The sequence below is a fragment of the Pyrus communis genome, chromosome 16 (assembly GCF_041283825.1).
Source record: "Pyrus communis isolate YQ-2024b chromosome 16, ASM4128382v1, whole genome shotgun sequence".
Lineage (NCBI taxonomy): Eukaryota > Viridiplantae > Streptophyta > Magnoliopsida > Rosales > Rosaceae > Pyrus > Pyrus communis.
In genome coordinates this window covers 14,339,994-14,453,117 of record NC_142580.1, presented here as the reverse complement: position 1 = coordinate 14,453,117, position 113,124 = coordinate 14,339,994, and the positions used below count along the sequence as shown (strand labels likewise).

The window sequence follows — 113,124 nt, the reverse complement described above, 5'->3', positions numbered from 1 at the left end:
TGGGCCCTTGTCTTCTGTGTGGTGGCTCATTTCTTTTGTTGTGTCTATATGGTTTTGGGCTTCTGTTGTACTTCACTTGTTGGTAATGTATTTTACCTTTTGACCCCAAAAATAAAATAAAATAAAAAAATCTTAGCTTTTACTATGGTTAATGACCAATCCATGAAAAATGCTATAGGTTGTGGTATTCATGGTTAAATTCACATGTTATAATATAAATTGATTGGTTAAACAATATGATGGTTTTCAGTACCACGTCATAATTTATAAATGACATTTGTGAGTTAAAAAGTAGGTCATATGCATATGGCACCGGATTTTTTGGTAGAAAACAATTTGTTTGGTCTTTAGAAATTCTTTTATTTTGGATTGAATCATATGCATATGGCACCCGATGTTTTGGTAGAAAACAATATGTTTGGTCTTTAGAAATTCTTTTATTTTGGATTGAAAAACCATCTTATTTATTTCTAGGGGGTTTTTAAAAATATGTAAAACTTTTGGAGTGTTTAGAGTAAATAACTAGAAGTTTGAGTAAAATGATTTTATATTCTAAGTTACACTAATTTATGTGGAAGAAGATTTGAACTTTTTAGTGAGAAGTCTAGACTTTTAGATTTGTCTTTCCTTGTCAACATTGTAATTGTACTACATGCTCAATCTAGCTTTAAGGCTTTTTTTTTTTTTTTTTTTTTTTTGTTTATGGGTTGTGTCTGTTGAGAAGAAATGTTCAAGAATGTGGCACACCTCACTTCAAAATGTTTGTTCATGCATGTGCATTTCACGTCTGCATTCTTGTTTCTTTCTAACTAGCTTAGTTGTCTAGTTAGCTGTGCGGGCGGATTTCCAGCAAGCTGGGCACACAATTTAAGACATGCCCACATGGGCTAACTGACAAATTTATGTCGAATGTCTATTTTTCACCCTTGATCTTTTCAGATCGAAGCTTGACACTTGTCATGTAGGTTGAAAAATGAACCAAAGCTTTTGGGGTTAAGATCCTTAACTGGTTCCTTATATCATTTGGGGTTTTCTTATTGTATTCCTAGAGAGAGAGAGAGAGGAAAGGGCATTAAGGCCTCCTCTTTGTTCTTCATTTATGGAACCCTAGTTGCAAAAACCTTCTTTCATGCATTAAACACTCAATCATTGAAGAATAGGGTTGCATTGTCTTTGGTTTTGCATTAAATTTGTGGTCAAGTGTTTCTAGTTTCAAATATTTAAAATTGACCCAATTTAGGATTCTCGTCAGTTTCTTCCTTCAACAGTTTGATTGGAGAAACTGACTGGACATTTGAATCTAGATTTGTATATAATTGATATATCATCATATGCATAGTTTGTGTGTTGGTCTCGGTGCAACAAGGTGAACAATTCAGGAAGAGCTATCATCTTTTGAAGACTGAAGACAACATATTTTCGGTGCCACAATGTGAAAAGCTTAGAAGGAGCTGCCACTTTGTGAAGGCAAGGTTGCACAAAGGTAAAGCTACTCTGTAGACTAGGTTTAGGAATTGAGCTTTGCGGTACTTTTGTAAGAATCTTGATTATACTAGTGGATTAGACTCCATGGAGAGTCCCCAGTTTTTTAACCAAAGATGGGTTTTTTTTTTTTCAAGCCATAAGTATCTTGTGTTCAAAGTTATTTATATTGTGTCACATATCTCACATACATATACATGCTACAAGTATCACTTGAATATTTAATTGGTATGTGCTCACAGTCATGCTCACTTGATGCAGTAATAACTTGGAACGAACTGAAGCCTTGCTGACTAGGATAACTTTTGGTATTTGAAATTGGTTATTGAATCTTTGATTTATTGACTAACAAATCAATCTTAGTTGACTAGCGGGCTTGACTAGTCAGCCTAACAGATTATTTTTTTTATTTACAGGATCCTGGTACCAATTTCAATTGGTATCAAAGCCTTGCTCTAGATATACATAGAGTGATCTCTAAGATTTACTGGTATTGGGTGGAATCTCACATTGGACCGTGATCGTGTTGGTACATCTTGCAATACTCCTTCATTCTTTGATGGATCTAATTATGTTGCATAGAGTGAAAAGTTTCAAATCATTATGGAAGCTCAATACTTAATTGTTGTTGACTATCTTACCCTAAAATGGAAAGGAACGTCAAGAAATATTAATGGCATGTGGTTAAATCTAAAAGAGAATGGTCTCCTAGTGAAATTATTTCTGTCATGGCAAACCGAAAACAAGAAATGCCATTGTCACCACCATTTCTCCAACTTAATTTGCACATATTCAGTATTGCACAATGGCCAAGCAAGCTTGGGACAAGCTCATAATTCTTCATGAAGGAGATAAACAGGTAAGGGATCTCATTCTTTCAAAGCTTAAGCACTTGAGGATGAAAGAAGCTGAGACCTTCTTGGCTTTCTATGAAAAAGTTGAAATGGTAACTAATAAAGCTTTAGTGTTGGGCAAGCCTATTAATGAAACTACCATTGTTCAAAAGATCTTGAGATTATTGCCTAAGAGATTCATGGCTCAGAAGGCTGCCATTTAAGAATTTCAACATTTGAAAGAGATCAGACTTGGAAAACTGGTGGGGTAAGCTTATCACTTATGAAATGAAGCTAGATATGGAGAAAGATGATGTCAAGAAAAAGAGTGATGCTGCTCTTCATATTGTTGAAAATGTAAAGATTGTCAATGTTCCTTGTAAAAATGCTTCAAAAGATGATGTTGCCTTGTTTGTCAACTAATTCAGAAGAATTATCAACAATCAAGGAAATGAGATCAAAAAGGTTAGGGAGTCATCTGGAAACTCAAAGTACCAATCACATGGAAAGTTTACTTTTGGTAGAAAACAAGGTTGGTTCACAAGTAGAAGGGTTAAATCCTTATCTATACTACAAAAGTGGAGAAGATTGAGTTGTCCAAGAAGATTACTGAGTTGCAGAAAGAAAAAGATTGGTTATCTTCATCTAGTCAAATCTAAACCGGATGAAAAGATTGGTTATCTTGAGGCATATATCAATGAGTAGAATGAGAATGATTCTCCTTACAATGACAAAGAGGAAAAAGATGATGTTATTGCTGCTCTTGAAGCTCAAGTTCAAAAATTGCTAAAATCTCAAGAAAACTTGATGAATCAAATTCATGTGTTGCAAGCAAATAAAATTATGTATCATGAGGCTAATCGAAAACAGCTACTTGAGTTGAATGAAGCAAATAACAAAGTTACTTGTCTTACCATTGAGGCTGAAAAAATTGACAAGATGCTGAGCCTTGGGAAACTACATGGTGACTACGTGGAAAACGAATCAAGCTTAACCAGTACCAAATCAAGAATTGTGAGTGAGTCTCTTCATCTGACACCTAAAGTCAACCTAAGCCCAAAATCTAAATTTATTGCCACATGTCATCACTGTGGAGATTTGGGCCATATTCGTCCTAAGTGTAGGAAACTTCACTTTAGGAAGAATGACACTTTGAAGAATCAAGTAGATCGACTAATCAATGAAGTCAACAAAATTGCTTAACTTGTGCAGTCATCCAATATGGAAAGGGTGAGGCCTTACTCCAAATGGGTTTAGAAAGTCTTTAACATATGCTTAGTTGTTCTCAAAGCTCTCTACCATCACACCAAATGTATAGTATCTTGATAGTGGGTGCTCTCGTCACATGTCTGGGGATAAAGATGTTTTCCTATCTCTTTCACCTTTCAATGGCGGTGGGGTTGTCTTTGATAATGGAAACAAGTTCCAAATCACTGGAAGGGTGTTAATATTCCTGGTCTTCCTTAGTGGTGCGAGAATTTATACGCACACAAATTAAACCCTCTTTTCGTCAAATTGTAGTATATGTATAAGTAAGGATCGTTTTGGACCGGGGATTAGGAGGGATTGTTAATCACTTGGATTTGACTCAAAAACGTAAAAACGTAATAATAAACACTAAACTAGACTCAAAGAATGTAAAACTAAACTTTAAAACACTAAGACAAACCAAAGACTCAAAATGCTTTTAAAAACACAAACTAAAATGATTTCTAACTAAATTGACATTATAGTAAAGGAGGATTTAAGTTTATACGAAATTAAATTAAATGAACAAATTAAAACAGAATGTAAATATGAAATTGATGAAATAGAATTGATGAATGCTAGCTAAGGGGGTCATCTCCACATATGTTACACTTGCATAATAAAAAGATTTCCAATTACATTTCAATAAATTATGAAACTCATCACCCCGGGTTAATTAGGTCCGCTTAAATTAACCGTCAAGTTTTCCTTAAGTTAATGAATTGGATGGGTTAGCGCAACGCAATTCACAACATTCTCCAAAAGTCCTTTACGTGAACAGCACAATAAAGATACAATCAAAGATCATTAAGCATTATGAAAACTATAAGTGTTGACGAGGCATTCGTTACTATGATGAGCATGAAACTCGTGCCAAGAATTCATTTAACGCGATTGTTTATAAGCAACCTCCACTACTTGTGAATATAAGTTCATAACGATTAGGTGAAAATCACTTATATTCTAGCGTCATATTCATGCATGAAAATTAAGCGCGCATTCTTAATAAACATACATAAATAAGTTATCAATCAAACAGTTAAACAAATTGAATCAACAACTTATGAAATGCAATTAGAAGTAATCAAATCAAAATGCAAGCATAAACATATATTTCGAATCACCCCCTAGCTAAGGGGGGTTTAGTTCCTCATACAAAACAAAGAGAATTAAAATTAAACATTGAAATCAAGGAAACACCTAAACATTCCAACAACTCAAACTTGAATTGTATGAACGTTTAGGCCCTCTTCTCTTCCTCTTTATTGTAGCATAAGGTCTAAGGATAGTTGGTTTGGGGGAATGGAAGTGTGGAATGGAGTGAGGAGTGATGGAAATGGAAAGATGGTTTTTGGATTCTAAGGGAGACTCACGGCTAAGAGAGAAAGGGATGTGTTTGTGGTGTGTTGTGTATGAAATGAGATCTCAATTGAATGAATGAATGCAAGGGTATTTATAGGAGTAGTGGAGGGAACATATGGCTATGTCATTTGTAGGTGAAGTAGGTGGATGTTATGTTAAGTGATAAGTGATAAGTGATATGATATGTGGTTATGATATGATAAGTGGTTAAGTGGTGATGATAAGTGATAAGTGATTAAGTGATATGATATGTGGTGATGATAAGTGATAAGTGCATGTGGGTTAACTAATGAAGGAAATGCATGTGCAATGACAATGTGTTAGAATGGATGTGTGTTATGCATGGCATGATTGGGATTAGGAAAGGTTTAAATGTCCTAAAACTAAAGAGAACAAGGTTCCAACACTTTGGCTCCAATTAGGTCTTCAATTTCGTCCAACACTTTGGCTTCAAGCATAAGCTATCTGTCCTTAGCCCAAAAGTGCTCCAAAAGTCTCCAAAATGCATCTTTTTGCTCCTTTAGCCCTTTGGACCTACAAACACACGAAAATAGCTTAAAGTACTAAAATAACTAAAGAAACATAACGTAAATGTACGAGAACAAGCCATTTAAGTCGCATAAATATGCTCCTATCAAATACCCCCACACTTAGCTTTTGCTAGTCCTCGAGCAAAACAGAAAAACAAAACAAAAAGAACAAAACACAACCTACAGCTTCCAACAATCGTATCAGGGACTTCCAATGCACATGACAAGTTAAAAATCATTATTCTCACAGATTTGAGCCATCTTTACACTTAAGTACATTCTTAATCATAGTCACCACATACTAGTTCACAATTAAGCAATTAAAACACATTTCAAATGTAGTAACATGCCTTTAGAGAATTCCCTCAATTTCTTACTAGATGTACTCTCGTTTTTCACACAGATTTTCTGACTACACACCCTACACTAGGTATATGTGAGAAGATTGATGTAAACATGTAGACGAACACTCACATATGTTATAATAAGGAAAGCATTTTCTGGAGTTAATAAGCATGTTTAGATATGATCTCATGAATGGAATGCTACTACTTAGACGCGAGAACCAGTGACACCATAAGCTCATACCAAGTTCAAACTCCACAATTGAAATACATAACACTCAATATAGAAGTCAAAGGGTAGTAACGGGGCTAGGGTATTGGCTAACAATGAAAGGTGAAGGATAAACAAACATTCTTAAAGCAATAGTGAGCAAAGTATTGAATTAGACACTTAGAATTCCCTTAAGAGCGCAGAAGTCAACTTTGAACACCCAAGGGAAAATCACACAAAACTTAGGGCCATATTCAACTTTTTGGACCCTTTCTTCAACCATCAACGCTCGTGAGTTCATTCTTACTTATTTTCACTCCTCTTTTTTTTTTCTTTTTTTTTTTTTTTTTTTTTTTTTTTTTTTTTTTTTTCTTCTTTTTCTTTTGAATCTCAAAACATACATATAAACGTAAGAACAAACTTTTACTCCCCCACACTCATTTTCTTGCATAATGTAACTCAAAAGGAATTCATTTAAGTCATGCTCACTAAACTTTAAGAACAAGGGTATAGGAAAGTCCTACTCTAAGCTAGGTAAGGGGTGATGTGGGTAAACAAGGAATAAAGGCAAAACGAGGCTCAACGGGGTTAAAACTTACAACATATACGAAGTATGGGAAGTAAGGCTATTTGGCTATGGTGGTGGTCACTACACAACTTCTTCTTGAATATGTGTTATGCAAATCAATAACATGCTTTGAATGAAATGGGCATGAGTTCTAGCATTTGGAACTATATGATGAAACGCCTTCTAAGTAGTAACCAAGCAAAGAATAATGAGATCATGCAACGACTTTAGAAAACAAGAAATCACAGATTATACTCTCCAAAGAACGTTATAGGCTCAAGTCTCTCAGGGTTGTAGCGTTTGTTTGAGTTCCTTCCTTCAAGCATGTTACAAAAACGAATTTTTTTTTTTTTATGATTGAATGTGAAGTCATACATTATAACCATAACCAAGCATATACCAAGAGTAAATCAAACTTTTCTCTATGTTTATAACTCTTTCTAACCGTCATGCAATTATAAACCAAATCCTTATCATTGTGTTGGAAGGTACCCTAAGACACAAACACACAAAAACGACTCAAAACACTCTTTTTAGGGTTTTTAAAACAAGTTTTTCAAATTTTTATGTGATTTTCGAAGTTATAAAACAAAACACACTAAAACACTCTAAAACAACTTAAAAACACCTTAAAACAGCAAGGAACAACATTTGAAGTTATGGGGTGATAAAATCCCACGAATTTGCATTAAATAAACTTAGTTACCCCCCCACACTTAAATCAAACATTGTCCTCAATGTTTTAAGCATATGGTTCACACAAAACATAAGTAAACACACAAAAAACATTTAAACATACTAAACATGGCAGAATGTAATTAACAAAGAGAAGAGTTTAGGGACGCAAATCTGGTTATGGAGTGTAAATTCCCTCTTCTCCTTGGTGATTGCATTGAGGCTTTGATCTTTGTGATTCCACAGGCTTACTCTTGAACTGGTTTCCGCCCATCGTTGATTTTCCTTTGTGCTACTCTTGAACTGGGCAGCAGGATTCCTTTTAGGGTCTCCCCCGAAGGTCTGAGCTTCCTCCTGTTATCTGTTTCTTTATTCAATCTTTGCAGGAGTGGTCCCTTCTCTGGAAGTGTATCAACCGTTGAAGATGACTACTCGAGAGCAACGCTAGGTAAGCAATTAGGAATAGATTCCGGGCAGTTGGCTCCAGATCGGTAGACTGACTCCAAGTGCCGGCTGATTGCTTCTTTTACTTTGCCATGCAAGTAAGAACAAGGACAAAGAAAAAGACAGGGAAAGAGCATGATATGAGATATTTTTGCTTTTGACCTTGATGATATGAGATACCTTTGCTTTGAAGAAACGGTGAATGAATCAGCACATGCTTCAATCCGCCGTTTCCTCCTGGGTCATATGTACTCCAGGCATCTGGTATCATCTTTGGGGAAGAAGAAAGAATTGAGTATTTCGAAAGGCTTTGCTGGGAGTGCGCCCTCAGAGGTGAGGGAGAGTTGGGCATTTTCTTCAGGTTTGCCCTGCCATAAAAGACGAAGGTCGACATATATAGAGATAATATCAAGTGGTGGTACTTTTTACCCTTGTCGACAAACGTTTTGATCCCGCAAATCCGGCTTTTTGAAATAGTGGCGCCTCTTCGATCTTTGAATACGCCTCTTCGATTTCTGAGCAGGCGCCCCTTCGATTTCTGAACGACGCCCCTTCGCTTTCTGAACGACACGTGGTAGTGCAGATGTGGCTCCTTTTGACAAAGCTGCACACGTCTTCTGAAAAGCAGAGAAAGCGTCGCCGAACTTTGCGCTTTGTCGGCTAAAGATGTGTAGTTGCGATGATGGCCTCCACGTGTTTTCAGCTTTGTCAGAAATCTTTTGACAAAGTTGAACGCGTCTTCTGAAAAGCAGAGAACGCGTCGCCTAAATTACGCCGGAAATTCCGGCTTTTCGAATTGGTGGACGCGTCGCCTTGGCTTCTTATAGAGCTATCGATCACCACAACAAACACACTCTGAAGAATTCCCATTCTTGAAAATCGACTCCGGCCCTTTGAGAATTAACTCCATCCACCCCATCTCTTTGAACACTTTTGAAAAATGGCAAACCCATCGAACCTTAGCTTAGAATTGAGTCTCAGCAGTGATACGGCCGCGCCGCGTCAAGGTAACGTATGGCGCCCTTCTTTCTTATCTTCTAACGGTCCTCTTTCAGGTGAAAACTCTGTGATGCAGGACGCCACAACAGCTACAATAGTAGCTAGGAACCTCCTTACTCCAAAAGATAGTAGGCTGCTGTCAGGACGGTCCGATGAGTTGGCCGTTCAAGAATCCCTCGCACTTAGTGTTCAGTGTGCGAGTTCTGTGTCCAACATGGACCAACGCCTGCTTGCCCGCTCCCGTCAGGTGGAATCTTTGATGGCAGAGGTGGAAAGTCTCAAGCAGGAGATCAAACTGCTTAAGTACGAGAATAGAAGTTTGCACGTGCTTGCCAACAACTATTCGACGGGTATGAAGAGGAAGCTTGATGAGCTACAAGAATCCAATGGTCGGATGCAAAGACCGTCAAACTGACCGTCAAAGGCTTGCGGCTTACTTCCAGAGGCACATTTTTCCGGGCTCATCCAGCGTTTGGCCAAGTATTGAGGCCTCTTCTTTGATGCCTCCCGCTCCGATACCTTCCGCCCCGATGCCTTCCGCCTCGATGCCTTCTGCTCCGATGCCTTCCGCATCTATGCCTCCTGCTTCTAGAGTTTTGCCCAGTAGTGGGGCTTCAAGTAAACGCCCTTTGTGAAGCTCCATCATTCTGCCATGTTTTTTTTTTTTTTTTTTTTTTTTTTAAATAAAATCAAACGGCATGGAATTGGTCCTTGAATGGAAGGTGATACTTGAAGTGAACCGGCATTGGTTCAAATTCTAAAGTGGGTGCCTGGATCATTAACCACATGTTAGTATAAAAGAAAATTGAAATTCGGGGAGGCGGCTTACCTGTGTGCTCCAAAATGAACTCCAGAATAAACACCTCTTCGAAAGTTATGACTTGTCCCGTGTCATAAAATCCAACTTCCTTGGGAATTGTGGTTTCAAATATGTCCTCTTTGATGCCTTCTACATCTTCTCCAGCCACTACCTTCTCTTGAATCATTCTTCTTGGTGTACAAAGTCCTTTGAAGAATTCAACACCATCTAAAACTTGCTGTGTTGCACCAAGAATTTGAATAGCATTTTGCACCTTTGGGAAGGCTTCCACGATGTCCTTTTTACTCTCTTCTTGGTTGGGAATCAAAAACCTGCTAGGAAAAGGGACATTGGGTGGAATAACATCAGAATAACATGGAATTGGGACGTCCTTACTGGTGGTGGGTGGTTTAGAGGGCTTAGGGGGCTGCGGCAAGGGTTGTTCTACCCTTGCCGTGTGCATGTCTTCTTCCTCCTCCTCAATTAGCAGCTCTTCATCCACTTCTAGGCTATGTTTGGACATTTTTAGGTCAGCTCCAACCTCCATAGCACTTCCCAAAGTGATAGCATTATGGATTTCAAAATCTTCCTTCGAGTTTTCAATAATTGAGTTGGAGAGTTCACTTTGCTCTTGAATTTGTTTCATGAACTCCATAATCTGCCCAAATTGCTCGTCCAATTTACCCAACTCCTTGGCTTGATTTTGTGACCCCTGCGCCAAAGAGGTTAGTAATTGAAAATTTCTATCATTATCCATGGACATACTTGAACTTGATTGGAATTGTTGTGGGGGAGGTTGTGGTGGCTGCATAGGTGTTGTATTGAACTCCTCATATGGTTGCCAATATGCTTCTTGTTGAGCCTCCTTGGCTTGATTTTGTGACCCCTGCGCCAAAGAATTTATTTCATTAAGAATTTGATTATAATCTATTGGCGAACTTGAATTTAATTGAGCATATTGCATATGAAGTTGTGGTGGCTGCATAGGTCTTGAATAGAACTCCTCATATGGTTGCCAATATGCTTCACGTTGAACTTGTTGATCTTCCCACCATATAGAGTTTGAATGATCCCTCCAATCTCTTTGTAGACATTGATTGGCTTGAAATCCTTGCCTATATGAAGCACCAAATGTAGGGACACTCTGCATTGTGGTCCTTTCGGCATACGGCGACAATTTAGAAGTAAGATTTGCCAATTGAGCTTGAATGCTAGCAAAATCCATATCTTACTTCTCTAGTACCTAAAATCAAAGAAAGAGAACTAAATCAAATATCAAAAGTAACAACAAACAAAGAAAACAACATTAAGTTAGAAACTAAAACGAAAACAACTAAACCAAAAAAAAAAACAAAAAACCAAGGGATTAGCAAAGTTGTTAATCCCCGGCAACGGCGCCAAAATTTGATGCGAGAATTATATGCGCACAAATTAAACCCTCTTTTCGTCAAATTGTAGTATATGTATAAGTAGGGATCGTTCTGGACCGGGGATTAGGAGGGATTGTTAATCACTTGGATTTGACTCAAAAACGTAAAAACGTAATAATAAACACTAAACTAGACTCAAAGAATGTAAAACTAAACTTTAAAACACTAAGACAAACCAAAGACTCAAAATGCTTTTAAAAACACAAACTAAAATGATTTCTAACTAAATTGACATTATAGTAAAGGGGGATTTAAGTTTATACGAAATTAAATTAAATGAACAAATTAAAACAGAATGTAAATATGAAATTGATGAAATAGAATGGATGAATGCTAGCTAAGGGGGTCATCTCCACATATGTTACACTTGCATAATAAAAAGATTTCCAATTACATTTCAATAAATTATGAAACTCATCACCCCGGGTTAATTAGGTCCGCTTAAATTAACCGTCAAGTTTTCCTTAAGTTAATGAATTGGATGGGTTAGCGCAACGCAATTCACAACATTCTCCAAAAGTCCTTTACGTGAACAGCACAATAAAGATACAATCAAAGATCATTAAGCATTATGAAAACTATAAATGTTGACGAGGCATTCGTTACTATGATGAGCATGAAACTCGTGCCAAGAATTCATTTAACGCGATTGTTTATAAGCAACCTCCACTACTTGTGAATATAAGTTCATAACGATTAGGTGAAAATCACTTATATTCTAGCGTCATATTCATGCATGAAAATTAAGCGCGCATTCTTAATAAACATACATAAATAAGTTATCAATCAAACGGTTAAACAAATTGAATCAACAACTTATGAAATGCAATTAGAAGTAATCAAATCAAAATGCAAGCATAAACATATATTTCGAATCACCCCCTAGCTAAGGGGGGTTTAGTTCCTCATACAAAACAAAGAGAATTAAAATTAAACATTGAAATTAAAGAAACACCTAAACATTCCAACAACTCAAACTTGAATTGTATGAACGTTTAGGCCCTCTTCTCTTCCTCTTTATTGTAGCATAAGGTCTAAGGATAGTTGGTTTGGGGGAATGGAAGTGTGGAATGGAGTGAGGAGTGATGGAAATGGAAAGATGGTTTTTGGATTCTAAGGGAGACTCACGGCTAAGAGAGAAAGGGATGTGTTTGTGGTGTGTTGTGTATGAAATGAGATCTCAATTGAATGAATGAATGCAAGGGTATTTATAGGAGTAGTGGAGGGAACATATGGCTATGTCATTTGTAGGTGAAGTAGGTGGATGTTGTAGGTGAAGTAGGTGGATGTTATGTTAAGTGATAAGTGATAAGTGATATGATATGTGGTTATGATATGATAAGTGGTTAAGTGGTGATGATAAGTGATAAGTGATTAAGTGATATGATATGTGGTGATGATAAGTGATAAGTGCATGTGGGTTAACTAATGAAGGAAATGCATGTGCAATGACAATGTGTTAGAATGGATGTGTGTTATGCATGGCATGATTGGGATTAGGAAAGGTTTAAATGTCCTAAAACTAAAGAGAACAAGGTTCCAACACTTTGGCTCCAATTAGGTCTTCAATTTCGTCCAACACTTTGGCTTCAAGCATAAGCTATCCGTCCTTAGCCCAAAAGTGCTCCAAAAGTCTCCAAAATGCATCTTTTTGCTCCTTTAGCCCTTTGGACCTACAAACACACGAAAATAGCTTAAAGTACTAAAATAACTAAAGAAACATAACGTAAATGTACGAGAACAAGCCATTTAAGTCGCATAAATATGCTCCTATCACTTAGCTCAAGAATGTTAGTTATGTGATGAAGTTGTGTGATGAAGTTGCAGATGAAGTTTGTTTCTCCAAGAAAAGCTGTCAAATTGTGGATGAACATCAGAACATGGAAAGAATATTCTGGTTCTTCCTAGATCTGGACACAATTGTTACATTCTTGATGCTTCAAAGGTTGGTGATTCTCCAAAGTCCAACAAAGCTATTGATGATGTTAGTGTGTTGTGGCATAGAAGACTTTGTTATGTCAACTTCAAAGATCTTTATAAATTGTCAAATTATGAGGCTGTTAAAGGCTTACCTCATCTTTCAGTCTCAGACTCCTATTTTTGTGGATCTTGTCAACTGGGGAAGCAGACGAAAGTGGCTCACAAGAGATTAAATGATATCACAACCTCTAAAAGCCTCTACAATTAGTGTATATGGATCTTGTTGGTCCAATCCAAATTTTGTCTATTGGAGGGAAAAATTATACTTTGGTAATTGTGGATGACTACTCTAGATGTACTTGGGTTGTGTTTCTTGAGGGAAAAATCAGATACGTTTCAACAGTTTCTCACCATGTACAAAGTAATGCTAAATGAATCTATGACCAGTCGTCCCTTTCTTGTAAGAATCAGAGTTGATCATGGAACTGAATTTGAGAATGCTCTTTTTGATGAATTTTGTTCAAACAATGTCATCAAACATGAATTTTCTGTTCTTATCACTCTTCAACTAAATAGGGTTGTGAAAGGAAAATTCGTGTTTTGATTAAGATGACTAGGGTAATGTTAAATAGCAAGAATTTGGCAAAACACTTTTGGGCTAAAGCCATGAATATTGCATGCTACATCTCTAATCATGTGTTTCTTAGGCCGGGCACTGGTGTGATTCCTTATGAACTCTGGAGAGGTAAAAAGCCAATGCTAAATTACTTCAAAGTGTTTGGAAGTGGTTGTTATGTTTTGAGAGATCGAGAACACCTTGCCAAGTTTGATACTAAGAGTAAAGAATGAATCTTCTTGGGATATTCCAATACCAACAGGCCTATATGGTCTATAACTTACGAACAAAAACCATCATGGAGTCCATAAATCTTAAGTTGATTACTCCATTATTCCTTTTGCTCCTGATATTGAAAATGTTGACTTGTTATCTCTACCATTGAAGGATAAAGGTGATGCTTCTGTTGAATCAGGTGAGTTATCAGAAAGTGACATAGAGAGTGAATCAAGCACTGACAAAGATCCTCATATTATGTTCAAGGATAAGCCAAAATAGGCTCAAAGTCATCTCACATTGACAAAGGTGTTAGAACTCGATGGCAAATTGCGGATGAAGTTGTCAATGTGTGCTATGTGTCTTAAATTGAGCTCAAGAATATCAAAGATGCCCTAACTATTGAAGAATATATCTTAGCCATGCATGAAGAGTTGAATCAGTTTGAGAGGAATGAATTATGGTCCCTTATCGATCGTCCATTGAATACTAACGCTATTAGCACCAAATGGATTTACAAGAACAAGTTTAATGAGTCAAGAAATGTGATCAGAAATAAGGCCAAACATGTTGCTAAAGGATACTCTCAACTTGAAGGTGTTGATTTTGATGAAACCTTCACTCCTATTGCTCTTTTTTAATCAGGCAGACTTCTTTGTGCTATTGCATGTCATTTAAAGTTTAAGCTTTTTCAAATGGATGTCAAAACCACATTCCTTGATGGATATCTTACTGAGGAAGTTTACGTGGAACAACCTTAAGGGTTTTAGGATCCTCATAGGCCAGATGAGGTGTACAAATTGAGGAAGGCTTTCTACGGTCTTAAACAAGCCCCACGTGCATGGTATGATAGATTGTCTTCTCAACTTCTTGCTTATAGTTATACTCATGACTATGTTAAAAATACACTGTTTGTGTAGAATGTGAAGTCTTATGTTGCGATTGCTCAAGTGTATGTTGATAATATTGTTGTTGGCTCCACCTCTGACTATCTTGTGAAACAGCTCATTGATATGATGACCAGTGAGTTTGAAATGAACCTTATTGGTGAATTAAATTACTTTCGTGGACTTCAAGTCAAACAAGAAAATGATGGCAATTTCATCTCTCAAACCAAATATGCCAAGAATTTAGTGAAGAAATTTGGTCTTAAATGATTAGAGGCTGCTAGATCACCAATGAGTACGTGTGCCAAAATACACAAAGACTCGAGTGATAAGGATGTTGACCAAACTTTGTATAAGAGCATGATTAAAAGCCTACTCTATTTGACTACAAGTAGACCAGATATTGCCTTTGCAGTTGGGGTGTGTGCTCGATTTCAAAGTTGTCTGAATGAGTCCCACTTATTGGCAATTAAGAAGATTATCAAATATGTGGGTGGAACTACTGATTTTGGGATGCAATATATGCATGACACCAACACCAACTTGGTTGGATACAATGATGTCGATTAGGCTGGGTGCATTGATGATCGAAATAGTACCTATGAGGGAGCTTTCTATGTTGGGAACAATCTGGTGGCTAGGCACATCAAGAAGCAAAACTATGTCTCCTTGCCTACAACTAAGGCTGAATATGTTGCTGCTGAAAGTTGTTGCACTCAATTAATGTGGATGAAGCAAATGCTAAGTGACTATGGTATCTCTCAATCTACCTTTCATGTTTATTGTGACAATATGAGTGTTATTGATATTTCCACGAACCCTGTCCAACATTCAAGAACCAAACATATTGATATAAGGCACCATTTCATTAAAGATCTTGTGGAAGGTAAAATTCTTACCTTAACCTTTGTGCCAACTGAAAAACAGCTAGCTGACATGTTCACTAAAACCCTAAATAATTGAAGGTACAAAGATCTTCCACAGTCTATTAGTCTTTGTGATATAAATTGAATAGGTTGTATAGCCTTGCTTCCAAGAGTTAAATATTTTGTTTAGTCTTTGTGCATGTTTTTGTGTAGATTATTCTCTTATTAGATAATCTCATTTTGCTCTGTGCATGCATCTTTTATTTGTCATACATTGTTAGTAATATGTGGATTAGCCTTGGATCATTTTTCGATGCGATGTCAAAGGTTCTCCCTATTCTTTTAGTTGGCCTCTGAAAAATCATTTTTCTAATCATCCAAATCTTGAGGTGTTTTGGATTTAATATTGATTTGGTCCTTATTAAGTGGTAGTGTCTTTACTTACTCTATAATATGGACCATGTGTCAATTCTCTTCTTTTTTTGTCCTCTCTCCAAAATCAAAACAAAAAATTCAAATGGGAGAATATTTTATGAAATGGGTGTCTTCAAAAGAAATCGTATATTATCAATTGGGAAAATCCCTTCAGTTTGGCCTTTAATGCAATGTCATGTGTTGTACTTCAAGATCCCCATCCATAGGTCATGAATCAAATTCTCTGAAAAATCAATTGGTGATTTATCAAAATATCACCTTCATTCAGATGACCTTGGCATTTCTCAAATTGGTGCCTTACTCAAATTTCTTCACCAAAGTTAGCTTTTCTTCCAAGGCTTATGCCTAACTTATTGCGAGTCTTGTCCATTGTTCATATTATTTAGAAAGTGTTGTTTCTTAAGGTCAATGGATTATTAAAAGCTTGGTTAACTTTGAAAATGCTTTTGAGATTAAGTACTTGGTTCTATGATTTCAAAATGGTTTTCCCCAATCCTATTCCTTTACCTTGACACATCACAATTGCATTATGAGCAAGTATTCATCTCTGTATTACTGTATTTGTATACCCTTGAAGAGTTGTTTGTTGAGAATTGCATTGCATATTATTTTGTAATACACTTGTAGTATCAATCTCTTGGAAGCATCGATATCCAAACTACTTTTTCTTGCCCCCTTCATGGCTTGTGCTTTAGCTGTAGTTTATTGGTGCAAAGATTCAATAGTTATCTTGACCTCTATCATCTTAATGGGCTGTTTTCAGTTGTTTGGGTATATTTGTCTATGCTTATGCTCAAATTTGTATGTCAATGGACATCTTCATGTTCTGTTAAGTCACTGTCCCTTGTTAGAAAATTAAGTCATGATTTAGGTTTATGGGGGAGTGTGTTTCATGAAGAGCATCATTTTTGGAGGAGTTGGGTCACTTACCTGTTCTTACTTGTTGCTTCACTTTGCTTGGACATGCTCATATGATATATTGCTAATTCCTTATCCGTTGTGCTTTTGTTGTTCTTGTATTGTATTTTGCTATAATTTAGAAAATTGCATGTGATATTCTTGCCTTATCTTTGTCTTACCATGACAAAATGTGGGAGAAACATTTCAGTTAATTTCAATTGTGCCTAATACCCTTGCAAGCTGGCCACCCATTCACTTGTTCTTGTCAAGATTTATTGTTTTGCAAGATCCGTTCATTCGTTCATTTCTTGGGTGTGGGTGAGTGAAATTAGTTTTAGGCTTGGGGTATTTTGTCAAGGAATTCAAAAGGGAAGATTGTGAAGTCTAGACTTTTATGTTTGGCTTTCTTTGTCAACATGGTAATTGTACCACATGCCCAATCTAGATTTAAGGCTTTTCTCTGTTTATGGGTTGTGTCTGCTAGGAAGAAATGTTCAAGAATGTGGCATATCTCACTTCAAATGGTTTATTCATGCATGTACATTTCACATCTACTTTCATGTTTCTTTCTGACTACCTTAGTTGTCCAGTCAGCCGTGCACGCAGATTTCCAGCAAACTAGGCACACAATTTAGGACATGCCCACATGGGCTAACTGACAACTTTTTGACGAATGTCTGTTTTCCACCCTTGATCTTTTCATTTTGTTTTGAAGCTTGACACATGTCATGTGGGTTGAAAAATGAACCAAAGCTTTTGGGGTTAAGATCCCTAGCTAGTTCCTTAGTTCATTTGGGGTTTTCAGATTATATTCCTAGAGAGAATGAGAGAAAATGGCATTAAGGCCTCACCTTCCACTTTGTTCTTCATTTATGAAACTCTAGTTGCAAAACCTTCTTTCATGCATTAAACACCAAATCATTGAAGAATGGGGTTGCATTGTCTTTGGTTTTGCATTAAATTTGTGGTCAAGTGTTTCTAGTTTCAAATCTTTAAAACTGACCCAATTTAGGATTCTCGTTAGTTTCTTCCTTCAACAATTTGATTGGAGAAACTGACTGGACATTTGAATTCAGATTTGCATATCATGGTTATATCATCATATGCATAGTTTGTGTGTTGGTCTCGGTTCCACAATGTGAAGAGTTTAGGAGGAGCTGTCATCTTGTGATGACTGAAGACAACATATTTTCGGTGCCACAAGGTGAAGAGCTCAGGATGAGCTGCCACTTCATGAAAACCGAAGGAATCCATCTTGTGCATAAAGGTAAAGTTGCTCTATAGATTAAGTCTAGGAATTGAGCTTTACGTGGTACTTTGTAAGAATATTGATTATACTAGTGGATTGGAATCAGTGGACAGTCCCTGGTTTTTTAACTAGAGGTGGGTTTTTCTGGCCAAAAATATCTTGTATTCAAAGTTATTTATATTGTGTCACGTATTTCACATACATATACATGCTATATGTATCACTTGAATATTTAATTTGTATGTGCTCACAATCATGCTCCCTTGACACATTAATAACTTGGAACGAACTGAAGTCTTACTGACTAGGATAGCTTTTAGTATTTGAAATTGGTTATTGAATCTTTGATTTATTGACTAACAAATCTATCTTAGTTGACTAATGGGTTTGACTAGTCAATCCAACAAATTATAATTTTTATTTACAAGATATTCCGCCTGATACAAATTTCAGAAAGCAAGAGGTTGACATATTTCTCTAAGGTTGTTTGGGACAGTACTTTATGTTTTAGAGTTAATACCACGTCTTTGAGTTTGCGGTACACAATATCTCATCGAAATGGACGTAGTCTTGCTGAAGCCAAAATGTTTTTAGCTTCTCAAGTAGGTTTAGAACTTCTTGGCATGAAACCTTTGGTATTTATGTGTTGTCATTCTCAGTTTTAACTTCTCCTTCTTGGCTAATTGATGATTCCTTCTTCAGTTAAAGCATACATAACTTTGTGTACAATTTTGCACGAATATTTTCAGTTAGTTGACTTTGCATATTGACCTTGGGTGGCATGATTGTTTTGATAGAGGAAGAAGAAAAAATATTCATTTGAATTGGTTGAGATTGCATTGGGTGGATTATAGGTATTTATAAAAGTTATTTAAAAGAGAAATGCTAAGGAGATTCTCTCAAAACTGGGACTCTCCATAGACTCTGTCACCTCACAATTTAATGTAATTTTCGTTTCAACATTATAAAACATTATGCCAAAAGTATGAGTTGACTGAAAGTTCATAAAAAAATTCACTTGTAAAAAAAATCTCTTTAGCGTTTCTTTGCTTAGAAAGAGAAGCATTAAAGAGGGCAATATACGCTCTAACATTAAAAGTTACTTATGACTGTTGTAAAATCGACGGTGTATGCAGTGGAATAAATAAAATAAGACACAAAATTTACGAGGTTCATCTACAGTCAGTGTGACTAGAGTACGTCCTCGGGGCAGCGGTAGTGCTTCCATTATAATTTAGAATAATAAGAGTACAAAATAACTCTTTCTCTATTATCCCCTATCCTCTTCCTCTCTTATCTCTCTTCCTCTTCTTCTCTTTTCTCTCTTCCTCTTTCTTCTTTCACAATCTCTTCCGTAAACCTCTTATTCATCTCTCATTAATTTTATAAGCAAATTGAACACTATTCACTTTACAAATTTTCCACAAATAAATAGTAAAAATACTGTGCATAAATAGTAACAGACTATTCATATGGATGATCCACGTTATTCACAACAATGACTATATAATAATTTTAGTGTTTATAGTTATCGAAGGTTTCCACATGAAAAGTATTTTTTTTAATAAAAGAAAAAGATTCGAACCGGTCTGGGTCAGACCAGAGCTTCTGGTTGAACACAAATAGAAAGGTAGGCCTAGAAGTAAGCAGAAGAAAACTACACGGTACAGATTGACTGTAAGCACAAAGCGAAGCAAAATCAAGCAGGCGAATCGCCATTTGAAGCTCCATGGTACGAGCCCTCTCTCTCCCCTCTCTGTCTCCCTTTCTCTCTCTCTTTCTTATTATTTACAAAACTTTTGCCCTGCTACTTCCCAGGATTACCTGAAATCCGTGGTCCCTTCACAGCTGCTCTCCGAACGAGGCTCCAACCTGGTCGTCATCAACCCAGGTAATTAATCTCCCAGTTTTTTACAGCTCCATTCGAATTTTCAGCACAAACCCATCAAATTTTATTGTGCAAATTGCAAAACCCACCCCCAATTCAATTTTTAGTCCCTAATTTTGGTCCTTTCAATTGTGGGTTGTTGTTGTTCTGGGAGTTCAGGTTCTGCAAACATTAGAATTGGCCTTGCTTCGAAGGACACCCCTCTAAATATTCCCCATTGCATTGCGTGGCTCACCACACAAGCACAGGAGAAATGTTCAAGACCAGGTTTCATGTTGTTCCGTAACTTTACGTTGTATTTGTTGTTTCGTGTGGTTTGGTTGGTTGTGGTTGATTGTTGGTGTTTTTAATTTCTTTGGAATGCATTTGGGGTTCAGTTGCTCAATACTCAAGTTACGACCACGCAGTATATGGACCGCTAAAAGGCTTATGATATGATATGGTGAGTATATGCACATTGCTTAGTTTTATGTGTAAACTTGTTAGATTTCTATTTGGAGTTTGAATTGAAGTTTTGTTTTCCCCCTTTTGAAGATCGCAACGTTCTTGAAGATACCATTTATAGATAAAGAGGTTGCTAACAATTCTTACTCACGCAAGGTACGTGTGATAATTGATAAGATTTATCTGCTTGAAATTAGCATTGTGTATGTTCATCGTTATAGAGATAACGCACTATGCACCTTCCCTAGTACCAGTGATTTTTTATTTGTATCACTTTTTTGGCTTTTTTTTTATTTCAATATGAAGATCTGAGTGGATATAAAGAAAACTTTTTTAATGACCTAAACACTATGGAGACCGATGTAAACGCAGCTTGACCTTTACGCTGTGTTTTGGTCATTGGTGATTGTGTGTTTTGTTCATTGAAATGATGAAGCTGATTGCAGATGGGACGCATTAATGGACTTAATCCACATAATAGTAGAAGGGACACAGCATTTGATTGGACAGATGTATATGAAAAGGAACCTAGTTTGTCTTCAGCATTAGGTAATACCAAGAGTCCTTGTGTGCCAGTTGTTCTACTTTTCCTGATTGGGTGTATGGGCATTTAACTTTATGTTATTCCATTACAACAACCCATATCATCTCTTTTTGGCTCACATTTCCTGAAATTCTCTTGATTACTGTGCAGAAAGTTCAGAGAACAAAAGCACTACTAGTGAGGGTTTGAGCCAGCATGAAGGTGCAGATACTGAGGAGCTTGGCTCTGGCAATCACAAATACAAAAAGGTCATTTATGGTGAGGACGCACTAAAAATATCCCCCACAGCGTCATATCCATGTCTGTGTCGGCAGCGTATCAGAGGCGTGTCCAAGCCGTTGACCAGTGTCTTGACCGTGTCCAATTCATGTCGGGGGCGTATCGGAGTGTCAAATTGTCCAATACTCTGGGTTTTTGGAGTGTCCGTGCAAGCTAGCACAGTATGCAAATGCTTTCAACTTGATGAATATGTGTGTCAGTCAGCTGAACATACACCCTAGTTTTTTCGAAGATGTTTTTCCTAAGTATATTGTGACAACAAGAAAGCTTCATTCCGGACTAGCCTGTTTCAAGTTGGACATATCCTTTCATCAAGATCCCCGTTTTGCATCCTTCTCAATGAACTTATAACTTTCCTTGAGCTGATATCATTTTTACCAGGGGACTACACAAATTTGGATATAGAAATGTTCGGAGTGAGTTAACCATTTCCATGTCATTCTGTAATAACTCAAAATTTTTGTTGTTATTGTTACAATATGTAGTGGTGATAATTTGCATATCATGGTGGAGTTTGTTGTTTCTGTTCATAATTACATCATTTTGCTTAATTGATGTTATCTAGTTCAAAGGTGTCTGCTAGTTTGTTTGGTTTTATTAGATATCTGAATTCAATCTGAAACTCTTCATAAAATTTTCATGTAATTGAAGAATTCTCATACAGTTTGTTATTTGGAAAGCATGTGAATGTACTAAGTGATACATTCTTTAACCATATTCATCATACAGTTTGTTATTTAAGAATTCTCCCTTGTGCTTCTGTGATTCGTATCTATCCTGGCCTCCTGTAATTCTGATTATGGAGATTTATTATTCGCTTGAATATATATATATATATATATATATATAAACATTGGCTTGGGAAACCATAGTTATATTTCATGTTGTGTCATTTTCTCCAAGCAGAAATAAAGGAATTGTTGTTTGTAGTCTTGCGTGACTTGTGTTTTAGCTCAGCAGTGGTACATCAGGTGAGGAAGTTTTCTTTTCTGTATGAAATCTATGCTCAATGAGATAATGCCACAATTAAAGTTATTTGATTTTTCTACTTTTTCTCGGTGCTATTGACTATCTTTTTCCTTGATTGTTGATTTGTTATTTTTGCCGTAAACTTTGTATTGTCTCACTGATTCTTCATGGTCTCACCTTTTTATATGATGATTATTGTGTTGGTTACCACAGGAAGGTCTAGCTGCAGCTTTTGGGAATGGATTATCAACAGCATGTGTTGTTAAGATGGGTGCTCAGGTGACATCAGTTATTTGCATTGAGGTAACTGCCATTTCCATACCTTCTCTTCCCATCTATTTAACATAAAGAAAGAAACTCAAAAAGTGTGTATAAATATATCATTCCATACAGCCCTGTATATCTGTTCCTATATTCAGAATCAACATGAAAAAAATGCATGCTTGGTTACTCAAGAGGCATTTTCTATAATTACTTTTATATGTGTGTGTGTGTGTGTCAGCTTCCATTGAGAAATCCCTCAAATAAGATTATTTTGCACTGTCACTGCCATCTCTCTTTTCTTTAGCAAGCGTGTTATTACTTTAAGACATCCTTTATAAAATTCTCATGTAGAAAAAATAATAGAAAAACTAACTCCTTTGGTTGCTTTTTGGTCTTATGTCAATAGCACGGCTGGATTATGCCTAAATCGGTAGAGTTGGTCTACCACTTATGATAATGTATCACTTGTCTCTTCTATTATCCACGATGGAGCAGCTTTACCTAATACAGAGAAAACTTTACCTTTTGGTGGAGAGGTGGGTTCTGTTTTTTAAAATTCCTTAAGTTTTGACTAGGCAGTAGCTAAAGAATGAAATAAATATTCTACCCTTGTTTCTGTAGCTGTCTCTCTTCCATGTTAACTAAAACCCTAAAAGGATAATGTTCACACTCAATAGCTATTTCTTGAGGATGCAATAATAATATGTTGATTTAATGTTTCATTTTCCATTAAACTTTTTCTTCATGAAGTTAAATTATTAGTGTTTTTATTCAGGACATATCAAGATGCCTTTTTTGGACTCAGAGACATCATCAGACGTGGCCACAAATTCGTACTGACATGTTCACCAAGCTGATAGATCTCTTGATGCGTAACAGACTAAAAGAGTCTTATTGTGAGATTAAAGTTAATTCTCCTACTTGTTTCTTGTTTTGTCATGGATTATTCTACATGTGATTAAGTGATTTATCTTCTGTCATCTGCCCTAGTTTCCTTTTGTGATACATTATGATTCACACCAGTAATACATACATGCATATACATTGGACAAGAAGTCCTTCCAAGCAAAGCCAAAACATGCTTAACAAGTGAAAATAAATAAATTATTACAGAGCTTCTGCCAGTCTAGGTGAATCATAACATTGTTTGTAGACAGGACGTCCAAAGAGAGGCAAGTTGAGTATCACACTATCATGCTGGTGTGATTCTCTTAAACTAGGGTATGACTTCAGTGATGTTGTGTATGATGCCTCTAGATTTTCTTGGCCACCCTACACTCTAGTGGGGTTATAATTATGTATAATATTTCTGCATTGAATTTTTAATTAATGTAAATATCTTGTGAGGACTTACCTACAAGACAACACACACACGCGTTATTGTCTTATTTCATAACTTTGATCCAACTGGTGGTTTTCCATTTTATATGTTTGTTTTGTGCCCCTTTATGTTTTCCTTTAGAAAAAAATAAATAAAGAGCCAATCATATTTTCCTTCCAGAATTAAGATCTAGTACACAACTTGAGGTTTCACAGTGCAAGGAAAAGTTAAAAGAAAGCATTTCAGGTCATGGTGAATCATATATAGAACACAGATGTGAAGCTAGTCCTCTATAACATAAATATATATTTGGGTCTGTCAAAGTCCCTCAATATCAGAGTGCTTGAATTAAAAGGCTATATGTTAGTCATTTGAATTGAATGGTGTATGGCCAAATAGTGTAGAATGTGTTGGACAAGGGTCCTTTACCTTGGTTCTCAGGTTATGCTTTTCTAATTACTTAGTTCCCTTTATACAGGAGGGGAAGCTAGATGCTGTTGGTGTAGTTCACTCTTATGAAGATGGTATGCCAGCTGGATCTCATAAGACAAGATTAACTGCTCTCAATGTGCATCTCTTAAAGTGAATTATAGCTGCTTTAGTCCTGAAATATAACCTGCTGTGAAATTTTTATAATTTTCTTTTGGATAGGTCCCTCCTATGGGTTTGTTCTTCCCAATGGTTTTGGTCCCTGATGCATATCCTCCTCCTCCCAGTGTTTGGTCAGTCGTGTTTTCCAAGTTAAACTTCTCTGCGACATAATAATACTTGGGAGAAATTACTTATTCTTGATAAATATTGGATTGGTTACTTACATAGGTGTCGTGACTATGAGGACATGCTAGAAGATACATGGCACATGGAATTTCCCAGAAGACCTGAAATGTCAGATAGCTTGTTTCCCAACATGAACACCGGCTATCCAATGTGGGATGGCTACCCAGCTTTTTCAGCTAAACCAAAGAAAGAAGAAAAAGTTGGCCTTGCAAAAGCCATAACGAGTAGCATTCTTTCAACAGATAGGTTTCTAGAGTGTCACCTCACCTACTAAGCTTCTCTGTCTGATACCTAAGCACCACTTGGTGGTTTGTTGACGGGACGTATAGACCTCCAAAGAAAATTGATTTGCAGTATACTATTGGTGAGTTTGTCAACTAAGATATACAATGTGTTTCTATATTTGCTTACTTCGTGTAGAAACGAAGAAATGACATATTGTATGTTTTAGGTTGGTGGAGTTGCTTCGACAAGAGGTCTTGTTCCTGCAGTGGAGGAAAGGTCAGTTCTAGTTAAACAAGCCTACTTGTTTGATTAATATTTGTGATTATGATTGTGCTTATGATGTTCTATGCAGGTTGTGCATTAAAGTCTTCACATTTTATGAAAAGAGAATCCCACATTGAGTAATTGGTTATGGGTTGAAAGCTTACATTCTATTGTGGTGTCAAAGCCAGGTTCAACTGCATGTGAATCCATACAACAAGTGTCTACGTCACCCAATATGTTGTCCACGTGTTTGGCTTGAGTGTTGCCACATGTGAGGGTGCATGGAGAGTTGTCTCGCATCGGAAAGTTAAAAGGAACCTTGAATGGGATCATAGGGAGTAGGGTTACTCCTCCCATTGCCAATTGTTTTGGGTGTAATCTCAAATTCCTTTAGAGAAAACCCACCAATGTGGACTTTGATTCTTTGGCCTAGAGTTTTGCTAAGTTAGACTTGTGGTTATGTTCATAAACTCATAGAGGTCGGCAAGTTTAATTTCGCAAGTCTCCATGCTTTGAAAAGTTGTTTGTTGTGTGCCCCTCTTTACATTGAGCCATGTTGAGCAAAATTGTCACGAGAACAAATAATTCACTTGACACAATTTCATCCTCGTTCATTTTTACAAAGAGGGTTTTATTAATTTGAGTTCGACCCATTCTAGGCTATGCGCCTATTAATTACAACATTTCTTTTGGGAAAGGAATACCTTTTGATTCTAAAATGAAAAATATGAAATTAGAGGATTGATGTGTTTGTTTGATTTTGCGACTACATATAGGTCGAGCTCTAGATCGCCTACGTACCCTTTTAAGGGATCAAATCACTCATAGTTCATGATTTTGGTATTTGGATTTTTAGAGAGTGGATGACCCACTAAAAAGGATTTTGTGTTTGATCTATTTAGATGAATTTGGCTGAATGAACCAGGATTTCGATTTTGCGGTTGCCTCTAGAATGTGAGACTAGATTGCCTATGTATCCTTGATGAAATCAAATGGCGTAGTTCTGGAATGATCAATGAATGAATGACTCAAAGAAAGATTTTGGTGTTTTGGTTTTGACTTTGTGCCTTGTGCAGTTTCCGCTCATGCAAGCGAGGAGCGTTTGATATTTGATGCAGCTTCATGCCATTTAGTATTTGATACGGCTTCATGCCATTTGGTGTTTGATACGGCTTCATGCCATTTGAAATTCGACGCAGCTTCATGCCATTTGAGACTTGTCGTGGCTTTGCACCATTTGGGATTTGATGCGGCTTCGTGCCATTTGGATTCGATGTGGCTTTGTGCCATTTGAGATTTGTCGTGCCTTCGTGTTATTTAAGTCTGTAGACATCGAAATTTCGGTAAAATAAATGTTAACTAATGCATTAAAATTACAACCTCCACTCATTTCACCTAGATCATTCACTTACTTCACCTACAACCTCCACTCATTTCATCTACATCATCCACTTACTTCACCTACAACATACACTTACTTCACCTACAACCACCACTCACTTCACCAAGAAAATTTGTAGCGGTGATTCATTCTCAAAGCCTATAAATAGGCTTCTCCATCAAGGTATCAAGGATCCAAAAAATCAAGGAATTCACAAATACATTTCTCTACTCCCAAAATGGAAGAGAATACTCCCCATACATCCAAAATCTTTGAAGCTTTGAAACTCTAAAGCTCTCAAGCATCCAACCCCCAAATTCCCAAGAATCCCGAAGAATGGAGAAAGCACTCTTCGTTCTTCGTCAAATCCTTGAGGCAATCGTTCATCCAAGATCAAGCCCTGATGGCCCTTGGATCAATAAACAACTGTTCTTTAAGATCAAGCCTCGAAAGCCCTTGAAGATCTGTTCATTCAAGATCAAGGCCCGACGGCCCTTGGATCAACAAACAACTGTTTATCCAAGATCAAACCCAACAACCCTTGAAGAAACTTCCATCAAACTTCAAAATCTAGCCCAACTCAAAATGTAGCCCAACGGCCCTTGGAGAAACTTCCATCAAACTTCAAAGATCTAGCCCCAAAGGCCCTTGAAGAAACTTCCAACCGTTCATCCAAGATCAAGCCTTGACGGCCCTTGGATCAACAAATCTACATCTTACGGAGATCGAATCCGAGGACCAAATTTGAGAGAGATTGTAACCCCAAAATCATTAAACACAAAATATTATTTTGTACACGTGTTCTTGTTTCAGGAATTTCCGTATTCACAGGGTCAACTCGGTAATTTAACGGGAGCTTGATCCATTTGTTTTGACGTTGCGCAAATCCACTGATTTGAGGTGGTAAGTCTATCAAGCTTTGTGCTTTGAGATGGTTCGCGTCTATGGTATTTGGAGTAATTTGCATCCATGAATTGTCATGGTCGTCGTTGACTCCATGTTTACTTGCACCATATTCAGTCAACGGAGCCCACGTGAACGACATTCCAAGTTTTGGAGGAGCTCTTATTTTCCTCCCTTGCTAGAGCCCTCAATGCTTGTGAGAATCAAACATAATGATGACTAATATTGATGACTTAGTCATAATCAGGATTAATATTTAAGTCGCAAGAGTTACTAAGGCAGTAGGCACTGGATGCTTCTTTTTGGTTTACATCCACTTCTTGTATACTTGCTCTCCATCATGTGGTGCTTTCGGTGCTCAGCAGAAGCAAAGAGGAAAGCCTTATTACTTGAACAGCTCTTTAATTTCAATGCCACGTAAGTGGCTTTCCTCGTGGTGATCGCAATATTTTCCAATAATATTTGGTCCCTTTTTCTAGGGAGCCGCATGCATGGCCAGAGACGGATCTATAGAGGGACCTAGGAGGTCCCAGGACCCCTCGGCGATTCTAAAATGCTGCTAGAAATTTTCCGGAGGACCCCTCGTACTTGAACACGAGGTCTGTACTGCAGGCTGCAGCTTGCAACGAAGACGAAGACAGCGGGGCCGCGGGGGAGAAGAAAGAAAACAAACAGGCCTTTTAAAAAATTGGTCCAAAACGCAGTGTTTTGGCCAATTTGTTTATTTTTTATATTTTATATTTTTTTAAGCCTGAGATAAACGGTGCCGTTTGTCCATGATTCCATACTCCCTTTTTTAAGGCCTAGCCCCACACGGGCCATCTTTCCCAAGAGTCCTTTCCCTATTCCTCTGTTTTGCCCCCCTAATCCCCCCATCTTTCTTATATTCACCCAATTCCAAAACCCTAAATTTCTAATCCCACCCAATCCCATATTATAATTACATTACTCTAATATCATACGTCCACTTGTTTCAATTCTCCAAGCCACCACTATTTGGTTCAAAATTCAAGTAAACTTTTTGGTATTCTAATCTAATCTCAATTAAATTATATTAGATATTGGTGGAGATTTTTGGTCTATTATTGATATGTTTTATGTTTGTATACTCATTTTATCATTGAAATTTAGATGGAATTTTTGTTTATTGGTTGATTGGTATATGTTTTGTGTTTTTGGTTAAATGTGTAGTTTAGAAATAAGAAATATGGAAAGATTTTTCAAGCCAAAGCCAATAGCACCATCTACTTGTTCGGATAGTTCAAGCTCAAGACAAAATGAGTGTGACATTAATTTTAATAATCTTGAGAGAGACCCGGGAAAAAGAATTCGAATGAAAGACTATCCTTCTAATATTCAAGATGAGGTCCGAAGAGCATATTTGCAAATGGGACCTTGTAGGCCTACAAAGTATGAGTTCCCATTTTGTGCGTTTTGATAATGATTTTTCTCAATTGCGGGGGATTAATGAGCTTGCTAAGAAAATGGTGGAGAAAGGGTTGCATCAAACATTTGCATATGTATATTTGGTTGTTCAGTTGACTTTGGTTTTACCAGTTGCAACTGCTTCAGTGGAGATAACATTTTCCGTTATGAATATCATTAAGAGTCCACTTCGCAACAAAATAGGAGATCAATGGTTGAATGACAACTTAGTTGTTTACATTGAGAAAGATGTTTTTTCATGTATTGGTAATGAAGCTATCATGGAACATTTTCAGACTATGAAACCTCGTCGTGGATGCTTTAATTAGGATTTTATAGCTTGTAATATTGTTTTGCACATGATTTTTGAATGAAATGTATTATATTTAACTTTTCAACGTTATTTTTGTCTATAAAATTTTTTACCTTTATTATTGGGACCCTCCAAATTTAAAATTCTAGATTCGTCACTGTGCATGGCATCCCAATTTCTTTGCTCTTCATCACGTGCTATTTGCTTTCTTCATGGAACTTATGAAAGCTCCGGAGACTTAAAAGAAAATTGCAGCGTGTTTTGGATATTCGAAGCAGCAAACACATTATAATATTTAGAGCAGCGATAACCAACTTCATAGAATTGATAGGAAAACAGAGAGTCCTTTGTGCAATAGATTTTTTTGGGAGCCTCCATTTGACCTTTAAACAGCCTTTTAGAACCCCATGTTATATTTGTTTCCTCCAATTAACCCGACCCTTTTACTGTCATCACATTGAGGGTGATCAACAACAGAAAAATAAACATTTGTTTCCAGCAAGCCTTCTATGCATCCATGTGCATCGTCCATTTTTCTGCAATTCCTCGGTTTGGTCCCAAAAAGAAACTTTTCTGTGGCCTCTTCCTTCTCGCTATCCGTGAGTATCGATGGTTGAAGAGCGGTGGTGTTGCGCTGTTTGGTTGCTGCAGTGCTGAAAATCTTTAATTTTGAGAAAACAGAGCACGGTGCCGGGACTCCCACGGAGCTTTCGGGCTGTGGCGGTTGATGGTGGAGTGAGCAGGATGCGGGTGTAACTGCTTTGGACTAGGATAGATGGCTGTGATAACGATTGTTCTTTAAAAGTTCTTGTGGCTTTCTTTCTCTGCAAGACCATTGTGCACAGCGCCATCAATTCTAGAATACAGGAAGCGGGCTTGTTCTAGAAGATGCGACCACGGCCGTTTGACCTTGACACAAGCTCGCAAGTTGCAGGGCGTTGATGACGGCAAAGTCACAGCGACGATGGTGCTAGAGCCATTGCAGCATCTTGGAGGCCTTGGGGCTGTCTTCTGCTGCTGTCGGCTGATGGGGTTGCAGCAGTTCTTGATTCTCTCCTCCGTTGTCGCAACTTTTTTTCAGTCTCTTCTAGCTTTGTGCGACACTGCATCACCAAATCCATCTCCTTCAAGTCACAGAGTGCATGGGCTCCTTCTGGAAGACAACCGAAGACAACGGCTGGAGACATGGCGCGGCTGCTACCTCCGTTTGGGCTTCCGTCTGATGTCAGCGATTGTTGCAGTGTTATGCGAGGAAGGAAGGGCTGCAGTGTGCGTTGAAGGAGAGTCCAAGAGAGGTAGAGAGAGAACTGCAGTGGGCTCACGGTCTCCGAACGTCACCAGTTTGTTGTTGCCTTTCCATTGTCGGCCGAGACGAGGGTGCACGCTGCGGTCTCTGGGCTCACGGATGGCGCTTTCGCTGGGCAGAGAAGAACGAGGAGCGGCCGTCTGGACCTTGGGGAGTCAACAGCGGCAGGGAGCGGAGAACGTCTCTCTTTCTTCTCTCCGTTTTCCTTGTCTGCTCGCCAACCGCATCTTTGCCTTCGTGTTCCGCTGCCTTCTCTCCTTCTGCAACTGTTTCTTTGGCATCGTCTTCGTTGTCCCTTGGTGCATGCTTGATACCCAATGTTGCTTCGCCGCGTTTGCAAGTGTGGATTGTTGCATTGTCCCTGGGGAGGTTAACACTGGCGGTAGTGATTGCTGCAGTAGCCGTGCTGTCAGATCGGGAAACGGCTCCGGGAACGGCGCAGGAGGATGCGAGCGAGGAAAGGGGAGAGCTCCCTGGTGGAGGATCCGAGAGGGAAGTGGTGCAGCCTTGGAAATTCAAGGTGGAAGGAGGAGGTTTATCCTTCTGATGGCTGCGATGGTGGAAGTTTCACCATTTTCTTTGCTTTGGTGAAAATAAGAAGAGCCAAGTCTTCTTTCTTTTCCTCTGCAAAAAGCTGAACCGACACACCAAGACAAAGAACAAATTATAAACAATAAATTTATACCCCTCTGTACTTTTGCTCCCTTTGCCGTGTCTTCCTTGCCTTGCCTTTTTGCCTTTGCCGTGAACCCCTCTGTACTCCTCTCTTCCTTTTTGTTGGTTTTCTCTTGTGCTTTTCTGTCGTCTCTTTTTTTTGGGTCTTGTTTTCTGTCCGTCGTCGTCTTCAAAGGGACCTCCTTTTTATAATTTTTTTCCTGACAGTTCTGATGAGAGAACGTGTGTGTGGGTAGTGCAATTGGAACCAGCTCCACTATTTTGCACTGTTTCAGAAAGCGAACTTCTCACTTCGGTTTTGTTTCAACCGTGGAGCAACTGCTCCTTTTTTTTTTCCTTTATCCATTTATTTATTTATCTATCTATATTGAGTTTAAGACTTTTTTTTGTTAACTGGGTCCTGATCTTCCATGATTTCAAATGAACTTGTCACATATATTGAGTTTTGTATTTTCTAATTGTAATGCATAAAACTATGGCAGAAATCTGTATAACGGAATTGTGAATTACGTAGGCAAATGGGTTTGGAAAATAAGAAAAAGCTTCAGCGGCCATCTGAGTTTGTGATTGGTCTGCAACTTTTTCAATTACATTAAGTTGTAAGCTAGCAAAGAAGAAGAACTATAATTGTGTGGACAAATTGGTTTAATGTAACTGAAAGTACCAATTTGTGGTACTGTATCATAGTATACTATCCTACTATTTGTGATAAGAGTGATTTTTCAATCACAGATGTGATAGAGTGAGTGGTACTGTATATGATCACATATCTTTGTAGACTGTTTAATTACCAAAATTGTTCATTGTAGTTTGAATTTGTCATAATTAAAATAAAGTTCATTGTTCCACAAAGGTTTCTGGAATTTTGATTTTGGAAAAACGAAACTGAAAAGTTTCTCTTTGTTGTCATTACGGTACAATAATAATTCGCCCCTCTTCTTTGAACGTGTTTGTTAGTCTTGATCAGACATTGAACATACACTTTGTGTTTATTGTAATTAGTTGAATGCAAGTGTATTCTGGGACATGCGTACTTTCTGTGCAGACCGGGTTAGAGAGGGAGCGTATGGCTTTGGAGTTGGAGGAGGAAAAAAAAGCCCAAGCTGAAAGAGAGAAGATGGTGCAACAGCAAGCTAAGAAAATTGAGAACCTGAGCTCAATGGTGTTGTATACAAATAGAGATGAGAATCGCGATCGCTTTAAAAAGGTTTGCATGACTAATTAATTTTCATTTTGAACTTGTGTATAATAGTTGATGTTCATATTTTGTTCGATTCCTAATTTTGTCGTCTGAAAATGAAAAATAACTACTTAAAAGTGTAAAATTCTATTATCAATAAACACAAAAATATGTGCTTGATAGTCTAATGTGCCGTCGCCAATGAGATAAGATTTAGTTAAACACTCTCTTTTGAATCGATAAATTTAGCACGTTACAGGTTAGGAGACGTTGTCGTGCCAACTGGAGAACTCAAGACAAGCCTCCAATTTTGCCTTCACACGCTTCCTGGTTTTCATTTGGAGCAATTGGAGATGGCGACCCAAAATAATAACTAGCCAAGGTATAATTGGGTTTTCCATTTTATTAATTGTCATTTGCAGAGAGATAAATAGAGCAGTTATGTATGAGTATCAGATTTCTTCGTCTACATTGAGGTTAGTCAAATGGTTGAAACAGTTTGTTGTTTTATTTGCATTTTACAACTTTCATTGAGGTTAGGTGTTTTGGAAAAGGTATTTTATGCATTTTACAACTTTCATTGCTGTGATATGAGAATAAGCTCATTTTTGCTGCTTCACATTTTCAACTTTTTTTTCACTCAAAACTGTGAAAATAAGCTGTTTTTAAGCATTTGCCAAACACACTTTTGAGCTCAACTTTTTTTTTATACCCATCTTTTATAAAAGCACATCAGTACCAAATCAGTACTAAAACCGTCCTCCACATTCTGTCAAGTATAAATCCATACAATGAGAAGGTCAATGATGCATAGGATAAGCAAGGGATTTAGAACTCCGGTAATCATACAAATGAAGTATATTCAACAGGTATCATTCTATTATCATGGGATTGACTCTGCAGTAGAAAGTCCGACTGATTAGCACGCAATTAGACACAGTGGTATGCCTCACTGACATTTTTGCTTTATTCATAGCAAGAGACTATCCAGGGTGCATCACTATAAGAACTCAAAGCAGTCATATTTTGAGCTTGGGATCAAGGGCCCTCTTTGCCTTCTCTCTTTACACATGGACTCTCCGTCTTGGGTGGAGAATCAAATTGAAAAACCCATCTACCAAATTAAAGAAGGTTGGATTCGAGAACATAAATATGGAGAAAACCTTGAAAGATAGAGAGAAAAACCAAAAAATCAAACATGAGAATCAAATGGCTTACCAACTGGCTAGGCTTTTATTTTCTCATGCAGTTAGTTATATGAGTGCGTATGCAGCAGTTCCTTTATCCATATTTCTAACAGTACATCATGCAAGTTAGTTTTTTTTTTTTGAGGGGCTTTATAGTCCAATTATTTTTTGTGAAGCCTTGAGACACCAAACTTGACCTCTGGCTTTCTAATATTATTATATTAGATTAAATAAAAATATCTAAAGCAACACATCTTTGGAATGCGACGTGCAAAGAGGCTAATTTATTTTTATCAGAAAAGAGCTTTAATCCAAATCCGGACTTTAACTACTTGATGTTTTTGGGCTTTAGTCCTCAGCCCAATTTAATTTTTCTGATGAATTTTTTTACTTCAAAAAACAACCCCATTACAACCGTGAGCAGAATTTCTAGTTTTCAAGTACACTATTCAATAAATTGGATGCTTATGAGAGCCTGATATGCCCGTGTGCTTATTTAAAAAATAAAAAATAAAAAAAGAGTTTTAACGAAATATTTTCGGTACTTTTCATTTTTAACGAAAATGATATTTTTATCCTAAAAACGCACTTCTTGTACTATTCACTTACAACATTTTTTTGTTCTTTTGATTAAAACTCAAAAATTTCAAGTTATTTTCATTAGTTTTCCTTTTAAAAAATGCTATTAATTGAACATGAATGGAACTTTCACTCAATAGAATAGACGCCTTTATACGATTAAATTATCATTCTCCTTTTTGCATGGTTATACATGCAATTCCTTCAAATGGAGCGATTGGTATTGTTGATAGTTTTAAACCTTTCTTCTTGTAACCGAAAATAACTCGGAAAGGGATCCTCTCCGGATCCCTCACACCTAATCCTCCTCATCAAACAATTTGGGGCTTTGAAATTTGATCTAATGGCTAAAAACAAGGGCCCACTCTAAAAGTTATAATAACTTTAGCCGCTTGTTCAAATTTTAAGAGCCCGGATTGTTTGGTAAGATGATTAGGTGGAAGGGATTGTTCAAATTTCAAGAGCTCGGATTGTTTGATAAAAATGATTAGCTATAAGGGATCCGGAGAGGATCCTTTTCCAAATAACTCGACCATAGTTTTTCATATATGGATTATATCATGTAAAATAGGTCTTGCAATCAAGATCAAATCCAATTTTTGTACCATGGAAAGGTGGAGCGGTAAGTCAAGCATCATCGAACTCGAGCCTTCAAGTGTAGGGGTGCCGATTGAACTACAAGCTTCATCGAACTCTTCTTTTTTTTTATTTTTTTTTTTTTTGTTTCTGTCACGCCACGCATTAATTACCAGAGTTAATAGGTTAACTTGAGTTAGGAATGAAGAATTGGGCAATGGATCCCACATCGACGAGAACGCGAAGAGGCGAGGGAAGGACGTGGTATAAAGAAGAGGCGGTTGGTAGAGTTTGAATTTTAAAAGGGTCAGTTGGCTAAATATGCCACGCTCACCCTAGTTCGGTGAGTGCCGTATGGATATCAAGACATATGGCTGACATAATTTGTGGGACCTCATAGGGTTGGCTCGCCTTGGCCGACCCTCCATTTTTAGTAACTCAAACCTTACTAAACATTGTAGTTCCTCATTTGATATTGACTTTGATTGGAGCGTATACTGTTTGACGCGATTGACATTTATACCGATTGTTTTGCTACTTGTTTCAAAGGAATATTTTTGCTCTTTCATTATGGTGATCTTCATCACCTATTTAAATTTCATCGAAGTTTGTATAGATACAATTTAAACTGATTTTGTATAGATACAATTTAAACTGATTCAAAGGTGATAAATATTGTGGTTAACATTACCACTATCATGAGTAAAAATGCATAATTGTTTGAATTGGTAATTATAGCGTGCACTAGTTTTTAGGTTAAATTTTACGCTTATTTACACCAGTGACCCCTGGAAGTCAACTTTCCTCTCATTTTACTCTATGATATTCACATTACTTAACTACCTGAGTGTTTCCTATATGTCTTACTTTATCTAGATTTGGATCCCATCATATCCAAATTGTAGGGATCTTAGGGATCCTCACATCTTAGCCATTCATTGTACATCGTACGGTTAAAAATCATTTGAATTTTATTATTTAAAATTAAACACAAATTGTACCTAATGAAAACTAGCGACACGATGTACGATGAACGATTAGGATGTAAGGATCTCTAGGATCCCCACAAAGATGATTCGGAGAGGATCCTCATCCACTTTATCCCGTGTTGTTAAGTTAGTTAAGATCCCAATCAAAATGTTGACATGGCGTTCATAAGTGTTTCTTACTTTAAATTCCAATAACACTACTATAAAACTACTCATTAGTGGTGTTCCTAAAAGCGACAAGAAAAGCATATTCCTGTCGGATATTAAGTAAAATTCGACAAAAAATGGCTGCAATGGCGAATAAGAGAATCAACAGAATTGCTGGCATCAGGAAAAGGCTTTACTGTCAGTTATGACTCTAAAACCGACAAAAAAATAGTGTCAAATACAAGTGACATTAACACTCCAGACAGTTATAGGCGATATTAATCGTTGAGAAATCCCGTCAAATATAGAGACAATGTTGTCACGTATAACCGACTGTAGACATCGAAATTTCGGTGAAATGAATGTTAACCAATAATTAAAATTTCAACGCTCACGTGTCACATAAATTTTACATGTAGCGTGTGACTCAACGAAAAATCGAAATAAATTGGAAAGGTCATCAAATAGGACACGTGTCAATATCTGGCAGAAATGATTTATTTCATCTGATTATTTAAATCCAAAAATCAAGTTTTGGAATTCTATAAATAGGAGGCCAAGGCATTCATTTCAAGAAAAAAAGAAAGAAAGAAGGGAAGGGGAAAAGAAGGAAGAAGAAGAGAAAGAAGGAAGGGAATTTACATCACACCAAAACCTTGAAGCCTTGAAACTCTAAAGCTCTCAAGCAAAATCCCGAAGGATCAAGAAAACACTCTTCGTTCTTCATCAAACCCTCTTTCAATTTCAAGCCCCAACGGCCCTTGAAGAACTTCCGCCGACTCAAGATCAAGCCCCGACGGCCCCTTGAAGAAAGTGTTCATCATCCGTTCATTCAAGATCAAGCCCAAAAGCCCTTGAAGAAGTCCACACAACCGTTATTCAAGATCAAGCCCCGACGGCCCTTGAAGAAAGTGTTCATCATTCATCATCCGTTCATTCAAGATCAAGCCCAAAAGCCCTTGAAGAAATCCACACAACCATTATTCAAGATCAAGCCCCGACGGCCCTTGAAGAAAGTGTTCATCGTTCATCATCCGTTCGTCCTAAGATCAAGCCCCAACGGCCCTTTGGATCAACAACCTCAACAAATCCACACATCCAATCAGTCTTCAAGATTAGGCCCAAAAGCCCTTGAAGATCCGCTCATCCATCAACCCTCAAGATCAAGCCCCGACGGCCTCTTGAAGAAATCCATACACTCAGTCTTCAAGATTAGGCCCAAAAGCCCTTGAAGATCCGCTCATCCATCAACCCTCAAGATCAAGCCCCGACGGCCCCTTGAAGAAATCCATACACCCAGTCTTCAAGATCAAGCTCAAAAGCCCTCGAAGATCCGTTCATCAACTGTTCATCCCTAGATCAAGCCCCGACGGCCCTTTGGATCAACAGCTCATCCACAAACCTACACCCTACGAAGATAGAATCAGAGGATCAAATTACAAAGAGATTGTATCCCCAAAATCATTAAACATAAAATATATTTTGTACACGGTATTCTTGTTTCTTGTTTCAGGAACTTTTCGTGTTTACAAATTTGGCACGCCCAGTGGGACCATCTCTACCTCTCATCTCTGTCTCCGTTCAAGATATTCAAGCACAGTCCATGGCTTCAAACAAAGAACAAGTCATGACTATCGGCACTACCTCCATTGAAAAACAGCTGGTTCAGATGAAGGAAACAATTGCAAGGCTGATAAAGACTGTAGAGGAGAAAAACTTGCAAACCGCCGGACTCATCAACCGTCTGAAGGCGCAACATGGTGTCATAGTGAAACCAAGCTCTCTTCCAACTAAGAGGACCGAAGAAGGCTTCAACCCAAATGCCTACGAACTCATGTCAAAGGCTAGGCATGACTTTGCTTCCTCTTCAAATCTTGGAAAAAAGGTTTCAAACACCGTCAACGACAAAGATCGCGACCTCACCGAGACTCAAAGGAAGTTGAAGGAGCATGATTATGGAGTTGACAACAACAAAGCTGGACTTGGCTTCACACCAAATGCACCCGCGAAGATTTCAAGCAAAGTGAAGAAAGCTAGCGCTCAACACATCAGCGTGAGCATTGAACAAGACCAAGAAGAGCCTAAACCCTCCCCTCGGACGTCGGTCTTCAATAGGATGAGCCATTCAAGCTCCAGAACTTCAGTGCTTAATCGCATTGGTGGTCAAGACCGAACCTCTGTCTTCAAGAGGCTTAACGCGCCAACATCCCAAAGCTCTGTTTTTGAAAGGTTGTTAAAGCCTAAGAAACAAAGCAACACAGCTATCTCTCCTCTGCGACGATCAGCTTCAGAAATATTTGAAGATAATGGTAAGCCTTTTGGAAAGAGGAAGACAACCCCAAAAGGAGAAAAGCTCGATAGGTTAGGAGAAAAAGACGACGCTCGAAGCTTGATTCCTTCAAGGATGGAGCGCCAAGCAATCCTAGAGGTCGACACAAAAGGACCACTGAAGGTAAGGAGGCGCATCATCGTCCACACTGGCAAATCTTCATGCCAACAAACTCAAGAGAACGGCACTGAAGAGGAGATCCAAGATGTTTTCTACATCACGGTTCAAGAAGGTAAAGAAGACGAAAGCCCGAGGAAATACTCAGAGTCCCTACTCTCCGACCCTGATCCAAGCGGCAGTACAACCATGCAAGTCATGACCACTGGAGCAACTTCAATCGAGAAGCAGCTAGCTCAGATGAATGAAGCAATCGCAAAGCTCACACGGACTGTGGAAGAAAAGGACTTGCAGATTGCCGCACTTGTCAACCAACTAGATGCGCTGCCCGACGTGAAAGTCGACCCAAATATTGGCCTATTAAAGAAAGAAGACGACGAAGAAGAGGAGCCACCAGTGGAGAAAGTTGAAGAGAAGCCGAAGCTAGACCAAACAATGACATCCATGGGATCTCTCTCTATCCAGCAGCTACAGGAGATGATTGCAAGCACTATCAAGACACAGTACGAAGGAAGCTCGCATGACTCCGTACTGTACTCAAAGCCTTACTCCAAGAAGATTGATGCTTTGAAGATGCCAAGGGGTTATCAACCCCCAAAATTCATGCAGTTCGATGGAAAAGGCAACCCGAAGCAACATGTCGCCCATTTCATTGAAACTTGCAACAATGCTGGGACAGAGGGAGACTACCTCGTCAAACAGTTCGTGCGTTCGCTGAAAAGTAACGCTTTTGACTGGTACACCGACCTCGAACCCGAGTCTATCAACAGTTGGGACCAGCTAGAAAGGGAATTCCTCAACCGTTTCTACAGCACTCGTCGTACTGTAAGCATGCTAGAGCTGACCAGTACGAAACAGTGGAGAGATGAACCTGTCATCAACTACATAAATAGATGGCGCTCTTTAAGTCTGGATTGTAAAGATCGGCTTTCTGAAACCTCTGCCATTGAGATGTGCGTTCAAGGCATGCAGTGGGGACTACACTACATCCTTCAAGGCATCAAACCACGAACATTTGAGGAGTTAGCCACCCGCGCCCATGATATGGAGTTAAGCATCACCCGTCATGGGAAGAAAGAACAGATCGCCGACTACAAGAATGACAAAGTTTTGGGGCCAAAGGTGGATAAGGCTGCATGGAAACCCACCAAGGAAGCAATGACGGTCAACACAACTCCAGTCAAAACCCATACACGAGGCAAGGCGATTCAAACCGAAGCTTTTCGTGATCAAGAGATACGTAGACGCACTTTGAAGGAGCTTGAGGAGAAGACTTATCCATTCCCCGACTCTGACGTGGTTGCCATGTTAGATGACTTGCTGGAAAAAAAGGTGATCAACCTACCTGAGTGTAAACGGCCGGAAGAGATGAACCGTACTGACAGTCCAAGGTACTGTAAATTCCACCGCTTCATTGGTCATCCGACGGAAAAGTGCTTTGTGCTAAAAGATCTCATCATGAAGTTGGCTCAGAAAGGGATCATCGAGCTAGATCTTAATGATGTGGTGAAGTCAGACTATACCACCATCACTTCTGGCTCTTTGAACTCAAAATCTTCACCTCAACCGCTGGGGGCATGCTCCAAAACCATGTCAGTCAAGTCAAGTGAAGTTGAAGGATGGACTTATGTCACTCCAAAGAAAATGCACAAGAAACATAGGTCTCCTCCACAAGTTCACCAATCGGAAAGGGGGCAAAGCAGCTACCGTCAACCTTCAAAGCTACATGAAAATGTTGAGGATGATGAAATTATGACACAAAGATCGTCCGTTGCCATCACAATGCGCGATTTCTTCCCCAAAGACTTCTTCAATCACTCAGTCAAGACTCCTTGCTATGAAGATTGCAAGGAATGCCTCTCTAAGATCGTTTGACAAACAACAAAAGCTCCTTGTCTGCACGAGTTGAAACTGCAAACGACACTAAACGCTCCTCGTTCGCACGAGCCTAAAAGGTGACAACAAACGCTCTTTGCCTGCACGAGCTGAAACTGCAAACGGCAACAAAAGCTCCTTGTTCACACGAGCCTAAAAGGTGACAACAAACGCTCATTGCCTGCACGAGCTGAAACTGTAAACGGCACCAAACGCTCCTGGCCTGCAAGAGCATAAACTGTGTACGGCAAAATCATCATAAAAACCATCACTCATTTGAACTACGTCATGACTTGATCCCTCCTCAACCAAGGGTACGTAGGCAACTTGAAACTTCAAAACTTCAAGTACAGTCACATCTCAAAAAAAAAAAAAAAAAAAAAAAAAAAAAACATTTGAACTACGTTTCGACTTGATCTCTTTGTTGGAAGGGTATGTAGGTAGCTTGAACGTTTAATTTTGAGTTCAGTCACATCAAAATAAGGTTGTAGTAAAAGTGACTAATGAAAGTCAATATTATTACATTCTTTGTACAAAAAAATTACATGTTATTTGTTAAAAAAAAAAAAAACAAAAAAAAAAAAAATAATAATAATAATAATAATAAAAAAAAAAAAATAAAAAATAAAGGAATTGGGTTGCCCCTTCTTCTCCACCGACAAAAAGAGAGTCAAAAGCCAGGCCTCCTTCCAATTTACAGGCCCAGAAGCCTAGAGACCACGCCCGTCCGATTTTCAAGGCCGAAGACACGTGGCGCTTCCTCTCCGATCACGGCAAGAGCTTGTTCAACAACAACCGGTCCTCCTCCTCCGGCTCCTCCCCCGGTTCTCTGCGTCGCCTCTTTCGAAGTTCCGGTTCGGGCTCGGGTTCAACTGGGTCCGCCACGGCCGGTTTGGAAAAAGTAATGAAAGAGGCGTTCGCCGACGTTGATAGGACGCTGACGGTGAAAGACACGCTCAAGCCGGTTTTAATTCCGTGCTACGACCTTTCCAGTAGAGCGCCGTTTCTGTTTTCCAGGGCCGACGCGCTCGAGACCGACAGTTACGACTTCCGCCTCTGGGAGGTCTGCCGCGCCACGTCAGCCGAGCCGGTAATCTTCCTCTCCATACATGCAGCTCCTCGCCTGCAAGTCCCTCAGCTTTACTTTGGCCACCATGATCGAAGTCGGCAAAGAACTTCAGCACCACCCTCATCCATGGCGGTCGCAGCACATTCTCGCGCAAAAAATTCATGGGTTTCTCTCCAACCCATCACTCAGAAAGCAATCCTTTCTGGGTTTCTCGAATACCCTTCTGAGAGCTTCAAGCAAGAGCCTTTCGGACTGCAGAGTCGGATTCCTCAGAGCCCAATTTCCCAAACGGAGCTTTAAGTTCAACCAGAATTTCACTTCTCATCGGAGTTCATGGAGGTCGTGGTTCGGGAGGTTATCGAATAATGAAGTGGTTTTGGGATTGATTGTCGCTAATGTTGCTGTTTTTCTTTTATGGAGGATTGCAGATCGTAGCTTCATGATGAATAATTTTACCATTTCATTACACAATTTTGCAAGTGGACGGCTGCACACGTTGATAACTTCGGCATTCAGCCATATTGATACTGGGCATATCTTTTCTAACATGATCGGACTATATTTTTTTGGGATGAATATTGGAAGAGTTTTTTGGGCCTGGGTTTTTGCTGAAGTTGTATCTAGCCGGGGCAGTTGGTGGCTCAGTCTTTTTCTTGGTCCACAAAGCCTTCCTAGCCGCGTCATCGCAGGGCCGAAAGCCATGGAACACGGAGGCGGCAAAGATACCAGGACTGGGGGCAAGTGGAGCTGTTAATGCTATCATGTTGCTCGATATATTCCTCCTCCCAAAAGCAACCTTCTACTTAGAATTCATCATACCAGTTCCTGCCATCCTGCTGGGTATCTTTCTAATTGGGAACGACGTCTTGAGGATAATAGAGGGCAGGTGGTGTAATAGCTGTTGAATCAAGAGTGCAGGTGGATGGCAAAGTTGTGACAAGTTGTGGACCTGGCTGCTCCAAAAGGTCATGCTGGGGACGTAGAAACAGACAATAAGAGCAGCAGCAGCCATGACTGTTTCACCTTCTCTTTCTGTTGCCATAAATGGCAGAGTCCTCATTGTCGGTGCCACCGGTTTCATCGGGAGGTTTGTAGCTGAAGCCAGCCCCGCCGCCAGTCAACCCACGTATGTTCTCGTCCGGCCCGGCCCTCTTCACCCTTCTAAGGCTGACACCGTCAAGTCCTTCAAACACAAAGGCGTTATAATCTTACAGGGGGCTGATCTACCCACCATTGTCGAACATTAGAAAGATCTCTGCCTCAAGATTTGGCTGCTTCTGCACCTCCGCCATGGCTGCTGCCTGTGAATGTGATTAACAAAAACAAAGTTTGTCAACTCACATCTGCTTGCCTCTGCTGCTGCCTGTGAATGTGATTAACAAAAACAAAGTTTGTCAACTCACATCTGCCTGCCTCTGCTGCTGCCTGTGAATGTGATTAACAAAAACAAAGTTTGTCAATTCACATCTGCTTGCCTCTGCTGCTGCCTGTGAATGTGATTAACAAAAAACAAAGTTTGTCAACTCACATCTGCTTGCCTTTGCTGCTGCCTTTGAATGTGATTGACAAAATCAAAGTTTGGCAACTCACACCCAAAGACTTTCTCCGTCTCTTACCTCCTACTACTCCAAGCTCCTCTGCATTTCCTCCCTGCACCATGTGGGGAATATATATATAAAAAAAAAAATATATATCTATCTTGGTGGATCAGCACCACCGAAAGCAAAAGAAAAAAAAAATATAATAAAAAAAAAATCTATCTTGGTGGATCAGCACCACCGAAAGCAAAAGAAAAGTAAAAAAAAAAAAAAAAAAAAAAAAAAAAAAAAAATAATAATAATAATAATAAAATAAAATAAAAAGGAATGATGATGGACGGTGATGTATATGTTTTATCGGTATTTAGCACAATACACTGAATAAAATAAAGCATGTCCATTGATCTCCGAGAAATTACAAGTGTGTACAAAAAAAAAAAAAAAAAAAAAAAAAAAGATGGAGCTCTCACAAAGGTTGTTCACGTGAAGCCCCATTACTTGGGAAAAACTACAGAAGTGGGAGGCATCAAAGAAGAGGCCTCAATACTTGGTGGAACGCTAGATGAGCCAGGAAAAATATGCCTCTGGAAGAAAGCCGCAAGCCTTTGACGGTCACTTTGACGGTTACTTTGCATTCGACCATTGGATTCTTGCAGCTCATCAAGCTTCCTCTTCATGCCCGACGAATAGTTATTTGCAAGCACATGCAAACTTCTATTCTCGTACTTAAGCAGTTTGATCTCTTGCTTAAGACTTTCCACCTCCGCCATCAAGGATTCAACTTGGCGGGAGCGAGCAAGTAGGCGTTGGCCCATGTTGGACACAGAGCCTGCACACTGAACACTGAGAGCGAGGGACTCTTGAACGGCCAACTCATCGGACCGTCCTGAAAGCAGCCGACTATCTTCAGGAGTGAGGAGGTTCCTAGCTACTATCGTAGCTGTTGTTGCGTCCTTCATCACAGAGTCTTCACCTGTAAGAGGACCGTTAGAAGATAAAAAAGAAGGGCGCCATACATTACCTTGACGGGGCACAACCGGATCGCTGCTGAGACTCAAATCTAAGCAAAGGTTCGATGAGTTAGTCATTTTTCAAAGGTGTTCAAAGAGAAGGGATGAAGTAAAATTTCAAAGGGTCGGAGACGATTTTTCAAGAATGGGCAATTTTCAGAGTGTGTATGTTGGAGTGATCGATACCTCTGTAAAAAGCCAAGCGACACGACCACCGATTCAAAAATCCGGATTTTCCTGCGTGAAGTTCGGCGACGCGTTCGCGGCTTTTCAGAAAACGCGTTCAACTTTGTCAAAAGATATCTGACAAAGTCGAGAACACGTGGAGGCCATCATTGCAACTACACGTCTTTAGCCGACAAGCGCAAAGTTCGGCGACGCTTTCTCTGCTTTTCAGAAAACGCGTGCAACTTTGTCAAAAGTGGCGCTCGTTCAGAAATCGAAGAGGCGTCGTTCAGAAATCAAAGAGGCGTCGTTCAGATATCGAAGAGACGTTTGTCGACAAGGGTAAAAGAACGGTACCACCACTTGCTATTAAGAAATCCCTATATGTGTCGACCTTCGTCTCTTATGGCAAGGCAGACCTGAAGAAAATGCCCAACTCTTCCTCACCTCTGAGGGCGCACTCCCAGCAAAGCCTCTCGAAATACTCAATTCTTCTTCTTCCCTTGAGAAAACCTATTCAACCTTTGAAGATACCAGATGCCTGGAGTACAGATGACCCAGGAGGAAACGATAGATTGAAGCATGAGCTGATTCATTCACCGCTTCTTCAAAAGCAAAGGTATCTCATATCATCAAGGGCGAAAGCATAGGTATCTCATATCATGCTTTTTCCCTATCTTTTCCTTTGCCCTTGTTCTCACCTGCCAAGACAAGGACAGAGGAAACAATATGTCGGAACCTCCACTCAAACCAGTTGCCACCAAGGAGTGAAGCACCATTTAAATGCAAAGGTTGCATTCAACTCCTGCATCGGAGGACAAATACTACAAGAGAAGATGCTAAACCGGCATAAGAGGAAATACCACTTCTGCAAAGGGGAGCAAGTAAGGCAAGCGAAAATGATACATCGAAGCATGTGGAGACAAGCACAACAAATATATGTGTTGATTCATTCGCTGCTTCTTCGAAAGCAAAGGTATCTCATATCATGCTTTTTCCCTGTCTTTTCCTTTGTCCTTGTTCTTACTCGCATGGCAAAGTGAAAGAAGCAATCAGCCGGCACTTGGAGTCAGTCTTCCGATCTGGAACCGACTACCTGGAATCTATTCCTGGTTGCTTACCTAGCGTTGCTCTCGAGTAGTCATCTTCAACGGTTGATACACTGCCAGAGAAGGGACAAGGAAACTTCAATTTTTCCAATTCGTATTCAATACGAATTGGAAAGATTGAACAAAGAAACAGGTCAGCACCTCCACCTCGTACTTGCCTGCCATATCCTGAAACCGCTCGTAGACCTTCGGGGGGAGACCAAAAGAATCCTGCTGCCCAGTTCAAGAGTAGCACAAAGGAAAATCAACGAGCGGAGGAGACCAGAAAAATCCTGCTGCCCAGTTCAAGAGTAGCACAAAGGAAAATCAACGATGGGAGGAAACCAGAAAATCTTCCAGTCGAACTCAAGATCAAGCCTCAATGGCCCTTGAAGAAATCACAAGTCCGATTCAAAATCAAGTGTTCACCACCCTTGAATCAAATTCAACTCCAGATAAAAGGAGTAAGTTCAAACCTTCGGAGGAGACCAAAAGAATCTTCCAGCCCAGTTCAAGATTAACCTTGTGGAAAATCAACGATGGGAGGAAACCAGAAAATCTTCCAGTCGAACTCAAGATCAAGCCTCAATGGCCCTTGAAGAAATCACAAGTCCGATTCAAAATCAAGTGTTCACCACCCTTGAATCAAATTCAACTCCAGATAAAAGGAGTAAGTTCAGACCTTCGGAGGAGACCAAAAGAATCTTCCAGCCCAGTTCAAGATTAAGCTTGTGGAAAATCAACGATTGGAGGAAACCAGAAAATCTTCCAGTCGAACTCAAGATCAAGCCTCGATGGCCCTTGAAGAAATTTCCAGCTCAATTCAAGATCAAGTCTCGACGGCCCTTGGGTTGACATCTACATTAAGGGACTTCAAAACGCATCTTCTACACGTGACAAGCACATGTCAACGACGCGCCTTGAAGTGGGGGCATTTGTAGACATCGAAATTTCGGTGAAATGAATGTTAACCAATAATTAAAATTTCAACGCTCACGTGTCACATAAATTTTACATGTAGCGTGTGACTCAACGAAAAATCGAAATAAATTGGAAAGGTCATCAAATAGGACACGTGTCAATATCTGGCAGAAATGATTTATTTCATCTGATTATTTAAATCCAAAAATCAAGTTTTGGAATTCTATAAATAGGAGGCCAAGGCATTCATTTCAAGAAAAAAAGAAAGAAAGAAGGGAAGGGGAAAAGAAGGAAGAAGAAGAGAAAGAAGGAAGGGAATTTACATCACACCAAAACCTTGAAGCCTTGAAACTCTAAAGCTCTCAAGCAAAATCCCGAAGGATCAAGAAAACACTCTTCGTTCTTCATCAAACCCTCTTTCAATTTCAAGCCCCAACGGCCCTTGAAGAACTTCCGCCGACTCAAGATCAAGCCCCGACGGCCCCTTGAAGAAAGTGTTCATCATCCGTTCATTCAAGATCAAGCCCAAAAGCCCTTGAAGAAGTCCACACAACCGTTATTCAAGATCAAGCCCCGACGGCCCTTGAAGAAAGTGTTCATCATTCATCATCCGTTCATTCAAGATCAAGCCCAAAAGCCCTTGAAGAAATCCACACAACCATTATTCAAGATCAAGCCCCGACGGCCCTTGAAGAAAGTGTTCATCGTTCATCATCCGTTCGTCCTAAGATCAAGCCCCAACGGCCCTTTGGATCAACAACCTCAACAAATCCACACATCCAATCAGTCTTCAAGATTAGGCCCAAAAGCCCTTGAAGATCCGCTCATCCATCAACCCTCAAGATCAAGCCCCGACGGCCTCTTGAAGAAATCCATACACTCAGTCTTCAAGATTAGGCCCAAAAGCCCTTGAAGATCCGCTCATCCATCAACCCTCAAGATCAAGCCCCGACGGCCCCTTGAAGAAATCCATACACCCAGTCTTCAAGATCAAGCTCAAAAGCCCTCGAAGATCCGTTCATCAACTGTTCATCCCTAGATCAAGCCCCGACGGCCCTTTGGATCAACAGCTCATCCACAAACCTACACCCTACGAAGATAGAATCAGAGGATCAAATTACAAAGAGATTGTATCCCCAAAATCATTAAACATAAAATATATTTTGTACACGGTATTCTTGTTTCTTGTTTCAGGAACTTTTCGTGTTTACACCGACATAATAAAAAATAAAAAAATAAAAACAAAAATGCTCCTTTATCTGACACCCATGCTCTTTTTTTTAAAATAAAATAAAATCCATATTGGACATAAATGCTTCCATTGGTAATGTTATTCAACAATATATCTCATTATACAAGGTGTTTATACAACGAAATAAATAATTAAAAAAAAAACATAATGATGACTTTTCGTTTTTCCTATCTTCTTTCCCCTTTCTTCTTTTCTTCCCCTTCTTCTGTCAGTGCTACCTTTCTCCTTTCCCCTTCCCCTTTCTCCTCTTTTCCCCTTCTTCTTTCAATGCTTTTCACTACAGAACAACAGTCCATCACATAAGAAAACATAAATTAACAAAATTTCAACAGCAATTGATGCCAAAAACATCACTAAATATTAACAGATTAGATAAAATAAATATGGTTTAAACAAAACAAAGTATGAGAAATCTGATAATTAGCAAATTAGTCATAAAAATAGATTGAATTGAACAAAAAGTACAAAACCATAATAAAATTAGGGAACTACAAATTTTTACTTAAAAAAATTGAAACAAAATCCTTCACTAATTACCTCAGATAAGCAAAATCCCTTACACGCGATAAAAAATGGGAGCGGGAAAGTGAGACATTTATGGTGTTCGGCGTAAATCCTCTGTTGTCGTACTAGAGAGAGAAGACAAGGAGATGAGATCGGCGACTGTCATGGAGAGAGTGATGGAGGAACCGGATGGAGTGGATAACAAAAAAGCATGGTAAGTAGATGAAATGAAAAGAAGAAAGGGAAAAGGAGAAGGGGAGGTGAGAAGAAGAAGGAAAGAAGGAGGAGAGGAGAAGGAAAGGGGGAAGGAATGCAATGGGAAGGAGAAGAAATTGGGGAAGGGAGAAGACAACGGAAGAGAAGGGGGTTTTATTATGTAGAATTGGTAGTATTGTCGTTTAAAATCGACAACAATCTTTTTCGTATAAAAAAATATAAAAAATTTATCCGACACACTTTCGTATTGTCGTCGGATAGAACCAACAACACTCTTTTCAATGTAAAGTATGGTGGGAAATATCCCCCCAAAATTCCCTCCCAAAGTTTGCCAAGATTTAAAAAAAAATAATAATAATATTTGTGTCGGCTATAACGGCCAGAGTTAGTATAAAAAATTTGAAAATAATATAATATAATCTGACACATTACTTACTCAAGTCAAATATATCCACCAGAATTGGTTAAAATTATAGATAAATCTGGTGGAGTTAAGAGTCCGCTTCATTATTCTTGTCGGAAAGTAGTGAACTAATGTCTAATATAAGCGACATTAGTACTTTATTATCCGACACTATTTAAACATGTTGTCGGAAATATTTTATTCGACAGTAATAGTATAAAACCGCCACCACTCTCCGACAGATTAAGCCAATTTTATTGTAGTGTATCATTTGATAAAAAAAAAAAATAGAATGCAACAAAAATTAGAAAGAATAAAACACAAAAAAGCTTTTCTTCCCGACCATGACCTCCCTTTTATTAACGAAAATTTTAACACAATTCAATGATAAATTTGAAATGAAACACATAATAGACACTTGGAGGGATAGAGTGAGAAGTTTTGAATTTCATAAAGCAAAGTGAGAGGAAAGTTGAGTTTTAGAGTAAATAATCCTATTTTTAACAAGTTTAATAACAATTTATTTTCCCTTTGTCTTTTTCTCCTTATAAAAAAAATTCATTTGATTAAAAAAATAGACTACACGGATAAAAACACAAAGTAGAGCTAGATGCAAAAACATTGACAAAAAAAAAAAAAAAAATTAGGATAAAGAATGAGCAAAAATACATATTAAAAGTCTCCAACCAACTAGCTTTCTTAAAGTCAAACACAAATTGATTCGCACATTTGAATCACTGAAATCATCAAATTTCAATTTAAACCTATTAAGTTTCATATTATTCTCTAAGTGCCCCCACTAAATCGGAGGAAATGACAAACTCAAAGCTTTGCCTTCGGAGTAGCAATCGCCACTCCAAGAACTCTGGACAACTCCGGATACAAGCTCTTCCTGATCTCCGCGTAAATGTCGCCGTTCCACCTCCTCTTCCCCAAATCCTCCCCCAGGCGCATCGTAGCCTCCACCGTGCTCTCCGCGCTTTCGTGTGCTGACTCCACAATCCCCATATTCACCGCCTCGTTTCCCATCACCTTCATCCCCTTAGCATCACGTCCCTCAGACCCGATACCGATCCGATTTTCAACCGGAACGCCGCCATGTACAACACGCCTATGTCGCGCCTCATGAGGAAGTAATCGTGGCTCAGGCGAGGTGAAAGCCATTGGATAAGAACTTGCCTTGGGCAGTGGTGATGAGGACGGAGCCCCGCGTGGCTTGGGAATTGGCTTCGGCGAGGGCAGAGAGGAGGGAGTCGATGATTGGGAGGCCTAAGCAGTGGTCATCGTCGCTGGTGAGGGTTAGGAAGAAGAGATCGCCGCGCTTCTCTAATGTGCACATTGCTTTGTTGTAGCTGAGTCCTTGGGGATGTGTGTTTGGTTCTCTCGTTATCTTTTTCGATGACTTTTTTAATTTGTTTTACGAGTTTGTAATCGGGTCACAAACTCACAATTATAAATACAAGCAGATTTGATCCGATTCGAACCCGGTTTAATATGGTCATAAGACCGTGAGAATTTCGTTATAGATGTTTTTGCATGGTTAATCCTTAAACCTCCAAAGACATTAATTTTGTAAAATCATTCACTTAAATTATCGTTATTACATTCGTGTAAATCGAGTATGGAACGTCGTCCTCTTTGTCGTGGCAACTGCTCGAGAGGACCAAAGGCTAGCCTAGAGAAGTTAACTCAATTTTCAAAACATTATTGAAAAAGAAAATTCAATTTACTCGAAACGACGACGTGCGCCCACATAGAAAATAATGCAGTCTTGGGGGCAACTTGAAATTTTTACTCAGCCAGCAACCGTCGACCTCCCGTGCTTTGGCGCCAAAATGTTGAAAACCAAAGGTATATACGCCCAAAAAAAACCCAAAGCGGTTAAAAAGCCGGGAAATTTAACCGCGAAATTTAGACTTGGTGAAGGTTAAAACAAAAAACTTGGTTTCGCGCCAAAATCAAATCCCAATATAAACGCAGAAGGCGCAGATGCCCCTCTTTGATTTCCCTCCTTTTCCTCTCCACTTCCTCAAAATCTCCCTTCAATTTCCCGAAATCCTAATCCTAATTTCCGTGTTCTGCCTCCAGATCCATGTCTATTATCGAAGACTTGGACGTCGGACATGCAGAGGAGCGAGACAACTCCGAAATTCCGATGGGAATTCCGATGGGGGTGATGGTGAAGCGGACGAATCCCGGCGCGGGGGCTCGTATCTCGACCGTGGTTAAGGAAGAGGTGTCCGAGGAGACGGATGAGACCGAAAGGCTTCGCGGGTCGAAGCCTCAAATCTCGGTTAAGCAAGAAGTTCCTGATAGTCGGGAGAGTTTGACTCTGATCAAGCAGGAGCCCTCTGATGTTCCTGAAAGCCAGGAACTTGTTCCGATTCGGGTCAAGGCAGAGCCCATTGAGGAGTCGGAGGAGGCGGAGTCTCTGAGCTTAGTGCCGAGCCAGGTTCCTGAGAGTCAAGAGGGTTTGGTCCTAAATGTGGAACCCATTACAACCCTGGTCATGCTGGAGGCCTCTGAGGAGTCAGGTGAAACTGAAAAGCTTCACAGAGCTAAGCATGAGAGCCCGTTGAAGAAGGAAGAGAGGCAGATTCGACAGGAAGAGAATGTAAAGAAAATTCGCTCAGTTTTGGGGCTGGGGCCTGAGATACGCGACCTTGATATTCTCCTAGTGCTCGCTAGATGCGGTGACAAACCAGAAGCCGCCATCAATTGCATTCTCGAAAACCCGATCTCTTGGCGCAAGGGGCCGGAGCCTAAGAGCCAGGTGAAGAAGGAAGCTCCTGATTGTCAAGTGATTTCGGTGCAACAGACGAGACCTGAGAATTTGGAGGACGCAGATTTCCCTGTGGAGCAGGATTGGCTTATGGTGGGAAGGACGTTTATCACTGCACTTTCAACTTCGAAAGGCAGGAAATTGGTTGACAATGAGATTGTTCATTTCACTTTTCCTTGTGCAAACTCAAGCTACAAAACCCAATGGATTGTTCGATTCTCGACCAAACGATTTGGAGAGGTATATCAATGTTCCCTGCTTATTGCTTCATTGTGTTCTGTTTAACAAAATATGTTATCTTGTTGTATGTTAGATAGGATTAATGAATGACGTGTTCTATATGCGATTAATTTTATAGATTGGTCGGCTTCCCATGGAATGGGCCAAGACTGTTATTCCGCTTGTAAGTTCTGGTAAGGTTAGAGTTCGTGGGCGTTGTATAGCTGCACCGAGCGTCCTTTCTATGATGCAAGAGGTTGTATTGTATGTAAGGTAGAGGTCCTATCCAGCTTTTCTCACATTCCTTGGAATTATCTTACTCAGTTTTGTGTGTGCTAATTGTGTTCAATTGTAATATTTTTACAGTTTTTATATTCACCATTCCATTTTTACGGAGGGTGACCACTCGTCATGGAGGCTAGATGTTTCCCCTGTCATTAATACTTCATTGTATCCTCTCCTCACTTTGTTCAAATTGCTGAAAATTCGGCCATATCAAAAGGTAGTACCTATTTGTCCTGTGGTAATGTTAGCATTCGACATATACAAGTCCACGCATTAGAAACTCTGTTCTTTGTTGGTATGTGATGTACTGATATGTGCTTTTGTATTTTGCTTCATTCAGGCTGAATTCACCCCAGAAGATCTTGATTCCCGAAAACGTCTGTTGAATATTGAAGTATGTCTAACCATTCTTTTGTTCATTTGCATTGATCTCAAGTGTTTGAAAATTGGATTTGCTGAATCTCCACTTATCCATATGATCTTTTCATGTGTGTTTATTACTAAATGTTTTTGGGAGTTTGTGACCAAGAAACTATTGTACCAACTACCAGATGAAAGTTTAGATTGTGCTTTGATTATACTTGAACTCATTAACTGAGTGAGGTCTTTGCAAGAATTCGAACCCTTGGTAAAAGCAAATCGAGAATTGGTTCTTATGCCATTTCTTCAGTGAGAGTGCTTTTCAGTGGTGCTATGATTTATTTAATTTTTTGGGTAAAGTTTCAGTGAGCTAATTGAATTCCAATGAAAGTGCTTTGATGAAGACAATTAAATATTTCAATACAAGGATTTGTCTTAGACACATCTTCATTGCTAAATTACCATGGATAATTTGACATTCAATAACATAGACATGTTTGGTTCAAAACAGCGTATTGAAGATGGGGCTGCACCAGTGTTGCCCTTAGTGAAACGAAGAAAGGGCACCACCCAACAGCCTTCAGAAGAAAGCAAAGATGAACAAGTCGTTACAGAATCATCTCTAAATAAACTTGTTGGTGCAGCAGATGTATATGACTTGGAGGTAGGTACTTGGAATGCTTATATTGTTCAAAATTCAGAGTAACTATGGTTTTTGTTTTTGATGTCATCAATATACTCTCTCCTCACCCCCTGGTCTCTCTCTTTCTCTCTCTCTCTCTCTCTCTCTCTCTCTCTCAATTTTGTAGGAGATGGAACCGTCAAGTACTCTCACGTGTGATCTGAAGCCATACCAGAAGCAAGCTCTCTACTGGATGTCTGAGTTAGAGAAGGGAATTGATGTTGAGAAGGCAGCACAAACCCTTCATCCTTGCTGGGCAGCCTATCATATTTGTGATGAGTATGTTGCCAAATGAATATGGAAGAAGCGAGAACTAACTTGTATTTTATTTTCTATTTTCTTTGTCATAACATATGGCGTTCATAGAATCAAATCAAATAGCTTAAGCGTCTAACTTAGCTAAACATGCCATCTTTCAGGAGGGTTTCTTCAGTCTATGTGAACATATTCACAGGGGAGGCAACCACAAAACTTCCAACTGCAACGCTAATGGCAAGAGGAGGAGTGGGTTTCTTTATCTTCCCTCTTGTCCATATTTTTTTTAATTTGCTCTAGTACATGTTCGGTTTCCCTTTTTTCTCTGGTTATTATCATGTAAATCTTATCTCTAACTTCAAAGGGTGTTTTTATAGATACTAGCAGATGCAATGGGACTTGGGAAGACTGTGATGACAATTGCTCTAATACTTGCAAGACCAGTCCGAAAAAGCTCTGAAAGTACTGAGATTACAAAAAGGAGGAGGATAGATACAGATACAAGCACCCCCTTGAAACCAAGGGGGGGCACTCTTGTTGTCTGTCCCATGTCTTTGTTAAGCCAGTGGAAGGTGAATCTTCTGTTTTGTATTGAATAGTGTTTTGTTCAAAGAAGTTTTTTGTCTGAATTTAGCCATAGAATTAATGGTCCAGGAAGAAAGTGATCATCTCTTAATTTATTTCCTAATAGTTTGAACTACTTTGGAAGATATCTCATCAGTTCTTTCAATGTTTCAGGATGAGCTCGAAACCCATTCAGAGTCTGGAAGTATTTCTATTTTTGTCCACTATGGTGGGTGCAGAACCACTGACCCCAAAACAATCTCAGCACAAGATGTTGTCTTGACAACGTATGGTGTGTTGGCTGCATCTTATAAAAGTGTAAGGAAAAAAATACCTTTTGTTTAAAGCAACTCTTAGCACTTTTTTTGTTTGCTAAAATCAACTAAAACAAATTTATTCATCTTCTTTGTTATATGAATGCTTTAATTTTGCTTCAGGATAAGGAGAACAGTATTTTCCATCAGGTTGACTGGTATAGGGTGGTGCTTGATGAAGCACATACCATTAAGGCTTCAAAAACCCAAGCAGCTCAGGCTGCTTTTGCCTTGTCCTCGCATTGTCGATGGTGCTTGACAGGAACCCCTATTCAGGTATGCATCCTGATATCATACCTGATAGATATGCGAGTATGCATGAAAGAAACCACAACGGCTAACAAAGCATAAATGGAGTGTACAGCACTGCTCTTTTAACAGTACCTGTCTTCATTTCTTTTGGTGCATTTTTGGAGACCATAACTAGTTGTTTCTTATAGAGTTTAGGGGAGGGGTTATTCATTTGTTCTAACATTATTTGTGAAATCCATTGCTGCAGAACAATTTGGAAGACCTCTACAGCCTCTTATGCTTCTTGCATGTCGAACCGTGGTGTAACTGGTCATGGTATGAATTTTAAAATATTGCTATTGTATTGCAGTTATAACAACTAATATGGTATTATCTACATCTAGGTGGAGTAAATTAATTCAAAAACCATATGAGAATGGTGATCCAAGAGGACTGAGATTGATCAAGGCTATTTTGAGGTCACTAATGCTAAGAAGAACAAAGGAGACAACAGATAAAAAAGGAAGGTAAAGTACTTTTTGGATTCCTTTAAACCCTCTCTCTCTCTCTCTCTCTCACACACACACACACAGACATAATCTCTTTGGAGCCTTTTAACATTTGTTGCTTGTGGCTCAGGCCCATACTTGTTCTCCCTCCAGTCGACATTCAAACCATCAAGTGTGAACAGTCGGATGCTGAACGCTACTTCTACGATGCCCTTTTTAAGAGATCAAAAGTAAGTTTTCTCGACTGTAAAAGGATATCTTGTTGCTCAGTTATTATTGATAGCTCTTCAGTAGTGATTCTATCATCCATGGTGCTTAGTGCTTACCATCTTTCATGCAAAATATGCAGTTCCAGTTTGATCAATTTGTAGCGCAAGGCAAGGTTCTTCACAACTATGCAAATATCCTTGAGCTGCTACTTCGATTGAGGCAGTGTTGCAATCACCCGTATCTTGTTATGAGGTGGGAATGGTTTTGCGATTATTTCTAACTACTTAACAACCAATGTTGTTTCCTTGTTCATTGTATTGATCTGCTTCTAATAAAATCTTGTTTGGATGTATGCAGTAGCGCTGATTCACAAAAGATAAAAAGTCGGAATGATCCACAAAAGTTTGCGGACTTTGAAAATCTTGCCAGAAAATTCCTTGAAGCTAGTCATGATTCTTCCAGTTCAAAGCAGATTGTCCCCACTCAAGCCTACGTTGAAGAGGTTGTGGAGAGTATCCGTCGTGGTGAAGACAAAGAGTGTCCCATATGCTTGGAATTTGCAGATGATCCTGTACTTACACCATGCGCACACAAGATGTGCAGAGAGTGTCTTCTCTCAAGCTGGCAGACACCAGCTACTGGTCGATGCCCAATATGTCGGCAATGGCTTGCAAACAGTGACCTTATTACCTGCCCATCAGAAAGCCGTTTCCAGGTTACCGATGAGGAAAACTGGACAGAATCTTCCAAGGTTGCAAAGCTATTGGATTTCTTGGAACGTATTCTTCGGTCAGGTTCTGGTGCAAAGAGCATTGTGTTCAGTCAGTGGACTACTTTTTTGGATCTCCTGGAGTCCCCTATGAAGAAAAGAGGAATTGGATTTCTGAGGTTTGATGGAAAGCTGTCTCAGACACAGAGGGAGAGGGTTTTAAACGAGTTCAACGACACCAGGGGGAAAATGGTAAGCTGCAAGAGTCACGTTCTCTTCCATAGCTGTTATAATTTGGCAGCGATCTGTTCATCCCTAACATTCTGCAAATGTGTTACAAATACTCAGGTGTTGCTGACGTCCTTGAAAACGGGTGGTGTTGGTCTAAATTTAACTGCAGCATCTAATGTCTTTATAATGGTACTTGCCAATCTTTATATCTATAATTTGCATGTTTCTGGTAAATTAATCCTTTCATCCCTCGCGTCAAAAACATCGTCTTCCTCCTTTTTGCAGGATCCGTGGTGGAATCCTGCTGTAGAGGAGCAAGCGATAATGAGAATTCATCGCATTGGCCAAAAGCAAACTGTTGTAGTCAGAAGATTTATTGTCAAGGTGATCTTTCACTAGTTTACAAGTGTTTTTTGCTTGAAATTGAATGATGTTTTTCCTTTAGTGAGTTGAACAAGCAACTCTTGCTTTGCTGGCTTTCTTTGATTTGATCTACTTTTCTTGCGTCTCACGTTTTCCATTCCAAACTCAATTGATCACGAAACACGGACAACTGAGAAGCTCAAAATGATTTTGCTTTGCGCGTCGCAGGACACGGTGGAGGAGCGAATGCAACAAGTTCAGGCGAGGAAGCAGAGAATGATTGCCGGAGCTCTCACTGACGAGGAAGTTCGTTCCGCCAGAATTGAGGAGCTCAAAATGCTTTTCACCTAAGTCATTATATAGCTTTCCAAAAAGAGAGTTTGCATTTGGGGCTTTTCTGTGTAGTAGTTGGTCTAAAAAGTCCACAATTTTGTAAATCATGGGGCCTTCTCTCTTTCTATTTATATTTTTGGTCCAAACACTCGAGTAAATTCATGTGAAATTATGCTAATATTCTGAAAGTAATATTTATATTCTTTGACCGTTATCTTACAGTACATTATTACCTAGTGTTTTATGTCAACGATACAAAAATATATGTTTTTACTTTATTGGTACATAACGTTGCTGTGGTAGTGCACTTGCGGTATGTGTTTTGTTTTGATTTTGACTAGTTTGGCAGCTATCTTGTGTAATTTGCCCAAATGCTAGAGGACAATAGAGACAACACGATAATGTTCGGGCCAGCGAGCAAAGCAACGGTGCATTTCGTTTGCGCTGATCAAGGCTTACAACTGCCCACGTAACCCTCGTCTGAGCCGTTGGTCAGAGATGGTTGATAGGTGGAGATGTGGTTTTCAACGTCGTCCTTTTTGATGTCGTCCAACCAAATAATAATAATAATAATAACAAAAAAACAAAAAACCAAAAAAAAGGTCAAAAACAAGGGGAACAAAAATGCAAACTGCAAGCGTTCCATGTATTCCCGAAAACGGTCGGTTGTGGGGCCCCCGTCGTCTGAATTGGTAACGTTAAATATTATCTTTTTTTTTTTTTTTTTTTTGGAAACTCGTTAAATATTATCTTAAGAAAAAGTGTTTAACTCGGTCGCTCTCCCTTTCGGTTAGGGAGGTTTGTTGGCTAGGCTCGAGCTGCCTATCGCTTTTCGGCTCGGCTTTAGATTTTTATTTATTTATTTACATTAATGTTAATTGCTATTTAGTATTACGATTTACTTGTATTTTCTTTACTTGTAAGTGAAAAATCTTATATTTGATTCTCGTTAAAAGCCAATTTAAACCACATTATTAGTAGCTTATTATGAGGCTTAGCCATTCTCCCACCTTTTTTCGTATTAATAATATCATTTGTTAAAAAAAAAAAATTTGTTAGTGTTAATGAACTTTGTTTCCAAGTAATAGAATAATTGGGAGTGGAAATTCGAACACATAAGGTTAGTGTAGCGTAAAAGCTTTTAATTAATTAAAGGATTGAGTGCTTAAAACACCCAAACTTTTTAGCATCATTTCAAATTATTCTCAATATTTTTAAACATTTCAAATAAATATCTAATCAATTGAAAAGCGCTTTCATTAAGCACCAGTTAACTTTTTCTGTCAAATGTACAAGTGGCAACAATGGGTTTTACTTTTTAGCTTATATGGACATTGAAATATTAATAACAATAATTTCAAAAAAGAAATAAAGATAAAAAATAATAATAATAAACAAATTCGCAAATAAAATGGAAAACCACAATAATGATCAAGAAATATCAAGCCCCTACCACCTCCAAGCTCAACCTACGACCACCGAAACCCCATCCCAACCTTTATATTGAAAACCCACCAACTAGATTAAAATTAGCCGTCTCAAAATCTAATTTCGAACATTGATTATATAATATAGAACTCAATGATTAAAGAGTATTGAACTGAATTGAACATGTATCCAAATTGAAATTGCATCAAGAGGGTAATCTCCTAACAAATAAGAGGGTTAAGAATTCAGAGAGGATTTCAAGGAGCTTGTTTCTGCTCATGTGATTTCCTCATTTGTCGATTCTCAGCTTGTAAACTTTCCAGTTCTTCATTGTGGGCGGTGAAGGTGGTCGCTGCCGCATGGCAGTCATACAATTTCAGCAACCTCCACAACCTTCTTCTGGGTGTTGACGACTTGAGTTGTAAGGTGGATTTAATTTGAGAACTGAAAATTAAATTGAAAATTGAATTGGATTTTTAAATTGGAACCTATTCATCCCCTCTAGGTTAAACAAGTACCATCCTAGAACTTTCACAATTGATTTCTCATTTGGTTACAAAATGTACTTTTCACAATATTCAGGGCAATAAAGGCTCTCTCTACTGAAGTAGCAGCAAACAGTAGAACCAAAGTTAATGTAATTTGCAAATATACATGACTATATACTTTGTTCCACCTTGTCTCCACTATTTTTTTTTTTTTTGCAAGACTACCAATTCATTTCATTTGAGAAAATTGACTACTCGGACACATATCAAGAATATAACATCTAAGTTGATATTGAAGTGCCAAGAGTTGACAAGTAGAATATTCATTCGGATAAAATTGAGCAAAACAAATTAGATCTTGTTAAAGAGCTCCTCATGATACCGCCATAATGGTAATGTACTGAAAACACAGAATGACATACCGCGGGTCACTTCACTTCGGTAAAATACTTGTATTGAAAAAGTTAACAACTTGAAAATAAAACTTTTCTTCTCTTATAGAACGACACGTGTTCCGGAAAGAATGAAAAATTTCTCTATCGTCGGGGCTTACAGGAGCCAAAGCCGCGTGCCAACCATACGCCTCTCTCTCTCTCTCGCATATATATATATATATATATATTCACATTCACACACGCACCAGCACTTCCTTCCCCAGTTCCACCTGTTGCACACCAAATCCCAAATCCTTCACTCTTTCTCCCTCTCCTCCGAGATCTCATCAAATCCAATTATATATCAATGGCAGAAGCATCGCGATCGAGCTCCGTCAACCGACGCCAGCCGAGCCGCCTCCAGCGGCGAGCCCCGCCCCCTTCTTCCTTGCAAATAAACCGCGCCACCGATTGGAACGTCGCCATCCCCCTCCTCTCCCCTCTCGTCTCCCCCGATCAACCAATCGAGGCCAAATATCGAGACGACGCGCGGCAGCACCAGCGCCAGCAGAAGGAGCTCCCGCGCCATCATCAGCAGGGCGCGGAGGCGGACAAGTCGGCTCAGGTGGCGGTGTTCAAGAAGTGGCAGCACCCGGCGGCTCCGTTTTGCAACGACACGGCTCAGATGGTCCCGCCTTTCGTTCAGTTTCGTTAGTTAGCCGGATTCAATCCGGTTTTTTCCTCAAGGGTTCTGAGGGAATTTTAAATATGTAAAAAGAGTCTGTAGATCTCATCTAACGGTGTATGCGCGTTCATCTTAGTTAATTCGTGATCAAACATGCACCTGATTTTGCCAACTGTATCATACATATTTCCCTATTAAAATTATTAAGCTTGGGCTCTTCTGTTAATTAACGTTATGGCTCGTTTATCAATCTGTAATTGAAATGTGATGAATTTTGAACGAGTCATAGCGTTAATCTTTTTAACTCCTCGTTCAAAATTCCTCGCTCTCTGATTACAGATTTCAAATTAGTATACGAGTCATTGGGACTCCTCGTCTTATTATTTCTGATTAATAAGACGTTTGGTAAAATTTTCTAAATTGGAGGTAGGATTAGTGGTTGGGGAAAAAGATTATGGGATGCCACTTTTGTGGTGGAAGGGTTTATTTGGAGAATCATTGGATCCAACGGTCATGATTCAGTCAAAGAGTTCCATTGTGTAGCAGTTGGTCAGTCTCCACCGTCAGCATAAAGCATGAGTTATCCCAAAAGTTGTCTATTCCTTTTTGGTGTCAAAAAATTGTCCAATTTGGTATATTTTACTTGATCAACAACACAAACAAAACAAAATTCGTGTCATATTTTTGTGTCTTTTTGCGTCATATAAAATTGGGAAATGTCAGGCAACGTTTTTGAATGGCGTTGCAAACAACGAAACCAACACAATCAAACAATTTATTTAACCCTAGGGAATAACGATGGTTCAATAATAATCCAACTAAACCATTACGGAGTGCCTTAATGGTCGAAAACAAATTTCAGACTCGTATTTTACACGGTACATCCTGAATTCGATTCCTAACATTAATGAATCGCACAATGATGATTAGGAGGAGGCCAAAAGCCTCTATAAGTCTTCTCTGCCCCCAAAACGGTGGACTACGGTGACGAAGTCATCAGCTGGTCCTTTTTAAATAATAATAATAATAATAATCCAACTAATGTTTAGTAGGCGAATTATTATGTAATTAATGTGCTTATTTTATATTGGTAACACATTACTTGATTTGTAAATTTAATTTAAAAAAATTAATTAACCTAACGCATAATATAACACGGATTTCTTATGATTTTCCCAGATAAAGAGGCAAATTACTTGATAAGAGTGTTTTGTCAGTGATTTTAAGTGTTCAAGTTCAACGAATTATTTGATGCGATTGTTTTGTGAGTGATTGCAAATATTTAAATTATCTTGAAATTATGATATTGTTTTGCGAGTGTTTCATTACTCAAAAGCAATTGATTGTTGTTGTGCTTGATTTTTTTAAGTCATGATATTTGGTATTGCAAACCCATAATTCAATAATTACATTTTCAAATCATCTATGATGGGTTAGTGACCAACTTGACCAAGAAATTAAAGTTAATCCTTATTATTTGGCAATAAATTAAAGTGAGATCACTATGGAGTGACTGTTTTAAAGTGTCAGTATGGACTAATTATTTTAAAAATTGTAGTTGTTATGACACTCTAAAACAATCACTCCATATTGATAGTTAGGTTGACTTGCAATCCTTTTCTGATTAAGATGAAAGTAAAAAGATATAAGTTTTATGATCGGTGAAGTGTTCAATATTTTCTTATGGAACCAAAAGAACTAGTCTTATTTGCTTCGAAGTGGTACTCAACACACATTTGTTTCATAGGTCAAAAAAGATAGAAAAAAAACAACACTAATTTGTTTCTTTAGAACAATGGAGATGCGACGTTCGAACTTAGATCTTCATCTAAAGTCGAGGAGAGAAACTACTACCACTAGACTAAGAGCGGAACAACTATTAAATAAGAAATATAAGAAAAGAATAATTTTGGTTGAATGGTATTCACCTGACTAAAGAAAAAGAAGTTCTATTTAATTTATTTTGCATCGAAATTTAATTTCAAAGTGTGTAACACATGAAGAAGCAACTTAACAAGATGGGGCATATGTGCAAATGAAGAAAATACATGGTCAAAAGGAAGAAAATATTCCAATAGAAGAAGGGATTCCTAATCTTTGGACCGCATAATAACAGAAAAATACATATTCAGTCAAATATTCCATGCTTTTATTGTCTGATTTTATTTGGATTTGTCATCAATTTAATAAAATGAGTGGAGGAAGAGGTGTGACTGACTGTGAGTGATTGTGGCCTTCCGTTATCTTATAAGAACACATGAGATGAGATGGACCACATCAAATTCATTACAAGGTCTCTCTCCCACTGACGCCCAATGCATGCAAAGCACCACCTCCAAATTCGAAGTTACATTTATCCTTTTTTTCGTTTATTTTAAATTCATACGTCTTTTAATTTCTTTAATTACTTAGAACGAGGTAAGCACAGAGCCGACATTTTGTTGATTTGGAGTCCAAATTCGTGCAATGTGGTAAAAAGAAATTAAAAGAAAGAAATTTTTTAAAGAAAACTATTAGTGGCATTCCAAAAATCTAATTGTGTACTCCTAAAAGTATTTTTTTTTCTTTCTAAACACATCCTTGTTAATTTTGGCATTGGTCTTCTTCAACTCATTCGATCCGACGGCTGGAAATGAAGAGCACACACGTAAATTTTGAAGTGTCAAATACAATTCGCAAATTTAATTATACTAATTGATGTATATTTAAACTAACATAAATAATAGATTAATTTAAACCAAATCAAACTCGCAAGCGCACGAATCAATTGTAGTAATATATGCAAATACGAGGTCGATCCCACAGGGATTGCTTTAACTCCAATTTAACCGATTAATCACGCTAAACTTAATTAAATAAACAAAGGATAGATTGAATTGAATAATTGAGTAATTGATTAAAACTAAAATTAATAAGAAAAATAAAAGACAATTAATTAAAATCAACACACACCACAAGAAAGCCTAAGGTTATGAATCCACCAATAACAATCCTATTTACTTTTCCTAGAGCCAACTACTATCCAATTACCATGCCAATGTTAAAGGTTGTTCTTTCTAATGTATGAATTAATCCGTGGTCAGACATCAACTCTTGTATCTCTATATGATAATTATATCCTATTGGTTAGGCATACAATTAAACACATAAAAACCCATTAAGCGTAGATGAATCATGCCAACCAAGTAGGACTAGCTTGATATTGGCCATCCTCACTAGTTTGTCTACTCTTCTTGATCTTAGTTCCAATAAACCTAATTGATATTGGTCATCCTCATAGATTTATCTAAATCTCTAGATGTAAAATTCCTAAAGGTGATCAGTTATTAGTAAAATTCCTAAAGGTGATCAGTCATTAGAAACTTGAACCTAGAATAAAATACCCACAAAGATTAAAAATATAACATGGCATATAATCGGATAATAATTAACAAAGTACTTTGCAAATATTCATGTCATGGCTTCATCATAAACCTTAGAAAATAACTTAGTTACACATAGAAATAAAAATAAAAGAAAGATAGAACCCATAATCCATGGCAAAACACGTCCCTAAGCTCTTCTTCACTAATTGCGGAGATGGTGAATGGTAGTATGGTGCGGTAGTATGGGTTATGCGAGGGTGGATGGATGGATTGGTATCTTAGGGACCTTATTTATACTAGAAAACCCTAAAAAGTTTGGGAGAAAGTCTCCTAAAATAAAACAAACTCCTAAACAGTTAATGACACAAACTAGGAAAGAATCCTTCTTGGCTTGGGAAACACGTCATTTGTCTTGCATGCCAGTTTTGGGGTCGATTTATCTTCTGGAAAATTCTGTAAAAATATGAGAAACATAGCTCTCTTATATTTCCAAGCATATATTGCACGCCACTAGGAAAAATTGGGAAAACCTTCAAATCTCTATTCTCCCACAGCTACGCAATTCTGACGGGAAAACAACTTCTGCAGAATTGATTTGTAAAACTGGAATGAATGGCTACATGGAAAATTATGAAATTCGGACACAACGATCTTCAACCTCTTAGCTTCCTTCTCCAATTGGCCTTGCATCAAAATTCCTCCGGAAAGTCAAATTATCACCAAAAGCGTTCTAAGTGCACATAATGGTTGAAATTGAGAAAAGGAAAGTAATAAGGCTCTTTTATAATCAATTCCTTAACAAAACTTAGGGATAATTAATATGAAAATATGATAAATAATGCACCTATCAATAATGCAATCTTTTAAGAACAAAACTAATTTAAACTATTTTTTTTATGAAAACACAGTGGGCCCTACCCCACAAACTTATCCATCATCACCTTTCTTTCTCCCTTTGTTCGGCCCCACACCTCCCTTCACACTCCTAATTGCCATCACCACCCGCCAATCATTGTCGACCTGGACCCTAAACACACCCAAGCTCGCCTATCGATCCCAGCCACGATGCTGCAGCTCCTCATCGCCTACCATCGCAGCCATCTGGCTACCTTTCACCCCAACAACATGCAACAGTCTCCTAACCAGCCTTTCTTCTCCACCTCCTCCCCAAATCAATTAAACCAAGAAGAAGATGGAAAAGAACCGATAAACCTTATGGGAAGATAGATTTGGTGACTAAATTACAGAGCCAAGCTATTACTATCAGAATCAAAAGAGAGAATAATCCAAACAAGCTTTCGAACAAATTCAAAGATAGAAGAAATCGAAATTCGAATTGGAAGAAAGACAACAACCAAGTTTCGGTCACCACCTACACCAATACAGTCAACGAGAAAACCACCATCACCAGTTGACTTGATCAGGTCTTAAAATCCTGCTCTTCTTCGAGTTCTAGATATACTTTGACAGCATCATGAAGAGTAGCGAGTGTGGGAACATAATTTTTTGGGACCATGACACGTGACACCTTGGGTGGCAAGAAGGATCAAAATGCCCATGACCATAACAGGTTAATCTTATGGGCATCTTAGTAGATCAGATTAGTTAACCGAATTAGTCTTAGTCAGATTAGACTAGTCCTAGTCATATCAGAATAGCCTTTATCATATCAAACTAGTCAAAAGAAATCAAAATACCAAGTGAACTTAGACATCTGTAATCAGGCTGACTAGGTTTAAGTCCATTAAACATATTAATTGTCTTCCAAGTGAAGAACACCTAGTTCAAGTCAAATTAGGGTATTTTGGAGTTAGACAACGTAATCATGATCATAGGAAGATTGGATATCTTATCATAAATTCCTCCTAGATAGTCTCTTGATTTAATTGTGATTACTCTCCTTACAAGGACTCTGAAGACGATACCCTAGCTTGGCATTTTAATAATCAATCAATCACAATTGAAGATGCATCTCTCTTCATCTTCTCTACAAGATTACCATACACATATTTTCTCACATGTTACCCTCTACGAATAGACACGTCTATGGAGAATTCATTTCTTTAATGCCCTGCCATAGGCTATTTGTCAAGGACAGTTCACTATGTATTGCACATCACACAATTCTTACTCAGAATTTCATCCGTGGTTTAATTCTCCTTCCCTGAGATATGTAGGTAGTCCAATCTGGATTCAACCACACCCCTAATCAACCCCATTCTCTTTGTCACAGGAGATCATGGGTCATTCAAGCTGAATCCCGCCTTCGCCAACGAATGTGCGCAAATTTAGTTCCAGCAACGAGGTTGAAGCACGATATTCAGAAACCCAGAAAAACAGAAAGAGACTTCTTGAATATGAAAAAATTTGACGGGAAGAAGAAGAGAGAGAAATCAGAAAATTTTTGTTCCTCATCAGCCCAAGATGAGCACGAAGAACCCACAAAAATTTTGTTGTTCTTGAGTTAATTTTAATTGTTAATCGGTGAAAGTTGTTCTTTAATTTTTTGTTGGTTTAAAGTTGTTCTTTAATTTTTAAAACTACGTTAATTTTATTTTAAATTGGTAATCTATTAAGGGTGTTTTTTTTATATTTAGGTTGGTCAACGTGTCAGTCAATGTGGGGTCCACGTCTTTTGTTAAATCATGTGAAACTCCAATTGATAGGGTGGGGCCCGCAATGGCCAAGTAGGCAAATAATGTAGAAACAAATACATTTTATAACGGATGTATCACATTGATATGTAATGTGAGCCGTTTTATAAAATTGAACAATTGAGAGACGTTGGATAAATTGAAATAGGAAGAAAATTTGAGAAGACAAAATGTAATTTACTACAAAAAAAAAAAAAAAAAAAAAATTCCTGACTTTTGAACCAACAAGTGAAAAAGTCCTAGACCCAACCCTTTGGCCCAATCAAGTAGAGTCGGGCCTGCATATTCGATTAAAATATAAAAAATAAAAATACAAAATTACTTCTTTGTTTACAAGAATTGAGGTGGTCTCTGGAAAAAAAAATAAAAATAAATAAATAACAGTTAGATTGTTGTCACCATCAGGCATCGAAGGAGAAAGAGAAGGGAGACAACAAAAACCAATTTGGCGGCTTTAATATGTCATGAATTTTCAATTGGTCACGGTTCTCTCTCAAGGGTCTTTTTTCGTAAGTAAATTTTCTATAAAATTGGTCCTTAGGATTGAATTGACATATTTAACTTAATATATTGACGAGGTGAATACTTTTTTATTTGAAGATATATATATATATATATATATATATATATTTTTTTTTTTTTCTCCTAAGGAAGCAACATATTTTATTCGTTAAAGCAGCAAAAAATTACAAAAATATGTTGTATATGACACCAACATGAGGTATTTACAAGCAAAAATACAAAAGAGGAGAAATACCCATAGAAAACAAAGCATTTATTGTTGCAAGATCATGTGAGAAATAAAACTCTCTTACTTCTGTCTATAGATTGTAAACAAAGACAGGACATTGTGAATTCATATCGCCTTATGATCCCCAAATACCATTTATTAGTGAATCCAATGTAATATACTCAAACAATGCCCCTCTTAGTACTTCGATTGTGAAACTACCAAATCAACCTCACATCGACAAAACTCACATATAGTGAGGCTACCAAACTCTTGTTACTTAACTATAACATATAGTGAGGCTACAAAAACTCCGAGTAGTTTATTCATTATGTTGGGCCGACCCAAAATAACATTATTGGCCCATGACCAACCCAAGATACAAGGCTATTGGTTGATCATTCTGACTTTTTTGTCGAGAAAAAAAGGGTCAAATCAACCCACTATTGTCAAAGTTGTTTAAACACAAATTTACTCTCAGAGGCTGGACTAAGCCAGAATCTGAATTCACCGACGACTCAACAATAAAATTAGCTTCATGATAAACATGTTTAATTTGCTTAAGCTCAACTTATTATATGTGCGGAACAATGAAATAGAGGTTCATCAATAACCCCACCACATCGATAACCAAATCGCATAATTCGTTGGAAAGCATCTCTCACAAAAACGCGAGACGTTTTTTACGTATTTGGTTTCACTTGACTAGAGGAAGTTCAACCATCAATACCCAATATAACTAAGACAATCCCTCTCTCACATTGGTGAATTTTTGTCACTAACTTTTTACCTTATCGTATAGGCAAGAGCACCGACGGATGGAGTTATGCCATAATGACATTTTCTCTCTTTGGTTTTCTTTTTCTTTTCAGTAATTTAAAACTTGTGAAAGAAGAAAACATGAAAAAGGAGACGAGACAACTAATTAGAGATTAGATGGGCCTAATGAGATATAAAAACAAATGCAAGATTTGGTAAAATAATTATGAACCGTCTATCTATTTGCTTCAGTTAATTGACTAAAATTACTTATTTTTAATTGAATTTTTGCATATATTATCTTTACAGAATGATTTATTTTATGAATAGTTCTGATCATTAGCACGAAATTTCATAAATCGATTAAAAAGTACCTTGAGGAGGAACTCCTCCTCAATCTTAAGGAGCCAAGCCTCTCTCATAAAAAAACAAGTAGTAAAATACAAAAAGATTAGATCTTGATTGATTCTCATGGAGTTGTTTACAGATCAATAATCAAACAAATTGAGTTCATTGTCAAAAAAAAAGCCTAAAAAAATCAACACAAAAATAGTGTAGTTAGCTATCAACACTAGGACACCTCCTCCATGAAAGTGACATTCGATATTTATATAATTTCACACATATTAGACGCGTTAAAAGAACCGAAAAAGTGAGCCAAATACATAATTTGTGGGGCAAAAGTTGAAGAGGCAGCCCACTCCTATATTCTCCACAACAAAGTGACTCCAAACACAAACTTACATGCAAATGGCGCGAAAGCTTCGATCATTACAAAATCGTCAACCCCTTTTGTGGGTTTTTCTCTTTTTGACCTTTCTTTTAGCACTCCACGTGATAAGACACATGCTATTTTCTAAGAGTGGGATTGGTTAGGCAGGCCACCCCACGTTTGAATGTCACCGGCACATGTCGCCGAGTGTTGTGCTCGGGTAAATCGCTCATACGCACGAATGGAGAAGACATATGGAATGTGTGAATGCATGTTGCAATAATATCATATTGTCAATCACTCATTGCTAGCAAATTAGAAAGTTAAAATACATGAAAGTTCATGATTGACTTGAGATACTGTCACTGCAGATTCAAATTTTCATCTTCACGCGCCCACGATGAATGGAGAGGGGGGCTTTAGCCGAAGAATCTCCGATGCCAAAGTTAGAATTTGAGAGAGAAAGTGTTTAGAGAATTTTTGGGAGAGAATGAACTTGCATTTTGGTGTGAAGATGGGGCTATATATACATATATAGGGGTGTGGCCGGCTCTATTTGGAGAAATAGGGACCGGCCACTTATGGTGGTATTTTGAATATAATTGCAAGATATTATGTCAAATAATATCTTACAATTAATTTGGTAATTAATCCCAATTTGAAAAAGAATAACTGGGAGTTACCTCGTGGATAAGGATTTGATGAGGAGTGATGAGAGGGTTTTGAACAAAATACCATTTTGATCACTTTTGACCTCGATTGAGCCGTTATTGTCCGTTGCATGTGCGTGGGAATCCCGGTGTGCCTCGAGGGTAATTTGTCTTCTTTACCCAAAAGTCCACGAATCGCCTCCATAATTGTCTTGATTATTTTTGGCTCCACAATCACCATGTCATTTCCGTTGTAAGTTTAGTTTTTCTTGTGTGAATGAACGGTTCCCAACCGTTGATGCAATTGAAGGCTAAAATTGGTTGATTCCCTTTGGCATTTATCGTTGCATCATGCATGCATGCAATGCAACTAGCTTATTTTTGTCGTGTGAAATTGGAAGAGCATATGCAAATTGCGTTTGAACTAGTGATTAGACAGAGTGATGCTACAAATGCATACCAGCGCACTAGCAGAAAGTATTTGACTAAAAAGAGCATTTCTTTTGCTAATCAAGCAGCCAATTTCTTCATTTGTCTTGCACTGATAAAGTTAAAAGCTAATCAAGTATATCAAAGATTCTAATGTTCTTAGTCGGCTCTTTGCCATTTGATGCATGCGCTTTTGTTTTGCATAATAATCTTGGGTAACAAAAGGAACATAAATCCATGATAAGGGTCTAAAATGATAGTTAAAGCTGGTAAAGAGACGCAAAATTAATGATGAAGTAAGGAGACACTACTTATATGACACGATTACACTGGTATTGTGACATTTTGTGTCAATGATATATATACAACGTCATGTGAACAAAAAATTATACAAACATTTATATCATTAGCATAGGATACTACAATAGCAGTGAACCTCTCTCTAATCCTCTAACTGCAAGCCTTTTTTGTGCCCTTTAACTGATGAGCAATTTCTAGTCTAATTACCATGATCTATGTGAAAAAGAAGGAAAAGAAAAGAGAACAGATTCCCTTCTAGAACAAGTTTGTGTTGGTCAGACTTTGAAGCCATTGGAGAAGGTCTAGAAGCTTTAGACAAAGTGAAAAGGCATGCATTGTTATACTGCACTCACAGATCGCAGAGGCACAAACCAAATGGGGCACCACATTAGATCACATTGGAGCCACATGTTAATTGTTTCTAATCTAATATAAATCTGATTGGTGGTAGGAAAATGGGGTTTTCTATAAGCTTAGCTAGCTGTTTAATTCTTCCGACATCACGTGATCTCCATATGAATTGCATTGCCAACCAGCAAAACGGAACTGTCTTCCACATGATTTTAGGGTTTGGACTCGGCAATTTTAGATGGCTTCAGAACACTGTACCTGCAAGATTTATTAGTCCTTTTCTTTTTCTTTTTTTTTTCTTTTATATATATATATATAAGACCAATTGATGGCTTTGCTATGACTGTTCATTCTTTTGGGGGAAGAGAAGACTCATAAAGGCATTTTAACTTCTCTCTAGTCACCATCGTGCGATTCACAAGCGGCAGGGATCAAATGTGTTGTGTGAAATACGAATTTAGATTTCTTTCCCGACCACTTGACTACTCTGTGGTGGTTACAAGATTAATTTATTAGTTACGGTAAGATTTAAAAATTATCGTATCCATCAACCTGAAACAAGATTTGAAAAAAAAAGAGAGAGAGCAAATTTATCAATTCTACAAATAGTTCAACTGGCTCTTTTTGTTTTTTTGTTTTTTTGGGAGAGAGAGAGAGAGAGAGAGAGAGAGATTTTGCTTCATCTTTGGATGTATACACTCTGCATCACTATGAAAAATAGTGACACACAATATGTTAATGTGATATATTGATGAATGAGTGTATACATTCAATGATGCACCAGCAGTGACGAAGGGACTCAAGGAGGGTGGAGGCATTGAGTGCCTATGCCTCTGGTGTTCAGGCAGGACCTCTGAGGTCTGGTCCCTCGCACATCTCCTCACATAGGTGGCAGTTAGCAGTTAGTTTGAAAGGTGCCTTTGTGAGGCCTTTGGTGTAAGCCTTGAGGCTTGTGCAATCAAAGCTAACAGAGATCTGAGCGTGCCAATGTTATCTTTGTATAATAGATTGTTGAATAGAAATGAATTAAGTTGATTATTTGCACCCCAAGTTACTTAAACTTCTTGTTTATCAAATAATTGTCGCAGATGGGTTAAGTCTGCATTAAGTTCTTTTTCTTGCCTTGTAAATAAGGATTTTTAGTTCATAATCTTGTATGTCCAAAACCAAGGGAGTTCAAGGCCCTTTCAACCACTTTCTCGATCACAATTTACTTTTAATGACTTAACCAAATTAGAATACAAATGAAACTCTTAAGTAGAAAATAGTTGGAAATGACTTAGATACATGAAGGAAAGTATGTTAAATGACAGATCTACTAAATAAAAATACAAAAAAAGAAGACTCGGGCAATATTTAACCTTGTCGGGCAAGGTTGAACTTCTTGCACCCACTTCTCTTTGTGTTTATAGAGGTTTGTGTCTAAAAGGGATGAAAAGTAAATAGGTTTTACATGAGGGAATCGATACTACAACACTAAGGGAAGGTAGCAGAGCTTTTACATACAAAAGATGGTTTTTCTTGGGAAAACTATAGCTAAAAGGACTGAATCTGGACAAGTTTCAGCTTTCTAGCTACGAATTGACTTGAGAGCAGAGTTTGTATGTCTTTGATTGGTTGGTTGAGTGTGTTTGTCTCTGGTGTCCCTTTTTCCTTTTATAGACAATTTGGCTTAACTATCTTGGCTTTGCTTTTAGCCAATGATTTTCGGAGGGCAGTGAGTCATCATCTATTTACTTGTCATGCCATTAGAAAGTACTTTTTTGGCTGGTGGTGAGTTGGTCTTTGTCATCTATTACTTCAATCATAGGCACATGGTCTATGCCTTAGCTGTAATGGCTTCAATTTGCTTCGGGCCTACCAACTAGGCTTCATGCAAGCTTCCATTTGCTTTGGCGTCCTTGGGCCTCATTATCATAAAGCCCAATATTAAATATTAACTCAAACATCTGGTAAATTCTCTCTCTCTCTTTTTTTTTTTTTTGTTTCCTTTTCATTCAATTCTGATATTGATCCCAAAAGAATTGAGACAGGGGAGACGACCCATGTTCATTTTATATTTGTTCACAAGGAATTTAGGGTTTTGTATTGACATAAAGAATATGTTACATGTAACATGTTAAAAATAAAATGTACTGAGTGCATTTTGTCTTGGAGACAATGTATGGAGATTTTCTTTACGTTTTCATTGCGACAAAAATTTAACTCTACGATTACACTATTACACGCAAGTGTACAGTTAGTAACGTGCTAAATTCTCCCAGAAAGTAGAAAGCCAAAATAATATGATCAACTTTTGACAGATGCCCTTTATCACTCCAGTCAAGTTTTCGTTCATGGACATCTTTTTCCACAAAATTAGTAAACAATCTAAATCCAAATCAGAAGTCACGTAGTGCAAGCTGCAAGCCTATGTGTTTGAAAAGGACAGAGGATACATGCATGCATGCATGCATACATACATACATGTGTGTGTGTGTAGAGAGAGAGAGAGAGAGAGAGAGAGAGAGAGAGAGAGAGAGAGAGAGAGAGAGAGAGAACCTTTAAAAGAAGGGATTGCTATTTTTTTTTTTACAAAAATAGGAATTAGTTGTGGGGTCTACACAACATCGAATTTTAACGATCTAAACCGTCTATTTTTCATGTTATACGTCATAAATTATCCTTACAAAATATTAGCCAAATCAAAAAAATATATAAGACACCAAATTGAGTTCAAAAAAATTAACAAATATTTTGTTATAAAAGAAACAATGAAAATTTTATTTGATAATTAAATAGCTAAATAGTTTCGGATTGAATTGAATTTGTGCAAGGATGATCTATGAATCGAGACTTACAAAATCAATAGTTTGGATTGTTGAAGTTCGATGTAGAGTAGACCCCACATCTAATCCCTATTTTTTCCAAAAATTTGAGATCCCTTTAAATAAAGGGCCTTATATATATTGTGTGGGAAAAAAAATGATAAGCGTACCCTCTTTCCTTTTCTTACAAATCCCTGTTAAATTATGTTAGTTATTTTTGTTTAATCTATTTCATCGATAATCATAAATTCAAAAATGTAAGTGAAAATCATCTCCTATATTTGTGTGTTTCATTTTACATAGCACATATTTTCCTCCTTTTTGTTGTTGTACATGGAGGAGTTCCATCTCATCCTAAATTTGTTTCATAATTTTTTAAGTAATTTTTAATTTGGACTAATCAAAATTATGAAAAAAGAAATGGACTAATCAAAATTACGACAAAAGAAATGTCGAACTTGACTGCATAAGGAAAAAACATATTGTAAGGTTACGAAGGTAAAAGACTCTCATATTGGTGAAAGAAAGATAAAACTTTGTAAAAGCTTATAAGAGGTTATGTTACTTCTTATATTGCCAATTAATTTTATGGTGTGACTTTAACTTTCTTTATGGTATCAAGTTAGGTTGACTCACGTGTGAAGCCCAATGACTACTTGTGCTCCACGTTACCCAATAAGTGTTATCCTCGTGTTTGGCTTAAAAATTCTCCACACGTGAAGCGACGTATGAGAATGTGAAAGTAAAAGAATTTCATGTCAGTGAAAGAATAAACTTTATAAGAGCTTATAAGAGGTTGGACTACTTCTCGATTGTCAATTAATTTTATGGTGAAATCTTAACTTTCTTTAGATATGTTGTAACAAATGTGATTATGTCTGCCTTTCTACGCTTGTTAATTAAGGTCAAGTAGCTCCGCTGTGCCAATCAAAAAGATTACTAGAGGAGCAGGAAATACTAATACCTAAATCTCAATTAAATTGTAGCTAAACACCAAACTTGCAAGCTAAAAAGTATATATTCATAAATCATCTCATAAATCATCACCAAAGAACTGGACCCACCACCATTCATGCCCTACTTTTTAACCAATTTCTCCATTAATATAAGCTTTTGTTCTTAAATTCTCCAGCTCTCCACCAAAATTAGAAGATCCAACATATTAGGCAAATTTGACAGTTGAGCTCATTGGAATCTATCTAGAAGATGCACATGCAAATTGCAAGCCAGTTTGCCAACCATTTGATGAAGGCTTTTTAGCCAAATTCGTCAATAAAATTGACCACTGCATATCAATAAAAAATTTCTGTTAAAATTCCGTCAATAATTTTATTTAATAAATATGTAAAATATGAATACTTGGATATGAAGTCAGAGAACTTAAGAGTAGTTCCACAGTGGGCTATTACCCAGTAGACTGGCTTTGGAACAGGGCCAGATAGCCCGAGGTGGATGGTCCAGCGTGTGCTGGCAATGGAGCCCTCGAGAGGCTCGGCACAAGTTGCCAGCCCGAGAGCCCGAAGGCAACGTGATAGAAAGCTGACGTCAGGGCGACGTCAGTCACAATGTAAAATTAATAAAAATATAAAATATTAATAAAAAATATAAAAAAATGTAAAAAATTAATGAAAAAAGTAATAAAGTAATAAAAAAATTTAAAAATTAATAAAAAAAGTAAAAAAAAAGTAAAAAAAATTAAAAAAATACTAATATTTTATTGCCTATTGCCAGGGCTATTCAATGTAGGGATGGAGATGCAAAATGCAATTGCTGTTCATTAAGGACAGTTATTGTTCAGTGAATGGATTAAATAGTGAATAGCCCGAGAGGACCTTAGCAACAGTGAAACTGCTCTAAAGGGCGGTGGTGGGAATGGGTTAGTTGCTTCATTCTCAGACTAAAAAGAAATCTCAAGTCAAAATCGCCTCCCTTATTGTTCCTTAATAATTCAATATGAAACCCAGAAAAAGTAAACTTACTCAAATCATTAGTTGTTGACTTGGATTCATTTTATTGTATGAAAAATGCTACAGAAATATTTTGTATTATATTAGTGTACCATCTAACATGACAAGTAACATGTACATGCCACGTTACTTAGAATTCATTTGTTCGTCCAATAACGGACAAATAAACTATTAGTCTAACATTATCTTTCTTTTCAACGTTAAAGGAGATTCTAAATTCAAAGAGTGATGTGGGAGATGAAATTTTTTAAATTTAATTTGCAAACTAAATGATGTGGTTGTAGATGATTGAATTATTAATTAAGTGCCGGTTAACATGCTTGTTTCTTATTGGTGACATGTTATTTGATTAGTCTCCCTAACATTACTCAAATTCAAAAGTCCACACAAAATTGATTTACAAAATAAAAATTAAAAAACTTTCAATTAAACACTAAAACTGACCACGCTGCAGAGACTCGATATTACTCTTGATTTAAAACTAGGCATATAAAAAGGTAAATGACGCTTTACCACAGTGGTGGAAAGGAGTTGAGCACTTGGATGATGATGTGAGTTTGAGCCCCTTTGATGGCTAATTTAATTTTTAATCTAACAAAACCATTTGTTTAAAAAAAAAAAAAAAAAAAAAAAAAACTAGGCATCAAAATAAAGCTGTGCAAATAAAGATGTTTTTTTTTTACCAAATGATACTATAGAGAGGGGGTGAGCTTATTTTCACAATAAGCTAGCAATAATATGGTTCAAATTTGTTTTTAGCGAGAATCAAACATAAAACTTCTCACTCACAAGTAAAGATGAATATCTATTTCTAGTAAGTGACAATTAGAGATGGTTTTGAATATCTAAGAGCATCCCTAGTGAGGGGCTCTATATGGGGCTGGAAAAGTGGTGGATATAACCCATTTTAGAGCTCTGAGGAATCTTTGAGGCTTTATAAAAGAATCTCTCCCAATGAGGGGCTACGTCTTTTGGGTTCTGTATGGGGCTATATATATATTTATATTTATATAGTAATTTGATTGAGTGATGATTTTTTATTTTTTTTGTGTGTTAGCTTTTCTTAAGTTGATTTTTGGATGTGCTATATTAATTTTTTTTTTATGAACCCTTCAACCTAGAAAGTTCAAATTGTGACAAAGTTAGATTTCATTACTTATGAATTGTTCGTTAGATTAGATTCCCTTATCTCAATCTCATCCGTTGAAAAGAATCAAACCTCCACTTTGCCTTCTAAAATAATTTGATTTTCATGTATAACACAACAATTTACCTAGCACCAATTGATAAATTAGTATCAAACACTTTTGAGAAAAAAATATTTGAAAATTTCACCTATCAATGCACATGAATGTTAAATCAATTTGAAATTTTAATTCTTATGAAATTTAAAATAATCATTAAGGGGTGTGATATCTACACACCACATTTTACTTCTCACACACCTTTTTAATTTTCAGTCGTCAGATCGGATGAATTAAAGAATATCAACAGACATAAATTATCAAGGGGTATGTGAGAAGTAAAATGGAGTGTGTGGATAGCACGGATAGCACCCCATCATTAATTAGCCAAATTGCAAGAAAAATAAGTAAGAAAAAAGAATTAAATAATAAAAGGAGAGTATAAGTGTATTTGTAAGTGGAGGGAGAGTGATTGAATTTTGCTCACATGGGTTCCTACTTTTTTATGGGATCCACTGTTTTTTTTGTCTAAATGTAGCCCGATTTTATGCTACCCAAGAAATGAAATTGCAAGCCCCAATGGTGGATCTAGCCCCATTTTCCGACTCATTGAAGATAAAATTTTTCGCTAAGGTTAGAAATATAGTAACCCCATGGAGGATAAAACTCCTATTGAGGATGATCTAATTAAATTTTCCAGAATAAAACGGAAGGTACAAACAAATTCAAAACCCAAAAAACTGTAGAAAGCTAGAGTCAGACCCACCTTGAAATGTTTTGAAAATTTCCACCACTTTAAAAACCTACCAATTGCAATTCTGCAACAAAAACAATAAGCGTCTCGCAAACGCTGCCTCCAACAAGCCACTGCTTCATTTGATTCCCTCACTCTCTTTTCCCTCCAATCAATTGCTCCGCACGCCCAAAACACTCCAACCCCTCTCTGCTTTCCTTCCTCTCTTCCAGCTTTGGCCGCTAAAATCTGACCTTGCAATCACCGCCATAGCCCGCAAGCTCAAAAGGGTACCCAGATTTCACGCATGAAAGCGGGTTTCTCCCGGAGTTTTGGCCCGACCCAGTTGCTTTGAGCTCCAGATCTTCGCAGCAATGGTTGCAGAGCCTTGGATTTTGAAGATGGGTAACCAGGTAAGCTCCAATCTCAAGCACGCTCTTCTTCTTCATCCTTCGAAGAAATCATCAGTCCCCAAATCCCAACCCGCCGCCGCCGCCAAAACTCAGAAGCAGACCGTCGGCATTCTCTCCTTCGAGGTCGCCAATGTCATGTCCAAGACCGTCCACCTCCACAAGTCCCTTACCGACTCCGAGATCTCGAAGCTCAAAAACGAGATCTTGAAGTCCGAGGGAGTGCTCAACCTGGTCTCTGCCGACGAGGCCTATCTTCTCGAGCTCGCCATGGCGGAGAAACTGGAGGAGCTGAACGGGGTCGCTGGCGTCGTGGGGAGGCTCGGAAAGCGGTGCGTCGAGCCGGCTCTGCAGGGGTTCGAGCATGTCTATGCCGACCTCGTTAATGGGGTTATCGATGTGAAGGAGTTGGGGTTTTTGGTAAAAGACATGGAGGGCATGGTGAGAAAAATGGAGAGGTATGTGAGTGCAACTTCGAATTTGTACAGCGAAATGGAGGTTTTGAATGAGTTGGAACAAGCCACCAAGAAGTTTCAGAACAATCAGCACGAGGAGAGCAAAAGGGCTTTTGAGCAGAAGCTCGTTTGGCAGAAGCAGGATGTCAAGCATCTCAAGGATGTCTCTCTTTGGAACCAAACGTATGATAAAGTTGTGGAATTGCTGGCCAGGACGGTCTGTACGATTTTCGCCACAATTCAGGCTGTTTTTGGTGACTCTGTTTTGTGCAAGGACCGTGTTGGGATGATTGGTGGAGCTTCACCTCCTCCGGTGTCCGGTCAGACTGATGTGAGGAGGGTTTCTCAGGTGGCTTCTGAGCCATTGAAGAGGGTTGCTAGTAGGAAAAATGGGTTGCATTCGGGTCCAGTTGAGAAAGCCGTGGTGTTGAAAAAGGGGCCATCCTTTAAGCCTCAGTTTGATTCGAGGAGAGGAGAATTGGCAGCGTTTCGAGCTGAGGATTTGAATTTTCTGTGTGGAGCAAGCCCCGGGAGGATTTTCATGGACTGCCTAAGAGTGAGCGGTACAGTTGATGATGATTATGGTGGTGCTGGTAATTATGATGACAGGAGTAGCCAAATTTCGGGTTGCAGTGTTGCAAATGGTGGTTTGAAGAGAGAGTTTCCGTACCATTCAGGTTGTTTTAATCGAGTACAAATGAATGTTCAACTTATATCCAAGTGTAGCGGTGCGAATGATGGTGCACGGTTTGGTCCCAAGAGTAAGTTAATGGTTTATACTCCTCCTTCTACTGTGGGGGGCTCTGCTCTAGCTTTACATTATGCAAATGTCATAATTGTTATAGAGAAGTTGCTTCGATATCCTTATCTAGTGGGCGAGGAAGCGAGGGACGATTTGTATCATATGTTACCAATGAGTTTAAGGATGGGTCTGAGGACTAATCTCAAGTCCTATGCCAAGAATATGGCCATATATGATGCGCCTCTTGCGCATGATTGGAAGGACACCCTTGACGGGATTTTGAGGTGGCTCGCCCCATTGGCGCACAACATGATCAGATGGCAGAGTGAGCGCAATTTTGAGCAAACGCAGATTTTTACGCGGACAAATGTTCTTCTGCTTCAGACATTGTATTTTGCTGATCGAGAGAAGACAGAGGCAGCTATTTGTAAGCTACTTGTTGGGTTGAACTATATATGCCGTTACGAGCATCAGCAAAATGCATTACTGGATTGTGCAAGTAGTTTTGATTTTGCAGACTGCATGGAGTGGCAAATGCAATGCGGAGCTTCCTGTGTTGATTGACTACGTTATTGGTTTTGAAATCGTGAAGATGGTGGCGGTGATAAGGAATTCATCTTGGTTCCAATCACTTGATAAACACAATAGATGATAGTTCAAGAGGATGTAAATACATCAACTTTTCGCAATTCACACTGAAGCCTTTGTCTGCTCAAGACTTGATTGTTGTATTTTGTGCAAGGTATGGGAAGCTGACTTGTGAAGTACATAATTCTAATTATTTATGAATAGAAATAGTGTCTTTTATTGTAGAATTGTACATATATTCGTGTAAAGTTAGTAGTTCTTCTTTGATATGGAAGTCTCTATGCACTTTTCCTGCAAGTTATTGTGTTATTCTGGCTAATTTTAATCTCTCAATCAGTAAGGGTTCACTCATGCACCCTCTCGTCACGGTTGTTAGTAGTCATGCCCTCTAAACTGATATTTTTGTAATTACCCGCAGACGCACAATGTATCCTTGTAGAATATATTTGTCATGTTCCCACTCAGTTATGCTAGATTATGTGCTATGTGCCAAAAGATGAACGATAACAAATAAAAGCTTTACGATAGTAAGGAACTTCCTGTGAATCCAAAATGTTGCTTGTGCAGACCTCTGTGTGCGTGTGTGAGAGAGTGGACGGCGAGAGCAAGTCCTATAGGAAAACTGGTGATGATGTCGTTGGGTCTGAAGCACTCCTAAGTTTAAGGTTCAAGTTTCTTTTGTACACTTGCTAAAGATTTTATGGACATGATGAGGATGCAAACACATGAACTGTATAGTGTTTAAGGGGATCGTCCATATGCCATCTTAGATTCTCGTTTAAGGAAGATGTCATTTCATGTTGGTGGATGCAATGCTCTCTCTGTAGTTGTCTGGTTTTATAGTTATACAGCTAACATTTGTAAGGAGTTAAGATTTCTTGGTATCTGTTGTTTTCGAGCAATGGATTGAACTCATGTTAAATTACTGGTAGTAGGGATTGTTCCATACAGATCCAGGATGTCGTGCGCTACAAGTTCCAGTAATCTTTTTAGCGTTTTTCCTGCGTTGAAGATTTGATTGTCTGCGTTTTGTTTCAATTACTAACTTCCTCAGTGCTTTCTAATACATATTATTCCTTCCTTGATCCATGATTTCTCTCGTTCCAAGTAAACACAAACGTTTAAATTTTGAGCATGGTCACTGCATTTCTAAATATTCAACATTAACACTACTTTGAATTTTTACTGTTGTGTTTGACATAATTAAACTGGCAGTTTATTGACCTGGATCCTTATATGCAGATGAGCTTTGCATATATGCATATGCATTAAAGATTTACTCTGAATGGTAAAATTTGTAACAGTTCTACTTTCATCTCTTTCATATCCCTTTCTGGAGTGGTAAATGGGGTAAATAAAACTAGGTATCTGTGATGACATTGGCCTGGATTATTTGAATTAATAACCAGAAAAACAAAGTAAATTAGAAAAGGTTTGAAATTGGGAAGGATTTTGTCAGGGTCGAATAATCAATGTGTATTTACGGCTCCATCACCGAATGAGGTCCTCTCCGGATCCTCTTTGCAAAAATTCGAGAAATCCATAAATTATATATGTTCATCATACATCACAAAGAGTACCTGATGAAAACTAACAACGCAATGTACAGTAAACGAACACAATTTATAAATTTCCGAGATTCTCACAAAGAGAATCCAGAGAGGATCCTCGTTCCCATCCAACTAGGGTTTGCTTGCTGGGCAGGCAGGATCATGTGGCATTAAACTGGTGGTAGGGGGTTGTAGGAGGTAGAAGAGGGCATTGATTGTCCTATTGAAAGAGCCTTTAATAATTCTAATGGGGTTTCACTTTTTACATCATATTATCTCTGAAAGTTACAAGAGTAATTGGACCTAACAATTTCTTACATGACCGTTAACATGGTATGATAATAACAAATTTCGAGTCAACATGATAACTAATCGAGTCGTTATCAGATCACCTATAAAGAGTCCGTTATTAATGAGTATACACGTGAGTAACATGTTTCAAGCCCTTAAGAAAAAAGTTAGTTTCATAATTTTTTTATTGGCTAAGCCTCACATTGGAATAGTCATAATAATTTGGTTTAAATTCACCTTTGGCGAGAAATGAGTCTAAGACATCTCTTACTTACAAGTGAAGAAGAAAACTACTTTGGTCGTAATACTAAGTAGTAGTTTGATAATTTTAAACTACTAAAAAACCTGTTCTAATTACTACAATAGCCATAATACTTAATCTCCAAAGCACAATAAAAAATTCATAACAATTCATTTACAAGTGTGAAAAAAATATGCAAACGGTCGTGATCGCATCCTATAAGCTCTGACGATGGGTGCATCATCATTTAAATTTTTAGAACACTACAAACCCTCATGAATAGTGTTTTTATTAGGAGTTCAAAATAAATAAAAATTCACAATATTTAATGTACAAGTTGAAAAATGCAAAAGAATATATAAACGCTAGTTACTGCATTCTCTATTATTAGATAATGATTACATCGTCGTTTAGATTATTAGAACCCTTCAAACTCTCATAAATAGTTTTCTTGTTTGAGTGCAAGATTAATAGAAGTTCATAATAATGAAGTATAAGTGTGCCGTCCAAAAGAGGGATTTTGGCTATTTTAACCGAATATTTAGCAAAACTTACAAAAGCAAGTGCAACGGACTGGTCGTTCTTATTCTAACGAAAAACTTAGTATTGTGAACGGTTCCTCGCTAAATCTAGTGAAGAGGAGAGAGCAAGTAAGTGGCTGGCAAAGCTTAAAATACAACATTTGATCCCTCTCTCTTAACATCGTATCAGCGGTGGCGGCGGTGAATTTGCTGCTGCAATGATTCTGAGGAAGATTAAGAGGGAGAATGAGAACGAAGGAAAGGGAAGATGAAAAAAGAGTTATGGGTAATGAATAGGACCTATTGAAGACTTTCTTCAATGGAGTCCATGCTTTCCAGATCAAAGATCGAACCCCTAATCCGAGCCAAACAAGGTTTTGTGTATTCAAAACTTGTAAGTATAATTTAATAGGAGGAGACTGGGGAGAGAAATCATGAGGTATGAGGGAAGAGGGAAGGCAGATGAACAAAAGAGTTGGTGAAGAGAAAATGGTGGTTGGAGAGAGAGAGAGAGAGAGAGAGAGAGAGAGAGAGAGAGAGAGAGAGAGAGAGAGAGAGAGAGAGAGGAAGATGAGGAAAATAAGGAATTAGGCCCCAAAATTAAGGAAATAACTTGGCTATTCAATGAATGAGGAGTTATTCTTCATTCCACTTTGTCATCGATTCAAGGAACTTCAGACTTATGATTGAGATCATTATAATCAATCATAAATATTATAAATCATTTCTATAAATAATAATTTAAATATAAGATCATTTAATTATCAGACTGTATAAAAATGGTGGATCTATCCGCACACCCCTTGTTACCATCCAAAACAACCAAACCCCTCTCAATTTCGGTCATTAGATTAAATGAATTGAAGAGAATTTAAAAACAGAAATTAACAAAAAATGTGTGGGCAGTAAAAAAATGTATGTGGATAGCTACATACTAAAAAAATATGGATGTATTCGGTAAAAATATTATGAACCATTTATCTATTTACTACAATTAGATGACTAAACGATCTTAATTTTAGCAGGCCACAAAATAAATTGAGGAAGAACTCCTCGTTAATCTAAGGAGCCAAGCTCCTCTCCATCAAATAAAAGAAGGGCGGGGGGAATGAATAATTACGAGGGATGGATTGTTAAATAATAAATTATTTAGTATTTATTAAATTAGCTAGCAGTATTGGATATGAACATGTCAAATTGGCTAGATATAATAGCTTTTGGGCAATTGGCTAGCAAAAATTGACCTAGTAGTGGTAGAGCATCTCCAAAGGAGATTTTAAATTTTAAACATAAAATTTGAATTTGACGGCTTATGTGGCATTTTGACATCTTTCAAAATTTTGTTCTTCAACAGGTATGTCAAATTAAATATTATTTTATTACACTATTTTTTTTCTTTTATTTTATTACCCATTTTGATATCTTTCAAAACCCTTGGATTTCTTCACTTGAACCTTTAGCCATGGAAGCTTTGCAAGCTTCCCTTCTGCAAGTCCTTTACACCCAATTCGAACCCAACGCTGATAAAATCAAATGCAACCTCACCAAGAAAGGCTTCCCTCCCGCAAGTCCCTCACATCCAATTTGAACTCGACACTAATACAATCAAATGCAACCTGCAGAATGGGGTCGACGATGTCTCTCAGAGATGCCCGATTGTTTCTCCAGCAAAGGCCGTCGTCTAGTCGATGCCCAAGCCTAGATTCATGTCAAACAGATGGATCTCCGGCAGCTGGGAAGATGGGAAACGATGCGACAACGTAGTTTGTAGCGGGGCTGCTACTTTCTGGTTGATCCGCAGTGATCTGGACTGTTAAGATTCGGAGATGATCTTAACCTTTCTTAGTTTGCCTTCAGTTTCAACGTTTCCCAATCCATGTCAGCGTCACATATGAATTGGCATTTTGGTTGGAGAAGATTAGTGTAGTCTTTTATTACTGTTATTGTCACGCCCCAATCCCGACATACGTTCAGAATCAACATGTGATGTCACCAACTACCCGTATCTCTAACATACACCGCCTCCGGGAAATGGAAAAACACAACTTAAGATCCAACTGCGCAATAATTCTTCATAGACTTTATGGCTGCATCTAACATCCTCGTTAGACTGCCTACGTGCCCTAAATAGGGATCAAGCCATTCGTAGTTCATTATTTCACTACACTCGAATATTCTTCACATAAATCGCTATGTCCCAACAATATACCACAATGCATATCATGCAATATTTCAAAGAACAAACGACAAAGCACAATCATATTCTCTAGCCATATTTATCTACAAGTCTAATCATAACAATAACAATGATATCCAACATAACAATCCCACATGATGATTAACATTTCCACTTCATCCATCACATAAATCATCATGTTTCCCACATAGAATCACAATTCATAGCGTGTAACATCTTAAAGAATTAACAATGCACAATATTATTCTCTAGAACATTGATCAACTAAAATAATCATAAAAACAACACTCATATCCAGCGTCATTCCACAATCACTTCTAGTAACCAATTCCATGAATCAAGGAGGCACAAAATTCACATTTAATTACATTAATTAGTCAACAAGATCACGTATCAATGCACGAAATTTAATACACGAATTCTACATAATTCCCTGCCTGGATTCCAAGTAATAACATGGCAATTCTAATTTATAGACATAACGTCTACTGTGAGCAATTCCTACTCACTCGAATATAGGGTCGAACTAACTTTATGGAAATGAACAAGAGCAAGGATTCCGAACCAGTCAACGGAATCCAAAATATCTAGCGTTTCTCATAGTCTACCCAAATCTATCACATGTATAATCAGTGCCTACATCAGGGGAATGGTGCACTGGCCAACCAAAACTCGAATAAACTGCGAAACACAGGTGAGTAACAATTATACAAGTATGTGATATTCAATAAAAGAAAGACCATCGATCACTATTTATAAACCTCAAATATAAGTTCGTAAATACGAAAACATAGTCAAGTCTCTAACAACTCCGAAGGAGTCACCCAGACATCCAACGACTTTTCCCATTCAAACCACCAAGATTCTCAAAAACCATTGTTTATGTGTACATTAAAAACTAGGGCTAGAGGGACACAGTTCGGCCGAAGCCTACATAAGTAACCAAATAGGAAAGGCACCCCCCCCCCCCCCCCCCCAAAAAAAAAAATAACGGATTAACCAAGTAGATTCGCTCCCACGAATTTGTTAGGCAGTGATCACCCATCGCGGATTAACCAAGCATGATCCATAAATAATATGGTCCCCTATCGTGGATTAACCAAGCAGGACCACTAGTGACCCCCTATTGCGGATTAACCAAGCAGGGTCAAGATAACCAAGTAGGTAGTGACCCCCCATTGCGGATTAACCAAGCAGAGTCACACCTACATAACTGTTAGGCAGTGATCACCCATCACGGATTAACCAAACATGATCACTCCTAAGTATACATGGCCATAAGGATAACACATTGCGGATTAACCAACTGCGATCCATAAATAATATGGTCCCCCATTGCAAATTAACTAAGTAGGACCAACCATGTACCATTGCTACATGGTGCAGACTTGGTGTCACCTAACCTTGTGACATTAGGGTAACAGTCCCCTACTAGCCCTCTCATTTCTCAACATTTCAAATGTACATTTATAACACAATTCATAAACATTTCAATATGCACTTCAAATCACCTTTTCACAAATATTTCCAATCCATGAATCAAATCACATTTAATAAAAATAGATCGATGACCAATTATAAAATCACATTTTAACAGAAAACACATTTATAAAACCAAGTCATACCACAAAAGATACTAATATAAGAAAACAAGGTAATAACCATATCACATATATTAAAGTCACTCACCGAGACAAGTCCACAAAGCTTCACTGAGTCTCTAGTAATACTAATTTTAGTAATTCAAATGGTTCAAGACCTGTTGACAAAAATCAATGGTGGGGTCCACACCCTAGCAATTTAATCTGGAAGATCCGCACATCATAATCTAGATCCGTAACTTCCTAAGGTTCGCATTATACTCAAAGAACAACATACTAAAATCTCATTGTGATCCGACGGTTGGATCTTCGCCAATTGCTAGAATTAGGTGGCGGTTAACAATTAATTTTACTAACTTAGAGATCCAATTCAGGAAGATCTATCTGTCAAATTCCCGATTCATCAATTCCAACTATCCTCAAATATTACACTCTATAACGCATTAAAGTTTGGTGACGATCCAATGGTCGGATCGTCGATTCAAATTTTGATCAAGTGATGTATCATAATGAAACTAAGTTCAAATAATCAAACCACTTCATACAGATATCAATTATGAATTCAGGGCATCTAATTGGACTTAGAAAGACATCGTTGCCCCACTGGCCACGTGCCGCCATGGGTGGCGGTCGGCCGCCCCGACTCGCTGGAAAATTCAACTATTTCTAAAAATTACTAAATTTTACAAGAAAATAAATCTTAGTGAGTGGAGCAAGTTTCATACCTGTGGCCAAGTCCAATTTGGCCAGGAAAAGCTCCAATTGCCCTCGAACTTGTCGGAAGACCTAGAAATGGGCATTTCTCGATTCATTGCCAAAACAACTCCGACGCCTCATCCAATGCTTGGGCCTTGCTCCAGGGGTTGAAGGGAGTTTATTGGTGGTGGTGATCGATGGTAATCGTTGTCGGAATCACCGTAACATGAGAGAACTTGCCGGAAACCCTTTAACACTTTGTGGCTTCGACCTAGAAAATGGAAAAGAAAAATGGAAATCTAACACTACAGGGATGTAGGACTCGTCAAGAGCTTTCCATGGACACCAAGATCACCAAAAATGGAAGTCGGATAAAGGAGATGTGGCCGAGTCAAAAATGATCATTTGTGGGTAAAAAATGATCCAACTCGGGTCTTTCTCCTTTCCCCTCCTTGCTCTCCCTATGATTGGGCTGCTCCTCTCCTTTTCTCTCCTGCACTCTCTCCTTTCTCCCCTCTCCTTTGCTGCCACTTGGCAGCTTCTAAACATTTATTTATTTATTTCCCAACAACTAAAATGTCTCTAATTTCTTCGTTATAATTCCATTTCACGTACGATTTTCGCCTACGCGTTCGTGAGATCAAACTCTATTCGAAAATATAAATTATGACCTCGAAAGGTCTACGGGATTTAAATAATTAATTTCGAAACTTCTACCCTCATAACTAGTTTAATTAAAACCTAAATTCAAATAAATTAATATAAATTCCTGAAAAATAATATAAAATCTCAATAATACAAATACGTAGATTATAACAGTGAAATCAAGGAACAAGATTTCATAGTTATAGCTTATATGGACATTTTGACATCTCATTTGGAGATACTCTTAGAGATGCTCGGGAGTTGGGTCTTTTCTGTTTTTATTATAGATTTTGGACAAAAAGCACGTGGATAATTATAGGAATGTGTCTTAAAGGAAGCCTTTAAGGGAAGAGAACCCCATTTAAAAAAGAAAGGGGATTAGTTGTGGGGTCCACACTACATCAAACTTTAACGATTTGAAACGTCTATTTTTCAAGTTACGCCTTATAGATCATCCTTACAAAATATTAGCAAAATCGAAAATAATTAAGACATTTAATTGGGTTCAAAAGAATTAACGAATACTTTGTATATAAGAAATAATGAAATTTTGTCTTGATAATTAAATAGACAAATGATTTCGGATTGAATTGAATTTTTGCAAGGATGATTTATGAATCGAGACTTAGAAAATAGATGGTTCGGATTGTTAAAGCTTGATGTGGAGTGGACCCACACCTAATCCCCATTGTTTTGATAAAAAATGAGGATTCCTTTGCATAAAGGGCCTGATGTCTTAAATATATTGTTCTAAGTGTTAGGGTACTTTGTTAAAAAAAAAGTGTTAGGATATTTTTTTTCTTTTGTCAGAGGTTTTGTCCCACTGAAATTTCCCAGAACAATGTTTAAATTAGGCAACAAATAGTTCTCCTTCATCTTGTGTATATTTTTACAGTGTAATGATATGTAGTTAATTAGTTCAAGGTACTAATGGATGACAGCCTTTCTTTTGTGTTTCTAATGTCTCATAAGTAACAAAATAATGAAATAAGAAAAACTGAAGCAATCCACATAGATAAATCTGATTCAATCCACCGTTGACGCTGATCCACTGGATGTTGCGGAAACTCCCTTTGCTACTTTTTTTCAGGTCGACTAAAATTTTAAAATTTGTAAATTGCGGAAGCATGCGTAGAAAAACTAATATAACATTATAAGCAATATTAAATAAGGAATTGTTATTAGCACTCACAAAAATCTCATTTTGCACTCCAAATTTTCTATAATTGGATAGAAAAATACACTTGTGAGGAGTGCAAAATTAGAAAGATTCTTAAATTAAACAACGAATAAAAAGAAAATTCTAGATTAAAGTTGTTATATAAAACTATGTATTAATAATGTTTTAAATGTAAGATTAAACTTATCAAAAACATAAGTTAAGAGATTAAGTTCAAGAATCACAATTCGATTAACACAATAACAAACTAACCCATAGAAGCAGTAGAAGAAGAAGCCAAAGTAGATTCTAAACAATGCACCTTCTCCTCTCTTGCAAAACCAAAAGTACTCAACCTAACAATAGATCTTAGTGTTGGAAATGTGCCCTAAAACCAATCATATGATGATACTTTATGGACATTTCACATGTTAAACTAATCTAGTTTAATGTAAAGGGCAAAGATTATTGTTTGAGCAGTCTCATATAAATGTTATATGCTTAAACGATAAGTCCAAGGAATATGTGATTGGAAGAATGCGATCTAAAGAAGTTAGATTCATGAGACCATTCTTTCGTTGACACATCCTAAACCTTCCTGATCATAGGATTGTCAATTGGGCATTGACAGTCCGTTAAGATCAGTACATGCTATGTCTTCTCTCAGGGAGAGTGACTAGTCTCGAGTCATTGGTGTGTGTGACATCAAGACAAGTACGTAGGTGCTCAATAGAGAATGAATTCACTGAACACGATCAACGAAGAGTTCTCATATTCATGTCACATGAGAACTCATGGTTGGGATAATGCAAATTAGTCTTTTGACCTGAGGCATCACAGTTGTCTTGTGGTTAGGTCCTTAATCTTTGATTATGTCAAAGTCACTCCATCAGGAGGGTGTCCACGGCATCGTTGGGGTTAAGCCACTTAGCCATGGAGACAAGTGAATGCGCAACAAGGGATCTCTAACCTTCAAACTGTTTGAGGGAGAATACTCTATGATATGATTTAGAATCTCTGGCCAGAGTATGAATGAGATTTAGGAATGTGTTCCAAATCACATTCAAGGTAATCATATAAGCACAAGACTCACATTGGATAGTAGACATGAATAAACTATCAAACCAAACAATGTGGTCAAGAGTATTGTATTAGAGAAAGACCGTATTGCATTTGTAATCCTAAAACTGAATAGGTTCTCCACCTCTTCTGATTAGCTTGGGTAACCATGACATGCTGCTAGGCGTCAACCATGGTTTGTGGAAGCCCTAAAAGTGTATTATCACTAACGGGAGAATTGAAAGTAAGTTTCAATTCACAATCGATTTGAAAGAGTTTGAATCGCCCACTGCCTCGCTAAAAGGAACCTAATGGATCGTACACCGTGTAAGGTAGAGATTGAAGATTCAACGGAGATGAGTAAGAATAATTAAATGGTTTAATTATTTATGGCAAGGATTAATTAATATGATTATTAATCAAACGAATAAGTTCGTTAAAAGACCACGGGATAGTTTTGGACCTTAAGGCCCAATGGGCTTCGAACGTCAAGTCCATTGACTTAAGTTGTGTGACAACTTAATGAATAATGATTCACAAAGGCCCAAATAGCCCAATAAATCCCATGTTAAAGAAGGAGTGGTTTTGGACTTATTTACAAGTTTGCCACTCAAATGAATTAAGGAATAAGTATGACTTTATAGCCAAAATTCATTAAGGGTAATTTTTGGGGAAAGGATGAGAACACAAGCTCTCTTTTCTCTCTAAAATTTCAGCCACCTTGGAGGGATCATCTAGCAATCAAACTCCTCCAAGGTCACTCATTTCTTCTACAATATGCCTTGGTGTGGAGACTTAGAGGTTTTCAATTTTGGGAACTTGGAGAAACCTTTTCATCCATCCAAATCCATGGATCTAAGATGCAAGGAATGAAGGCCCTCTCTTTGGGTGATTAGCCTTTGCTTATGCAAAGAGGAATCTACAAAGGTATTGATTTCTCAACTCACTTTGTTTTGAGTTGAGTCTTGGTTCACCTATCTACTAGGCTTTGAAGTTCATGGGTTAAGTTTTGTTTTTGAGTGCATATAAACATGATTCCGCCATTTAATTGTTAATTGCATGTTGTTGATGTTGCTCAAATGAACTTGTTTTTAACAAATTTTCCTTCACTTAGTTCAATATTGAGCGTATGTTACTATGTTTTGTGAAAGCAGAGACCATTATCTATATTGAAACAATCCTTTTGATTTTCCTATTAAAATCAGCATAGGAAACAAACACACTTAACTATCAAGACATTTTCATACTGATTAGGATAACTTTAAACTCTATAGCAAGACCTTTCCATACCAATTGAAACACTATAGCTGGTTCTAACATTCTCTCACTTGAGTATGACAAGTGCTTGAAACACAACTAATCAAATTATTACAGAAGTGATCACATAAGTCTTGTACGAAAAGTTATTTATCACATACAATTTATCCATACATTTCAAAACCCCGCTGCTACATAATGCATAATTGGTTCAAGATTACTGATGTCCAATTTGTATAACAATGTGAACTCACTTATAGGCAAATCAAAATATGTGCTCCCACTCATTTGGCCAAATTTAACAACAATAATGTTAAGCTTCAATTAACAACAAATTCTGCTAACTTCCACACTACTCGAACACAATGAGTAATAAAGTAATAATTCAACCAATTTCTTAATCAAACCACAAGTTGATTTATAAGCATCAAAATGAATTACAACTTCACAAGAGACATGAACCAACAATACTTAGTTCCAATCATCTCATTGCTCCAACATAATGAATAACATGATCATCATTTAACAAATTGGTTAAACAAAAATCTTAAAAAAGATCCATAAGCAACACCATGAATAATTATATTACAATTCTGCAAATTGCCTTATCAAATCAGTAATGATTTTAAAGCATCATAAGAATCATAATTCAAAATTAATAGTTGTCCTAAATACCCTTAGACTTAAGCTCACATTCTAACATATGATTCTCCCACTTGGGGCATAAGGTGAAGGTATTACACAACTAATAAAGAGATCAAAGATATGTACCAATTGGTTCCCGATTTCTCACGTGATAATGCATAATCTCAATTTAATCAATAGGCTTAAACCCTTATGCATCAATTTATGTATCAAAAGACAATCTCATTCTTTTGGAGAAACTTATCTCATATAAACCCAAAATTACCAATTTCTACTATGACCAAAAACAGAAAAGCAAACACAATATTTTTGCATTCAATTTGATCCTAACTAGTTCATTATCCATCAAACAAAATAAACCAAATTTTGATAATGTCTGGATATATATCACAACAATATGTATTGATTAAAATGAGATAATCAAAACTACTATTTCTTCTGCATAACTCAAAATTCAATTTCCTCCCTATTTTTTATTTCAACCAAAACATCGCATTTGAAGCATGTATCATAATTGAAATCACAAATGCACAAAAAGGAACAAAAAACACGAATCTAAAGAAAATTTTTGACCTAAAACACTATAAAAATTTGACTAAAGTCATAAAGCCCCAATCTATGTGCCAAATTCTTGAAACTTCATAATTTTTACAAACAATTAATGAAAAAGTACCATTTCCCCACACGCATACAAATTTCATTCATACAGTTTGAATTAAATACAAAACATTCAAACTAAAATGAGTTTTACGTACTTCAATAGTAAGTATTGGGTGGCAATTTATTGCATTGATGGTCACATACAAGGCTCTTTCATATACAACCATTGTCATTCTATTAAGTCATATGAAAAGATTAGGCATTTAGCCAATTGTATAGGACCAAGTCAAATATAAGGTACATCACTCACCTTACTTTGAAACCAATAATGCACATACACAAGGTTTTCTATTATATCAATTAGCAGGAGGACATTTTCTTAATAATATGCATGTGTGCCATAACCTAATATAGATATTCTCATCACACTTTCAATATTGCATATTAATTGAACTAACAACCTACAGAGAAGTTCTACACTCATGCACCAACACACAACAAAAATGTGTCCACATATATATTTTCATATAGACTAAAACGCATGAATTAGAACAATCAAGTATATGCGAAATAGCAAAAAGGCCCTAATTCATTATGCTCTAACTGATCACATCTAGCTGATCACACTATCATACATATAACATAACAATTAATCATGCATGAAATAGTGAACTGAGTTACCTGAATGCATCACCAAAGCCATATTCGTCAACCTGACCCATAATCCTCGACCCTAAATCAACTCGTATCCTGTTCAAGGCAAAATTTCCAAAAGAAAAACATATTACGAACGTTAGTATCTCTTAGAATATGTTAGACAACATATTAATGTCTTCAAACTACGAAACCTCAGAACCATTATTTCATAATTACAAATACACAATTTGCATTCAAGATAAAACCTTATAAAAATTACAAATAAAAGTTTCTTGTCTCAAAATCGGATTGTATCACATGCATTAAAACTTCATTAATCTAATAGCAAACCATTAATTTAATAACAATAATAAAAGAAAAACGTTAATTATTAGACTAACCATTAGATCGATGCATCAAGACACAAAACCATGGCCTCCAATCTTAACATATGCAATTCAATATATATTGGCATATGTACAATACCAATTGTCACGCCCTGATCCCGAAATATGTCCAAGATCGACACGTGACGTCACCACATCCCTGTTTATCTATAATGTCTCGCCTCCGAGACAAGACCAAAACACAATCAATGAGTCAACCACAAAGTCATTTCCTTTTGTTTCATGGCTGCATCTAACCTTTGCGTTAGACTGCTTACGTATCATAAGAAAGGATCAAGCCATTCATAGTTCACCATTCACCATACTTCGACGTTTATCACAGTTGGTTCTAGCAAAAAGGCATAGCATTCATTAATCAATTATTGGGACTCGACAAGCATGAGTTAGCAGATTTAGGGCTACATAACGAACCCACATGACATTCAAGATTTCCGTTTCATCAATCATAAAAATCACTATGTTTTCAACATAATACCCCAATCCATAATATGTAACATATCAAAGAACCAACAAAGCACAATATTATTCTCTAGTTACATTGATCAACTAATTTGATCATAATAATAACAATCATGTCTAACATCATTCTACAATCCCTTCAATTAACATGAGAACTGTTATTACCACTTCAAAAATCTCAATCTACACTCCTCAAAAGTGTATTTTTCTTTCTAATAATAGAAATTTGGAGTGCAAAATTAGATTTTTGGAGTGCCAATAACAATTCCCTATTAACATTTAACTACGTTAATCAATCAACAAGATCATATATCATTTCACAAAATTTAATAAAGGAACTCTACATAACTCCTTACCTGGATTCCAAGTAATAACATGGTAAACAAATTTATAAATGTGATGTCTACTGTGAGTAATTCTCATTCACTTAAATCTAAGGTTCCAGACTAACTTTATTGAAATGAGTAAGAGTGGGGATTCCAGACCACTCAACGAAATCCAACTAAAATATGGTCGTCTATCGATATGTACCAAGTACAACTAATCCTTCGAACCCTAGGTAGGTAGTGAGCACCCATTGCGGATATACCAAACATGATCACTCCTAAAATGCATATGGTCCCCCATTGCGGATGTACCAAGCAGAAACATATGCATAGTCTAATAACGTAGACAGTGATCACCCATCATGGATATACCAGGCATGATCACCCCTAACATATGTATAGTCCCCGATTACGGATAAACCAAGCAAAACCATAAACATAGTCTAATCGTGCAGGCGGTGATCACTAATCATGGATATATATGATTACCCCTGAAATACGTATGGTCCCCTATCATGGATATACCAAGTAGGACCATCCATGTAGCACTGCTACATGGTGTAGTTAGATTAACACACAACCTACCTCTACCTTAGCCCCTATGATTTACAACGTCGGCACCTGTACTATCAAGTTCTCATGGCTACTAACTATCTTGTCATACAAGCATATAAGTTCTACATAATACTTCTAATGAGAGTCCAGGCACGCATTTCTATACTAGCACTCGTACATTTTATTCGTATCATCTAGAAGTTCAGTAAACATGTATGTCACAATAAAATATCACTTGCACGTAAATTGAGGTGCACATCACTTGAGATAGCTTGCTAACCAAGATAGACCCGCTAGGCTCCATTAGCTCTCAAGTAATGCTAATTTTCAAGGTTCTAAAAAATGCTAGGCGCTAGTCGGGTGGTGGGCTGAGGCTTAGTGCCTAGGCGGACTAGGCGGATTTAAGTAAATCTATTGTATTTCGTATAAATAAGTGTCTGCTTATACTTAAAATATATAATTTCATCATAAACTACAAAATAGAATGACATATATGTTATGAAGTATTGGAACATAATGAAAACATAGGGAATAAGAATATAATGTGTATTTATTTAAGTATGCACCAAGTCTTTTACAATTTATTGAAAAAATAAAATGCAAACTAAAAGTTATCTATTTTCTGTCTAAGTGAGTCGCGACCAAGGCAGGTCTGGGCAGGATAGTTAGGTGCCTAGGCGGGTGCCTCAGCAGGTCTAGGCACTCTTTATTAATTTTCAAATGCCTAGGCATTAATCAGGACGGTGGTCAGCTGCCTAGTGCCTAGGCATGGATTTTTAGAATTGTGCTAATTTTAATACTTAAGAATGATTCAAAACATTTTGACCAAAGTTAACTTGAGTAATTTAATCAGAAAGATCCATCCACTGGATTTTTGATCCATAGGTTTCTAAGGTTCTTAAATATTATGTACAATAATATACTAAAGTTTGGTGATGATCCAACGATCAGATCGTCGTTCGCTACAATGGTCAAGTGGCTACGTAAATGAAACAAGGTTCAAACAACATAATTTCACTAATCGGGTTTCAAATATGGAACCGGGGTATCAAATGCATCCTAGAAGGATCCAGTGGTTCCTCAGGCCATGCGTCGCTGCAAGTGGTGACCGGCCGCCCTGATTCATCATAAATTTCCCCTAATTCCAAAATTTATCAAATTATACTAGAATGAATATCTTGAGAACATGAGTAATTGTTATACCTGGGTTGATGTCCAATTCTGTCGGGAAGTAGCCTGAAATTCCTTTGAACTGCTAGATACCCTAAAAATGGTGTCACTCAATTCGACGTCTAAATGAACTCCGACGCTCCAACCACCACTTGGGCCTTGTTCTTGGGTTCAAGAGGAGTGTATTGATGGTGGCGGTCACTGTTGAAGGCTACAAGAATGGTGGATCGCAGCCATGGCATTCTTGAAGTCGTTAGCTTCGATCTTCTCCAAAATGGCTCGGGTTGTTGGTGTAAATGAAAGAGGGAAGGATGTTATGATGTTTTCAGGTGGTGTATGGGTGGATTTCGTTGGAAAAATTGACGAAAAAATGTTGGAACTCATCCCCAGAAACGGATCAGAAAACAAGTTCTAACTGGGTCAAGTGGGGGGCCGGGTCAGCTGGCTTTCTTGTCTCTCTCATTTCCCTCATTTTGTGAAACCTCATCCTTAATTTATCGTATTTTATACTATCAAATTTATGAAATTACCATTGTACCCTTGAGCTGACTTTCGTTGACTATCTCGTTAAAACGCGTAGTTTTAATTTGATTAATTTATTCGTATCGTTCTCATTGCCACGAACGCGTAGACATGAACGAATTTGAATTCGGATGTATAACGAAGATTCTACGTTCAAACCGTCGAACGTTTTCAGATATTTGTGTCTCATTTTATACATTCTTAATGTGCGAACCAAAGAGACCCACTTGGGATTCTTGTTCCCTTATCCTTCTACCCAATCCGGATCTCCCTTTTCTTTTTGGGATTTTCTTATCCCTTTATCTCTCTCTTTCTCTCTTTAAGCTCTTCCGTGCCTTCTCTTTGTGATCTCCCTTTTCTCTTTCTCTGAGTTCAGTTTCACGACAACAACACTAACCCCAAGACTTAAGGCTTGGACGTAGGACCTTGAGACCCCAAGCCAAACTTGATACTCCATTTTGACAGCCACGGTGCACCCTCCCCCGATGAGCTACGGTGACTTTCGAAACTTCTCCAACATTGGTAGGCTTCTAGAAACCCTTGGATTGTGTTTTAAGGTTAGATCGAGGCTTGCTATAAGTTGTTTAAGCTTGTTAAACTTAGAAATTGGTCGATCCACGGCCTGAAATCGGGTCGACTCGACCCGATAACCCTAAAACCCTGATCTAAGCCCAACTGGTACCCGACCCAAACCTTTGGGCCATGTTACCGGCCTAACTCAGAGACCCAGCCTAATAAGCCAAAGCCAAAGCCTTGGCCAAAGCCCAAAACCTAAGCCCAACCTAGATTCCAGTCGGTGCATGGTCAGTATGTGGGCCTGCGCGTGGACGTTTGTCTTGGTCGGTGCATGGAGCACACGTGCCTCCACCAGAAGTATTGTGTTTCGCCGACGTCCACGACGGTGACCACAATGACGCCGACGAATTTTTCGGCCAACTTTCCGGTGACCCAACTCAGCGCGTGGCCGTTCGGGTAGTCGCCCTATGGCGGAGTGTAGCGGCGGCATATGAGGGTACTCGAGGTTCCCCCTTAGGTTTTTTGACATCCTGAATCCGCTTATGACATTCGTTTCCTAAAATTCAATCGTTTTAGTATAGTTTTATTAATTGGTCCCTTTATGTGCTTAGGTGCGTTTATTAGTGGCATTTCCGTCCACCCTAGTTCGCACGGCTCTTTGACAACAAAGTATTTGTGAATGGACCCCTTCCAATATGCTTGATTTTACTATTATAAATGCATACATGAAAATCATGATTTAATGGCTACGTTTTATGAAACGTTTATGAGTAAACTGGATTTACGCTTTATGAAATATCATGCTTTATCGACTTTACGTTCTTTGAAGTATATATGATTTATGATTATATACTTTGAACATGATTTATGATATGATGTTTGAGCTGTTGAGCTCTGATGATATATATATATATATATATGTTTTGGAAAGATTATGTTCAATGATTTTTGTCCTTATTTAGTGGTTACTCATACGATTTGTTTACTGGCGAATGATACTGCTGACGGGTGAATGATCTGCCTACAGGCGAATGATACTACCTTTGGGCGAATGAAGATTTAGTCCTGCCTACAGGTAATTGATATCCTTATATGGCTTTGGTCGAGTGATGTAGGGCATACGAGTGAAGGATACTGCTTTCGGACGATTTTGATACCACTACTAAGCACATTTTACATGATATATGTTCTATGAAAGGTTTTATGGTATGCTAGGATTTTCGGAAAACCTATTACATATTATACTATTGAGTTTTCCTAAACTTTGGGGGTTAGTACGTTGATAAAAACTATTTTAGTATTAGTTATATATCAACTTGGTCTACTCATGTCTTGTTTTGCGTCTCCTCAGAACCTAGGCATGAGGCATATGACCCAAGCTACGAGACATTCCCATACTAGTGACATTGTGTCATTCTCTTTGCTTGAACATTCTTGTAATATCACTTTCTGTTACACCTTCTGCTTGTATTCCGAATTAGTAGTGTGTTCCGAACATGTCATGCATCATCATCATCATTATTATTTTGCAGTTGAACTTATTATATTGTTTTGATAAGATTGTATTTGAAAATTACATTGCATAGTTATGTGCGAAATTTATATGCATGTTTCTAATGTTCTAGGCATATGTATTCATAAAATGGCTTACGTCACCCTCGGGTGTCGGCCAACACATAGCCCTTTCGTTATCCTTCAGACAGGGAATCGGGGTGTGTCAGATTGGTATCAGAGCATATTTAGGACTTCATTCTTTCATTTGGTAATCATAATCTTTCTTGAAGCTATGATCTTTCATCCTTCTAAATCTTGTTTTCCTCTTATCAGAATCATGGATCTTCATGGTGGGCACGTGCCTCGTCGATCTCATTCTGGTTAAATGGGTGGGATTTAGCAGTTGACCTTCGTTTTGTGAAATGTTTTTTCTAGTCATAGCGGGTCAAGTCGTACCTATATGGAGATTGCTCGGAGTCACGGCGTTACCGAGCTGAATGTAGTTGGAGCTTGTAAGAAGGCTGAAGATTGGCTAGAAAAGATGGAAGACATTTTGGAGAGTATGAAATGCCCAATGGCTGAGTGGGTGAATACCGCTGGTTATTTCTTTCAAGGTAACACGAGATATTGGTAGAAGTTAGTGACAGACTCTTGCTTACGTAACTCTATGATGGCTTGGGCTACGTTTAGGAGACTTTTCTAAATTTTCACCAGGGCAACTTGAGTATCACAAAGTTTAATAGCATATTTCGACGGTTGTCGAGACACCACAATGGAATTTATGGAAACCTTAGGAGATGATGATACAGCTGGGGATTGATATAAATGATGACATATGCGAGCTTTTTGCACCACATAGGTATGCATCCTACGAGGAGATGATTGAGGCGGTTTTGAGGGTTAAGCAGACAAGGTGGAGCAGACTTAACCATAAGTAGCACCAAAACCAAAATCAACCTCGAAACCAGAATCAACCTCAGAACCAGAATCAGCGGGGTCGTGGATTCCAATCCAAGAGCATGAGGGAGCCTTCTACTTCTTCTTCCCCTTTTGGCCCTATACACTTTCAGTCATTTAAACGACATGGTTATTGTTCGGGATCATCCAATGAAGGCTCAGGCAGTGAGATGGCGAGGCAGTATTTCAGCTATTCTAATCCAACAGTTGAGGCTTGTGCTTGTTGTGGTAAGCGTCATCGGGGAGATTGCAATGCTGGTCTAGCCATGTGTTTCAGGTGTGGCGGCTCTGGACATATTGCCCGTAATTACGGTACTCCATGCTCATTTGATGATTTTGCTTTTGGTTTGGGTTATGGTGGGAGTAATAATCCGAGTACTCAGAGTTATGGTGGAAGCAGCAATTCGAGTACTCAGTTTTCTACTCAGCGACATCCGCAATATTCTGGAGCAACTTCAGGTAGTCGTGCTCAGAGGAGCTAAGCAGGCTGCAATAGCCAGGGTGCTAGGACTCGTGGTGGCCATAACAGTAGTTCGGGACGTCAAGCCTATAGACGTATCAACGCCATGACTTAGCGGGAGGCAGAGCAGGATCCCAGAGTTATCATTGGTACGTTACTTGTTTTTGGTCATTGGGCTAATATTCTGATTGATCTGGGTGCTACTGGTGAACCAACAATTTGCGCAGGTGGTGAACCAACAACCTTCATCACTTGGATATGATATGTTTATACAATTGCCTTCTGTAGATTAATTTTGTGCATAGTGGGAGTTTAGGGATTACCCAATTATTGTCGAAGAGGAACTGTTGGAGGCCAATTTGATTCCCTTCAAACTTGTGGAGATCAATATCATTCTGGGAATGGATTGGCTGTCTAAGCACAATGCTTATGTCGGACGTAGAGAGAAACTGGTGACATTTGATCTTAACGAAATAGGGCCAAAATGGCTTAGGTTGTTGGTGTAAATGGAAGAGGGAATGATGCTGTGATGTTTTAAGGTGGTGTATAGGTGGATTTCGTTGGAAAAATTGAAGAAAAATCGTCAAAACTCGTCGCCAGAAACGGGTTATAATTGGGTTGAGTAGGGGGTTAGGTCAGCTGGCTCTCTTTCCTCTCTCCTTTCCCTCATTTCTTCTCCTCTGATTAATCACCCTCTTCCTCATTTTCTTTGTTGCGTCTCTCATTTTCCCCCTCTCTCTCCGTTGCCATTTGGCAACTTCTAGTCCTTATTTTATTTATTTATTTATTTATTTTAACAACTAAAACTTCTCTAATTTCTTCGTTTCAACTCCGATTCGAGAACAGTTTTCCCCTAATCGCTCATAGGATCGAGCTCTGTCCAATTATACTTAGTGTGACTTCGTAAGGACTGGATTTTCAACGATTACCGACAAAAATTAAAATTTCATAATTAGTTTAATTAAAATCTAAATTTTATAAAATTAATATAAATTTTCCAAAAATATATAAAATCTCATTAATACAAATATGTAGTTTACAATAGTGAAATCCAGGAACAGGGTTTCACACCAATTCTTGCTCAAAAGAAATTTCACAAGTGCATGCATGCGTTCATATATTCACAAACCTCAACAACCCCTTGATCTTTTGCAGAAAGATGGTTTAGATAGAACACGACTTTCCTCTTTTTCAAAATTGCAATGGTAAAATAATTTTGAAAACAACACTACCTAACCTTTTACATAAAGACATCCTCTCTATTATTTCTGTAAAACCTTAAAAATTTCTTTTGCAAACCAAAGTCAATTTTCCCGCTAGACCATCTCGTCGATTACTACTTCAATTTAATACTTTCTATTTGAATTCAAGAACAAAAATCTTAAGTTCTGATACTACATGTAAGACTAAACTTATCAAAAACATATGAAGAGATTAAGCACATGAACCACAATTTATACAAGTATTAAAATCACAATTCCAAAAGTACTCAAATTAACAATAGGTCTTAGTTTAATATTGAGCGTATGTTTTGTGAGAGTAGAGGCCAATATTTTATATTGAAACAATCCTTGTGATTTTCCTATTAAAATCAGCATAGGAAACAAACACACAATTCCAATCCAACTATGAGCGTTAAGTATCATGATTTATTAAAGTTTCAATCCTGAAACTGATTAGGACAACTTTAAACTCTACAATAAGACCTTTCCATACCAATTGAAACAGTATAGCCGGTTTTTAGCACTCACAATCATACTTATATTCTAACATTAAAATGTTACACGAGTAAACGAGGAGATTTCAGGGCAGAGAATGCTATTACCATATCCGCTTGATTAGGTTAAAAAAGTACAGATCTTCACGGTTATCCATATCCATGAACATAATAAAGCACATGAGAGATTTCAAATGACAGCTTGCAAGTAGGGATTTAATCATTTAAATATCCCTTTTACATAACTTTGAGGTGCTTATGAAGACATTTCTAATCCCGTCTATCTAACATTTTTCTTCTCAATCTCTTGGATCTTGAAAATCCTTTTTTCGAGTAAAAAAATCTAGGTGGGCCTAAAGAACCCAAGAAGCCTATTGGCGGCAAGCCCAACCTCTGGCACCACGTGGAACTCCAATAACTGCCTTTCCGTTCCGTTGAAATCAATTCCTCAAAATTCCTCTTTCATTTTCCTTTCCTTTCCCACATTTTCTCAGCAACCAAACGGAGGAAGATCAACCATTTCAAACTTCACTATTACACTCTCCAACACCATTGCCAGAAATTTCCATTCAATTTCGTCCTTGCGATTCGAAATCCTACTGGGGCAAAAAGGACGTCGAATCTGCGAACGCTGCAGTCAATGAGTAACAGAAGGTTCGTATTCTCTGATAAGTACGTATTTTATATATCAAGATCTCGAATTTTCGCTCCTTCAGAATTTTATCTTTTCTCTGCACGCAATGTTGTGTTGCTAATTGGATTATTAATTTCGAAATTTATTGGTTAGATCTTGTAATTAGCACTAAGTACGAGCTCTACTTGCGATTATCTGAAGCATTAATCTTGGTAAATTTAAAATGCAGGTTGGATTTAGTGTCCGTTTGATTAGTTTACAAGTTGAGGATAGAACTATTGTTAATAGTCCGGATTAGTCGGAAGGAAATCTGTGAAAACGGGGACAAGGTGTTGATTTGCAATTTGTGTAAAACTGGTGAAATTTTGAAGTTATAAGCTGTGATCATCGTTCGAGATTCCGATCCCTTAGACTTGTGCTTGTTGGGTCCGAATATATGATTAACTGTCTTTCTCCAGTTCTTTGGTACTTTGCCTTAATCTTTCGCAGTACAGAAATACTACAAACTTCATTTTTCTTCTTTTTTTTCGTAGTACCATTTTGCGTTTATTAACTTTATTTAACGTGTTAGCTTCGTTTTAGTTAGAAAAGTTTTGTTTTAGTTAGAAACCGTGCCACAAACTGTTGCTAGGACAATTTGTAAGGTCATTCGCACTGTCATATTTTTGAGTATAGTTCAAGATACTGGTGTCAACCCCTAATATGTTGTAGTTTTGAGCCGGTATTGCATTGTAGCAAGAACTCATTAATTACGAGCAGTTTTTTGTGGTTTCCTAGGTACATTTGTGTAATACTTGACTATGTTTGCTCTTTTTGTAGGGAGCACCGTTCCTCCAAAGCGTCTCTTTTAGATGGCCTTGAGGAAGGTGGTCTTAGGGCCTCCTCCTCATACTCCCATGACTTTAATGAGCATGATAATGACAAAGCCGTGCAAAGTTTACAAGATAGAGTTGTTTTTCTGAAGAGAGTGAGTGCAATATAAGATATCTTTACTGGCTGAATTTGTTGAGTTGAACCTTTGTTTCATAAATATCTTAACATGTTTTATATTCTATTAGACATGAAAATATCTTTACGTAACATTGTATAAGTTGATATGAGCCATGCTGTTTTAGACAGTGGGTAATATGTTCTGTTGCCATAATGTGAAGACTGCTTAAGACTTTTAAACATTTATAGGGTATTCATTTAAAAGTGGTAGTAGAACATTCAGAATTACAGACTTTCATGTGAATGTTAATAACTAAATTTATAAGAACAGCATGCCTGATGCATAAGATCTGATGCTAGATATTGTTCTTCTTACTGAAAGTGAAGTTGAAGTTGTAGTTGATTGTATATTAATGCAATGGTATGGAGGTGGGTTCGGGTTGATCAGTCTTTAATCTTACAAAATAAAAATGTTTTATTTACAGTTAACAGGTGATATTCATGAAGAGGTGGAGAGCCATAATCGCTTGCTTGACCGAATGGTATGCTTCTACTTATTAAACGTACTCTGCTTGTTAGATATTTCTTTTTCTCTAGATATTGTTTATATGTTTGAACTTGTTTGATTATCCTGTAAAACCAGGGCAATAGCATGGATGTGTCAAGGGGTATATTGTCTGGAACAATGGATAGATTTAAAATGGTACCTAAACCTCACTTCTCCCTTTTTTCTTTTTTGTGTTATCACTTATGGGCAATTGGCTGAGAGATCAAGTTATTTGCTTTGTAGGTATTTGAGAAAAAATCAAGCCGGAGAACGTGTGTACCTGTGGCATATTTTGTGGTTTTCTTCTTAATCATATACTTTCTATTTAGGTAAAAATTCATTATTGATGTGCTCTCTTATTGAATATCGATGTTTTTAATTGAACGAGGAAAGATACCTTGGCCTCAAAAAATTGTGAATTGCATTCTACTATTGTGATAGAGATAGCTTTTGACTGATGTACAATTTGCTGAAAGGCGAGAGATAAAATGTATCAAGGGGTGGATGAAGGTGGGTGTGGGTGTGGGATGCAGATGTTAATATTTATATGTGTTATTAGGATTGAAATTCGAATATGATGAGTGTCCTTTTTATTTAATCAATGTAGATTAGGAGTGAGGATAATAATTCAAAGCGAGGGGACGGCAGGAATCGAAGAGGACAAGAGGAAAAGGTGGGATGGTGTGCAATGAAGATCTAAGGTCGTGCCAAAATTAGAAAAGAGAAAGATAAAAGGAATAGTAGATTCAAGATAATGGGTATAAAGAAAGATCAGAGACTAAAAATAGCATTGGTTTAAGTAGAACGTAGGACCCCAGTTGCTAAGAAAAAGGACTCATGTGATATACCCAAAAGAAAAAGAAACTGTATGGGGATGGAGTTTTATAGATTGTTATAATGTCTTTGATATTGCAAGCCACAACCGTCAATTCCACAAAGTTCCTCGATACTAAATTAGACTACACTAAGAACTGTTGTGTTCTATGTAAGAATTCTTGGAACTGAGCTTCCTCCTCACTTTCTTCTCCTCTGTATTTCGGTTGTGCCTGGGTTTTCAACCGTTCAACACTGTTTCAGACTTTTAATTGTTGGCTAGCCTTTGTTATTTCGGGAATTCATTAGTATTCTCCCCATATCATTCATGCATGGGTCGATGATTAAGTTGATCAATCAAAGGTCCCATACGTTTGGAATCATGTTACTTAATATGTATTGTGCGGTTGATGTTGGTTTGCTACTTGTTTGCAGGATTCGCAAATACTTCATGCATAGCTGAACCAGAATCATACAAGATTTTTATCTCAAATTTTTGATCTGGCGAAGAATGTGGTGCAAAGGTATCTCTCTCAAGCAGCTGAGCATGTGAAAATGCGGTTTCAAAGCGATCAGCATTAGGAATATTTTTCATTTCTCTATACAGAGTATTATGCCTGAAAGGATTGACCAGCAGCTGGAGGTGAGCTGCTTGTTAAATTGTACAGTAGCAGATAAGCGACATTTGCTTCTTGCTTCCCTTACATTTATAAAACCTTACTGTTGCTTGTACTATTGCACGGTTTGTCGGTTATGGCGGGGATTTATAAGGTAGTCAATGTTAACGTATGGGGATCTTTGATTTACAGAAAAGCAAATTTTTCGTTGTCATAAGCGTTGTTGGTGCAACCGACTGTGGGCTATAAAACTTGGCATCTTGGCATGTAAGGCAAATTTGGATGTGGGTTGTTTTGTTAGAAAATTGTGGTGGTAAAGTGAACTTGGTACTCTGCCTGCGAAGAAGCGTTATGTTGGTATCAAAACAACTTCTAAGAACTTGACAGCAACTCCACCCTTAAAAAATGAATCCATTTAATCCACCCAAATGAATAGTAATTGATTGCAATAATAGTAATTGGTTAAGTGCATCTCTACTTCTAAAAAATGAGCTAGGCTGGGCAAGAGTCTAGTCAATTAGTATTAAAATACTAATAATTTTTTTATTTATAAAATAATAAAAAATAATTTTATTTTTAATTTCAGATCAAATTTTTAACTAATCATCTTACGCCACATGTCATTTCCGAAAGTATAATTTTTGTGGAAAAATTTTTAAGTAGAATTTTACTGATTTAAGTAAGATACCCAATTTAATAAATAAGAAATTACATACAGTACTAAAAATAAATACAAACGAATTCTCCCCGGAACTGGAAGATCATTTCGAGATCTTCGAGCATATTCGCCAGGGGGATTTCACCAAGAAGATTCAACACCTACTCCTAGCCCATTAAGGGGAAAGACTCAACTTCAAAGATTAGGTTATCGAGCAGAAAGCCTATTAGGACGTATAAACTAAAATAAATAAGAAATTAAATAAAATATTAAAAATAAATACGAAATTACATAAATTACTTATTTTTTTATTACTTGGCCAATGGTAAGATTTCTGAAATTTTTTTTAAAAATGTTTTTTGGCCGAAAAACTTGGACCGTTGATCTGGAAATCGAATGGTCCAAACTTTGCTATGTCATTATTCGTTAAATTTCAAATTCAAATTTTTTTGACTGTTGGAAATCCAATGGTCTAGAAAACTAGCCGGAAATCCAACAATATCGCCGCGCCATGTGGCCCAAGTCTAGTGTCCCAGTTAGTGTGCCTGCAGTGCGGGCCTCTCCTCTGCGAGCTATCGGAAACGTGTGCCCACGCGCCAGCGGCAAAAATAAAAACTTAGCCCGTGGCTGACGTTACGCATGACGTCAGATGGGTCGGTTCCTCACTCAGTCCATTATGGGTCGCCCTAGAAGCTTGGGTGAACTTTGGTCCAGCCTATTGGGTGGGGGTGGAGTGGGTTTTGGGGGACTTTGGGCTAGCCCATTTGGATGGGGTGGACTTACTCTGATGGCTAGCCTATAATTTTATTCCAATAAAAATAAAGAAATTGTTATTCGCATTTCAAAGAGTATGCACTTCACGACTAGTAGTTAACGACCACTCAACAACTGAGCTATTGAGGAACATGAGATTGAATCTCATAGAGTTCAATTCCCATTCTCAACGAGGGCTGGGCATTCAAAAAACCAATTGAATTGCTTGAACCGCAACAGTAGCTTGGTTTGGTTTGGTGTTTTTTTTTTTTTTTTTTTTTTTTTTTTTTTTTTTTTCGGTGGTTAAACCGAATCTCACTAACCTTAATCGGTTTGGAAATCGGTTCCCTAAATTCTTAGGGTGCAATCAACCAAACCGACCATCATATATTTAATTTAATTTTTAATTATAATTAATGTATGTAATAATATAAATGGTTAGTTATTTACGAGTTACCATGTTTCCACCACAAGAAAACAAAACCTGTTTAGTTTAAAAGTCCATTTTGAGGAGAAAATCGAAGACCATTTGGAGAAGGCAGCAGCTGCTGCTTTGATGTTCTCCTTGGGTTGCTTCATTTGTGCTTTCCTTTGAGCAATAACTCATATTGTTGCTACATTCTATAGCTTTTGGGAGATAACTTGTTATGTATTTGCAGCTTTAAACAAACTGAGAATTGACGAAAACCAACCCCCCATTGTTAGTTAACCGACCTGATCAGTTTTAGACTCAGCTTGGTTGGTTTTGGTTTGCAATTTTGGCCCAACTGACTAGGTCGGTTTGGTTTCAACTTTGGCCCAAAACCGACCCAAACCAACCCACGCCCACGCCTATTCTCAACCCTTGACCAATCACTTCTTTCTAATGGCTCCGCTCCGTGTTATAAGGATTATTGAACCAATAAATCACCTATTTCTTTTTTGCTTCAGATCTAATTTAAAATGGAAAATTACTATACCACTTATCTTTCGGGAGTATTTTCGCATTTTGTCAATATCATGGTTTAAATAGATTGATATTGTTGAATAATGTAGGTTATGACAATAAATCTAGCTTAATTAGCAATTTTTATTTTGTGGTACATACCTATGAGTGGTCTAAAAAATTAACGATTAGGACTTGCATATAGAGATTTAACGGATCCTTGCAATGTTTGGATCTTTCATTTTCTATAAAAATTGTACCACTAAGTGATATCTAATATTGTAGCCAGATCACTTAAAAAGATCAATTTTGTTGGTTAATGTAGGTTATGACAAGAAGAGAAAGAAGGAGATGGACAACCCACAATCGACTTTCCTCCCAAAGTCAAATAAAGCAGTAACAATTTCTCTCCTCCCCTGAAAAAAGTTCTCTCCTTTGTGAGAGCCCTTCTCTTCTCCGTGAGAACCCCTCCACCGTGAGAGCAATTCTCTTCCTCTACGAGCGTTAGCGAGATGCCCCAGTTACAAACAATGGTTTGAACTTTTACTGTTGCGCTTTTAAGTTCTTCCAACCACTTCCTTTGGCCCCTATAATTCCAGACCCCTTTTCTATCTCACTTGTCTCTAAATCCCTATTCTTCTATTAACTTTTTCCAACCACTCATTTTCCCCCATAATTCTAGATCCCCTTTCCATCTCACTTATCTCTAAATCCCTATTCCTCTGATCCTTTTTTGTGCACATTTATACCAAATCCCTTCTCTTTGTCAAGTCATTGCCCTATCTAGCTCAGATCTTGGGCTTGAATGGTCACATCAACAATGATGGTAGGTAGAAGAAGGATTAGAACCCCACCCATCAAAGATAAATGCAAAGGAAACCCTACTGAGGGTGGCAGATTAGGAAACCAGGGCAAAGGGAATAAGCATAAATTACTCTAACCAAACTCTGGCAAGGGAAAGACACATGAATATCTCCAACTACTCACTTCGTCAAATGTAAAGGCTAATTACTCAGCTACCATTAAATTGGGCATTAATGGAAAAATACGTTTCATATTAGGAATTAATAGAAGTATACAACCCTCAGTTATTATGTTTGTGGTCATTGTGTACCTACAACTCGAGTAAAAAAGCTGTGAGGTGCGAATGAGAGAAGACAAAAAACAGAGTGAAAATCTGGGTAGAGCCTTAACAGTCTACCTTTCGTACACATCTGTTCAAGTTGTGTGTGAAATAACTCATACCCAGAGACAAATGGTAGGAGCAAAGATGGAGGAATTGGTGGTCCACCTTGAGAGGAATATGGATCCTTAGATCCACAATGGAGCAATGGGTCAAATTAGTGGGTATAGTGTTGGTTAACAAACCCTCAACAAATAGGGGGTTAGAAATATCCTTATATCCTGTTGGAAGGAGATGGGGGAAGTAGAACTCAAGTGGGTCAGAGACAATACCTTTATTATCATTGTCCAAGATGAAAGTATTGCTGCTAAAATTCTAAACCAGGTGCTGTGGGTAGTCATGAAACAGAAATTTTCTGTTAAAATATGACCACAAGAGCTAGCACTGGAGGAAGTTAAAAAGGAAGTTGTCTCCTTTTGGGTACAAATTAGAGGTGTACCACCATATCTCAAATCGGAAGAAAATGTGAGGCGTTTAGCAACAAAAATTGGGGAGTTTGAGGAATTTGAAGACCCAACGAAAGCTTGGGGATTCCTGAGAGTAAAGGTAGTTGTAAACACCTCGAACCCTTTAACCACAGGGTGTTGGCTCCCAAGAGACAATAATAATGATACTTGGATTGAGTTTGGGTATGAAAGATTAAAAGACTTTTGTTATCGATGTGGTAGAATTTGTAATACCCTAGAAAATTTAAAATATATGAATATGTAGAAAAATTTATCGATAAGTGGAAGATGCCCCTCGTTGATGAAAACATAATTTTATGAGGACGCATTTTATCCTCGTATATTTTATCATATTTCTTGACATATATGGATAGAGTTTGATCCTAAGAGGGCGTAGGCGAAAACCGTTCGCGAAACGGAATTATAACGAGGAAGTTATTAACAATTGAAGTTGAGGGAAAAATAGTCACTTTGCTATTTATTTTGGAAGGCTCTAGAAAATCTGGAGTAATGGGAGTGCCACATGTGTGGTTGAGATGGAACAAGAAGGAGAGAAAGAAGAGTGGGAGTGATGGTGGCTGCCCAATGAGAAACGAAGGAAGGGAGGGAAATTAGGAAAGGGAGAATACAGAAAGAGAACCGGATCCCTTTGACCAGTTGACCCGATCCGGTCCTATCTCCCTATTCTGACCATTGTTGACATCGGGGCTGGTGCCAAAATGGTCCTCTCTTTGAACCCAGTCGATTCTTCCCCTTAATTTCACTTATGGGTTACTAGGATTAACAGAGAAAGCCCAAGAACCTCTACGGTTTCGCCGAAACCCTATAACTGGTACCTCTAACTCCAACATCAAATATGGTGTTGCACCACCTGGGTTTGGTAGCCCTTCCTTGTAGGAGCAAAACCTGACAAAAATCATGGTCATCGGACCTTCGATGGAGGAGCGGCGAGGCTTGAAAGATTCCGGTCACCTGACCTTTTCTGTAAATTTTGAGAATGTTTAGAAATAGTTGAAATTTTTCGGTGAGTTGGGGTGGTTGACTGCCATCCACTGTGGCGCATGGCTAGAGGGTCGTCAATGTTATTTTTAGGCTAAATTCGATATCCTGATTTAGTTTTGATATTTGTATGACGTAGGTTGATCGTTTGAACCTAAATTCACTACGATACCTTACTTGATCAATTTGTGAATCGACAATTCGACCGTTGGATCATCTTTAAACTTTGAGACCTTATCATACGTAATTTTGAGGAACTTAGGAACTTATAAATCAGGAATTCGACGTACAGATCTTCCCGAATTGGATTTGCAAGTTTGTAAAATAAATAGTTGACCCCCACTTGATTTCGTGGTTGGCGGAGATCTGACCATTGGATCGGAATGAAATTTTAATATGTTGTTTTAGAAGCATAAGGTGAACTATGAATGGCTTGATCCCTTTGTTTAGGGTACGTAGGCAATCTAACAAGGATGTTAGATGCAGCCATAAATTAAACAAAATGATTATTTGTTTTAGTGTGGTTAGTTAGAATTATAATTAACCATTATTTTATTGTGGCCTATCTGTGTGTTTGGCTTCCGAATTAGAAATTTCGGGTTGTTACAAAATTGGACACTATAACGTGAATGTTCATTTGAACCCATGAAGGAAGGTACGACAAGGTATGGAGAGTGGAATAAAGCAACACCAATTTAAGATATTATAGAATCTCCAAGACCTATAGCTATTACTTCGGGGGAACGAAGGTATGCTGGTGCAACAAGAGTAGGATCCAAGCTTCCTAGTCAGTGACATACGAAGGTCATTATTGGGGATGCTAGCACGGAAGGAGTAAATAACATAGTGGACCCCAACCCAGCGATATTGCATCAGGACAAAGGAAAAGGAAAAAAAACGTGGCATAAATTGTAAAGAACGAGCGAAAAATATAATTTCAACCTGACCCAGTGGATAATGGAAGGATGCAGGCCTCTGTTGAACCATCGCTTTGTCATGGGCCTTGAGACCGTGGAGATGCACAGTGAGCAAGGAAGAAATCCTACGGTCATGATTGAGGAAATTCATGAAGAAATTTACACTCAGATTGAGGGAGTAGTTATTGTGCCTTAGACTCAAACCCATATTCCATAGATAAAATTTGGGGGGGGGGGGGGGGGGGAAGGAGGGGGCAGTGACAAGTATGAAGATAATTTTTAGAAAGAGTGGTCATGCTATTCAAAAGGAAGAGAGTGGCAGCAGTGCCAAAAGGGAGTTGGAAATTAAAAGCAAAGAGATGGTGCACTCCCCACAGAAAAAAGCAAAAACAGAGGAAGAGAACAGAAGAATAAATGAGAGAAAGGAGAACGCTACAGAAAAACTAAGGAAAATGAGCATAAAGGAGACCCTGATGATGAATAACGCGATCTATGCGGAGGAGGAACTGCAGGAAGTCCCGGTAGAGTATCATGATATGTGAGGATACATGGAGGAGATCTCTGCGGGTGAGAAACAAACCCTGTTGGCAAAAAAAAAGGGAAACTCATCTCGAGGTGGTGACGGCTGGCTTTTAGCAGCTGCACAGTCATTATGATACATCTTTTTTGGAATTACGTGGTCTTGGGTTGGACACAGTAATCTGAGTCCTACATGGCTAATCAGGAAACATAGGTCGTTTATGATCTTTCTTTCGGAAACTAAAATGAGAGATCATAGAATATAAGGGGTTAGGCGGCGTATAGGTTACTCTAATGGTTTCAATGTCACTCTGGTAGGAAGAGCTGGTGGTTTGAGTCTCTGATGGGATGATTCGTTGAAAGTGGAAGTAATGGAGTCCTTGAAAATCTTTATTGATGTTAGATGCAGCTGTGTTGACTTTTAGTGTGTGTTCCAATTCACGGGAGTTTATGGAACCTCTTATCGGGCTGAGAATGTGGACTTTTGGAGGGGAATGATTCATAAATTTAACCCGGACAACATCCCATGGATTTGTGGTGGTGATTTTAATGAATTCTTGTAGGACCATGAGAAGTCAAGAGGTGCAGAAGTCAGATATAATAGGCCAAGATACTTGGAGGAGTTGATGTGTAAGCTGGAGGTTATGGACTTGGAGTTTAACAATCTCAAATTCACTTGGAGAGGAACTAGAAATGGGCAGTTGGTGGAGGCTCGGATAGATCGGGGGTTAATTAATGGGTGTTGGCAGGTGCTATGGCCTAATACTACAGTCACCCATGACATTGTTTTAGAGTCTGACCATTGCCCTGTTTTAGTTTAATGTGAACCGAATACTGGGAAGGGAAAAAAACTCTTTCGCTTTGAGGCTTTATGAACAAAGGAAGCAAATTGCTGAGAGATTGTGGAAAGATGTTGGGAAAATCCCCATGATGGAAACACCTTGGAGCGATGGAATATGAAGATAAATGATTGTCGTTCTAGATTAATAATTTGGACCAGAGACAAGTTCAAGCAGCGAGGTTGGCAAATCGAGGAGATGATGAACCAATTGGGGAGTCTACAAGAAGATTAGAGAGGAAATTTTCAAAAAATTGATGCATTGTTAAAAACAGTGGACTACTTGTGGAGTCAAGATGAGAGTTTTTGGCAGCAAAGATCAAGAGTTAAATAGCTTAAGGAAGGGGATGCCAACACCACGTTCTTCCATCAATCTACTCTGCATAGGCAAAGGAGGAACAAAGTGGTATTGTTAAAGAATGGCAATGGAGATAGGGTGGACAATCCAAATCAAGTTCGACGCATAATTGACAATCACTTCATTGATCTGTTCACTTTGACAGGGCAGCAGGACTGGGGAGACATCCTAAATTGTATCACCCCAAAGGTTATTGATGAAATCAACGGATCCCTCACAAACCCGGTTTTAGTTGAAGAGATAAAAGATGCGACAATGCAGATGAGGGGTCTAAAGGCCCCAGGACCAGATGGCTTTCAAGTTATATTCTACTACTCTTATTGGGACACCATAGCAAAGGATGAGAATGAATTAATTGGGGACTTGATGAATGACACTTAGAATCCTAATCGGATAAATGCTACTCATGTAGTGTTGATTTCGAAAGTGCAAAATCCCGAATTTGTTTCGCAGTTTCACCCCATTAGCTTATGCAATTACTCATACAAGGTCCTTTTGAAGGTTATGGCAAACCGTCTCAAACCTCTTTTGCTGGACTTGATCTTCTCTACCCAAAATGCATTTGTGGTTGAAAGACAAATACAAGATAATATCGGTATCGCGCATGAGATCTTTCATTTCCTCAAAATGAGAAAGACAAAAGGTAAATTCGAGCTTGGAATCAAGTTGGATATGCACAAGGCTTATGATAGAGTGGAGTAGGATTTCTTATTGGCGGTGATGGAAAAGATGGGTTTTGACAATCGATGGAGAAGTCTCATAAAGGGATGCATTTCATCGGTGAACTTTGCCATTCTCCTTAACAGACAGCCCGACTCAAAATTTGCTCCCTTGCGTGGTTTTCGCCAGAGGGACCTATTATCCCCATATTTATTCCTCTTGGTTAGTGAAGTATTTTCACTTCTTATTCAACAGGCCAGTGAACGGAAGTGGATTGAGGGGGTGCAGATGAACCCAACCCGTGTGACTATCTTCTACATCAGTTTTGCGGATGACACCATTATCTTCTTGAAGGCGGAAAAGGAAAATTGTAGACACTTATCCAATTAATTGATGCCTATTGCTCGGCATCGGGACAACAAATTAACAAGCTAAAATTAAGTGTTTTTTTTTTTTTGGGGAAACGTCCTAGCGGTCTTATCAGAAGAGCTGGCCGACATTCTTGGCATGGACATGGTTGTGGACCTAAGTATGTACCTAGGAGTTCATGCCATCTTGGGTCGTTTGAAGAAATGTGGATTGGCATATGTAAAGGGAAGACTACTGGGGAAAATTCAAGGGTGGAAGCAATCTACCTTATCACGAGCTGGGCATGAGGTTCTGATAAAGGCAGTGGCATATGTAATTCTGGCATACCCGATGAATCTATTTAAATTCCTACGTCTCTATGCAATGAGTTAGATGCAATGATCTCAAAAATTTTGGTGGGGGCAAAAAGGAGGTGAGAATCGTATTCACTGGGTATCAAAGGAAAAATTGGGTAGCTCGAAAGCAGAAAAGGGCCTAGGTTTGAGGAGTTTTGTGGATTTCAATGATGCCTTACTAGCTAAGCAATGTTGGAGACTGATTATGGAACCGAATTCCCTGTGGGCATTGGTGCTTAAAGCTCGCTACTTCCTTAATTGTTTTTTCCTCGATGCAAAGTGGGTGGGAGAGCTTTTTGGGCTTAGTCCAACCTACTCGCCGAAAGAGATATCCTGCTTGGGGGATCACATTGGCAGATTATGAATGGTAAAGAAGTTTGAATGTGGGTTGATCAATGGCTCCCGTCCATTCCCTCGGGTAGGCCTTCTCATTTGGGCACGATGTAGGTCATACGTAATATAATGGTTGAATCTTTGATTTGCCCAGAAACTGGGGAATGAGACATTGACTTTTTGAAACCATTTGTGTCGGATGGGGAGTTTTATGCGATCTTGGAGACTCATATTGGCCTTTTGATAAAAAGAGGAACTACTCGGTCAAATCTGGGTACCATTGGGCCCATTCAAGGAACCGACCCCAAAGAAACCTGAGGTCTTCCACATATGTTTCCATCCCAAATTTGCTGTGGAAAATGGTGTAGAATCTGAAGAGTACACCAAAAATTAGGTGCTTTATGTGAAAAATCTTTATGCGGCTATTGCTACGATGGTGAACTTATTTAAAAGATGATCCTCTCCATCACCTCTATGACCTCTATGCAATTCGCATAAGGAATCGATTGAGCACCTTTTCCTTCTATGTCCTTGGGTGAAGTTGATTTGGTTTGGCGGAGCTTTGAACCTCAGGATAAACCAAGAGGAAGTAACGACATGGGCAAATTGGCTTC

The 113,124-nt window shown here is 38.0% G+C and overlaps 5 protein-coding genes, 1 non-coding gene and 1 pseudogene across 10 annotated transcripts; all 7 read left to right on the top strand.

Moving 5' to 3' along the window:
* The first annotated feature begins 19,573 nt into the window (after nucleotides 1-19,573).
* Nucleotides 19,574-32,679, top strand: LOC137731634 (actin-related protein 9). 2 transcript variants are annotated; one of them, XM_088687804.1, is made up of 15 exons: nucleotides 19,574-19,746; nucleotides 19,833-19,905; nucleotides 20,062-20,169; nucleotides 20,280-20,344; nucleotides 20,437-20,502; nucleotides 20,793-20,895; nucleotides 21,041-21,330; nucleotides 22,352-22,441; nucleotides 22,837-22,938; nucleotides 23,178-23,309; nucleotides 24,202-24,291; nucleotides 24,375-24,445; nucleotides 24,543-24,742; nucleotides 24,952-25,001; nucleotides 30,253-32,679. In XM_088687804.1, the coding sequence occupies exons 4-15, from the start codon at nucleotides 20,342-20,344 to the stop codon at nucleotides 30,862-30,864; spliced, it is 1,809 nt and encodes a 602-aa protein (XP_088543930.1). In that variant the 5' UTR covers nucleotides 19,574-19,746; nucleotides 19,833-19,905; nucleotides 20,062-20,169; nucleotides 20,280-20,341; the 3' UTR covers nucleotides 30,865-32,679. The 2 variants fall into 2 exon arrangements, with proteins under 2 accessions (XP_088543930.1, XP_088543931.1); XM_088687805.1 differs by lacking the exon at nucleotides 30,253-32,679 and adding an exon at nucleotides 25,078-25,670 and having other exon boundaries at nucleotides 19,582-19,746.
* A 2,134-nt stretch (nucleotides 32,680-34,813) lies between these two features.
* Nucleotides 34,814-34,941, top strand: LOC137733073 (U11 spliceosomal RNA). Its single transcript, XR_011068391.2, has one exon. It is a non-coding gene; the product is annotated as a U11 spliceosomal RNA (small nuclear RNA).
* A 5,934-nt stretch (nucleotides 34,942-40,875) lies between these two features.
* LOC148690027 (RHOMBOID-like protein 12, mitochondrial pseudogene) lies at nucleotides 40,876-42,287 on the top strand (annotated as a pseudogene).
* A 7,845-nt stretch (nucleotides 42,288-50,132) lies between these two features.
* LOC137732567 (Helicase protein with RING/U-box domain-containing protein) lies at nucleotides 50,133-56,398 on the top strand. Its single transcript, XM_088687616.1, has 18 exons — nucleotides 50,133-51,159; nucleotides 51,278-51,411; nucleotides 51,505-51,640; nucleotides 51,764-51,817; nucleotides 52,295-52,447; nucleotides 52,593-52,744; nucleotides 52,885-52,969; nucleotides 53,098-53,292; nucleotides 53,459-53,602; nucleotides 53,722-53,874; nucleotides 54,098-54,165; nucleotides 54,234-54,356; nucleotides 54,469-54,568; nucleotides 54,688-54,800; nucleotides 54,906-55,509; nucleotides 55,606-55,677; nucleotides 55,774-55,872; nucleotides 56,080-56,398. Exons 1-18 carry the CDS (start codon nucleotides 50,230-50,232, stop codon nucleotides 56,200-56,202), a joined length of 3,438 nt encoding a protein of 1,145 aa, XP_088543742.1. The 5' UTR covers nucleotides 50,133-50,229; the 3' UTR covers nucleotides 56,203-56,398.
* A 2,334-nt stretch (nucleotides 56,399-58,732) lies between these two features.
* On the top strand, nucleotides 58,733-59,389 carry LOC137732524 (uncharacterized protein At4g14450, chloroplastic). Its single transcript, XM_068471845.2, has one exon. It carries the CDS (start codon nucleotides 58,842-58,844, stop codon nucleotides 59,187-59,189), a length of 348 nt encoding a protein of 115 aa, XP_068327946.2. The 5' UTR covers nucleotides 58,733-58,841; the 3' UTR covers nucleotides 59,190-59,389.
* A 16,535-nt stretch (nucleotides 59,390-75,924) lies between these two features.
* On the top strand, nucleotides 75,925-78,951 carry LOC137731800 (protein PSK SIMULATOR 3). The gene is made up of 2 exons (XM_068471022.2): nucleotides 75,925-78,149; nucleotides 78,563-78,951. Exon 1 carries the CDS (start codon nucleotides 76,175-76,177, stop codon nucleotides 77,969-77,971), a length of 1,797 nt encoding a protein of 598 aa, XP_068327123.2. The 5' UTR covers nucleotides 75,925-76,174; the 3' UTR covers nucleotides 77,972-78,149; nucleotides 78,563-78,951.
* Nucleotides 78,952-100,111: 21,160 nt separating this feature from the next.
* On the top strand, nucleotides 100,112-103,335 carry LOC137732491 (bet1-like SNARE 1-1). Of its 4 annotated transcripts, none has more exons than XM_088687258.1 (7): nucleotides 100,112-100,348; nucleotides 101,130-101,277; nucleotides 101,726-101,782; nucleotides 101,884-101,943; nucleotides 102,031-102,116; nucleotides 102,395-102,460; nucleotides 103,036-103,335. In XM_088687258.1, the coding sequence occupies exons 1-7, from the start codon at nucleotides 100,317-100,319 to the stop codon at nucleotides 103,061-103,063; spliced, it is 477 nt and encodes a 158-aa protein (XP_088543384.1). In that variant the 5' UTR covers nucleotides 100,112-100,316; the 3' UTR covers nucleotides 103,064-103,335. The 4 variants fall into 4 exon arrangements, with proteins under 4 accessions (XP_088543384.1, XP_088543385.1, XP_088543386.1 ...); XM_088687259.1 differs by having other exon boundaries at nucleotides 100,115-100,330; XM_088687260.1 differs by lacking the exon at nucleotides 102,395-102,460 and having other exon boundaries at nucleotides 100,115-100,348.
* The last annotated feature ends 9,789 nt before the right edge of the window (nucleotides 103,336-113,124 follow it).

Bases quoted from the DNA above. Each gene is read 5' to 3' on its own strand.
- LOC137732567 (XM_088687616.1), top strand. From the start codon at position 50,230: ATGTCTATTATCGAAGACTTGGACGTCGGACATGCAGAGGAGCGAGAC. The intron at 53,293-53,458 runs GTGAATCTTCTG...TCAATGTTTCAG, and splicing joins CTTTGTTAAGCCAGTGGAAG to GATGAGCTCGAAACCCATTC. The intron at 54,801-54,905 runs GTGGGAATGGTT...GGATGTATGCAG, and splicing joins CACCCGTATCTTGTTATGAG to TAGCGCTGATTCACAAAAGA.
- LOC137731800 (XM_068471022.2), top strand. From the start codon at position 76,175: ATGGTTGCAGAGCCTTGGATTTTGAAGATGGGTAACCAGGTAAGCTCC.
- LOC137732491 (XM_088687258.1), top strand. From the start codon at position 100,317: ATGAGTAACAGAAGGTTCGTATTCTCTGATAA. The intron at 101,278-101,725 runs GTGAGTGCAATA...TTTTATTTACAG, and splicing joins GAGTTGTTTTTCTGAAGAGA to TTAACAGGTGATATTCATGA. The intron at 101,783-101,883 runs GTATGCTTCTAC...CTGTAAAACCAG, and splicing joins ATCGCTTGCTTGACCGAATG to GGCAATAGCATGGATGTGTC.
- LOC137732524 (XM_068471845.2), top strand. From the start codon at position 58,842: ATGGCAGAAGCATCGCGATCGAGCTCCGTCAACCGACGCCAGCCGAGC.
- LOC137731634 (XM_088687804.1), top strand. The intron at 22,442-22,836 runs GTAACTGCCATT...CTAAATCGGTAG, and splicing joins CATCAGTTATTTGCATTGAG to AGTTGGTCTACCACTTATGA. The intron at 22,939-23,177 runs GTGGGTTCTGTT...GTTTTTATTCAG, and splicing joins CTTTACCTTTTGGTGGAGAG to GACATATCAAGATGCCTTTT.